At 31.4% G+C, this 136,031-nt stretch overlaps 11 protein-coding genes, 1 long non-coding RNA gene and 1 other non-coding gene across 17 annotated transcripts in view; 7 read left to right on the forward strand and 6 right to left on the reverse strand.

The window, feature by feature from the left end:
- Window positions 1-4,274, forward strand: part of LOC108486487 (ubiquitin carboxyl-terminal hydrolase 16-like) — a 7,066-nt gene extending 2,792 nt beyond the window's left edge. The window contains exons 2-11 of the mRNA XM_017790564.2: window positions 1-109; window positions 196-284; window positions 1,257-1,342; window positions 1,438-1,600; window positions 1,719-1,839; window positions 1,951-2,108; window positions 2,709-2,793; window positions 2,866-3,078; window positions 3,401-3,462; window positions 3,548-4,274. The exon at window positions 1-109 is cut by the window's left edge and continues 1,317 nt beyond it. Coding sequence (XP_017646053.1) covers window positions 1-109; window positions 196-284; window positions 1,257-1,342; window positions 1,438-1,600; window positions 1,719-1,839; window positions 1,951-2,108; window positions 2,709-2,793; window positions 2,866-3,078; window positions 3,401-3,462; window positions 3,548-4,073 — 1,612 coding nt within the window. The 3' untranslated portion in view covers window positions 4,074-4,274. The remainder of the gene's footprint in view (window positions 110-195; window positions 285-1,256; window positions 1,343-1,437; window positions 1,601-1,718; window positions 1,840-1,950; window positions 2,109-2,708; window positions 2,794-2,865; window positions 3,079-3,400; window positions 3,463-3,547) is intronic.
- A 20,172-nt stretch (window positions 4,275-24,446) lies between these two features.
- LOC108485619 (AT-hook motif nuclear-localized protein 28-like) lies at window positions 24,447-26,658 on the reverse strand. Its single transcript, XM_017789475.2, has one exon. It carries the CDS (start codon window positions 26,434-26,436, stop codon window positions 25,573-25,575), a length of 864 nt encoding a protein of 287 aa, XP_017644964.1. The 5' UTR covers window positions 26,437-26,658; the 3' UTR covers window positions 24,447-25,572.
- A 2,305-nt stretch (window positions 26,659-28,963) lies between these two features.
- Window positions 28,964-33,964, reverse strand: LOC108484490 (AP-4 complex subunit mu-like). The gene is made up of 13 exons (XM_017788295.2): window positions 33,703-33,964; window positions 32,939-33,033; window positions 32,494-32,697; window positions 32,081-32,197; window positions 31,852-31,980; window positions 31,316-31,442; window positions 30,907-31,010; window positions 30,701-30,805; window positions 30,397-30,491; window positions 30,218-30,305; window positions 30,077-30,137; window positions 29,881-29,954; window positions 28,964-29,404 (listed from the first exon to the last, which is right to left on the reverse strand). The coding sequence occupies exons 1-13, from the start codon at window positions 33,758-33,760 to the stop codon at window positions 29,306-29,308; spliced, it is 1,356 nt and encodes a 451-aa protein (XP_017643784.1). The 5' UTR covers window positions 33,761-33,964; the 3' UTR covers window positions 28,964-29,305.
- A 983-nt stretch (window positions 33,965-34,947) lies between these two features.
- On the reverse strand, window positions 34,948-35,705 carry LOC128294158 (uncharacterized). 2 transcript variants are annotated; one of them, XR_008284433.1, is made up of 2 exons: window positions 35,594-35,705; window positions 34,948-35,315 (listed from the first exon to the last, which is right to left on the reverse strand). It is a non-coding gene; the product is annotated as an uncharacterized LOC128294158 (long non-coding RNA). The 2 variants fall into 2 exon arrangements; XR_008284434.1 differs by having other exon boundaries at window positions 35,618-35,668.
- Window positions 35,706-36,150: 445 nt separating this feature from the next.
- LOC108484088 (uncharacterized) lies at window positions 36,151-37,534 on the reverse strand. Its single transcript, XM_017787730.2, has one exon. The coding sequence runs from the start codon at window positions 37,440-37,442 to the stop codon at window positions 36,420-36,422; it is 1,023 nt and encodes a 340-aa protein (XP_017643219.1). The 5' UTR covers window positions 37,443-37,534; the 3' UTR covers window positions 36,151-36,419.
- A 14,752-nt stretch (window positions 37,535-52,286) lies between these two features.
- On the forward strand, window positions 52,287-56,819 carry LOC108486403 (MADS-box protein AGL24-like). Of its 3 annotated transcripts, none has more exons than XM_053029587.1 (9): window positions 52,287-52,627; window positions 52,945-53,151; window positions 54,637-54,715; window positions 55,332-55,393; window positions 55,557-55,656; window positions 55,740-55,781; window positions 56,183-56,224; window positions 56,304-56,449; window positions 56,567-56,819. In XM_053029587.1, exons 2-9 carry the CDS (start codon window positions 52,970-52,972, stop codon window positions 56,580-56,582), a joined length of 669 nt encoding a protein of 222 aa, XP_052885547.1. In that variant the 5' UTR covers window positions 52,287-52,627; window positions 52,945-52,969; the 3' UTR covers window positions 56,583-56,819. The 3 variants fall into 3 exon arrangements, with proteins under 3 accessions (XP_052885547.1, XP_052885546.1, XP_052885545.1); XM_053029586.1 differs by having other exon boundaries at window positions 52,952-53,151; XM_053029585.1 differs by having other exon boundaries at window positions 52,290-52,627; window positions 52,949-53,151.
- Window positions 56,820-60,422: 3,603 nt separating this feature from the next.
- LOC108486402 (mechanosensitive ion channel protein 3, chloroplastic-like) lies at window positions 60,423-66,903 on the reverse strand. Its single transcript, XM_017790449.2, has 14 exons — window positions 66,592-66,903; window positions 66,002-66,209; window positions 65,860-65,919; window positions 65,489-65,646; window positions 64,567-64,690; window positions 64,382-64,479; window positions 64,186-64,299; window positions 63,758-63,818; window positions 63,280-63,429; window positions 62,659-62,769; window positions 62,412-62,579; window positions 62,199-62,312; window positions 61,785-61,841; window positions 60,423-61,450 (listed from the first exon to the last, which is right to left on the reverse strand). The coding sequence occupies exons 2-14, from the start codon at window positions 66,077-66,079 to the stop codon at window positions 60,680-60,682; spliced, it is 2,064 nt and encodes a 687-aa protein (XP_017645938.1). The 5' UTR covers window positions 66,080-66,209; window positions 66,592-66,903; the 3' UTR covers window positions 60,423-60,679.
- Window positions 66,904-68,942: 2,039 nt separating this feature from the next.
- On the forward strand, window positions 68,943-77,979 carry LOC108485531 (kinesin-like protein KIN-4C). 2 transcript variants are annotated; one of them, XM_053029216.1, is made up of 28 exons: window positions 68,943-69,257; window positions 69,376-69,509; window positions 69,597-69,743; window positions 69,856-70,008; window positions 70,093-70,346; window positions 70,650-70,825; window positions 70,948-71,072; window positions 71,656-71,692; window positions 71,816-71,907; window positions 72,002-72,118; window positions 72,195-72,308; window positions 72,432-72,515; window positions 72,595-72,784; window positions 73,052-73,152; window positions 73,435-73,533; window positions 73,623-73,736; window positions 73,808-73,924; window positions 74,044-74,124; window positions 74,207-74,278; window positions 74,363-74,456; window positions 74,558-74,589; window positions 74,768-74,853; window positions 75,523-75,594; window positions 75,707-75,937; window positions 76,080-76,224; window positions 76,337-76,423; window positions 76,502-77,020; window positions 77,255-77,979. In XM_053029216.1, the coding sequence occupies exons 2-28, from the start codon at window positions 69,399-69,401 to the stop codon at window positions 77,564-77,566; spliced, it is 3,762 nt and encodes a 1,253-aa protein (XP_052885176.1). In that variant the 5' UTR covers window positions 68,943-69,257; window positions 69,376-69,398; the 3' UTR covers window positions 77,567-77,979. The 2 variants fall into 2 exon arrangements, with proteins under 2 accessions (XP_052885176.1, XP_017644872.1); XM_017789383.2 differs by having other exon boundaries at window positions 75,710-75,937.
- Window positions 77,980-80,600: 2,621 nt separating this feature from the next.
- LOC108484547 (kinesin-like protein KIN-4C) lies at window positions 80,601-84,834 on the forward strand. Its single transcript, XM_017788368.2, has 13 exons — window positions 80,601-80,737; window positions 80,859-81,025; window positions 81,431-81,541; window positions 81,617-81,730; window positions 81,819-81,899; window positions 82,492-82,563; window positions 82,670-82,763; window positions 82,847-82,878; window positions 83,188-83,261; window positions 83,382-83,444; window positions 83,543-83,687; window positions 83,801-84,220; window positions 84,398-84,834. The coding sequence occupies exons 2-13, from the start codon at window positions 80,888-80,890 to the stop codon at window positions 84,533-84,535; spliced, it is 1,482 nt and encodes a 493-aa protein (XP_017643857.1). The 5' UTR covers window positions 80,601-80,737; window positions 80,859-80,887; the 3' UTR covers window positions 84,536-84,834.
- A 2,940-nt stretch (window positions 84,835-87,774) lies between these two features.
- Window positions 87,775-90,350, forward strand: LOC108484574 (uncharacterized). The gene is made up of 3 exons (XM_017788400.2): window positions 87,775-87,989; window positions 88,542-89,091; window positions 89,866-90,350. Exons 2-3 carry the CDS (start codon window positions 88,629-88,631, stop codon window positions 89,913-89,915), a joined length of 513 nt encoding a protein of 170 aa, XP_017643889.1. The 5' UTR covers window positions 87,775-87,989; window positions 88,542-88,628; the 3' UTR covers window positions 89,916-90,350.
- A 1,030-nt stretch (window positions 90,351-91,380) lies between these two features.
- On the forward strand, window positions 91,381-95,417 carry LOC108485217 (protein NETWORKED 2A). Its single transcript, XM_017789054.2, has 2 exons — window positions 91,381-91,915; window positions 92,811-95,417. Exons 1-2 carry the CDS (start codon window positions 91,816-91,818, stop codon window positions 95,264-95,266), a joined length of 2,556 nt encoding a protein of 851 aa, XP_017644543.2. The 5' UTR covers window positions 91,381-91,815; the 3' UTR covers window positions 95,267-95,417.
- Window positions 95,418-123,643: 28,226 nt separating this feature from the next.
- Window positions 123,644-123,749, reverse strand: LOC128294385 (small nucleolar RNA R71). The gene has a single exon (XR_008284697.1). It is a non-coding gene; the product is annotated as a small nucleolar RNA R71 (small nucleolar RNA).
- Window positions 123,750-133,056: 9,307 nt separating this feature from the next.
- On the forward strand, window positions 133,057-135,475 carry LOC108484535 (double-stranded RNA-binding protein 1). Its single transcript, XM_017788356.2, has 3 exons — window positions 133,057-133,329; window positions 133,725-133,987; window positions 134,170-135,475. The coding sequence occupies exons 1-3, from the start codon at window positions 133,305-133,307 to the stop codon at window positions 135,079-135,081; spliced, it is 1,200 nt and encodes a 399-aa protein (XP_017643845.1). The 5' UTR covers window positions 133,057-133,304; the 3' UTR covers window positions 135,082-135,475.
- Window positions 135,476-136,031: the final 556 nt, after the last annotated feature.

The following is a 136,031-nucleotide window of genomic DNA, read 5'->3' on the forward strand; positions in this document are numbered from 1 at the left end:
ATTGAAAACCTCCATGCGGAAAATTGCTGATCAATTCAGAGGATCTAAGTTGCCCAAACACTATCCTTTAGGAGTTGGTAATGAGGATTCTGGAAATTATAATGACAAGGTTTGCTTGAAGTTTAATTTTTTTTTACCATAGTAGCATAGCCTCTGACAAATTAGCTTTTAGTTCAATTTTCTTTTGTCTTGCAGGTACTTTTTTCTTACGAGTCTTTTGTCAAGCTTTACAGTGGGAGCAAGGCGAACCTGCAACCATGTGGCCTTGTAAACTGTGGGAACAGGTAATATAAGATTGGATTTTTGGTATGGCAAACACTTATAGAAAAACTATATATGGAATATTGTTTTTCCTGTTATCATATTTTGTTTATTTTCTTTTTTCTCATGCTTTTTTAATGACACAGATCATATGTGATTAGGACAGAAAGTTGATTTTATTTGTTCCTTACTACTTATTGTTGTCAGGTGACCTGCTATAATATGATATTTTTGGACTAGAAAATGGTGACTGCAAATCAAAATATTTTCACCTTTGTTTATCATGGCATTGTTTCTTAACCTTTATTTGATTACTTGGTGAAGTATCTTTATCATTGAAATACACTCAATTATCACTTTGGCACTCACTATCCCATGCTGTTATTCCTAGTGTTGAATAGCCTATAGTGATCAGTTTGATATGGAACATTATTCTTTGATTTTGTTACTCAAATGTGAGTGTATAATGGAGAAAGAGCCAGAGGAGAAGTGCTAATTACAGTAATTTTAATTGCTCATATTCCTTCATTTAAATCATCCATGCTGTCATTATCTGCTGGTTTTATTCCTTAAAGCTTTGTTGGGAACATGAATTTGAAAATTTGGATTTGGATTTCATTTATTATGTAAATAGTAGGAGTGAAATGCATATATTATGGACAAATTAGTTGTGATTCAATATAATATATATTTGAAAAGTATGAAAACATGGATTTGTCAAATCCAAAAATATCTTAAGAATTTCAAATTTACTACTAAATAGGCATCTAACAAATCCATGGATTTGAGAAATTGTAATTGTTGCATTTCTAAATATTTTACTACTCAATTTACACTATTTTAACAATCCAAATCCAAATTCTAAAATCCAAGGTCCCAGATGCTGCCTCAACGTTTTTCATTTTTTGATTTGTGGGACCTTGCTAGGTGTCTTTGGTTTTTTTGTTGCCTATGAGGTTTCTTTCTGTTCTTAATGTGCCATTTACTTTGTGCAGCTGTTATGCCAATGCTATTCTCCAATGCTTGACATTCACTCCTCCCTTGACTGCTTACTTTCTTCAGGGACTCCATTCAAAAGCATGTATGCAGCCGTATTGTTTCTGAATCTGGAATTAATTAGATTTTGATTTTTGAGGTAGCATGTTGGATTATTCTTACTATAAATTGCTTTATTAGGTGCAAAGAAAGAATGGTGTTTCACCTGTGATTTAGAAAATTTAATTTTGAAGGCCAAGGAGGGAAAATCTCCATTGTCCCCTAAAGGGATACTGTCTCAACTACAAAATATTTGTGGCCAACTTGTTCAAGGGAAAGAGGAGGATGCACATGAATTTTTAAGGTGATATAGATTTACAAATTTTTATTGCATGAACCTCTTCAATAATATTTTTTTCATGAGAGATGAGTAATCCTTTCAAAAATGCTCCTGTAATTTATTGATGAGTCATATTTTACAGGTATGTTATTGATGTGATGCAATTTGATTGTCTTAAAAAAGCTGGGGTGCGTTCATCAGGTTGTTCAGAAGAAGAAACGACTTTAATAGGCCTAACATTTGGAGGTTTTCTCCGGTCAAAGGTAATCGTTTATGATCAAGCTACTCTCTCTCTCTGTTTAGGCACCAGATACCTCAACTGCTTGAGCTGTTCTTTGTTATATTGCAAATGATGCGTATATTATTTTCTGCAGATAATGTGTGTGAAATGTCAAGGCAAGTCTGAACGTTATGAAAGAATGATGGATCTTACGGTTGAGATTGAAGGAGACATAGAGACCCTGGAAGAGGCTCTTCATCGCTTTACGAGGACTGAGATTTTAGATGGAGAAAATAAGTACCAATGTGGCAGGTTGGTTTACTACATTTTTTCCCTAAAGCTCTTTAGATATTGTATTGATATTATTATCATGCATAAAGAGCTGAAGTTGAACTTTTATGGGGATAATTGTATTTTAAAAGTAAAATAATGTTATTTTTTTTATTTGTTGACCTTAGTCTTCATCTTGCTTAGATTTTGACAGTTTAATATTTGGAGACATAACAGGAAAATTCTCTTCTTACTTAAACTGATGCAAGGATAGATGCTCAAATCAAAGCCAGTATTTTCATTTTCTCTGGCTTAGGTTTTAACTTCTCGGAAATATGTTCTTTGTTTCTATGAGTAGCATACTTCAAAAAAGCACATAAGCTGTATTTTGGTGCTTCTGGAGAAACACATTTTCCGAAATTTTGGAAGCTATGATGAAGTGTTGATGTCATTACATTATTTTGTCTGCTGTGTTATGTGATCCTGCAAAGGTGGTTATTATACTTAATGATTTTATTTTACCGAAAAGCATTTCTTTCTATTGTTGAGTTCCTGTGCCTGTTGATATTGGTGGTGTTACTATGTATGATAATATACGGTTCTTAGAGGTTTGCTCATTCTGTCTAAGCTTGTTTTCTTTAGATGCAACTCTTACGAGAAGGCCAAAAAGAAGTTGACAATATCAGAGGCTCCAAATGTCCTCACAATTGCTTTGAAGCGATTTCAGGTACTCCTTTTATAAAGGGCTCTGCTTTTCTCTTTGCAGATTCTTACAGCTTACATGTGTTTTATGTTGCAGTCTGGTAAATTTGGGAAGCTTAACAAAGCGATTCAATTCCCTGAGATCTTGAACTTGGCGCCGTATATGAGTGGGACAAGCGACAATTCACCCATTTACAGGCTCTATGGTGTGGTGGTTCACTTGGATATTATGAATGCTGCATTTTCAGGTCACTATGTCTGCTACGTTAAAAATGCCCAAAACAAATGGTTCAAGATTGATGATAGCAAGGTAATGTACTCTATAATTATCATCTGCATATTCAGGTCTCTAAGCCATTTCATTTATTTTTGGTGCGTAATCTTCAATCTATGTTTCAATTACCTACCCTACCAAATCCCTTATAGAATGTTCTGGTTTTTTATTCCCTGTGAATGTCAAAAGTTTTTTGCCATATTCGCTGATTAACTTTTTGCTGCCATGATAGTGATAATAGGTGATAACTTTTAGATTCTTCATTTCGAATTTATTAAATTTCCTGTTTGATAGGAGACTTAAGAACTACTTTATTAAATAGTTTCTCAAGTTTCTTGTGTTGGTGATAATTTGGCAGGTAACATCCTCTGAACTTGGTAATGTTCTAACAAAAGGCGCATACATGCTTTTTTACGCGAGGTATAATGAAATCTCAAAACACATTGTTCGCTACTAAAATCCATACGCTGTCATTCTTTTGTTTTACAAAAATATTAACTTGCAGGTGCTCACCTAGAGCCCCAAGATCGATAAGGAGCAGAAGTAAGTCCATTCTATCAAAAATGAATTCAAAGAATTATCCAAAGTCAAGTTCAACTCATCCTGATAGTTCAGGGAGTATCGAATCCTTTTGTTCGAAATACAATCGGTTACAAAAGATTTTAGAAGAGGATTCATCAAGTGATACTTCTTCTCTTTTTAGCAGCAATTCTGATTATACTTCTTCCTGTACTGATAGCACACGAGATGACTCACTGGATTCTGTATTTGGCGATTCAGATGCTTCATCTTCCTCTTCCTCTTCTCCTCTTTACTCAAAGCATTCACCCTTAGCTGATTTAGACCGATACGGTTCAGGTTCGCCTGAAATGGATCCTCTTTTCCACTCCGACACGAGTAAACAATGTAGAGACGTAGGTAGTTATAGTAATAGTAGTAGCTTTAGGGAAACTGACTCAGAGTTATTAGGACGAGTTAACTCATTAAAAGAGGTATACTTTAGAAAATCATTGAAGAAAAGAACAAATTAAAAAAGTTTTATTACTGAGTTTTGGAATTAGAGGAGGTAAATAAGAATTGGAGAAAGGGTGTATGCGATGTAGTATATTGTAGCTAGTTGGCTGGCTGGCTTTGTTGGAAGAAATCAGTCATTACCATTTTGTTCATGTTACACATTTTCTTGTTAATACTAGTAGTATATTTTTATACAACATTTCATTACAAGAAGAAAAGAGTAATTTCTCAAGTAATTGCTAAGGACTTTGATTTGGCTACGATGGAGATTTATGCATTGTATTTTTCTCATTTTAATGGAAAAATGAATAAATTAATTCCTGTATATTAAAGCAAAAAGAAAATTGATTTTTCGGTTAAAAATTTTCATCTATTTTTATTGTTAAAGATTAATGTGATTAATAGAATAAATAAACATGTTATGAGTATTTTATGTTAATATATAGAAATTAATTTTTAATAGTAAAATATCAATGGAATTTTAATAGAAGAATTATTTGCCTTTTAATCTAATTTATATTGATTAATTTGTTATTTTCGAATACAAAGATCATGAGATTTTACTCTAATATTAAGTCATTCAAAGTTTTACAAGAAATGGGTTGAAATAAATTAATTATTTAATTATTATACTGGAATGTAAATAATAGATTTTTTAAAAAAAAACATGTCATGACTTAAATAAAAGTGATAATACTAAGTATTTATAATGTATTTTTATTTATAAACTATAGAATATCTATTTTAAATTTAAAAACTAAACTGAATATATTTAAATAATAAAATATATTATATTAAATCAAACAAAACACCACCGTCGAAATTGATTTCCAATTTTCTCTCTGTCCTCTGAAGGTTTGATATGGTAGCTCTTGTCCTCATTTGAAGGTTCATCATGCAAGGTCAAACTTCAATTTCAAAATCTTGATTTAGGCCTTTATCCCACCATTTACCATTGCAGAAATAAAATAAAATAAAACAAAATAAAGGTTCTAGAAAGATTTTTATTTTTATTTTTTTGTTTGGTCAAAGGATTTGAATTTGATTTTTGGTTAAGAAAAGTAGATTGGGAAGCAATAATTATGAAAATTTTAAAGTGCCTTTTGAATACCATACAAGTTGAATTCTTTTTCAATTCCATTTCTTTTTGTTTATAAATATTCAGAAATTTAATTCAAAATTTGTCCATATATATAAAAACAGTTTTAATCACTTCATCTATTGTAACACATGTCCGGTCGTGAGATCTAAGCTATAGAATATTACAATAATTAACAAAGTAAATCACATACAATTTCAATTTTAAATGTTGAATTAAACAATAAAAGGTTGTATGTGATTTATTCCGTTAACTGTTGTAGCATCCTATAACTTAGATCCGACAAATCGGACCAGGTGAGGAGTGTTACATTCATGGTTGAGTCATTGTCGTAACCATTTTTTTGAAAAAAAAACAAACGGGTATCGACTTGAAAAAAAAAAACGAAAACAGGAGTCACCACCAATCTTTTTAGGTGTGATCGGATCACCTTAAGTTAATCATTTTAGTAAAAGTTAAGATTTACTAAAACGATAATTTTGGTCTCTGAAAATCGAAAATGAGTTCGGAGTCGATTACATACGAGGAAGGATTAGCACCCTCAATACGCCCAAAATTGGTACCTAGTTGATTAATTAGTGTCTTAGTGTCGAAAATTTTAAAACTTGAAAGAATTTAAAATACGATCCCTCTTTGTAAAGAAAATGCTCAAATATTAAGGACCTTCTCGTCTCACAATATAAAATGTCACATCCAAGTAAGTTAGGACACGACATCTTGAATTTTAGAGAACGAGCTTGGCTTTTATATAAAATTCGTGTATTTTAACTTCTTTTAAAAGGATATTTGGTTAGTTAGGATGGACGAGAAAATCGAAACCCAGTAAGTTTGGGCACGTTTCTCAATTTCGAACCCGAACATTGCCTTTATTTGCAAAAGATCTTATTTCAAGATATCAAAATGTCATACCCGTAAGTTAGGGCACCACACCTCGAAACCCGAAAATAAGCATTTTAGACTCATATAGCTATTTAAAAGAGTATTCCGTTATTTAGATTAATGAGAAAAATCGAAACCAATAAGCTAGGCACGAGTATTTGAATCACCAAATACGGAATATCACTTTATGAAAGAATTATTTTAAAGTATTGAGTAAAAACATAACGTGATTCATAGTAATATATAAAACCGATCATAATTAACGTGTAACAATGAATGACAACAACAAGCAATTATAAAAGATGACATAAAAGCAAGGTTAGTAATACGCAAATATAGACTAATGCGTGAGGAAAGCGAAATGGTCGAATCATAAGCAAATAGATAAATAAATAAATAATGGCAAAATGAAATGCCAATCATGGCGATGATAACAATATAAAAGTATATACATATGTGTATTAGGGTATACACGTAGTAATGAGAAATATATAAAGAAAAATATATATATATATATATGTATATATAATAATAGCACCATATTAAAAGATACATATGTATAGTATATATAAAAATGCATATGTAATAAAATTACATAGTATGTATATGTTAGTAATAATTATGATGATACAAATAATGAATGATTTAAGGTTTGAAAGAATTTATAAAGGTATAAATAATAGGTGACTTAAACGATAATAATGAGAATGACGATATATATAAGTGATACAAATACGCTAAAATACGTATATATATATATTTTAAATTAGTTAGTATAAAACAATCGCATATAGGTAATTACATATAGAAAGGGTATAACAATAAAGGTAATAATGCAATAATGATAACAATGAAGGGTAAATAGTAATTATATTAAAAATGCAAAAATAATGATAATAATAAAACATTACATAAATATATGGGAAAATAAATATATGATAATACCGAATGTATATACATAACATATACGTGTAATACAAATAAAATATACACATAATACATATACATGACATACGTAATATACATGATAGATCATAATATGATATTTACAATATAAAAAAACTATGACAAAATGATATGCATGATATAATATTAATTTACATGGGCATAATGTGAAGTATAATATACAAATAAATATTAAAAGTATGTATATATGACACAAATGTATTAACAAGACAATAAGATCAAAACTAATAATAATAATATATACGGCATATATATATGTATTGAAGATATATTCATGAATACTAAAACATATCCCAATAACCACAACAGTAAAGATAAAAATGTATACGTGACATATTGCAAGAAAAGTATATAAATGTTATGATATCCAAAACATATAGAAATGAAAGAAATATATGACGAATAATGTAAAGAGATTTGTATGAAATAACAGAAATGTATGAAGAGCACGATATTTACAAATATATACTTAATATAATTATTTTTTAAAAAAATGATATAAATAAATGAATACATGAAAATAATACCATATACACAAAAATACCTATATATACATATACGTAATGAAATATGTGAATTAATATTAAAGAATATATAATATATGTATATAATAGTAGAAATGAAACAAAAGTGTATATATATAGTTAAATATAATATAATAATAATAAAACAATAATGATAACAATATTATATATAACAATTAATATTTAAAATTGAATTAAGCAATAAAAATAATATGAAATTTAAGGTAAAAAAGATGAAAAAGGGATGAGATTGGATTAAAACCAAATCTTTGGGGTAATTTTGAAAGAAATTAAAGGAGAAGGGACTTATTAGAGCGCGTTAAACTATGGGGGTCCAATAAGTAATTTATCCACACACTTGAAACGACACCGTTGGAAGGGGACTAAATCGAAAAAGTGTAATGGGTTTGGGGTCAATTTATAAACACCGAATAACTTGATTCTGAAATATAAAAATGCGGAAGGGCCAATTGCAAATAGCCCTTCCGCTCAAAAACACGCGGATCCCGCCTCGGCGGGTCGGGTCGACCGACCAGCGTCCAAACGATGTCGTTTATCATTAAGCAGGGGGACCAAAGCGGTGCGTTTGGTCCCTATAAAGCTAATTTTTTAAAAAATTCATTTGAGACAGTGAGGAAAAAAAAAGAGGAAAGAGGAGAGGGAGGGTCCGGAGCGATTTCCGGCCAGGGAGGGACGTCGGTCCGATCGCGCCGTGTGCCACGCCGTATGCATGCCACGGAGAGGTAAATTTTTTCCTTTTTTTTTTTCTTTTTTATGTGTGTTTTCTATATATTTGTATTTAGTATACGTACTGCTTTAAAATAGGGTGAAAATGATATATACGAATGGATTCAAAAAAAAAAAAAAAACAAAGGAAAATAGAGATAAACCTTTGGTTCAGTCACTGATTGCTCTGTTTTTGCTGTGATTCTTCAATTTTTTGTCTAATATTGCTTATTATTTCATCAAAGTGTCTCCCCTTTACAAAGGTTTTTGATTTTGCTCTTTTATAGCCATTTACATGTTTATCATCTACATATATTTACCATTTTTCTTCTTTGTATGGCAGACAAACGGCGGTGGTAGTGCCACTAACATGAGGCAGTGGTTGGAGCCAGAAGACCCTAGGTGCGGCGCACCTAGGGTTTGAGACTTTTGTTATTTTTCTGTTTGGGCCTTATTATTTTGGGTTGTAATGGGTTTTGGGTAGGTTTGAGTTGAGTTTGGGTCAAACGGGTTAGAGGGTTCTGGGCCCAAAAATTGGACTTGTACAGTCATTATAATAAAAAATCAAGATATATCATGTTGAAAATTTAGAATCTCATACTTTTATTTTTTAAATTTTAAAATTTAAATTTAACTCTTAATACTATTAATTTGCTTTTTATTAAACTTACATTAATTATAATGTTATTTTTAAATTAATTACCAAGTGAATTTTATACCAATAAATTTAATTAAAAAAATTTGACAAACTTCCATTGCTACTTAGGAGCCCAAGGTATTGCTGCTTCGATGCTTAATAGCCTTAAATACCTTCCAAGGGTCCTTTTCAGCTTACATTCCCCATGTCATGTGATAGCCCTTCCAACTAAGGAGCCCAAGGTATCTGGGGATGATCATCCCTTTTGTTTTGTTTGCTTTGTTTAGCTTTGGTGGTTTGTGTCGTTAGGGTCTTTTTCCTCTTTTACTTAACTATTTAAAAATTTTATTTTAGTCATTGGATTATTAAAATTATTACTGTATGACTTTATCTTTTTGTATTGCCTACACTAATAAAAAGTTTTTTATCTTCTTCTTTTTTATAGTCTAGCTTTTCTTTATCTACACCAGTGATTTAAATAAAAATTTTCGAATAATTCAATAATTATTTTATAACTTTTTGAAATTGAACGAATAAAACATAAATTTACTAATAATTTAATAAAATTGAATGCAGTTTACCTAACTTTTTCAGACCCACTTTATGAGAATAGCATAACCGAGTAAACGCCATGGAAAGGCAAGGAAAAAGTCTTTGGCAATGAGAAGTCAGTGCCAAGCATGGCATTCATAACAACATGTGGAATGGAAATGGGCAATGGCACTCATAGACTTGTTCATTTTCCTTCTTTTTTTATTATTTTCCTTTTCACACATAAAAGTACTGTCTTAATACCCCCAATGCATTGATTGCAAGTTTTTGCATGCTTATTTTTTATTATTGTAATTTTTTCCTTCCATCTTTTTCCTGGAAAGGAAAAAAGGTGGATATCCGCCCACTCTTTTTCAATGAAACTTGGCAATATGATATCTCTAAGATGTCGGGGCAAAGCATTAAAGAGACAATGGATAATGGGTTGTTGGTCTTAAAGGTCTTAATTTGTTAAAACAAAACATTATATAAGTCTTCTTTTCGGCTCAAAAACAAATGCTATTGCTACTTGCTACTTGCTACCTTGTACCTGTCTTCTTGTACAAGAACATACTTACCATATTAGCAAAGTAGTTTTAATTCTGTTATCGGGAGGGCTTAATATTATTCTGGTTCGAATATGATTAATTTCAGATTGTAAAACGGATGAAAACACTTATGATTTGTCGAAAAAAGAATATTTCGTTAAGTAAACTTAATCTATTCGGTTTATAAGAAGTTTGGTTATGTCATCTATAACCAAAATTGAGGCTTTCTTACCAAAATATTACAATAATAATAATAATTTAATAAAATAATATGTGTTCCAAATTACTTACCAAAATATTATTTTTTTAGAATAGTAATTTGGATTTTTTTTTGTGGCGACAAGTCAAAATAAAGAATTTATATCATTTTGGGATGGAGATATAAGATAAAAAATCACTTTGAGGAAGCTCAAATTATCACCAATAGTTGTTGTTTCCATTATTATATAATTTTAAGATCACAATGGGTCTATGATAAAATTAATTATTTACAGCGAAATAATATATAAAGTCAACAAATCTCACTGAATACAAAATAAAATTTATGACTACACAAACTGTTGAGGATAATTCTAAATTTAATCCAAGACGAATTGTTGTAGGAGATTTTTTGAAACCATTGAATTCGAAATATGGTAAGATAATCTTTAAATAGGAAACGACTCCTTTGATAGGTGTCGTAATAACTTTATTTACGATATTCTTATCTATTATTATTTATAATATGATGGTGATTCGATGTCAATTCAATAATAGGATCCAAAATTAAGTTTTAATAACAACTACTATTAATGGAACTAATAACAACAGTTAGTACATTTTAATGACAATTTGTAAGATTTAAATAATATTTTATTCAAATTGTTGTCACTCAAATTCAATTTAATAATAAAATATTAATATTAATAATATTTTAATATTTTATGGAAGATGAAAAGTATAAACAAATCATTTGAATAGCTCATTGTGAGTCAAATTCGTTTTGCGTATATTGTTGACGAATGTCAGACACAAGGCCACAAAAAACAAAGCACATGGATAACTCTTTTCAAACAATTTAGGTAAAAGTATGATGGAACACATTTTGTTTTATTTATTAAAAATAGATAAATTAATTTTATATATTAAATAATGAGTAAATTAATTTTTTGGTTAAAAATATTGTTTATTTTATTGTTAAAATTAATGTAGGTAATGAAAAGCGGTTACATAATGTATGTCACGTATATCTCATGTTGATATATAAAGACTAAATTTTAACAATAAACATGGATGAGATTTTAACGGAAAGACCAATTTGTTATTTGATTTAACATATAATGACTAATTTATTTATTTTTAAATAGAGAGAATAAAATGCGATCCAACTTTTATACAAAAACCTCTACAGTGCTTTTACCAACAATATTAAACTTGGGTATGGTCAAAAACTGGAGTTTTCACAATCTTACAAATATCGAATGTGGATAATTAACAACCCTTTGAATTTGGTTAAAAATTCATAAACTATTGCAAAATTAAATGCAGATTTTTCTATTAAATTCATGGACGTTACATTTTAAAGCAACAAAAAACGTTGATATGGGTTTTTTAAAGCAATTATTCGAATTTGTTATGATAAAAAAAATTGTTGAGATAGTACTTTTAAGAAAATTTAACGTCAATATTTTAATTGAAATAGTTAATAATATAAAAGTAAAATAAACTAAATTATGTTAAAATTTAAAGTATATGGATTAAATCTCAAATTTAAATATAATGTAGAGGCTAAAACTGAAATTTTGGTCATTGTCCTCAAATGTCAAAAGTCTAGAAGACCTATAAATAGAAACATATACGAGGCCGTAAATAAAACAAGAAATGGAGTGATTGATATTTTACTGTCGTTTATTATAAGTTTTTTTATCTCGTGTAACACTTGAGTTAATTGTATGTATTAATTATAAAATATTAAATTTATTTATAAAATTATTAAAATTTTTATACAATTTTACAAATAATATAAAATAATGTATAAAATATTGTCTGTTTTAAATATTTAAATGCTATATTTTAATATCGTGAAATACCTTTATTGTACCCTATAAAAATTTATAATTGTATAGATATTGTTTAAAATTTGAATAATTGTATAAATAATTTATTATAAAATCTATATAAAATTTTTAAACTTTATTAGTTAATATACTTTTTAAAAATTAATATAAGTAATTTTTATACAAATTATAAGCTTAAAAAGAATTCCAATGAAAAAATGGTTTGTATATTTTAAAATTTATTATGTAACACCCCTTACCGGTATTCAACGCCGAAATAGGATATGATACATTATCGGACTTACATCATAATCAAACATATAATTTCAAGTCATAAATTTTCATCCAAATTAAAAACCATTTGCACTCAAACATAAAGTCCCTAATCCGTGCCTACGAGGCCCAAAACATGCTTTGGAAGTGGTTCGGGACTAAATCGAGTACTTAGGAAAATTTTACAAAACTTAGAAATTTTTTTGCTATGAATAGAGGTCACACACCCGTGTGGTTTGGGACATGCCCATGTGGGCATGTAACACCCCTAACCCGTATCCGTCGCCGAAACAGGGTTACAGAGTGTTACCAGTACATACAGAATATTTACAGATTAATCGAAACATTACTATTCACTTTCTGAGATCATATATATATATATATATATAACGACCTTTATTTGGGCCCTCGAAGCCCAACATGAACATTAAAATCAAGTCGGAGCTCAACTGATTTCTCATAAAAATTTTCGCTTAATTTTTTTTAAAAAAAAATTTACTTGTGAATAATACCCACACGCCTGTGTGGCTTGGGACACGCCCGTGTCCCTTGTTCGTGGAGCTTTCTGTTTATGACATCATCATCAATTTAGGGGCACACGGCCACATCGCAGGCCTGTGTCCTAAAGTCGTGTTCCATATACGACTGAGACACACGGCCGTGTCTCTGCCTGTGTGGTCAATATCTAAGCTATTTCCAAGCCTTGGTCAATTTTAATCTCTTACGCACTTATACAAAATCAAAAGCATATAACATGGTATTCATTTAATGATTAAACATTCTCAATTAAACTACAAACATAGCATTTGTATGTCATCATATATGTATCTCTCATACTCATTTTACCTTTTCTATTATGGTACCACTTATACTTTTATATCATGATTATCATCTTACCAAATATTTTCAGCTTAATCATCAAGCATTTATATTTAAAGCTAGATCATATCTTTATAAAATACCACATTTTAGATGCGCAGAATAAAATACTTGCCTTGGACATTTCAATCTAACTTCATACCCAACAAGCATCATATTGAAACTAGTCATATATATACATGTCATGATATGTATCATTCTCATACTGTTTTCTTATAAACATATACCATTTGTTTTCCTCCTCCTCCTCTACATTCCACATCCTTAATGTATATAACATTCTTGTGAGTACAATTTCACAAGTTACTTATTAATGCTCACATCAAGCTGTTCATACGAGTCATAGTCACTCAATTATTTATAATTCGAGATACAGAGCTCTAAATTAAGATCCGTAAATTTTTCCTAAAACTAGACTCACATATCATTCCACCATAAAATTTTCAGAATTTTTGGTTTAGTCAATTAGTACAGTTTATTCATTTAAATTTCCCCTGTTTCACTATCCGACAGTTCTGACCTTTCTTCACTAAAAATTAATTATATCACAGTACAGAACTCGGATAATGTTCCCGTTGATTTCTATTAAAAATAGACTCATTAAGGATTCTAATAATATAAATTTTAGCCTCTAATTAATTTTATCCAATTTTTGGTGATTTTCCAAAGTCAATAAAGGGGAACCCAAATTCATTTTAACCTTGTCTCACAAAATTCATTATATCTCATAATTTATAGTTCAATTGCTTACACCGTTTCTTCTATGAGAAATTAGACTCAATAAGATTTAATTTCATATATTATTCATCCTCTAATTCGATTTTTAAAATTTATGGTGATTTTTCAAAGTAAACCTACTTCTGCTGTCCAAAACTGTTTTAGTTCAATATGTTTATTACCATTTTTCCTCTAAATTTCACAGGTCATACAATTCAGTCCTTACTCAATTAGCCCATCTATTAAGCTAATTTTTCTCAATTAACATTTTATTCCATCATTCTAAACTATTACACAACCTTTGAAAATCAGAATTTTAACACTAAACCTTAATTCACAATTTTTTCACAATTAGGTCCTAAAATCAATCTATATTGAAATTACTTAATAAAATCATCAGAAAAATAAAATCAAAGCTTCAAATTCATTTTATTTCATCATAAACAGCCAATACTTATCAATGATAGCTTTTAAATATCTCTAGATTTTTCAAATTTGTCTTGTTTTATATGTTTAATTTGCAAAATTTCCCATTTTGCCCTTGTTTCTCCTTGTCTTTTTTTGCTGATTTTCTTGCCCAACCGTCCAGCCCATACAATTTGGGTCCAATTCCTTTTAAATCCCTCCTTTTTAATCACTTAAACTATTTAATCACAATTTAATAAATTTCGCACTATTTTCAATTTAGTTCTTTTTAATTAATTGACTAACCAAACGTTAAAATTTTCTAACGAAACTTTAGTACTAACTTAATAACACTCCATAAGTATTTATAAAAATATTTATGGCTCGGTTTATGAATCCGAGGTCTTGATACCTAGTTTTCAACCCAATTTACCTGATTAATTCTTTTAAAATCGCAAAAGTCACAAATTAAAAATAATTCTTTTAAGTTCGTGCTTGACCTATAATTATTATTTGTTAAAATTTCTAAACTTACTCATCGGATTTAGTGATCTCGAATCACTATTTCCGACACCACTGAAAAATTTGGCTGTTACAGGGCAGGCCGTGTGGTCACACACGTCTGTGTCCTCAACCTGTGTAACTCTCTATTTTGCAAAGCATGAACAAATTGAGGTCACACGGTCAAGTCACACACCCGTGTGCTAGGCTGTGTGGTTAGTTAAATTTTCATAAAATAGGTACAGACTTCACACGGTCGGGACACACGCCCGTGCTTGAGGCCGTGTCTCTCACACGGCTGAGACACACGCCCGTGGCTCTGCCTGTGTGCTCAATTCTGAGCATTCTGTTTCTCAAAATTAAGGTGCAGGGGACACACTACCAAAACACATGCCCATAGGACAGACCGTGTGTCACACACGGCCTAGACTCACGCCTATGTGTCTACCCGTGTGGACAAAATAAAGGCTATTTACCAAGACATTTGTCACCCTTATTTACTCCTACACGTGCACAAGTTCAAGGCATAATTCATAGCACACTTGGGCAACCAATACATCCATAAACAAGTTCATTATCCACATTCAACATATTTACAACATCATATTTTACCAAACCAAATTACACCAAACTCACATGCTACAACTTTCAACATGGCTACCAATAACATGCCTAATTTTACTTAGTTTTTCCTAGCATGCCAATGAGCCAACCTTAACTATTCAACAACCAACCCATTAAGCCACATTCAACCATTTATCAAGCATTTACAAATCACATCACACAAGATATAGTTGCACATGCATGTATATATATATATAAGATTACAACCACTTCAACCAAAATAAGCCAAGTTACATGGCCAAATACCAAAACCAGCCTATGACTATTACAAGCCAATATATTTGGTCAAATCATGATATGACACATATAACAAAATGACTAAGTCCCTATACATGTCATATTCTCAAAATGTTTAAAATCATCGATACGCAAAATAACAGTTGGATAGTGTGATGCGATTTCCTACAATCTTCAACCCGAGCTGGCTTGGTGTGTAACACCCCTAACCCGTATCCGCTGCCAGAACAGGGTTTCGGAGCATTACTACCATTTACAGATCACTAAAAAAATTTAAATACTTACCGATTCAATGCATCATATAAATAAATATATTACCATTCAATCAACAGTTTGACAGTTGTATAAACATCAAACAGCAACATTGTTAGTATACTTGCACATATCTCATATAAATTCAACACTGATATATCTATTTTCTCGACATATCGCACTTGAGTTTAATAATAGTCTCAATTACATAATTTCCTTGTATCAACATATCAAAGATAATCATATATGTACATGTCATGAAACATATCATGCTCTTACCGTTTCTTCATAAGCATATATCATTCATTTCATTATATCAATATTTCATGCTCCATCATTTCCATATATTTTATGTATATTTATTTAGGTAATAGCTTATATCAAACTTAACATAAATTATATTTCATGTACTTATACTTATTTCGTTTATCTATCTTCATAATTATTTCATATAACCATTCGTCATCGATACATATTACACGAATATCAATTGTTCAACAGATGCTAGAGCGTCTCCCATCCACGGTGTTATTTATCTTTGACATGATGCCATAGTGTCTTTCAACTATGGTCTTACTCATTTTCTGTCATGTTGCCATGGTATCTTTCAACCATGGTCTTGTTCATTTCATATCACGTTGCCATGGTATCTTTCAACCATGGTCTTACACATTCATATCGAGTTGCCATGGTATCTTTCAACCATGGTCTTACACATTTTATATCAGGTTGCCATGGTATCTTTCAACCATGGTCTTACACTCAGGTTGCCATGGTATCTTTCAACCATGGTCTTACACATTTCATATCAGAGAGCACACTCCCGCGAACCTCATCCTTGCAGCGGGATTACCAGTCCAGGCTAAATCCCCTGCAATATAAACTCATAGAGTATTGTCGGGATTACCAGTCCAGGCTAAATCCCCTGCAACGACAATTACTCTAATGAGCTTAGATCTGAATTACCAGTCCAGGCTAAATTCAGACCCTAATTCGGATTACCCGTCCGGGCTAAATCCATTTTACACATATTCTTCGGGAGGGCTATATCAGGATAGGATCACCCGTCCGGGCTAGATCCTTTTTACCGTCAATTCCTTTTCAGAGATCCATCGAATTTTCCTTTCATTCAACCGGGATTTCTTCCCATTTTATCAAATATATCAATGTTTTATAAATTTTCATACAATGAACATTCAAATCATATTCACATCAATAACATACAATCTCAAGCATTTCAGAATATAATTCAAGTTACACGAACTTACCTCATTGATTGCTCGTGTTTATTATTTCATTATTCTGATATATTTTCTTTTCCATGATCAAGTCTCGTATTTGTGTCGTCCGGATCTTTATAAATAAATTTGATCATCATTTTCATTCATTTCATATTCTAATACATTTAATTAATGCTCTAGGCAAAATTACCATTTTGCCCCTAAACTTTTAATTAATGACGATTTCATCCTTAGGGACAGGAAAGTAAAATTATTGAAATTTAATCCTTATTTCCAACTATTATTCTCATATATATTGATAACAGTCCATGAATTCTATAAAATATCAAAATTTTCCATAATTTCAACACTTTTCAATTTAATCCCTAAAACATGTTTTCCCGATCTTGAACTAAATTGATAATTTCGTTAAATTTTGTAATTTAAATAATAAAATAATCTATTTCATGCAATTTAGTCATTTCTGACATTTTACAAAATTGCCCATAAAATTTTACTTTTATTCAATTTAGTCCCTGAGCCTAAAACATGCAAATTAGCCATGCTAGATGAATATTCATACATATTTTCCTCCTCCTCCTCTCCATTCCACATCCTTAATTTATATAACATACAACAAGTAACATTATCAATAATTTCACTATTTACTTATATGTACATTCAAAACTGTCCATTTGCGTCATAGTCACTAAATTATTTATATATTAAGCTAAAGAACTCGAAATTAAGATCCGTTAATTTTTCCTGAAACTATACTCACATGTATTCTTATCATAAAATTTTCAGAATTTTTGGTTTAGCCAATTAGTACAGTTTATTCATTAAAGTCACCCCTGTTCTGCTGTCTGACAGTTCTGACCCTTCTTCACTAAAAATTAGTTATCTCCTTTTACAGAATTCAAATGATGTTCTAGTTTGTTTCTAATAAAACTAGACTCATTAAGGATTCTATAAATATAAATTTAAACCTCTAATTATTTTTCTTCATTTTTTTATTATTTTTCAAAGTCTGAATAGGGGAACCCGAATTCATTCTGACCTTGTCTCACAAAATTCATTATATATCAAAATTTACAAATTCATTGCTTACACTGTTTCTTCTATGAGAAACTAGACTCATTAAGATTTAATTCTATATTTTTTTCATCTTCTAATTCAATTTATAAAATTTATGGTGATTTTTCAAAGTTAGACTACTGCTGCTGTCCATAACTGTTTTAGTGCAAGATATTAATTACCATGTTATAATACCCTTATTTTCTTTTTCTACACCATTTCTCATCACTTTCTCTTATTTTCTCTTCACTAACATATCAAGAACATAGGACCTTATGTAATAAAACTCTACTATAACATTATTTCCATGATTTATCAACAATAACAAACTTAAAAACATATTGAAATCTTGATGTACTTACCTTATTCTCTTGATACCAATCTTTAACTTGATTTTCTCTCTCCTCCAGCTTCTATTTCTTGAATCCAACTTGATATTCTAACTCCCCATGTTCTCCTTAACATTTTCTCTCTTGGTAGCTATGGAAATTCATTTGATTTTTGGGTGAAAATGGTGAATTTTTGGTAAAAGGACCAAATTGTAAAGAAAGTAAAACTTTCTTTCTTCCTCTCTTTCTCTCACGTTAGTTTGCATGGAAAGGAAAGATGATGAAAATTCTTCATCTTTCTTTCCTTATATACTAAATAAATAATAATAAAATAATATTAAATATCTCATAAAATATTAATAAAATAATATTTATCTAATTAATTAATTTAAAATATCATTAACATAATCATTACATTCTAGAATTCTCTCTCTTACTAATTGACCATTTTGCCCTTCATGATCTTTTAGAATTCCATCCTTGAGTCATCATTTAATTTGGTAAAATTGCAATTTAGTCCCTCATAGTTCTTCACTTATTCAATTTGGTCCTAATTCATCCATTTTCCTTAGTTTCTAGATCATTCTACCCTTAAAATATTTACACTATTGGTCCTTCAACTTTTCATATTTACACTTTAACCCTTTAAGTCTTGAGTATTTACTCTTAGGCAACAAAACTTTTCTAACTTTTACAATTTAGTCCTTTCCTGAATCAAGATATCATAATTTACTTCCCAATGTTGCCATAACTCAAAACTTCCCTTTTTTATCACTTTATTTCCTTATTTTATTATATCAAGGATAATATATTACTGTAAAGATTTTCAGGGTATTACATGGTGACACTACAAAACATGAAAAATAAAACGGAGTAAGTTATACAGCTTAGTAAGCTCGTATGAAAGAAATAAGCTAACCTTACCATACATTAATATGTAAGTAGTTTAACATAAGGTAATGTAATTTACCAAAATCTCATAACCATAATTCATTCCATCACAACTTACCTTGAAATCATCATTCCACAATTTTTCTAAACATAAGTTTTGTGTACATACCTATACCATCTCGTAATAGCTTCATATTTATTCTCATCATTGACATACCCAATAAACCACTCGGAATAATAAATTCAGATACTCGAGAAACATTGCACACAAGGTGCCACATATGTAGCCATTGCTACCTCTATTTCATAGCACATATATGCTCGCTCTCGAGCCAACAACGGGCCTACTCACAAAAGCTATCAGTCAAGACGTAGCTACTCGGTGCTGCTCACACAAGCTGTCAAGTAATTGCCACATATGCCTATATACTCAGCCACCAGTAGGACGTATAGGACCAACACCCGGATTACATAATATAAAACCCCTAGTGACATGTCACTTGTATCCTAATCTATTCCTAAGATTCGATTGGGATTTCTCGCTTGTCAAAACGTCGTCAAATGTGTTCGTAAGGTCGATTACATAGTTCATGCATAAATTAAAGCATTTAAAATACATTTAAAGTAAAGCTTATTTAACATACGAACTTACCTCGGTTACAAAAACGGCAAAATGGATCTATTCGTTAATTATTTTATTTTTCTCCCGATCTACACCCAAACTTCATTTTTCTTGATCTATAATAGCACATTTAACTTATTTAATCATCAAGCTATTCAATTAAGTCCAAAATTATATTATGAAAAATTTACATTTTTGCCCCTAACATTTCAACATTTTACGATTTAGTCCCTAGGCTCATAAAATGAATTTCATTCAATTTCATCACAACCCAAGCCTAGCCAAATATTAATAGCACTCATAATAGCCCACATTTTTCATTTATTCACACTTTTCTACACATTTTATAGACTTTTATAAATAAGTCCCTATTTAAAATTTTTATCGAAAATCACTTTACAAATGTTGTTTAACTAACAACTAACATGCATTTTCTACCATCAAACATCAAAATACGTGCACATCCAACATGGGCAAAATTTTAGACTTTAATTTTCTTTCAAATTAGTCCTTGAAATAGCTAAATCAAGTTACAACGATCTCAAAAATATAAAAATCGTTAAAAATGGGATAAGAACGGACTTACAATCGAGCTTGGAAGCTTGGCCAAACCCTAGCTATGTCTCCTCTTCTAATTTTATGCTATGGGGATGAAATTAAAGAAGATGACATCTTTTATTTAGTTATTTTGGCTTTATTTACCAAATTATCTATTTACCCCTCACTTAAACTTTGAAATTTTACCTACTCCACGTCCATTTTTGTCCATTCCAAAGTGTAATGGTCTAATTACCATTTAATGACCTCTAATTTAGAATTATAGAACTCAAATTTTGCACCTATTGCAATTTAGTTCTTCTAGTCAAATTGAATACTCAATCGATAAAATTTCTTAACGAAATTTTCACACAATTATTCTATCATGCTGTAGACCTTAAAGAAATAATAAAATAAATACTTTTACTTCAGATTTGTGGTCCCGAAACCACTGTTCCGATTTGCCCCAAAAACGGGTTGTTACATATTATAAGTAAATTCTTATACTAATTATAATCTTTGTAATGAATTGAAATTGGATAAATTTACTATGAGCTTTACAATAATTAAAGGAAAAATTAAGAAGATAAACTTTACACTTAATTGAAAATATTAAAACAAATTAGATTTAAATTACATGCCTAACAAAAAGTTGAAGGACCTAATTTGAAAATATCCAAAAACAAAAAATTTCAAACCCCATTCACGTTATTTAATTTCAAATAAAAACTGATTATAATGTTGAGTGTACCAATGCGTGAATTATTGATAAATAAATAATAATATCAAATAGTGATTTTATTTTGACATTTAATTATGAAAATATGATAGAGAATAGGGGTGTATAAATGATTAATCAAATCGAATTTTTCAATCATTTAATCGTTAATCGAACCGAAATATTTCTGTTAAAACGTTCGGTTAACCGAGTTAACCAAAATTCATATGTTTTTGTTGTTGTTTTTTTTTTTTGTTAAAACAAGTATAGAACATATAAAAAATGAATAAATTGATAATGTTCATTTGACCAAATTAATCGAACTAAAACTACATATAATTTGTATTATTAATTATGAAAGTTTAGTTAATTCGGTTAATTATTCGATTTCGAGCCGATAATTATAACCGAACTTCCAAAAAATAATTAACCAACTACTGACCAAATTAGACCGATTAACCGACCGATTAACCGAATTAAATTGATTCAGTCGATCAATTCGGTTTTAACCGACATTTGAACAACCCTAATAGAGAATATATAATATTATGGGCAATAATTGGAAAAATTAACAATTAACTTTCTTGAAACTTGATATCAATATGACCGAGAGTAATGAAGTTAAAAAATGTTTATTATAATAAAATATGTTACTTAATTATTGATTTGTATAGAATGATAGTTAAAATTTTTGTTATACACCTGTTTAGCACGGATTCAAACTGTATGACCTTCATTCCCTACCCTAATATTGAATAAAAAAAATAACATTATTTTAAAAACGTCTGTAACGCATATAAAAATTAGGAGTAATTTATTTATAATTACTAATGTTAAATATTTGTGATTAACTAAGTTCAAATTGGTTCTTATAACCGAGATTATTGGCATCGACACATTCAAATGATACTTATAAAGCCGTCTTGATGCCGTAACAATTAGGTTACCCTTTTTCTAAAGAAAATTGAGCTTCTCATATCTTATACATTTGAATATTTATGTTGTCTGATTTTGTTTATAGTGATTGTATTTATTTGGTAAAGGTACGAAATTAAAAAAGGGAAATGGATTAAAAGTGAAATCTAGGATTTAATGTATCTATTGAAGCGAGTTTAGTAATTAATTATCCGTATTCAGTAGGTCCATTAAAGGACAGGTGTTAACCACGAATTTTAAAGTTATTCCGTACTTAGGATAAGAATTTACATATTTAATATTTATCACATAATATCTTTTTAATTTTCTCATACCCATTATTTCTTTCTCATGTATTTGTAAAATCGAGGCAAATTGGATTATCTTGTAATGTCTAAAATATTTATTGCCAAATTTATAATCTACATGTTTAATAAAATGTTAATTTTATATTGAATATTTGACCTTTTAAGGTCTTTAATTGAAATTATAAAAGGTTGCTTTTAGAATTGGAATATGTACGTATTTCAATTTATAAAGTGCTAAATATATATAAAATGTGATTACACTTCATCCTTATCCCTTTCTATTAATAGAATGACAAATCAGTTTTTTCCTTCTAATTTTTAGCATTTTTAGTTGAATTTAAATTTTTTCAGGAGGAAAAATCCGATTTATTATTCTCCTATTGAAAAGAGATAAAAATAATATGGAATCATAATTTCATACAATCCCTTCTTATTTCATACAACCTATTTATAAAACTTTTGAAGCATAAAGCAATATCCCATCTATCGTTTCATACAACCACTTCTGTGATAATATGTGCTCATCATAAATGGAGTTCAAGGTTGTTGTTACAAAGGAAAAACGACGTGCTTCACTTGTGTAACAAATGTGCGACTTTCAAAAAACTCTAAGCACTTCAAAGTCATTTGTGCACCTAACGCACAACCCTTTCAAAACATCAATCGTCACTAGCCTTGTGAAAGATCACTTTATAGTGTTCCCTTTTAACTTGGGGACAATTGTTATATTCCTTCAACCCGTTACACTAAAACCGCGTCGAGTGTATACCTTATCAATGGTCAAGGTTTATTACCTCATCAGCAACAAAAACACCATCAAAGATTGTGCAATCTTTCACCTATGAAGAGCACCTATCAATCATCAAGCAGATTAAAGGAGTTTTGTAGAACAACATCTGACCTAAAATTTAAATCCTAACACACGTATAAAAAAATTCACATAAATCACAATCAAACGCGGATAAAAAGACACAACTAAAAATATATATGCACTCTAAGTACAATAATCTTGAGCAAACCATCATTCTCATTTCTTCCAACCATTTCTTCCTTGTATCAACAACTTTAATATTGATTAATGGGCTCATAGCTTAAATCTGTTTAACCTATTATAAGTATGGTTATATGATGCCTAAATTAAGTATGCATATTGTTTTTCCTATATATTGAATTTTTAGATATATTAAATTTATAGTTTGTCATATTCATAATGTTAGAATTTCACAATCTAAATTTTTCTATAAAAATTATTATTAAATTTATCACATTAAATTACATAATTTATAAAATAAAAATATTCTAAAAATTCAAAGCATATTTTTAATATGAATTTAAATAATAATATATTTTACAAAATTTTGGGTTCTAAGTTTAAAGCTCAAAGTTTTGAGTTAGGAGTTCAAGATTCGAGTTTAAGATTCAAGATAAAAAATACAAAATTATGTATCAATAATATGAAAAATTTGTTGAAATTGTATTAAATAATTAAAATAAGGTCATAAATAATATAATAAGAAGAGTTTATAAAATAATTTCTCCTCCTATACACTAATTGATCTAGAAGAACTAAGTACAACCTCTCAAGCACACTCTCCATAACCATTTTTCCATTACGCTATTGTGTAAACTCGTTCATTAATCATTATTTCTAATGACAATGATTATATATCATCTAAAGTGATTGAAAGTATGTTCAAGTATTACCTTACTTAAATTTATGATTACTAGACTATTTGAATAATTTATTTTAACATATTTATATAAGAAGATGACACGTAATATCTTGCGATAATATTTAAAGATATGTAAACCTTTAACTCAATCAAAGAAAGGATCTTCCTCCTCATCTCTCCCTCTTCACTCCTTTTTTCTTCCACCGACATACGGCAGTTCCACCTTACTTACCGCCAACACCACCGTTATCTTCGTCTTTATCTAATCTTTATATCAACAAAACTAAATGGAATTATAATAAATAATTAAAAAAATGAGGGAAACCAAATAAAACTCACCCTTGTCTGTTCATATTCATGCAATGAAGAAGCAAAGTTAAAAGCAAGAATGGAATCAGCAGCAGCGGCAGTAGCAGTAGCAGTAGCAGTAGCAGTAGCATGCATTATTAGCTTTCAGCAGCAGTGAGTTTGCAGAGATATGTTTAATCAGTTTCAAACTCCGAAGCAAAAACAAGTCTGATACGCTCTCAGCTTCCAATCCCCCTATATATATATTCTTAAGCAAATGAATCTGATGCATTTGTAATGTAGTGAATGAGATTTTCTAGACTTAAAATAAACCCAGTTTTAGAAACAGAAAAGAAGAAAGTTTTGATATTGACGTATCACAAGTTTCCAGACTCAATCAATGGCTAAAGCTAACCCCCACTCTTTGCTTTTTAGCCCTCTCTTCTCCTCTCTGCTATGCTTCTACATTTTTCTCTTCTTTTAACACATTTCTCAAGAATAAAGTAACAAATAACAATAATTATAAATTTTGAAAAAAAAGAACAAAATTGATGGTCTGTGAATTTTTTATTTTCATGTAAATAATTAGTATTTTAATAAAGGATAAATTAGATAAAAGTAACTAGAAATTCATGTAAAAAAATTTTTATTAAAAATAAATGTATAAAAATTGAATAGATAAAATTTTAACATATTTGGTAAAATAAACAAAAAATATTGCATATACAAATTTTAAAAATAAACATTATTATAATTCAATTAAATTACTATATTTAATTTATCTTTAAATATAATTTTCTATTGAAGTCAAATTAACTTCAAAATATTCAGATCGATATTACACTATAATGAAAACTGTATGTGAAGAAACCAATTTTCCATTGATTATCTAATAATTCCAGATTAAAATTTAAAGAAAGGTAAGCAATGATAATAATATGTTCATGAAACAGAACACTACATTACCCAAAATGGAAAGAACAGAAAAAAAAAAGGATACCCTAAGTTCCATTGATTCACAGTGCTTCAAAGTGAACAAAACTTTAAATTTCCTTTTTTTTTTTTGAAAAAGAAAAGCTGAAAAAGCCAAAAACTTTGAACTCATTAATAAGGCGGTGGAGGCGGTGGTGGTCTTGCAGTAGGGGCCCAAATCACATCCGAACCACTACCCATGTGACAACTATACATTGAAACACCACAAGAATCAGCCCCACCACCGCGGCTTCCATCTCCACCACCACCAGACGACGGCGACTGTCCTTTACCACCATCATCACCACCACTAGATGACACCGTGTTTCTTGTTTCGTCGTCTTCTCCTGGTAAACGATGATAGGAAGGGTTGTTAACCGTGGCAGCTACTATAAACACAGTGGCAGCCGCAACCAACGAACCGGCTACGAAACCTCCGACGATCTGCCCTTGAGGACCGGCTAAAGAGATGGAGAACGTGTTAGGCACGTGACACAACGTCGTTTGGGGTAAGAACGTTGCGGAGAGGGATAAGATATCGAATCTGCCATATAAAGTAACAGTAGCTGGAGATGGAGTAGTAGTCGTAGGTTGACGAAGAGTAACATCTGAAACGGCGCCGGATCCCGTTAAAACACACAGTCCAATGTTTTTGAGACGAGAGAAACGGGAAAGAGCTTCAACGACGTCGTTCCCACTAGGTATTTCGAGAATGTAAGGATTCATGGGAGGGTGAGGATCAGGAGTGACGACAAGTTGTGGCTTGGGCTTGTTTTTGGAACCAGGAGGACGACCCCTAGGTCTACGGCTGACTTCAATGCTAGCTCCATCGCTTCCTCCGCCGCCAGTGCCACGGGTAGGGCGTTTGGGAGTGGGGGTGTCATCGGAATCATGACTGAGTTGAAAGTGATGAGAAAAAGGGTGGTGAAGCTTTGAAAACATATTATTATTGGGGTTTTCACCTTCATTTTGGGGTTCTACAAATTCACCTTTCATTTTTTTAAATTAAATGGCTCCAAATTGTTTTTTTTCCCTCTCTGGTTAAAATAATAAATTTCTTTGGAGATGAATGGCAATTGGTGAAGAAAGAAACAATGGGAGAGCATAAGAATGAGAAGAAATAAAGAGAATAGTGGTATAGCTTAGAATAATAGGGGCCTGGGGGAACTTTTAAACCAAGTAAAACACTTTGTAAAGTAGGGCCAAACATGAAATTTGGACAAAGTGATAAAGGAAGGGATATTAGTAGACTTTGTTTAAAGGTCTTCATGTTCGGTTGGCAACTTGTTTTTCAGATGATAAACTTTTGGACTGGATTAAACCGGTCAGTAAAATAAAATATTGAATAAATACTCAATAAAGTATGCATTTGGCTACCATTCAAGAAGTTTGAAAATTCAATCTAAAATTCTTTCTTCTTTAAGCTACACCTAACATATTAAAATTTAATAAATTTACATTTTAATCACACAAAATTTAAAAATTATCAAATAATTATTGATTGTTAATTTTTTTATTTATTTAAGTCATTAAACTGTCAATCGAAAATTTTTATTCTTTTTTTTATAATTTAATCTTTTTTCATGAAATAACTTTGAATGTCACAAATTTATAAATCAAAATTCAATCATTTTCAATCTTTGACATTGACCGTCAAATAGATTTAAATTAAAATATATTCTTTTACTTATCGGTCAATATTGATTTATCGTACTAATCATTAAATCGTCACTTAAAACTTATTAATGAGACTTTTTTAAAAAATAATAATAATTCAATGACTGATATAAAAATTTTCGAGTAGTTTAATAATTTAAATAAAAACTTTTAAATATTTTACTTTTTAAAATTGAGTCACCAAAACATGAATTTTTTTTACTTTCGAATTTCTACTAATTTCTACGAGTTTAACCTGAATTTCACCCCTTTGAACAGTTTTCAGAATTAAGGTCCATGCCATCTAGATTGAATAAGCCTTTGATTCAATTCAATCCCTCAGCATGATCAACCTAATTTTACAACATCGGGACCTCCACTTCAGGTCTCTTATAAAATGTTCCAAATCTCAGCTCATTTTGACGAAAATGTGGTTTTGTTTTAGACTTGAAAACTTAATTAAAATATGAAATAAAAACACCATGAGCACTATATAGATACAAAAAATATGTTTATAGATACCAGAGATTACTGTGTAAATACGTATGAACAAAAACCGATTGTCATGTGCTTAAATTAAGCTATTAAAGTGGCCAGGAGTATCCAAGGATGATCTCTTTCTTTCATACTTTCCAGAGCACGTATGTAATAATGTGGAACTTGGTCACAGTAAAATCAAGGACTATAATATAATGATTAAAACATGATATAAATATCTATACTCTTTATAAATTTAAAATTTAATTTCTCTACTTTTTAATTTTAAAATTTTAGGCCTAATAGTTAACGTTAATAAAATTATTTTGTTAAAATTAATTCATTACAATGTCAACATTATTACCAAGTGAGCCATTTTATTTCAAAATATCATAATAATAAATTTAATAAAAAATTAACAATGTTAACAATTAAACTTGAATTTTAAAATCTAAAAATAAAAAACTAAATTTCTCAAATAAAAATAAAAAATCTAAATTCTAAATTTGTGAAAAATATAAGCAGCTATAGCATATTTTAACCTAATATAATAATATTTTGGATTTTTATGCACTCAAAGTCAGAAATTTTGATAATTATTTGTTATTATTTTGGTTAACCAATAAGATATGTGAAATGTAAATTAACATTAGGCGGCCCCCCAAGCAAATCCCGCCTAATGCGATACCTTCAACATAAAATTATTATTATGATTTAACAGGTGCCTAATGATGACAAATTAAGAAAAATCTCGACGGGGGAAAAAGGTCATGGTGGCTGTAAAGCATTTTTATTTTTGTCTAAGCTCTGAGGAAGAAAAGGGTAATGGCCTAAAAAAAATAGATAGCCCACAGATAAGGATAACGATTGTCGGTAAATAGGCACAACTATTCAGACAATACTATTGCTGCAAATCATAAAGGGATGTGCAGTAAAGAAGCCTGAATTTTTACAGCTTCGGCAAGGTAGGAGACACTGAATACCTTGAGCTCTATATAAATATATATTAAATTACCATATAGATTTCTACATTATAAGATTTTATCAAATTAATTTATCTATTATTAAATGTATCAATTTAATCTCTATACTATAAAAAAATAGAATAAGTCTAAAGTGTACTGTTGTATGAAAAATATTTTTAAAATTATTTTTAAACTGCAATTCAATTCTAAAATATTTACAAAATCATAAAAACTTTAAAAATATTAACTTTGATAAATAGTAAATTATATACCTTTAAACAGTAAATGTTAACTCTATTCTAATTTGACCTTATTTAATTCTTTTTAATATAATACAGAGACTAAATTGATCCCTTTAATAATAGATGGACCAATTTGACCAATATGACCAATTTGATACAGGGATATAGGGATCTCCTAGATACTTTCATCTACATATATCTCATATGGACTGCATAGCTTGTACATCGGAATAAAAAGATCGTTTAGGCCACAACAGCTCTAATCTTACAGGATACATACGATTTCCAAAAGAACAGCTCTAAATCGTAGGAGGTGATATCTAATTCTGACAAATATTAAACTGTACCAAATTGTCAATCCAAACACCCGTAATATACAAAATAGAGAAATTCAACAGACGAAGCAACTTGAATATACGGGATAGTTCAACAAAATGTATAATCTGGTGATGAAAAATAGTGTATAATCCAGGAGATAACAAATATGAACCTTTTTTTTTAGGGGGGAAGGGGGATTTCACCTTATTATATTCGAGCAACATATGAATTGGCCTGAGTAACATATCTCACCCATCGATATGGATTATAGGAACTAGATTTCTTTGCTATCTGCAAGTATTTCACCTACACCAGAAGAGCAATTATTAGCATTAGGTAATTGGAGTAACTTAAGAGACAGAATTAGGATTTAGAAACAATGCTGAGTCTTGAACCCTCCTCCACTGTGCTATCAAACGGCTCGTGAGTTAGCTTTTACTATGAACAACGGCCCTTATGTTGCCCTTATATTGTTTATTCGAAATGATCTTATCAAAGCATTTAAGATGGCAAGAAAAAGGACCTCATAGGTGATAGCTTTTCAGCAGAGTTATGATCCCTGATCTAAATGGCCAAATTAATGAATATCCATCATGGCGCTGATCAGATTTAAAGGGGTGGAAAATATTTCTATAACATAATATAAAATGAAATAACATTTGGGAATTCCTAATTAGAGCCATCCAAGACTACATCATAGATATGATTAAAATTTTGGTTTTGATCGGCTGGAATATATTAGTCTCAATCTCAAGACAATTAGCGCCAGACAGTATTTTTACCTGAAGCCTTGAAACATTATACATCGGTATTGTGAAAGTCATGCTAACTGGTCCAGTTTCCTTTGTGATGTTTGCTGAATTAAACCATAATTCTTTCATCGATGAGATATAAATATAGAACATTCACAAAAGAACTTGTCACATTGACTTTAGAAAACTTATTCTTTCCAAAAATTAAATAATGGACAACGCATACCATGCAAATCCTGAGAAAAAGTCAGCTTCGCACGCAGTGTATGTTCAACTCCACCAACAAACTGTCAAGATTAGAAAATGATGATTATATGAAAAGGGAAAATACATTTGATGGTGGAAACCATCTCTAAATTTTTTTCACCTTTTCTAAATCCCATTCAAGTTTCTTGTTTGCTCCTTTGAAATCTGTTCTTTGCCCAGTAACTCCAGGTTCCAACTCAAAACTAGCTCTATAAACACCAAGCACAAAAGATGTAATCCACAGATATATTTATATTTTTATCCCACCACAAAAGATAAAGCCAAGGGAAAAGAAAATACCTGGTAGTATATTTAGGAAGTGGCATCTCTAAAACAACTGTGTTTGCAGTAATGTTTGAGGGGAACTCTGCTCGTACTTTAAGAATCACTTCACCCTAAAATGTCAATAGAAAAGCATAAATAATTGAATCAGGAATAATGCCCTATATTTCAAATCTATTATAGAACTAAATAGATTATGTATGGAAGAAATAGGTTCTTTTATCTTATTATTATTAGGGAAATATTGCATGATTATGAAATAGGGCAAAAAGCATATGATAGAACCATTAAGACATATGGAGGTCAAACAAGACAAGCTCACCTTAAGGTGTCCTGCTTCTTCAATTAAGCAATTAATATGAAAAGGAGGCTTGAATTCCTGTGTCATTCGGTAGTTCATGACAGGAAATTCACCGTCCGGTGGTACCTAAAAGACAATAGTAGATAAACCAAAATGATGCAAACATATTTAATGTCTCTTCAATCACTCCACGATTTTCCGGCAGCTATAATCTAGATTTCACTCACCAGAGCCAGAGTCCTATCCATATCGAAACTATCAAGGCGCACTGATTCATGAAAATTACAATCATCAAGGATCACAGCCCCAGAACCATATGAACTCCTATAATCTGTCACAACAAGCAGACACAGTAGAATGACAAATCATTGATTGAAATAGTGGGTGAAAGGTAAGTACACGAAGTAGGATAACCGTATTGCGAAGAACAGTCAGACTCATATCAAAGATAATAATTGCAGCATTTAAAGTTGAGAATCATGCTGGTATAAACTAATACTCCTTAAAGTTGAAGCAAGTCAATAACCCTAAAAAATTGACTTCATCAATAAAAAATAAATAAATAATTAGAAGCAACTCTATTGAACACAAATCTCAAAATAATGCATGGTCAATAGGAACAAGAGAGGGCAATACCATTGGCCGATTCCCCTCCTCTTCCAATACTCAAGTCTTCATTAAGTGCTAATCGGATTTCTGGATTTCCTGTCAGATAACTTTTCATTTGAATAGTGCCATCAATCTCAGAAGTCAGTATATATCCCTGTTTAAAACATCACTCAATTGGTTAATAAGACAATCATGCAGTGCATTGGAGCATCTATACATGTATTGTGGAGTGATTTTTTGTTTAAAAATAACAATTACCTGCAATAAGCAACTGGAGAGAGTAAATAAGCATTGAAAATAATGGGGGAGTGAAAGAACATTTATTAGCTGCTTTTAGCTTCATTTGGTTCAAAAAGGAAGAGAATGAGGCAAAAGCTTTTTCTCTCAAAACCGCTAATATTTAAAATAATTCACAAAAAACTTAACAAAAGCCAGTTGGTGTGACACCATCACACCAACCCCACTATAGACTTCATGCATCAGTATTAGATTATAAAATTTCCAATAACTAAAAATTTAAACACTACAAAATATTGAATCTGATAAAAAAGACAGTTACTCACACTAGAGCTAAATGTAACACTGATTTTCTCAATTATATCCACAAAAATTTCCTCTCTCTTCCGACCTCCGGGCTCATTAGCTACAACAGATTTTGTAATTGATGTGCCAGGCATCCTTTTAGTTCCTTGCTGCAAGCATCCAAATTTGATAAATTAACTTCACAAGTGCATGTTGATAAACTTATGGAGTACTATTACAAGGGTTGATAATCAAGTAGTCTCATCATACCATAAAGATGGCAGCAGGGCGAAGAGGTTGCAAACGCGCAGCATCAACCATAATTGGCTCATTAAATATGTAGGACTTCAAAACTTCAGTAGATGTTGTTTGCATATAACCAAAGTCCTAGATGGAAAAGAAAAGACATAGAAACAGTAGCAGAATCTGTTTAAATCTTTTCAGAAGAACAATGCACAACTAACAGTACACTTCAGCAGAGTAATAAAACATATACAACAGAGAAAAATTTTTTTCTAATGTACACAGAGATTCTAAAATGCAGTATATTATAATTCATATGGAATTCTAGATGCTAAGCCATGATGCGCTAATCTTTTGGTAGTTGGTTAACAGCAGTGAGCCTTTTTATAATAAATAGAGAGAATATAACACTAAAAGGTTTAGAATGAAAAAGAACTTACAATGACTTCATCCAGCAACTCATATACAAGTACAAAGTTTTTCCTAAGTGAATCTTCACTTAAAACCCCTAAATAATCCTTAATAACACGAGCAATCCTTTGCAGAAGTTCCAGGACAAGAGACGGGGACACATTAACTCTTGTGGTTGCAACAAACAGCAGCCCAACAACCTTCACATGGAAGTAGTTCACACCATCCACATTCTATCAATCGAAACAGTTATACAAAGTTATTAGGGCATTGCATCAGCTCAGGTACTGCAATAATCAAGTAAAATATGCATTGGAATACAACAGCTTTTGATAACAAAAATAGGAGAAGAATGAATCAGACTAAAACCGGAACCTATCATATGTTGATTACTCTAATTAATGCATATCATTTGTTCAGCCAGTATAAAAGTATACTGCCTGTCATTACATTCTTTAGTAAGGTAATACCTACAAAGACAGGGGGCGCCTCCTCTTGACCATCCTCTTTCCAAAACTTAACTTTACGAAAGAATATCTCTGCACTACCCTTTGCTACTTCACCGCGATCTGTGGTAACAATTACTAATCTCTTGAGTCTTGCTTTATACAAATCTTTCCATTAAAAATAATCAAATCATAACTGGAAACCAATCTTATAAATAATAATCTATACATATCTTGCAGTTACGTACATGCTTAAGTGCCAATCATGAAAATTCAAAATAAATGCCGTGATATTTCTATAGGCATCATTCATTTCATTATTCAGAAATTCTTACATGACAGGCCAATTATTCCTATTGATTTTTACATAAAAGTTAACATGCAAAATCAATTCAAGCCTTGAATCGCTCTTTTTTAACATGCAAAATCAATTCAAGCCTTGAATCGCTCTTTTTCAGTAAAAAAGCATTGAAGGCTAATCTAAAAGTATCTGACACTGAAGCTAGGAGAAAAAAAAAACTAAAAGAAAGGCAAAACCGAGAGATAAATTAACATAAATTATATTTCAAGATACAGCCTAGAAAACTGAGAAAGGATCGAAATGAAATCATCCAGATCTATAAACTCAATTATCGCACAGATTAAATTAAAAGTAAAGGATGCAATTACAATTCCTAAATCGCTAAAATTTCAATGTAAAAAAAAAAAAAAGAACATAGAAAAGCGAAAGAGAAAAGTGAAGTTGAGATCCATAGAGAAATTAAGAAGATGAGAGTAGTAAAGGAAACTGACAATCGCGAAACACTATGTTATCGCCTCGCTGAGAAAGCACGAAGAACTGTGAGATCATGATTGAAGCTTCTTTTTGAATCGTCTCCTCTGTTTTATTCTCTCTGCAAATTCAGCTCCGACGTCTATTTTTATTTTGTCTTCATTTAAAGTTTTCGCTTGTCTTCTTCTGAATATTTTTCACCAATTATTTTCTTTTTACATCCACGTGTGTTTAAATACCAACACGTTTAAGTTGTTGATTCAATAGCCGATGAAACTTTGACACTTGAAAGTGTAGGTTCGATATTTTGCGATTGTAATATGAAAAAGTTTTCAACCCAATCTCATTAATTTCATCCTGATTTTTATTTGAATTTAATTCTTTTTAAAATGAAAATTATTATAACTTAAAAGATAAAATTACTGATATTGCATTAAATTATTAAAAGAATACAGTTAACGTAATCCTACTATTTTATACAATTATTTTCCTTGTAATATACTTTGAATGAGTTTTATTTAGCTCAATTAGGTCCTTGTACAATATACAAGATCGGTTTCATGTAAAATATTTAAATTAATTTTTAAGTTTAAATCCTTCGATCTGAAAAATAGATTTATCTTTTGTTAAAACTCTTTCTAATTTAAGAAAGATAAATTTGAAACTGACTCGATTTAATTTTTAGATTAACTTTTATTTAAAATAACTTTTAAAAAACATAATATACTAAATGCAGCAAAAACATTAAATTAAAACATTAAAAATATTTATATTAAAAGACACTAAAAGACACTATCATAAATACAATAAATGATTTACAATATTAAAAACACAAATAAATATTTTATTGTATTAAATATAATTTTAAAATTTTTAAAATTTTTATATTTTGGGTTTAGTTAATTATTAAGTTTTTTTTTAAATTTTGAATAATAAATTTAATTGGTATTGAATTAGTGATTTAATATAAACATATATAAATATTATTTAACATATATAATTAATATAATATTTTTATTACATAATATATTCAAGCTTGGACCAAAAACATCTTACCCAAAACCCAACCCATATAACTTAAATTTTACTCAAATTCATTTTTCAATACTCATATTTTGTCTAAATCTTTCTATTTTTTGGCTGACCTGAACAAATAACCCAACCCATGAGCAGGTCTAGTACATTATAATTAGTTGCCCACATATTTATATTGTGTTTGCAATAAATTTTCAAAAAGAAAATATTTTTTTAACATAAAAAAAAAATTGTTGATTCAAAAAATATATATTTCCAGCATAAGCAAGTTACCTTCGTGCCAATGAGGTCTAAAAATTAAGTTTAGAGATCCATAAACTTTGTATGAAAATGTATAAGGCCTAATTTGCTATTTTTTAATGCAATCTAACTTTGATACTTTTACAGAATATAATTCGCTTTAATATCATGTCCTAACGCATTAAACATCTCACCCGCTGGTTATGCTGAAGGCAAAGTACTCTTGAAATCAATTCATTGCCTAAAATCTACAGCAACAAGATGAGTAAGATATGGAGTGGAAAATCTCCTTCATTTTTACCCGTTATCGGATTTCTTCAAAACTCGAGCTTCCGGTTCAAATATAGTATCCATATGCCTGCAGTAGTGTTAGAAAGTATCAGCAAGAACTTGCAAAAAAACAAGTTAAAATAGAAACTGCATCACTCAGTATGTCACAGCCTGCAACATGAAATTGTAATAAAACATTTCTATGGCTATATTTGCAAGTAGCATTACTAATTTTGATTTCTTCATTGGGGCTACCATAGAAAATAAATTGGCCATCCTCGGCTAGTCCGTAATTATCGACCATCATCTGCTACTTTTCATTTGGGGTAGTAAAAATGTGAATAAAGAGATTATATATAGCTATACCAAATGTCATTTGGGGTTTCTCACTTAGTTTTGGTCTTTTTTTCCCATGCTCCTTGCTCGGAGATCGGCACCAACCTTACAGGTTTGACCTATATGAAAATGCTTCTACAGAGTACAAGGATTTAACTTAATTTAGAAGTGCATAATCACCAAGTGAGGCAAACATACCTGATCGAATCAGAATAGAAAGACTCGGTAACCCGGGATCAAACTCTCCTTGCTATGTCGAGCCATTAAAAGTGCTTTGGCAAAACAAGCCCAAAACACAAATAGCACTGCAATTTGATCTCTCTCTGGACTCCTTGGCTATTCAAATACTGCTATTGCTATCATTATTAATATTCATATGAAGTCTAACAATACAAGTTATAAGGAATGAAGGAAACATAACAAACAACAGGTAGAGCGGCTGATAACGACAACTATGGTAATGTTCTGAAATATCTCCTAGTTCAAAAAGTACCAACATCAGTGGTACTCTAACCATGCTACAAGACATTGACAAGATAATGCAGCGGTTCAACTGAACGACAACAACAGAGATTGCTCGAAATCAGTAACTAAAGAACTTGCTAACATGTTATTGCTGCATATCATAATGTTACATAATCACCTATGTGCTAGTTAGTACATTAAAACAATCTACAAACAACAACAATTAAAAACCACAGAAATACCTACAATTTCCACCCAACATAGCAAAGTTTCATCTTCAGCTATTACCCTTTGTTCTCCCTTCATAAAACACTCCAGCAATCCGGTCAGGTTTCTTTCAAGGCAAATATTTAAAGAAAAAAAAAACTACATTGCATTGCTAATCGAAACCTCAAAGGGGATTCTTCCTCGGTCTCCCTCTCTTCCTTGGGGTGGAATTGTTTCCACCAGAAACAGCCGCCGGAGTGTTCCTTTCAACCACCTTTTTCACGGTTGTCTTAGGAACAGCTGCTGCTGGTGCTGGTAGAACAGCTGCTTGCAGTGGTGGTTGCGACGGAGCTGGCACATTGCCTCCATTTCTTTCGTTCTCTTGCTGGACTCCAGGCATGGTAGATGGCATCCAACTAGGAAACCCGGTCGGTGGTTTTGCTCCATCTTCTTGATTACCGGACATAAACCCTAACGGAAAAAAACCCCAGCAACAATAATACGCTTCTTTCCCGGGGACCAACGGCGGAAGTGTCGGAATCGAAACCGCGTGAAAAGATCTCCGGCAATTCTGACACTTTAAACAACAACCTTCGTAGAACTTCGGATACTCGAACAACCTATAACAGTACGGACAAGTTGTCCAAAATGTTGACGATCTAGGCCTTTGGTTTTCATTTTGGGTTGTGGAATTCGGCGACCGGTGTTGAACACCGTCCTGATTTTTCCCTCTTCTAGTGACCGGTAATTTCCCGGACTGATTCGAACGATCGCCGGCGTTGCCGAAATCAATCCTGGTGAAAAAGCTTAATTCTTTGTCGAATTGAGATTTTTTTGAGCTGTTCGATAAAACGGACCATGCATCGGCTACAAACTTAAACGCATGATCGGCAAAAGGGTACTTGTTTTTGTCGGGGTGAAGAAGGAGAGCTAAGCGACGATACTGTTTCTTGATGAGATCGTTGTCTTCGGATCGGCGATCAACTTGCAAGATGGAGTACCAATCGTGTTGGCCGTTTATTTTTTTTTCGGCGGCGAGGAGGACATCGGCGACGGCTAGGACCTGATCCGACCCGTCTAATAAGGGCTCGGTTTCTTGAGCTAAGATTGCGAACTCCCTTGAGCCGTTGAAATCACGATTTTGGAGAAGCTTCTCGGCAATCCCTAGAAGCCGTAGGGCTTCAGCTCTACTGCCATTTTCCTCCATTTTCTTAAGGGTCTGTTTTGGAAAATAAGAAAAAACAAAACGATTGGGATTTTCGATTTGTTGAGCTTTTATTTTGACTGTTTATGTTGGAAATTTTTAAGACCATATGGACGAAACTAGTGTTTGTTTTTTAATTAAATTACATATAGTTTTAAGTTTATTGGAGAGGTAATTTGGACCTTTTTGGTCTTTTCATCATGAATAGTAAAGTTTTAGTGTAATAAAAAAAACAACTTTCCTTTACAGTGGAAATGACTGTTCAGTAGACAGTCAAGATCTGGCACACATATTCAATGTTTCAAATCAAAATTTACCATTTCAGGAAAAAATAAACTAAAATCCCTATTTTGAAAAAATATCCTTTATAAAAATATTTTAATTATTATTAATTTAATTTATAAATAATATTATATTTTAATATAATCATATATTAAAAATAATGTATTATATCCTTTATAAAAAGATTTTAATAATTATTAAATTAAATTATAAATAGTAATATATTTTAAATCACGGTCAAATTGATAATCAAAATATATTTAGACTTAAAGTAATATATTTATAAAAATATATTTTTATATTTAAAATAAATTATACTATTTGAGGGTAATTAATTTTTATTTATTAAAAATTAATAAAAATTTGCATGTGATGGGATTTGAGCCCGTTTTATTTATATCAATAAAACATTAATTTTACTATTGAATCAAAACTTTGTTTTAATATTGTATTTACATTTTAACTGTGTTATGCATACTTTATTACTTTCATCAATTATATATATTGATAATATTATTTATTAAGTTGGTGTCACAAGTAAAAGTGTTCATGAGTTCGGTTAAGTGAGTCAAATACTTGCCCAAGCTCAATCGAAAATATGGATTTAAAATTTTGCCTAAGCCCACCATATTTGTGAATTGTTAACCTAAGGCCATTTTATTTAAAAATATTTATTTATTAAAATTTTATTTACAATCATCTTAACATTTTTAATGTTTACATTATAGTTGTTTATGTGTTATAAATTACATAATATATAAATATAACATAATATAAAACATTACAAACTAAAAAAAGTTATGCATCGAATGTTCAAGTACAAGCTCAACTCATATTTTAAACAGGCTTAATTTTTTTTACTCAAGTCCATTTTCCGAGTCTAATGTATTTGCTTATACCCTCCCAAATTTCGGGCAAGCTTTTGGGCTTGAGCAAATAACCAACCCATGAACAAATCTCATTATAAGTTAACTCGACATTAACTCAAGATTGATGGCAATCACATAGTAAACAATTGTAATGCATGTAGTATTCTCAATAAGATGTATTTATGTGTATAAATTTTATTTTACTCACAATTTTTTTCATTTTAATATCGTACATATTTCATATGTTATTAATTAGTTTCAAACCTTACATTTCATTATTTATTAAATACATAGTTTCTACACACGTACATATGTGATCAAATTTCTAATATTGATGATATATTTTATAATTAATTTAAATACAATAAAAATTTATTACTATATAAATGTAGATGAATTAGATGGGTTGGGTCCAATTTTATAAAATATTTATTCAAAACACCGAATCTTTAATATGTTTATTCTTTAATGGTGAGTTTAGATGGGCGGTGTGTTTATCTACGGTTAGTGTAAAAACAACGGTAGTGATAAGATTAGACACTATAGCGATAATATAGCATGAGACAAAAAATAAACTAAATGCACTACACCGTCCATCCAAATAATGACTAAAATAAAAACACAATTCATCCATTTAAAAAATTTTAACGAATATATTTATTTTGAAGATTAAAATATTATACAATTATATGATATAATTACATTATTTGAATAATACCCTGCAAAATAAAAACTCAAATTTGAAATTTTTATTTGATTTTATTTTCAATAACTATTTTGTCATTGGAAAATTTTCAATTAATAAAAATATGTGTTTTAGAAAATATTAATTGAAACGTATAAATCATGCACTTAATTTAATCACTAAATATAATATGAAATCAACTTATTTAAAATTAAAATAATTTATATATGAAATTTTCTTCAAAATCAATTGATATATGAAATTAAATTATTTTTTATAATATATTTTCTATTATGAGTATTCTAAACAACGTAGTTAGTATCATCTTGGTAGCAGTTCATATTGGTTGCATTGACTTATATCAATTAATATTAATTATTAACAAGATTTAGATATTTTAAATTATATTTAATTTTTTCAGTTATTAATTTTTCTTAATTACATTTAAAATAATTTATAATCTTTAAATTAATTTATTAAACTCAATTAATAATTTTATTTGTATTTTCCAAATAAACATATATAATTAAGATATATTTACATTTTATATAATATTATTTATTAAAAATATTGAAATAAAATTATAATTATATACATGAAGAATTCATATATATTTTATATGCTCAAAATCCTACTTAAGAAACACTGAAACATATCTATATCAATACGTATCAATATCAAATAAAAACAGTATATTTATTGGTACGATATTCACCACTTCGATTTGAACATTGATTTTACTATAATTATAAATAAATTAAAATGTAAATTTTTCCAAATAATTTTCTTTCTTTCTAGGTAGAAATTGGTATTGAGCCTTTACCCAATAATAATTCTGGTCGTTGTCTTTCTATAATGTTATTAGTATATTTAAATCAATATTATTAATTTATTTTTTATATGTTTTATATTTATTTTATCAAAAAATAAAAACATATAAATTTAATTGAATTAATTGAAATATTTCAGTTTGGTTGATTTTTTTGAAATATTTTCGGTTCGGTTAATGTTTAAAGGATTAAAAAGTTCGGTTAATTTAGTTAATACTAGTTCGGTTCGGTTAACCATTTAAACACCTCTCTCTAAAATAATAGCAAAATTAACAATAAAAGAAGAGTTATACAATATCTAAATAATAACAACAAAATAGTGGGAAAATAGCAACAAAATAGTAGAAATTAGGAGCAAAACAATAGTTTTTTTTTTTTGCAAATTCTGGTCGAGCTGAACTCAAGCAGAAAAACTTTACTTGAGACTCAACTTGTTTTCCAAACAGATCTTATTTTTTTACCCTAACCTATTTTTTAGATCTATATTTTTATTCAAATCTTTTTACTTTTCGAACAGACCTTCGGACTAGATCTAAATTTAATATATTCATAGGATTTTGTTCCATTGTTGTGGTAATTATTTTGAGCAACATAGAGAAGAATTTTTTAACCTACAAAATGGGTAACATATTTGGATTATACAAAGGAAGATTTACCTTGGAAATTGAAAGAATGTAATAATTTATGGACTAAGCGTGCATTAATTTGCAGCTGACAAGTGGCCATCTACTTTATATTTATTTGGTTTACCCAAGTGCAGGATAGATGAGCTCAAAAGAATGGAATAGTTTATTTTCATGCTTATAAGGAGCACCACAGTGCTTTGCGCATTTACATTGAATCTCAATACTTATACTATTTTCAAGGGCTCCAATACCGCAGCACCAGAAAAGAAAGAAAGATATTATTGGAAATATAACAGCACCAGAAAAGAAAGAAAGATATTATTGGAAATATAATGGTTAGTTGTATAAGAGGTTGTCGGTGATGTTTTGAAGTGGTTTGTCGGTCATTATCGTCCTCTTTGTTGTTTTATCTTCTGATTGCCTGGAACGGGGTGGCTGAGTGGTTTAGTAACCGCTAGTTCGGTTGGTATCTAGTACAGTCTCTTTTGGCTCAACGGTGCTCCTTGGGCTCTGTTGCTCACCTGCCACCATCTCACTGTTGGAAGTCTCATGATGCCAAAGGCTACGTCAAGGGTAGGGGTTGGTTGATGGGTGACTTTCTGCCTTTTTTATATTTTAGCTTTTATGTTGCCTTTCGGTTTCGTTGTTCTAAATTTGTCTATCATGGTTGGTGCAATCGGTCGGGAGAGTGCAAGATTTAGAATGAGAATCACAATGCGGCCATAGGATCCTATGGGTCGTGCAAACCACATATCTACCTTGATTCTCTCCTCACTCATGTTTTTGACAACATCGACATTTACTCTTGTTCTATTTATTGATATATTGTGTATAAGTGTTAATTCATATAAAATATCATATTTTTATATACAAAAGTTTGTTATTAAAAATAATAATTTAACTATAAATTGAATGCATTTAATTATTAATTTTGTTAAACTATTTTATACAAATAAACAGCATATAATAATCATTGAAAACTTGAGTAATAAAAGCACCAACATTAACAAGAATTTACATAATCTGAAAATTTTATTCGTAAACAAATTATTAAACAAGTAATCTTACAAACTATAGGTTGCAAGTTGATAATTCATAACTTGTAGATGCATCCACCGAAATTAAAACATCCACTTGTTGGAGTGAACTTATATTTCTTTCAGAAAAGCTAGAGATTCAATCTCAATTTTTGTTAGTGAGATCATAATAATTCATATTCTTTGAGGACAAGCAACACTTAAAAAATATTAAAAATAAAGAATCTTCGAGTTCTTTAATAAAGTTTCATGTAAATTTTCATTTTGTCATGTCATTATTGATCGAGATAGTCTAACCAATCATGCCAATTAATTAGTATATTTGGAATAGTAAACTTCATGTTTAGTATACATGTCTTTAATTATACTAATGTAAACTTCTAGTTTACCATTGCATATGATTTAATCATACTAATATATGCATAGTACAAACTAGAGTAAAAGACGATAGTTCTCTAATACAAAATTCATACCCATTATAATAGATTTAATATATAGAAATTAATTGTTTCATCATCCACAATCCCAAAATGATATCCATTATAATAGATTTTTATAAATATTTTGATTTTTTTTTAGTTGAGAGAGAGACCAATTTGTTCATTTTCAAAATTGACGTGAACTAAATGAGTATTTACACCAATCTATTATCTGAACTTAATTCTAATAATTCGATTCGATTAACTCAATTTTTTTTTTAAATTTTCGAAATGAATCTAGCTTTGTTCATCCGAACCAAATACGCTATAAATTAGCTAGGGAATGGACCATGAGCCAAGCCCACGAGTGTGAGGATTATTAAATTGCTTGACTTTCAAACCTAAACTTAGGTAGGCTCAATTGGGCCTTTCTGTAACATTTTATAAAGTTGGACCTCTCTCATCAACTTTTTTTTTTTCATTTTGGGTTTATGAATCAATATGGACTGTTGCCTCAATATTTTCGTTTGCCAATGGAAAATAATAAAAAATTAAAAGACCATAAAAGAAAATATTGTTCAAAATGAATAAATATAGAGATTAATTGTATAATTTAATCTAAATTTTTTGTTTGAAATAATGATTTAACGTGCCACGTCAGCTTACCATTACATCATTAAAGGCAATTAACGCTCAGTGATTAAAATGTTACAACATGTTAACGTAAGTGACTAAAATATAACTTGAGAAAAACAAAAATTATTATTTTTATAGTTTACCCAAAGTTTTAAAAAAATCAAAAACAAAAGCCTAGTGAACAATTTATGAATTATTGTATTTTTTATTTAATTATTGTTGAACCGATTGTTGAATTGAGAAATGATAGTTTTATCAATTCTACTAGTAAATCGACTTTTATAATATTAATTGAGGTTGATATGTATGTTACCATATGTTTTAAATATAATCAAATAATTAATAATAATGATAAAAGAATCAACTACCTCTTAAATTTATTTGTAGAGTATTTGCAAACAACAAACAAAATAATTATTCTTATAATAATATTTAAATATTTGATAACTAAATTTAAATTTTATCTTCAAAACTTGGGATTTGTTAGTTGGTTTAGTTTTAAGTTAGGTGAATCAGGATGAATTTAATTCGAGTTATTTGGGTTTGAAGCTGGAGCTTTTTAAATTTAATTATCACGTATTCAAGTAATTTTGTAATATGGTTACTTCAAGTTTAGATTATTTTGGGCTAATTGTTTAGTTCATTTAAGTGTGATTTGTTTAGTATGTAAATTATTTTGGGTTTTATTAATTTGGATTTTAGTTTCTTTGGGTTCAAGTGGTTGACTCTTGGTAGTCAAATTAAATTGAGTCAAATTTTTGCTCAAATTAATTGAGTCATAATTAATAGGTTTACCGTCCTAGGTGTAACCTATATATTAGTCTGATGGTTAGGACCCCAAGTGTGACATGGGTTTAAGTCACGTTAGTCACGTTGCTGTTAGGATTTTGCCTTACTCTAATAATTCACCATATATATATATATATATATAAATGTGTAGAGTTTTTTTTTTTTTTTTTGCAAACTTACTCAATCGAAAAAATATCTTTTTTTTAATCAAAACTTGGGTCAATTTCAATTTTTACAAAATGAAAGTCAATTATTTTAATTTTAAAATTTTCTAAACCAAACTAGTCAGTTATCTACCCCTATTTTCTCCCTCTTCTTTGTTGACTTGGTGGTAGCAAAGTTGATTACTAGGGGTTTTAAGGATTAGGTTTGATTGGGTTCTCCCTCTTCTTCGTAGACTTTGTGGTAGCGAAATTGATTACTAGGGGTTTTAGGGATTGAGTTTGATTGGATTTTTGTTATTGAGTTTCATGTGAACTTTTACACGCATTTCATATAGTTGTAATTTTTTTTAATAATATCTCACACATTGAAATAAAATAAAAAAAATATGTTCAACATTTTTAAATACCGAACTGTCAAATATTTTAGTTAAAGAATCAGATTGATAGTTGTAACTTTGATCAAGTCACCTATTCGTTAATCTAATCAATTCAATTGATTTCTTTTGTTTAATAAAATAAATTATTATAAAATTTATAAATATAAAAAATTAGTTGAATTAAATTTTTTCCTTATTCGATTGATTTATAGCGATTCCTAAATCCACATTTATTCGTTTAAAATGTGCATTCCAATAGATAATATGGAAAAGGTCTAAAAATTACTGGTCCCTAAGAAAAGGGTGCCCCACGAAAGAATGCCAATATTGAAAAACAAGGATACAACGAGGATGCCCAGTATTGAGCTGTCTTCCATCACTTTCCAACTGTTTCAGTAGTTATAAATGCCAACAAAACCTGCAACCTTAGCCAATAACCAGGCCCCTCCTCTACCGCTCCATTATTAAAGTAGGTTTTCAATGCCCAAAAAAAATCTCTGAAAGTGCAGGTGGCTGCTGGGGGCACTCAGTGGGGGCTTTTTGTTTATTGACGTGTGGCTATGGTTTGCATGGGCCAACTCTACTGAGAGCTAATGGGTCTTTTCTCAGTCAGAAAGCCCATTACTAGACTAAAATCATAATTGGTTCCTATACTTTGACAAAGTTGGAGATTTAGTCCTTAAAAAGTTAGAAATCAAGTCCTCCTTCGTTTTCGATTTCAAAATATTATTCTAGTCTCTTTGTAAGTAATTTTACCTCTCCCGTCTCTCTTAATTTTAATATCAAGCAAATTGGTTCATTTCAAAAAATTCAAAGTAATTTAATCTCTACCAATTTTGAAAGTAAGCAACTAATGACAAATAATCATAATGTTAATGTTTTCTGTCGATTTTATTCACATAAGTTTGACCGGTGTAATAGCAAATTTAGCTCTCGTAATTTACACATTCTATCAATTTGGTCATGATTTAACAAACTTAGCTTGCAATGTTTTTGTAAATGTGTAAATGTGGAGGCTAAATTTGTTTCTTTTTTTAAAATAAAAATGGAATTAACAAAATATGTAAATATTGAGGGCTAAATTTGTTATTGTACTAATAAAAATGATGCACAATTGAAGAATAACATTAACTTTGTAATTAATTGTCCGTAGTTACTCACTTTCAAAATTGAATAGTATTATATTGCTCCAATTTTTTGAGAGAGAGTGGAGAGGTCTTTTACCAAGTATTTTCTGTCAAATTTTGTCAATTTGGAATTTTGATTAAACTATCCTTATATGACTTGGTATGTGATTGACAATAAATAAACACGGTAAGTTGACAATATTTAACACAAAAAACCAATGAAGATAACGATCGGGTTAGGATTTTTAAATTGAAGAACTAGAAAGACTTGATTTCTAACTTTTTTAAGTACAAAGATTAAATCTCAAATTTTATTAAAGTATAGGGACTAACAGCAGATTTTAACCATCATAATTCATCAACTCTTTTCCTCCTCTCTCTTGAAAAACTCACAATCCCTACCTTCAGCTTTTTCATAGTAATGCTTTTCTTTTTTGGTTCTACATTTCATAGAAATGATCAATGAGATAGATTTTCTCTATATTTTCTTTTTATGGTGTCAATTTCAAGAATAAAATTGAAATTGTTGGATTAATTATGTAATTTTTATTCTATGATATTTTTCAAATAGGGTAAATTTTGTTGTTAGCCTTTGTATTTTGACAAATTTTGAGATTTAATTTAAGTACTTAAAATGTTAAAAATTATGTCCTTTAACTATTTTGTTTTAAAAATATTAGTCTAATCGTTAAAATAGTAAAAAAATTGTTTTTATCAAAATTTATCAATTTGGCATGTTGATTAAGCTACCCTTATGTGACGTATCATATGATTGATAGGAAATAAATATATTGAGTTAACAAATTTTAACAAAAGCTACATAAGAGTTCCTTGTTCTCCTTCATTGTGTGATCCGTGTGTTTTACGGACGGTGTTGCTAGTTTTTGGCTTTGTTTATGTTTTAATAAACGCCTATAATGGCAGTAGAATGATCGCAAAGTAATGAGAAAAAAATAAAAAAATACAGATTTTACATGGAAAACTCTTATCGAAAAAAAATCACAAGTAGAAAATGAGAATTCATTATGTTAAAAAATACACGATACAAAAGGAGATTGACTACATCAATTTAAGGGTTAAACAACGCTGTTATAATCAATGTCTATTTTTCCATATTGCATGGTTCGTACTGCGGGGGCACAAATCCCCCTATTTTGCCTCTCTCTTTTATGTTTTTAACAAATGAAGAGATTTGGGTCACAAAACTTTAATAGTCTTTGGATGTTCGAGAATTGATCTATTCAACCTTCAAGCTTGTTTTCTTGGGGAGAGATTTTAAAGCTCATTGCCTAGGACTGAAACACAATGATCTCTTGTAATTTCCACTTTGAATGAAGCAAAAAAGATATCATATTAGTTAGGTCATTTTATTATTCCCATTGTAAATGGCACCGTACATATTTAAAACACATAGATCAAATTTGTACTTATCATATGAACAATTTCATTTAGAATGTACAGTTTAACTGTATAGAACATTCGCAAACTATGATTTAGATTATTAATTGGTTTCCAAATTTGAAAATATTTTAATTAAGTCCTCCAAATATCAATATTGTATCAATTAAATCATTTTATCGATCTAAAGTGACAACTCAAATTCAGAATGAAGCATATTTAAACGATACGAATTCAAATATAATATAAATGTAAGAATGTTTAAAAAAATGCATATAATTTGCTAATATATAAAATATAAATAATTAATATTATTTTTAATCATTATGATGAAAAGTGAGAATATATTAAGTATTTTACGTCAAAGGGCATCAAAATTCTTATCCTGAAATTGATTATTATTATTATTATTATTTTTACATAAAAGCGACAATTATCTAAATGTTACATTCGCCCACTTATTTAAACTACCCAAGCCGTACTACAACAAAGCTAAAAAACAACCTCAATTTTTTTATTAGATATTATAATTCGTTAATCACTAAAAGGTCAAATAATTAAAAAATTCACACGTGTCAATTAGATCATGTATTTGTAAAATTGACAACATTCGTGTAATTATTGAAATACTGATAATGGAAAATTAAATAAATTGATTTCGTTATTTATTAAAACTTTCGAATTTATAATTGGTAGAAACAATGGATAATGTAAGAACAAAGATTCATAAAATAAATTTTCATATATATGTGAATGTCTAAAGACAATATGTATATTTAATGAAAACCAAGCTCATTTTAATATTTTTGGGGCCATTGACAAAACAATAAAATAAGATTTTAGGTTCTTTAAAAGTTAGAAAATAATTTTAAGTCCCTTAAGAGTTGGTAAAAGTTTTTGGCCCTTAAAGTTGGCAAAAATTTTTTGACCTTTAAAAGTTAAAAAAAAAATATATATATTTTTGAGCCATTTAATAACTAGAAAATAATATTTTGGACTTCTTTCAACCTTAGGTCCTAGGTGACCACACCTCCAAAGTCCAAACTCTAAGGCTGGGCCTGATGAAAACTCTTTATTTATCTATTAAAATTAATAAAATTTATTTATGACGGGATAATTTTAAATATTTCATTTAATAAATTACAAATATATATACTAAAGCAAGGTTTTGGTCATGTTTAGATGGATATGTTAATATTTTTGCAAGCGGCATAGATTACCATATGAGACACCACATTGGCATTTAAATTGTGTAATAGCTGTAGAACGTCAGGTTTATTATTTTATTGGTTTTACTTTTAATGAGGTATATTTAATTTTTTTGTCTTATATTATAGTATTATTAATATATTTAATTTTATTATTATTATTATTTTAATATTAATAACAAATAAACGTATCGTTCATCTAATTATATGACTGAAATTATTGAGTTACAGCAATATGAAAAATGTGTTTAAAATGAAAAGTGTGATTTCATTAATTCACATTTATAAATATATTAATATAATACAAAGTCAAAATTTGGGGCTGCCATTTTCACAAATAATTTACGCAATTTATTATAAATTAACATTTTTTTATATAATGTCGCATTCAAGTTAATTTTACTATAAATTAGGGACAGTTACATGTCTTTTGACTCTTAAACTATCTGATATATTTTACTATCACATTTAAGGTATTATTCGGTTTTTAATAAAAATAATGTTGGAATACTAAATTAATTATGAAAATGATGTTTTTGTTACAGTAATTTTGAGTGTGATTTGATGCATTGGCCGTATCGTATCAGTAAATTTTTTTAAATGTGATAGAAAAAGTTGAAAAAATAAAAAATATTTTTTGTAATATTGTTTAATACATTGGCGGCATTGATAAATTTTTAAAAATTGAAAATATATATATATATATATATAATGTTTTTCTCTTATATTTAATGTATTAATGTCTTTTCCGTACAACATCCGTAATATTTTTTTCTTCCACAACTGTATTTTTTTTTCAAATAGGTCACTTTTTATATTCACTTTTATTCTTTTTTATCATTTATATTTATTTTAGTTGTCTTATGATGTTTTATTTTATCTTATTTCATTCATTATAAATATTTCTTTTACTCTTACCACCTGTTTTAAATTTTATTGATTTCTTTTATAATCGAGACTTGATCATAGACAAGATCATCGTCTAAGTTTGAAGGTTCATTCAAAAAGTCAGAAGGTTTGGACAAAAATAGATGTTCGAAAAATGGGTTTGAACAAAATAAAAAAAAAGTCCATTTTCTAAATAAACTAGTCCAGCCTCTCATTTCTACCGGCCTGAATCAACCTAAACTTTTTTCTCTGTTGTTTTGTAACTATTTCACTATTATATTCTTCTATTTTATTGTTATCGTTTGAATATTATATAACTATGATTTTATTGTTAATTTTACTACTATTTTAGAGATATTTACTTACTAAGTTGTAACTATTTTAATACTATCTTCAGTATAATCTTTTTAAAGTAATTTTAATTTGTTGGAAAATATTTATGTTAATTTTTAGTATATTTCATGTATTATATTTTATAAATTTATTTTTATATAAAAAATTTTAATATGGGCAGGTCGAGTTTAGCTCGAGTTTAATGTTTTTAATCTGTGCCGGGCTTAAACAACAATTTAGACCAATTGATTCAGTTATTAATACTAAGTAATTTAAAATATTTTAAATGTTATATTAATTAATTAATTTTATTTTTTTGTATTTTATGATTTGGGAAAAATAAAACCATCAACTAAGAAACCAGAATTGATTTTTTTTCCAAGACGATTGCGTAAGGTGTTTTACTCTTACCATATTTTTTTCTATATTGATTATATAGATAATAATGATATTTTAATTATTTAAAATACTTTATTACCATAATATTTTTCCTTTTGTTGAGGGTTCTTTCCTCTAACCCCTTCTCATAAGGCACAGGATGGGACGTATTAGGGGATAACTAAGTGTTAAACACAATGACATGTTACCTTTCTAAGTTTGACATGTAACCTCATAGGTATCTTTGAAGGGGCTTTCTCGCAAGTTGATGAGTTGAGAGGTGATGCTGGAGACTGGTGAACTGGCTAGTCGGTGAATAGGGAGGTGACAAACTACGGATCAACTAGCTAGCAAAGGTGGCAAGCGGGAGCAAAGTGACAAGCTGGCGGAGTGAACGAGCTCGTAGAGTGAGTGAGTTGAAGGTAATTCAATGTGACATACCTAATAAAATTAGATTGGATTCCAGGTCGAATTCTGGGTCACTAGGTGATATGCATAACACCTTTCTTACACTAGATGATATGCATAACACCTTTCTTACATAGTTTATAATTTATTGTGTTCATTACTTCAATTTTACATGGCTAAACATGTTTCCTAAGCACGGTACTGATTTCTTTAAACAATATATTGTGAAATACTTTATTGCAGGGAACTTATGGTGCGAAGGTAGCAAAGTGAAGAGCAATAGAGATGGAGGCGGTGGGTGTTGAGTGGTGATGAAGATTGATGGTTTTTATGGTAGGCGTTAGGCGATGATGAGGATTGATGGTTCTTATGTTGCAAATAAACAAAAAAAAGTATTTTGCGCTAATTATAAAGAGATCTCTAACTTTAGTCAGAAGTCAAAAAAATACAACATCAACAATCCTTTAGTGGATTAACGAAATTTTTTATGGCAATTACCGATCGAACCATTATCTTAATTAAAATGACTAAATTGAGAAAAAAATTTAAAATGACTAGAATAAAAATACTATTATTTTAGAGTGACCCACGGAATAGTTTACCCTAAATATATTTAAGCTGAAATCTATTTAAGATAAATAATATGAAAACTCATAATCAATGTAGATTTATTATAAGGTTGAATATTTAATATATTGACAGTTTTTATTTTATTTTACAAGCAATATTAAAATTCTGACATATATATTTTATTTTTAATATTTTAACATATTTCAATAAATCCTCCCTATAATGTATCAAATAATTTTCTTACTATAATTTTAAAATTAAAACTACGTTAAATAAAGTAGATTACATTTAGTAAATAACACAGATTTTAAGGAATTCATGTGTAGAAAAACTTAAACCCTTCGCATATTATTTTTCTTTTTCTTTTAAAAAATTTGATTTTAAATAGTATATAAAAACTAAAATTAAAAGAATAAGCACATTTTACATTAAATTTGATAAATAAATGTGTTTTGATTTTTTTGTTGTAGCGAATAACGGTTTGCACATTACGAAATTTAATAAAAAAAAAAAAAACCTAAACTACACCTGTGTTCTCAAAATGGTGTATAAACTCTTTTTGGTCAAATATGATATTCAAACTCAACTTTCATTATTAAATTTACCCCAAAAGTTAACACTATTACAAAAAAAAAAAAAAAAACTATCAGGGGTTGCCATGTCATCGATATTTGACTTGAGAAGAAATTGTATGCAACATGATTTCATATCATCCTTATCTCTTTTTATTAGGAGAATGATAAATCGGATTTTTTCTCCTGATTTTTAGCATTTTTAGTTGGACTTGAATTTTTTCTGAAGGAAAAAGCTGAAAATTAGGAAGAAAAATATGATTTGTCATGCTCCTATTAAAAAGGGATAGCGATGATATAAAATCACAGTTTCATACAATTATTTCTCTATTTAATTTTATTCTTTTTTTTGTTCGAATTTAAAATGAAAAATAGAAAACATTAAATATAATAAAAAAGGTAAAAGGTAAAAAAAAAAATTGGACAAGTCTCATTTAACTATATACTCTCTCATTCAGCAAAAATAATGATGTTGCCCAATGACCAAGCATACCGTGGTAAAAATGCCATGTAAGCAATACCACATAATTATTTATGTAAAATAATTCCAAAAATAAAGAAATATTAGAAAATTGTAATAATTTTTTAAATTAAAAAATATATAAATAAATAAATAATATATAATTGAAAATATTTAATTAGTATTAATTAAATACAAATGTTGTTTCTTGAGTTAGGTAATTTTTTTACCTATTACTTTTTTATTACATTTAATATTTTTCTTGAGTTAGCTTTTGATTGGTTAAATTTTTTGTTTTAATAGAGTTAATTTTTGAGGTAAAATGAGTAACAAAAGTTAAATTTGAGCAAGAGAGAGTCGGGGTTGGCAGAGGTTCCGATCCTTTAGAATAAAAATTTTTCATTTAAGCTTATTTTTAAGTTATAAAATTTTAAATTAATAATGATAAAATTATATTTTAACTCTCTAAAATAATAAAATTTTAAATTAATTCTTTAAAATTATAATGGAAAAAGCTATTAAAATAATAAAATTATATTTTTACTCTTTTAAAATATATAATTTAATTTTGATCTGTAAAAAATTCATGGGTTCTCCCTTGAGTTTGAATATCACATTTGACAAAAAAAAAAAAAACCTTCAAGTATGAGTTTGAAAATACGGGTATAATTTAGAGGGTATTTTTTAAATTAAGTCTTAAAAAAAGATACTTGTTGAAGTGATGTGCCATTGGAGGCTGGTGCAGTAGATACAAAGTAGGGGTTAATACCTGCCATCATTACTATCCATGATGTACGGAAAACCAGCATCCTCCACATGAAAAAGACCCCCCAAAAAAAGCTTGTTGAAATGAAGAAAATAAAGAAAATTAGTTTTTTCTTTTAACCAAAAAGGAAAGGGTTTTTGTATATATTAAAAATATATATGAAATTGCAGTTAATTAATTATTTATTTATAGAAAAGGAAGGTGAATTGGTTAAATCTTTCCTTTATTGAGCCAGCAAATTTACTCTCAGCTTTCTCTTTCTCTCTCCTTCTGGGTTTTTAACTTTCTTTAATTGCGAGCCTTTTGCTTTCTTTTACCTAACTTCAAGCTTCCAAATTCAGAACCAAATACCAGTTCCTTTATAAGGTAAAACTTAGGAAAATAAACCCACAAATCTTTGACCTTTGTATTTTTTTTTGTGCATGTTAATGAGCTAAAATTAGTGGGTTTTTGTTACTTTTTTCTATTTCATTCACCTGGATCTGATGAACATGTTCCTTTTTTTTCACTAGGGTTTTCATATAATTTTTTTTTTGTTATGAACACAAGCACAAAAATCAAGAAAACCTCACTTGGATCTTTCATTTTTTAAGTCGTTCTTACGTATTATAATACAAGTTATTATTTCTATGGAGAAATGATAAACGTGAAGCACTTTTTTTTTGGTCTTGTTTTGTTTTGAGGAAGAAGATAAGATAGTGAAGAAAAATGGCAAGGGAGAAGATCAAGATCAAGAAAATTGATAACTTGACTGCAAGGCAAGTGACTTTTTCTAAGAGAAGAAGAGGGCTTTTCAAGAAAGCTGAAGAGCTTTCAGTTCTTTGTGATGCTGAGGTTGCTCTCATCATTTTCTCGGCAACTGGGAAACTATTTGAATTCGCTAGCTCCAGGTATATAAAATTTTCACTCTCTTTTTTAGATTTGTATGTGTAACTATTGCAGTAAGTCCTTCTTTTAGATCGTACCCTTTGAAGATGAAAAACCTTCCATTAATATCTCATAGCTATGGCCTGGGTTTTGTGATTATGAACTTTCTCTACTTTTAGTTTATGAAGAAACCCTTTATGGATTATAATCTTTTTACTTCAAATTTTCATTCTACATGGATCATGGAAGCTGTTTATAAACATATTTGTTGGCAATATATTGGTCATGTAGTGTTCATGTTGAGATTTTACGAGTTATGGCTCAACTTATTAATTGATTGTCATTCTTAGATGATTTTTGGTACTTTTTTCTGTTTTACTATCCTTATGCCCTTAGATTACTGTTTCATGGGGTGCTATGATGGTATATGTTGGGAATCTTTAGTGACACATATTGCTATACAATAAAGTATATATTGTTTTATATAATTTATAGACACTTTTTTTATTGTTCCATTTGTATAGATTTGGGAAGTGACTACTTGTTAGTATCAAAGGCATATTTCGAAATGTGGGATATTTTCCATCAAAACTATGATATTTCAAGAATAAAGTAAATGTTTTGATTTAGTCCTTTCTATATGGCTCTAACAGGTATGATTTAAAAAAGCCAAATTACTTGTTTACAAATAAGAAGAATGCTGTAATGGAATGAGCCAAAGAAGATATTATGAATGATTTAGAGGATGAAATGATGCTTTGTGTTGAATGCATGTACTAAGGCTTTTTATATATATATATATATATATATATTTGTGTTTAAAGGGTTGTTTTTATACATTTTTTTTGAATAATCTCATTATAGTTTCTGATCATATTTATTCTTTTTAAGATAATATCTAAAACTACCTATGGCCCCTCTTTAACTCATAAATAAGAGGATAACGCACTTCAACATACTCAAACCTATGTCCTCCTGCATTGACAACAATATTTATGCCAATCGAGCTAAAACTCAATTGGCTTCATACACACATTTTTTTAATGTATTATTATTAATGCTGATAAGATATATGTCCTATTTTTCTATGGATAAAATTAGTTACTCACCTTATCAATGAAAGCATATTATTGCCTATAAATTTTGATAATACTAAAAAGTAGACACCCATTTTGTGAGTTAAAAAAAAAATGGCTAAAAAGATTTGTAGCTTTTTAAGAAAAATAAATTTATCTTAAATTTTTAATCAAAATTAGACAGCCATTTACTTAACTAAGTTAGTATTACTTAATTCGTAAAACCGAATTTAGGGAGGTTTTGTAATAATATTGTTTAATTTCACTGTTAATTAATTAGGTGTTGACATAAAGTCACTCTTTCGTATAATCTTTTCCCATCTTATAATAACTATAACTAAATATCACTAATTGTTTTTAGACATTGCCTCTTGCTTCATGTTAATCTTCACCTAAAGAATAATGTTATCATTTTTTCCCCCTCATGTGAAGTATGAAAGATATTTTGGGAAGATATAATTTGCATTCCAACAATATCAACAAATTGGACCAACCTTCTCTTGATCTCCAGGTATTTTCCGTGCATGCCTTGAGATCCTTCTAATTATCTACTTATTATTTCTATTTTTCCTTTACATTTTCTTTCTATTGTTATTTCGCAGGCAAAAACACTTTTTTGGTCTTTTTGAATTTTGATATTAAATAAATTAAGTCTTCGAAAAAAGATGAAGTAATTTAATATTTTTCAATTTCAAAGTAAACAACAAACGACAATTAATCACGATGTTAATGTTTTCTGTTAACTATTTATAATTTTGATTGTTATGATACAAATTTAGCCCTCAATGTTTATATATTTTGTGTAAATGTAAAGACCAAATTAAAAAAGTATAAATTTTGTATACTAAATTTGTTATTATACTGGTAAAAAATACGTACAATTGACAAAAAAATATTAACGTTGTGATTATTTGTTCTTAGTTGCTTACTTTTGAAATTGGCAGAGATCAAATTACTTTAAATTTTTAGAGAAACTAATTTACTTATTTTCGTATTAAGAGGGACCGAAAATGTTTTTTTTTTTTTTTACCTTTTTCATATTAAAAGATGGAATGTGTTTGCAAATATCTTTGAAAGTATAGCTTTTAATGGAGTGATAATGTAACTATGCCATTTTTCTATTATAGCTGGAGAACAATAACAACATACGATTGAACAAGGAAATAGTTGATAAGACCCGCCAATTAAGGTTAGTAATCCCTAATCTGATTTTTTTATTATTTTAATCATTTTTAATTTTTTAATTTTTAATACTTTATTTATTTTAATTTGGTCAGATTAACAGTAATCTAATTCAAACACCGATGTGGAAGGGTGTTTGATATTTAATTTTATGTTTAACTTTTGAACAGGCAGATGAGAGGGGAAGATCTTCAAGGACTGAACATTGAGGAATTGCAGCAACTAGAGGGGATGCTTGAATCTGGACTTAAATGCGTTCTGGAAACCAAGGTTTACATATATACTTGTTCACTAATTTGTGCTTCCCATCTTGGTTTTTTTTTTTTTTTTTTACAATTAAAATTATTTTGCAGAGCAATCGGATTATGAACGAGATCTCTTCACTTGAAAATAAGGTTAGTATAGTCAACCATTTTTATAATTGCCTTATCTGTCGGTCAAAATTTTAGATATTATAAAGAGGTGACTGTTATATATCTATAATAATATCTAAATATTTGAAATTTAAATTATATTTAATTTTTTTATAAATTCTTAAATTAAAAATTATAATATATTGATGATATTATTAATTAATGAGATTTAGATTATATGTTTAATAAAATTTACTAACGAAATTCTATTTATTAAAAATTATGTTTATTTAATAAAATATAATTAATATAGTTTAAAGATATTATGGAGGATAAAAATAAAATTTAAAAAATTAATTCTACAATAAATTTGACTATTGTAATGAAATGATGTTAAAAGTCCAACAATACTAGGGATCACAAAAATTGATGTTGATGTGCAGGGAGCGAGGTTGTTGGAAGAGAACAAGCAACTTAAAGAGAAAGTAGGTAGTTGGTTTATCAAACTGTATTGTTGTTACTGTTTCAAAATTATATCATAAAAGAAATTATGGGGGTTTTCAGGTGGCAACACTGTACAAGAGTAAAAGAGATTCAGATGTTGTTGGAGAAGAAGGTGTGTCATCAGAATCTGTTACAAATGTTTGCAGTTGCAGCAGTAGCTGCCCTCCATTAGAGGATGATAGCTCTGATACTTCTCTTAGATTAGGGTAAGTTTAGATATTTTATATATTCGCAATAATCTAAATTGAACTCAAATGAACTCTATTGGCAATCATAAACAGTGATGAGAGTATGATGCTTAGTTTTTTCATTGTGTTTTGCAGGCTTCCTTTCACTTAGCCAAAGCAAATGAGATGAGATGAAGTATCTTGAATAAACAGTTAGCCTTTGTAAGATTATTCATATTATTATATATGTAAGGTGGAATTTTAATCCAAGTTATGTTTATTTGTGAAATAAATGTATCTGAAGAAAGATTAAAACGAGATGTTAGTAAATTTAGGTTTTATTGATTTTAGTGTATGTCTATTGTACTAAGGAAAATAAGTCAAATATACAAAAGAAATGTGGAGAAAAGTTTTTTTTCCTTTGACTTATTATTATTATTACTTCTATTGATGGTTTGTCATAGAAATATCTATTTTGCTTAATGAGAACACATAATTATATATATTAATAAGGTTGATAAGCAACTAAATAGAAAAATGAAAATAAAAAGATTAAATAGAGGAGATGGATATATGCTAAATTTCTTGAAATTTATGGCATGTGTATTGTCCGGCACACCTCAGTAAATAGATATAATTTAGATTGTGATGAGAAATTCTTTATTATTTATATTTTTGTGAATGTATGCATTCAAAATCGTTGTGCACCTTGAAAGTTAGTAAGGAAATGGTGTTTTGCATTGAAGCTCGAGCGATTCTTGAAAATTTACGTACTGCATGGGACAAATGTTACAAACAGTTGGAGATAGAATGCAACAATGCATGCACTACTTGTAGAGTTTGTTCTTGTAGGGAGTGTTGCCAATAGTAACCTAGTTGAATTATGTTTCATCAATGGTTACCTTAAGAGGAATTGGAAGACAAGAATTGGTCACATCCCTAGATTTTAGAATATGGCTGCTGATCAAATAGCGAAATGTATGTATGATAATCAATTTGGGTTGAAACTTTTCGAGGATCTCTTAATTTCAGTTCAAGAGATATTACTTTCAAATGATGATTTCTTAAGTAAAGTTATTTGATTTTATTGTTTTCGCTTAATACTACTTGTTTTAACTAAAAAAAAAAAAATTATTGCACACCTATTAAATAATATTCGTAACAAAACAATCTATAAAATTCTTTTCGAGTTTGGACTAGAATGTAACTTATCCTAAGACATCTACTTATTTAGGTTTGTAAAGCAAAAGTAAAAATGTATAATTCACACGAAGAAAACTTATATCCTTGTACGATAAGTGAATACTTTATTAATCATGAGTGTTGACACACTCAAACTTCACATGCTCATATTGTATCATCGCGTTGAATTATTTTCTTTTTATTTCTATTTTCTACAATGACTCTTTTTGGGTAGCTTTACTAAAATTCAACAATTATTCTTGCAACTCTTTAAAGAGGCAATTATGCCATTAAATGTGCCAACATCAGCTTTCACATTAAAAGAAATGCTTCTATTATGCTTGACGTCAATTTTTTGAGCTTCTTCTGGATTCATTTCAAAAATCTGTAATGAATCTATCAGCACATTTACATGCATAGTAGTGACATATTTAGCCTCATCATTTACATGCTCAATAGATGCTAACGAATGTAGTGTCTTTCCAACTATTTTCACCTTCAAGTTTTCCTCGTCAAGAGAAGAAGCTTCATTAGTTATATCGCAAATTTCATCATAAAATTCAGAAATGGTCTGCAAACTTGGTGGTAAGCCTTTCAAGTTTTAACTTCATGTGTAGTTTCTATAATAGTCCATGCTTCATGAGCACTTTCAAATCTTTTTGAACTTTTATTGATCTACCTCATTGAAAATAAGGTATGATGCTTTGATTTGAAATTCACTACTCTTATCTTCTTTAGAGTTTTAAGTAGCTTCAAGCTTTATGGTACATATATCATTTGTTTCAGTTCAAGGAGGATCTTATCCAATTAGAATTGATCTCCATGCTTTCTCTCATCCAAGCTTTTCAATAGACATAATTAGATTTATTCGAGAGCAGTGAACATGTAGTGGATTGTATTATTTCATACTTTATATTGCACAACTACGAGACATAAGATCTCACAAATACTTTAGGTATGCGACTCTAATACTGAATGCAAAAATCAAAACTAATAGAAATGTATGCCAAGATATGTGGGTACACTGAATGACACAAAAAAAGTTGTTAACGTAACTTAACCTACCTCTACAGAATCTTACTTATAATGAATCAATTATACTCTCAAATACAATATAATTTTTAAGCCCAACCGCGCTTACAAGCATTTTAGCCTTCCTAGTGTATGACTTAATGAATTCACCTCACAATCCTCATTATTATATTTTACGGGGCCACATGCAAATTTATATTTTCCAAATCATCATTTCAAATGTAGATTTAGCTTAAAATAAATAAATAAATAATTCTCAAATGCCATTTGGAGTTCCTAACACCAGGTCCATATTATTTAGGTAAAAAAAATATTCAATATTATTTAAATAATTAACTTTTTTTTCCATGTTATTGGGGATAAAAGCGAAAGTTGTAATATCAGAGTTATTGATTTATTTAAAAATTAAATCTTTAAAAATATTAATGAAATTAAAGAGAGCAGAGAAATCGATTGAATAGTCAAAATGGGTTTGATAGGAGAGAAGGATTGCAATTGTTTCCAGAGATAATTCTTGTTTTAATTTAGTTGGTTCTAATCTTTTTATTTGTTTTTCACAAAAAAGAAAAAAAAAAGAAAATTCATTTTGTCAAACAACCCAAAATTAATATAAAAATTTGAGAACGAAATTGAATTAGGCTTAATCCACAAGTTGGTATTTAAATTATATATATATTTTTTTTCATTTTCATATCTAAATTTTTTCTTCGTTATAAGTAATATTTGAACTATTTTTTCCTCCAAATTGATTTTTCATTAGTCAAATTATTTTTAAATCTATTTTAAAAGAGATTAACCTACAAATTGGTACTTAAACTATACAATTTTTTTTTCTTTTAGTACTTAAATATTTTTTATCATAAGTGATACCTAAACTGTTATTATGTTACACAATTTACACTAAAATACTATATTTGTTAAAAAATTCCAGCCAATAATAAACCACCACATCATATAAACTTTAAAAATATTTTTAATTCTTTTATTTTCTTTTTTCTTTTACATTATTTTATCTCTTTTATTTTTACACTTTCCTATTTTTTCTTTCTTCTTCCTTCATTATATCTAGCAATACTAGCAATGCTTAAAATTTGTCATCCCAAGGTTGGATACTGGCGATTAATTTTATTTTTGAACTTCACCACCTGTTTACTCTACCTGATAGGATTGAAAAAGTTATTTATTGATTAAAATCAATTTTTAGAACTAGATTGAAAATAGTCAGGGTACTGGTCCGGAGATGAGGGTAAAACTGATACAGACCGATTAAACCAAGCTAAAAATTCAAATGAACCGATTTTTCCTATTTTTTTAAATATTTTATTTTTATAATTTTTTTAATAACTTATTTGATCGAACCAAATGAACGGATTAAATTGAAAACTTGTGGGTAGTTGTAAAGAAAGAATAAAGGAAAAAAGAAAACAGTAAAACTTAAAGTCTCTTTTTTTGGGACATGTTAATTTTTAATTGTTTATTTTTTTAATAGACTCGACGCTTTAATTAATGTTTGAATTAACAAAAGTACCAATTTGAAAAAAAAAAGTTTAAATACCACTTGTGACCCAAAAATGTTTAGATACTAAAGTGGAAAAAAATACAAAATTTTAAGTACCAAATTTCGAGTTAAATAAACCTCACGGTTTGACATGAGTAAAAATAGTTTATGTACCAAAATGAAAAAAAAATTATAATTTAAATACCAATTTATGAATTTAGTCATCGAAAAAGAATCAAACCTTGAAGCGAAAAGAAATGCAGAATACTACCTAAAAAGTAAGGAATGAAGAAAACGAGATATGGAACTACTGGAGTCATTAGATTCTTGAATAATAAAATACCAAATAATATTGAATGGGAGAAAATCAGGCCGCTAACTTAGTTTCTTTCCCCCTCTACTTAGTTCTCCCTTTAAATCCAACCACCTATTTACAAATGATGAGTACACAATGAATAATAATAGTAGTGGTAATAACAATAATGCTAGCTTCAAAAAACACAGCTAAGCATTACAAATATATATATATAAATGGCAATCAGGCGCGATTTAGCACACTAATTATTCGGTGCGCCACCATGAACTACCGACTTCCCATTGTCTTTCTTGTCCTGGCCGACCGAATGAGACCTACTTCCACTCTGGTGACTGCCCATTTCCTCTATTTCTGCAGACATTTCTTCCTCGATTGGAAGGGTCAGTTTTGAGCCCTCCAGTGCAACACCAAGAACGATGTTCTCTTCCAAGGAAGCCGGCCTGGCTACGGATGGTACCCGTACAGGCTTATTATCAACATCCTGCTTTGCTTGTGAAACACCCAATGGGATTTCGGATTCTTCATTTGCGGATTGTGGATTAGGTACTGGAACCCTTCCCGAGCTTGTTGTCTTTCGGGTTTCACCCTTGCTCTCACTGAGTTGCTTTTCAGAGTTGACTTCAACTGAACCAACAGGCACCGAGTTCCCACTTTCGTTTGAACTTAAACCAGAATTATTGGTTGATGAAGCCATAACCTTGTCTTCTTTGGAGTCCAATGCTGATCCGGAGTTAGTATTTCCCTTCGAGTCAGATGTTGAGGTTGGAGTTAGTATTTCTTCGTTTGCACGTGTTGGAGCTTTGGCTTTGTCATCACTGTTGATTTTATAAGCGGGTTCAATGAGGAGAAGTGGACGGTTGGTAGCCGCTCCAGAGCGTCTGAAAATAGTATCAGCAAAGGGTATATCTTCTATTTCAGGCTCACTGTATATTTTCTGAACCGTGCGGATAGGGGTGGCAAGCCGGGCACGATGATGGCTAATAACTCTGAGAAGATCCAACATTATGACTTCCTGTTGCAATACAATCATCAGATACAAGCAGAATGTAGGCTTTTCAAATGTACGTGGGACCTATGCATGTCATGAATGTACATACACCATACTGATAAATTAACCGTAAATTATATTATCATCCGAGCAAAGACTGTCAATGCTTGTTTTTATCATGCTTTTGGAAAGTATCCGCTACTGTTATCCATGGGAGAAAGGGACAATCAATAATATATGATGCACCATTTCATATATATATATATATATATTATTTTTTAAGATGGAGATTCTAAATCACCATTTCATATTATATCAGCACATCTTTACATGAAGCACAAAGTACAAATGGATTTACCTTAACACAGAGGTATTCTTCAATATGTGAAGTTTTCACAAAACAAGATACCAATATCTGAAACAATATGAACAAATAAAAAGGAGTTAAAAACTTCAAACTGAACCAATTTCCATTGCTCAAAAAAAAGAGTTAACAGCCACAAAAGTCTAGGCTGAAATTTTGCATTTTGTTAGTATGTCGATTACATAAATGCAAGAAAGACAAAATAAACTAAAGGGCTTAGATGGGCAACCAATAGACCAAAATGAAGTTTAACTACTGTTATGAACAAACTACATCAGCTCAAATAAACTTTAAGGGCCAAAATGAACTATTAGATCTATGAACAAACTGCAATGTAGCACTTTCAACAAAAAGCAATCAGAGAAATATTTTTTTTAGGAAAAATATGCCAACAGTAAAAACTCTCACCAAAAGAGCCTGGTTTTGTGGATCGATACTTTCCAAAAATACTCTTCTATGCAATCTTTGCTGCTCTACTTGAGGATTTTTGGCTAAAACCTTCCGCATGTCTGCTACTACATTCTGCATAGAAGGAACTTTCAAGGGTTCATGAACTCTAAAAGGAAGACAAGCTAGTCCTTACTTTACAAGTTAACAGCAAGACAAACTACAGGTTCTTACATTGATTTTGTTAACATCCAAATGACTAATGGCAAAGTAATTCTTGATGCGCCAATGAGTCTTCTGGCTAATGTTCCTCACAACATTCACAGTGAACTTGTGGTTTGGAATGTGAACTGCTTCACGGTCATCACCTCTTATAATTGTTGGCGACCACCATCCTACATGCTGAAACAGTAAAGTAAACAAAATCAATCAAGATGTACAATGCCTTGGATGGCTAAACAGAGGCAAAGTAAGAACAAACCTCGACTGTCCCTGAAACTTCATAGCCGTCTATTTTAGTTTGAATCCATTCATTGACAACAAACGGTCTTGTTGCATGGATCATTACACTTGAAAGAAAATTTGTAAATATCTGAATTCATGAGAAAAAAAATTGAGTCGGAAAAATGATCAAAAAGAGCTTCAAATTGAGAACTTGATAAGTATATAGATAAAGATAACATGAACGTATTATGGACAGGAACCAACATACTGGTTACATGCATAATAATAATAGGTAATGCCAGAGTTGAGAAACATGAGATTGTGAGTGTATCGAAGAAATAAACAGATCAAGGAACCCCACAGGCTTTAACCACCATTCTTATGTAAATTTACGTTATAATATACACTATGATATGTAAGAATATCTTGATTTTCTTTTTAAGGCAACCATGAAGAATTATGGCTCTATGAACACAGAAGTTTTAGGATAATTCACTCAAGATACTTTCAGATTTCAGTCTGATATTCATTCATTGTTGATATTTAATTACATTGTATGCATTATACTTATTACCTAGGACACTAATGAGGTTTTTCAACAAATAAGAAGCAATTTAATCTCTTTTATGCATCACAAGGATAAAGGCAGCTGATTTACCTCACGACCAGCAAGGGTGATCAATACTGTACCAAGTCCTCCAGCAGTTACCCACCTTTGGGTGGAAAAACCTAACAACTCCATGAACAATGATACAGCAGCAACCCATACAGCAGTATAAACAGCTTTTCCAGCAAAGTCAAAGCCCATCTGTCAATAGAACAAAAATCTGTTTTCAGGTTTGCCCATTGCAATCTGTAAGTGCTCTCAGATACATTATTATTCCACAAATCATCAGATGCTTAACAGATGATCTAAGGAAAAAAAAAAAAAACACTAAACAGTTTCCTGAAAAACATTGCAGACAGGGTAACATTTACCAAATGGTAGAGACTACAGGAATATTTATCAGAGTGACCTAAGTTGCTAGAACTAAGATACACCATTACAACCACACTGCAATTTGATAACTGATGCAGGTGCTTCAAAAAAAAAAAAAAAACTTAGAAGTAGAATATAAGAAAGTGACAGAACATACATTTCTTGCATCATTGGAGTCATTCATCTCCATAAAGAATTTTTGGGCCTGTTGAATCAGGCTGCAATAGAAATGCATGGTTGCGTATTAGTTCAAGCTCCTAAAATTAGGCTGACATGCAGAAATAAATGGGCAATCAACAAGCTATCTTAATAACATGCTCAAGAGTGATGAAATGTTAAAACTTAATACGCATGCAGCAAAGCACTCTTAAAAACTAGCATGCCAATCCCTGTAAACACAGAAATAATATCTATACATACGAGCCTCCTCTTCTATCCTCTAACTAACCCATTCCAACCAAAAAGGAAAATGAAGATAAGTAATCCAATTTAATCAATATAGAAATACAAAAAAAATATACATATATAAGCAAAATTAGTCATTTGTTTAAAGAGTACCAAGTAAAAGCAGTCCATTGAACGCACCTTGACAAACAATAAGAAAAAGCAAGAACTGTTGATAATGATCGCACAAAATGTAGGAGTCGTTGCTTAACAGCCTGACTTGCTTCTGAGGGTAAAACTACTGGATCTAATGCTCTGAAAGAAACTACAGTATTGTCAGACCTAGCATAATGGCAGCAAAACTATGAATATTCAACTCTAATCCCTTTCGGGGCACCTGCAGATAAGTGTCACTCCAGTACACAGCAGCATGGGTCGAAGATAATAGCTCATAATATGATGTGTTCTACTTTTCTTCCAACTGCTATTGCTCCTCTGTAGAAAAAAGCAAGACAGAGAATTAATAAAAGAATTCAACCACCATAGAATAGAAAAGCATGTAGAATAGAGTGAAGTGTTTACATGGAAAAGGATAACCCTGCCCAGCTGCATAAGTGGCCCAAGACCCCATGCAGCAAAAGCAATAATCGCAACCGCTGAGATCAACTGAGGTATTATAGGACTTCCATGTAAATTACCAAATGCCCTGATATATCAAAGAGCAGAGATTATATATTAAGGAACAAAAGGAAAAGTTGTTGTAAGATATACAAGAAAATAGCATCAAACTAGCTTCTCCTAATAGAACTTCAATTCATCCCCTTAACTCTACCCAAAAAGAACGTTAATTTGACTATAAAACTAAGTAGCTGTCCCCAAAAGGGGAGGAGAAATATAGCATAATCAGTATTAGAAGACGTTATCAAGTCTTCTCAAATAAATAGCAAAGTTGAGAAAAAATGCTTCTCAGAACTTAGTCAGGAAAATTTTCCAACTACCACTTAGCACCTCCCTAAATAAAAGAAGAAAATCCCTATCCAAGATAAATATCTGTTTAGCACTGCATTTGCTTTAAAAATTACAAAACTAAACCGAGAAGGCTTTATTCTTTAAATGAGTCAGTCTCAAATATTCTTTCTGAAAATCAGTGCACTAGAAAGCAAGAAAAGGCTCAATGTTGTAGATCAGCTCAAGCATCTTTGTAATATAAAAAAGCATATGAATCTATCTAAGGCATTTTGAAGACCAAGGTTGGGTCGATGAGTTACACATGTTTGCCTTTATCTGTGGAGGGTTACTGTAGGGAAGAGTGCTGTGGAAGGCTGCACAACTGAAATCTATGCATAATAATTTAGCTATTTAGCTAGAGTTCTGCTAGAAATAAGGTAATTCATAAATGTCTACAGGATTGACAATCCAAGTATCTACTTTCGTATTTAGACAGAAAAAAAGAAGAAGAAAAATCTACAAGGAATACAGAAAGTAAGAAACAAATATGGATCACCTTGTCAAACACATGCTCGCAGATTTTAATATAGGAACCTCATTTCCTCCAGTAGGAATCAGAACAGATCGGCAGAGAACGACATTAGACCTGGAATATACAGGTCTTATGGGCCTACAAGCACTGCCCAAAAGATGTAGACTCCAAGCATCCTGTCGCTGGATAAGAAACAGAAGAAATTTTCATGTCTCAGACATTATTGAGAGATTAGAATTTTTAAAAGTAGTATCACACAGACACAAACCAACTCTCATGTATGCCAATATAGAAGTAAATGAACAAAATCGGCAAATAGAGAGTAATAACTTAAAAGCCAAACAAAGATTGCAAACAAAAGCCTCTTCATTCATCAGCGAAAATGAAAATCATACCATAGCATGCGAGGAAAGATTGGTACGAACTAAATGTAATCGGCCTTTTTCTACAACACCCTGTAGACATTCACATATTCAGTAGCAAATACTTAAAAGAAGACATACCAATGGTTGAACAACAAGATTAAATATCACATACAATGTTCTGGCGACTGCATCCATGGCTATCGTGAACTTTCAGTTCATTAGACAATTGCATAGTAGCAACAAGCGCCATATCCTTTTACAAGAAAGGGATCAAAATTCTTTCAGGAAGACAATATCACCTTATACAACCTTACTTCCAACTAACTTTATGCCATAAAAAAAGCTCAAACAAGCAACAAATTTTTCCAAACAACTAATACCTGCAAGTAGAAAAGAAACAAAAAGAAAATAGAAATTAACGATTCAATTACAACAAAAGAACCAAACTAAGTTAAGAATTGCAACAAGTGAAACTAAAATGAGTAACTAAAAAGGATAATTTATAGGAAGCACAAACTAAAATTCCTAGATCGTAAAAGAAAAGCCTGACTATAAAAATGAAATTCACACAAAACAAAAATTAAACCTGATTACCTAAAAATAAATGACGAAACAAAAATAATTAGCTAATTTAACATGAAATTAGAAATAAAGAAAAAAAACTGTCAAAAATTACCATGAAAAAAGGGGAAATTTCAAAATTGAACCAAAATAAATTAATATAACTGAGAAATAAATGAATAAATAAATAAGATCCGTTACCGTCGAGACTAAATATAATATACTTTCCCGGAGTTTTTTTTTTTCTGTTTTTTTGGAGATAAGGGATGCTGAGATTTTTTTTAAAGAGAAAGGGGGTGTAGATGGCGGAAGCGGCTGCTACAGTAGAGCTAACGTACACGGTAGTGAAATGATATTTGTTGAGGCGGACGTGGTCTAATCTAACAACGAGTTCTGAAGGTGTAAAGTTCGTAGGTAGTGATATTTTTTTAACCTTATGCGGCGATTTGGGGTTGCTAAATACATAACGTGGCGTGGAATTTTATCCATTGGAACAATCTCTCTTCCCTTTTTGACCTCACGAGGTTTTTAAGCATATACAACTATTTACATTATTACTAAAATCTCATTATTTAATTCCGTATTAAGCACAAAAATGCTTATTTAATTTCTTTTATAAAAATAAAATATAAAAAGGAAACTTAATAATAAGGGAAATATTTAGTGTTGTTTGAATTAAACCTGAATAATTAGTTGAATTAATTAAATCGAAAATTAATTAAATATTGATCAAATTAAAAGAATTAAATCAATTGACCTGTAAATTGGTATAATAGTTAAACTAAATTTTTATTTTTATCTTATAATTTATTTAATTAAATTGGTGAACCGTTTAAAAAATTCTATTACATTAATATAAAGTGAGCTTAATTTATTGGATTTGACACTTAACTTAATCTTTTACTTAAATAATATATTATTTTAAGATTAAATATAAATTCATTTTATTAAAATTTGTCACTATATTTTAATTATTATTTACTGTTATACGTTGAGAATATAGGTAAATATATTACTCAATTTTATGCATTCGAATTTTACCACAAAACTTTGATTTTTTTACAAACTGTGATTTTTTAATTAAAATTTTATCACTTAAAATTGATTTTAATGATATAAAACAAAAATTTAACAAAAAAAGTGTTGTTTCGAATAATTTATTTTAATAATTAAAATAAATTAGTTCTTAATGTATTAAAATTTAATAAACTAACCTGGAAGAAAGACTTGATAAATATATGCATAAAAACGAAAAGCGAATAACTTAGTTTTATTTTTTATAAAGTACTTGTTTTATTAATTTCTAGTATTATATTAATTATTTTAACTATTAAAATAAAATATTTAAATCTCTCTAAAATATGTTAAATTAAATTTAAATAACAAAATTCAATAATAAATCAAATTTTATTAATAAATTTTGATCAAACAAAAGTTAATGAGTAAAATTTAATATAAAGTTAAATTATAATTGTAAATTTACTTTTAATTAAAAATATAATGAAAAATCAATAAGTAGTTGGGTGTAATGGTAACGCATATTATATTTTTAAAGAAAAATGTAAATTCAATATTAAAAATAATATTGTTTGGAGGACAATCGTAAATCCGAACATGGACTGAATATAAAAAATATAATAAAAATATCAATCAAAATAGAAGTACACTGAAAATATAAAAATTATCTATAAATTTACACATTAATTTATTAATTTAATTTTTTATTTTAGACTAATCTAAGCAAAAATGAGTTTGGATAAAGTAAGTAATATTGCAAATTAATTACATTTATATACTCCAAAAGTATTGAGTTTTTTAAACACAATATATATTCTATTACACACGGATGCGTGATTTTAAAATTTTATTAGGTTAATAATACATATTTTATAGTATGTGTGTACATAAATAAATATGAGTTCGTAATCTTTTGACTTGAAAAATATATACATTATTATTTATAATATTACTACATTAATATTAAAATAATATTTTAATTTTATTATTAAATTTTAAATATAAAAGATATAATTTATATTACTAAATTTTGAATAATATAAAATTAAATTTTATCATTATAAAATCAACGCATAAACAACAATTAGGTATTTTTTAGCTAAAAATCATCAAAAAGTTTTTAAATTTCATTAAGATTTTAATTAAGGTTTTAAAGTTTTGTTATTTTAAATTTTAGTAATTGAAATAATTAATATATTTAATTTTGTTAAACACCTTATATAATATTACTTTATATAATTATATTAAATATTAAAATAAAATTACATTATTTATAAATTAAAAATATATCTATTACGTGCAATAACTAAAAGGAGGGATAATCTGTAATTATTATTTTATTTTTCAGTACTTTTTTTATTTACAATAAATTTCATTTTCGATACAATAATTGATTTGACTAAAGTGTCCGTTTCTTATCGCCAATATGTGGCTTCTATTTATAGGAAAATAAAACATGTGACGTAAATCAAACGCCACCTAATTTTCTTTAATTTACTCAAAAGCAGTTTTAATTAGTTATAATCAATGATTTAAAAAGGTTTAAGACAGGATTAGACCAATGCGCGCCAACCTTAACCGCTCCTTAAGCCTAAGCCCCTAACTACCGCCCAATTTTTAACCTTATCCTACCTGTCTGTCTCGCTGTCGGACGTTACCTCACGTGAAAGTCACGTGATACTATCTCTCTTACTCTCAATTTAACATTTTTGAATTCAGACCTTCCCGTCTTTTTTTTCCTCCGAAAATTCAAAATTTTTAACGTCTAAGAGAAACTTAAAACCAAAAAGTCAAAAGAAGAAAGAAAGAAAAAAGCTCCATCTCCTTCAAGCATTGTGTTCTTCAATCAGGTTTAGGATTTTAGATGTGATGCATTTGATTTTGAGTGAATTTTAAAGATGTTTTTCATAGTTTGATACTTTGATTATCCTTTTTCTTTTCGTTGATTTAGGTTTTTTCTTTTTTTAGATTTTGATCGCATTATATAGGAGATGGAGAGTCCCGATTCCGTGAGAGTCGCCGTTAATATTCGGCCGTTGATTAGTGCAGAGCTTCTCCATGGATGCACTGATTGCATCACCGTCCTTCCCGGCGAACCTCAGGTATTAATCATAATGAATTTATTGAATTTGAAAATTTATATCGAAAGAAATTCCTGTTTATTTATTGTTTTATGGTTACGATTATAGGTTCAAATTGAGTCTCATGCCTTTACTTATGATTACGTTTATGGGGGAGCGGGATCGCCTTCTTTTGCTATTTATGATGATTGTGTTGCTCCTTTGATTGATGCACTTTTTCTTGGTTATAATGCAACTGTACTTGCATATGGTCAGGTTAGTTTCATTTTGTTTTATTGAGGGTTTTCTTAATTATTATTAAGCTTTTTTTTCCCAATAAAATTTTACTATTGAGTAGCAATGATGTTGTATTTCTGGTTTTCTTTAGACGGGTTCTGGTAAAACATATACGATGGGAACCAATTACACGGGGGAGGGAAGTAATGGTGGGATTATACCTAAAGTTATGGATAGCATATTTAGAAGAGTTGAGACAATGAAACACTCCACGGAATTTTTGATAAGAGTATCATTTATTGAGGTAATTTCGTTGGCTAAAAAATATTTCTTTTAACTTTTTTTTTATCAGGTAGTCTACTTATGCAGTAATATTTGAATTTGATAGATATTCAAGGAAGAAGTGTTCGACTTACTCGACTCACATCAAGCTTCATTGTCTAAAGTTGAAGGGGCATCCCTTCCGAAGCCTACAGGTCTCGGAAGACCTCCAATACAAATTAGGGAAGCAGGGAATGGAGGAATAACACTTTCTGGGGTGACTGAGGCAGAAGTTCGGACAAAAGAAGAGATGGCATCAAATTTAGCACGAGGTTCTTTATCTCGTGCTACAGGAAGTACCAATATGAACAGCCAATCAAGGTGAGGGTTATGAAGCAATATGTTTTAGTAGTTTTTGCCCTTTTTTTGGTTTTACCAGAATCAATATTCTCTTTGGTTTAAAATACCACGACCGTTGTAATAATATCATATAAATGATACAAAAAATTTCTGCAATTGGCTTATATCTCAATTTACTTAGTTTTTGACAAGTATAGAATGATTTTTTAGTTTGTGTTCAACGTATTAGATATATAAGGTTTACATAGTCATAAATCATGTAATTTTCGTATATTTGTAAATTTGTGCTTATTTCAAATGCAATGCTCATCACGCTGTTTCCAGTCGTTCACATGCCATCTTTACAATAAGCATGGAGCAGAAGAAGATTGCTAGCTGCCTAAGTGGGGTAAATGATGATACCGCTGATGACATCTTATGTGCAAAGCTTCATTTAGTGGACCTTGCTGGCTCAGAACGTGCAAAACGAACAGGTGCAAATGGAATGCGGTTTAAAGAAGGTATATCTGATTATTTGCTTTCCAATGCCTTATGTTATTTACTAAAATAGTGATAGGTTCTAAATAAGCCACACTATGAAACTTATTTATTTATCTAAAATTTTGACATTTTGTTCTTTCAGGAATTCATATCAATAAAGGTTTACTAGCTCTAGGGAATGTGATTAGTGCCTTGGGAGATGAGAAGAAGAGGAAAGAAGGGGGACATGTACCATATCGTGATAGCAAGTTGACTCGCTTGTTACAGGCAGGCTCTTTGATTCTTTTTATTCTAATTAATGCAATTTTTTTTAAATAGTGATCTATCCAGATATTTATGAACAATCATTTCAACTACTTGTAATTTTAATTGGATGCTTTCATTTTGTTGAAGTAGACTGTTCAGGAAAAAGTCGAACAGGGTAAATCAAATTGTTATAACTCAGTTTTCATTTAGCCATAGGTTTAATGCATAAAAATACTCAATACGTTTGTGACGCGGAGACTGTTTGTCAAGCACTAGCCAATCAGAAGTGAGCTCGTTTAGTCATGACTTATTGTGTCACATTTTATGATGGAAAAGCATTAACAGCTAGAAAATGGATATTTCTTAAATCAAGAACAGGGAAATATGTTCAGTTTTCTTTTCTAAGACTTTTACTTGGATGTGGTGATATTCGTGTTTCTTTGGATCTGGAATGTTATTAGTTTTAAATGTACTGGCTATAATTCTCCTTGTTTTGTAATTAAATTTGCATGAAACATAAAATATATTTATAAAAATTGCCTTCAGTGAAACTACTTACTCCAGAAGGGAACCTAACATTTTTTATGGAATTTTAAATTCTCAGGATTCTCTTGGAGGAAACAGCAAAACGGTGATGATTGGTATGTTGTTTTTATCTTTTATAGCATTAAAAGTTGTCACTATTGATATATTACTAGTACCAGGATTTTACTTTCAATTTTTTAGTATGCAAAAGTATTGATTTTTTCTATATTTGCTTGTAGCTTGTGTTAGTCCGGCTGACACCAATGCTGAAGAAACCCTAAACACCTTGAAATATGCCAATCGTGCTCGAAACATTCAGAATAAGGCAGTTGTAAGACACTTGTGTAACATACTTGCAAAAGAAATGTTCTTTGTTGGGTAATATAATTCTTGTTCTAACAACTTCTCATCTTCTACTTGATTAGGTAAACCGTGATCCAATGGCATCTCAGTTGCAAGCAATGCGGAGCCAAATTGAGCAATTGCAAGCTGAACTTTTGTTTTATCGTAGTGATGGTAATGCATCATTTGATGAACTTCAGGTACTTTTACATAGAACATCCAAACATATCTCCAGACTTTTTTACCTGCTTGCTTAAAGTTTTTTCCCCCCTCCAGATTCTCAAGCACAAAGTATCTTTACTTGAAGCAAGCAATGGAGAGCTACGACAAGAGCTTCAAGAACGTAGACTCACTAGTGAACAATTAGCTCAACGTGCACTTGATGCTCAGGTGTTCTTTCCCTTTTGTTTTTGTCTTTAGTTTGTTATAAATATAAAATTCCCTTTTGCTTGAAGTATACTTGTGTAGCTGGTCAAACAGAAAACAGAATCTCATGTAAATTTAATATTTCAGGTTGAGAAAGACAAACTGATAATGAAAATTGAATTAGTTCGTAATGGTAAATCATGGGATGAGATTGACTTTAACCAGAATCAGGTAAGGTCTGTGCCAGCTATTGAATCTAGTCTTTAACAAAGATAATCTTTGGTTCACACGTGCTTTTGCATTATTCCAGGATTTTGACCTGATGAAAACTTATCTTTTGAAAATTCAAGAGTTGGAAGGAGAATTGATACGCGTGAAAAGCTTAAGCAGCTCAAAGTGTAAACGAATTTCTGATTGCATAGATGAAGATGAAGATGAAGATGAAGATGAAACCTCAAAGGACTTGCTATTTTCTTCTGGAAATGATTATTCTTCTTCCGGTAAATTGGGCAAGTAGTGACCTTCTAATTACCATTCATTATTTTGTCAGACACTAACTCCTTTTATTTGTTAAACTTTTCTTGTATGTTCATCATAAGACGTATTACATTGTTGAAAAGTAAACACATAATTCTCAGCCAAAGTTATTCTTAATTTCTTCTCTTCTTCTATTTTTTTCATTTCAACTCTTCTTCGATTCACTTTTCAACTTTTTAAGAGTTTACCATAGAGCTAAGGCATATATGAATAATTCTTCCTTCACCCAGATGAGATTGAGGATAATGAAAAGGAGCCTGAACATTCTACTCTCCAAGAAAAATTGGACTTGGAACTTATGGAGTTGGACAAAAGACTTGAACAGAAAGAGGTAATGTGCTTAGTTCATTACACTTTTACTTTGGTTGTTCAGTTTCTCTTTTTTAAGTTACTGCTACCAATACATGAGAAGATTCAAGAAGATTTGGCAGTGAAGTGTTTATAGGATTTTTTGACCTGCTGTCCTTATAGAGGCAGAACAGCTTGATCTAGTTATTGCTACAATTTTTTGTGAATCACTTGTTAAGATGTTTTTCTGACCATTTTGGTTTTACCTTCTCCTTCACATGTTCTTTCATTTTATATATTCGAAATGGCTTTTTATATGTTTAAGGCTGAAATGAAACGTTTTACAAGTTCTGACACCTCAGTTCTTAGACAACATTATGAGAAGAAAGTTAATGAGTTGGAACTAGAGAAAAAGGCTTTGCAGGTTAGTCCCCTTGTTAAAGTTAGTGTTATTTTGTGATTAGTGGTATCCTATAATATTAATTCCTTTTCTTTTTATTTGTCAATTTTCAGAAAGAAATTGATCAGCTCAGACAAAATCTAGCCAATATTTCTTCTCCTTCTGATGTTGGTGCTCAAAAGTTAAGGGAAGAATACCTGCACAAATTAAATGTCCTTGAGTCACAGGTGCGTTTTGAATTTTTTTCCCCTGCTATCAACAGCAGTTATCAGTTACTATATAGCTTTTTGCTTTACAGGTTGCAGAGTTGAAGAAGAAGCAAGATGCTCAAGCTCAGCTTTTGAGACAAAAACAAAGAAGTGATGAAGCAGCCAAGAGACTTCAGGAAGAGATTCAGAGAATCAAATCTCAGAAGGTGAATATTGACCCAAGCTCTCCATTTTTTCATCTTAAAAACTGGAATTGTTTCTTTCAAAAGGGGAATAGAATTTTTGCTACCAGAAATAATGTGTGTGTGTGTGTGTATTTTCCTAGGTTCAACTGCAACAAAAGATCAAGCAAGAATCCGAGCAGTTTAGGCTATGGAAAGCATCGCGAGAGAAAGAGGTTCATCAGGTACATGCAAATTCTGGGAATTGTATCTAGCAACAATTTTCTTTGTCAACATATGAGTAATCTCTCTTTTTCTGACAACCAGCTTAAGAAAGAGGGAAGAAGAAATGAGTATGAGATGCACAAGCTCTTAGCTCAAAATCAGAGGCAAAAGATGGTGGGGGACATTTATTTTTACATGGAAAGCTTTGATCTTTCTAATTCTAAGGAACTGCATTGACTCTTTCCTTATGCATGTTAGGTTTTGCAAAGGAAGACCGAAGAGGCTGCTATGGCTACAAAAAGGCTAAAGGAACTTCTAGAATCCCAAAAGGCTTCCTCGCGTGAAGCTTCTAGTAAGAACCATTTTTGCATCATGCAGTTTATTCTCTCTCTCTCTCTCTTTTTCTTTTTGGTGTAATTATCACTCAATGGCAATAATATCTTTGATGTGCAGGCGCTGGAAATGGCAATGGTCCTGGAGTTCAGGTATTGATAACAGCAAACAGATTAACTAGAATGATTTGGAATTGCTTAGACCAATCAGTTTTGGTCGAACATATTTTACTGAATTGACATGATAGGGGTTATATTTATTACTTGTAGATTTTAGTTCATGTTCTAAGTAGCTTTCTTTTTTGATATAATATGTTTTCTTCTGTTGAAGGCAATACTGCAGACTGTGGAGCATGAACTTGAGGTCACAGTACGGGTACATGAAGTACGCTCTGAATATGAACATCAAGTGGAAGAGTGAGTCCTTTTTATTAATCCATGTGCAGATACCATTCCAAGCTATAAATAGCTTAGCCTTCCAGTTTATTTCACTTATATAGCCTGAGCATTGATTTGTTGCAATTCAGGATTTACTTTTAGTACTCTTTAATACTGGTTCACGAGTGTACTGCTTTAAATCTTTGGAGTCTGAGCTGATTGCCTTTAACCTTCTTTCTTTATTTTTGTTTTAGTTATGGTCTACGTTGCTAATGTCTACTATTTTAGATCTTCTGGTTTGACAAGGTTGACCATTTAATTGTTTCTTTGATGTTTGAATGCTTGTTAAAACATGATCATTTACATTTCTTTATATTGTCTCGTATTCAGTTTTATTTTTCGTCTTTATTTTCTTGTCTACTTATTTTAGACAAGATTGTGCATTGACCAAGGATGCCAATGTGCTTCCTCCCTCCTCCAAGGGAAAGGCAAGAAAAGAAATGACTGTTTGTCATTCTGTAAAAGATAAATTAGATTTCAAAATGCTCTTCGATTTGTGAAGGATGACAGAATTTTTTCAACATAAGGCTTAATATCTATTAATTTCTATTACGGAAGATCTCAGCTTGGAAATGGAAGCTTTCTTATGGTACTTTTATTATAATGGCGTTGACATATCAAAATATGTTCTGTTTGTTTGTACTATAGGAGAGCCAAGATGGCCAAGGAGGTTTCAAGACTGAAGGAAGAATCTGAGATACTTAAGCACAGTGAATTAAGGTTAAAACTTTTGCTTTTGTTTTTTCTCTTCTTAATTTAAATTGTTTTTTTTTCTTTTTTCTTCTTCCCATATTTGTGAAGGTACTTTTCTTTTAATGCTACCAAAATGCAGCAGAGATTATCACGAGACAATGTCCGCTGAGGCAAGAAACTCAAGGATTTTTGCTCTAGAAAACATGCTTGCTGCTACTTCTAGCACTCTGGTCGCTATGGCCTCACAACTGTCTGAAGCTGAAGAACGTGAACGTACTTTTAGTGGAAGAGGACGGTGGAACCATGTTAGGTCTCTTGGTGATGCAAGACATATTATGAACCATCTTTTCAATTTAGCATCATCCTCAGGGTAACTCATCTTTCCAAATAGAAAAATCGCATTCACATGAAATCTTTCTATTTCCATTGTTTACTAAATTGATTTGCTTCAACTTTTTGCTCCGTTATCATAGTTTTGCTTCAAGTATTAACCTGATGTCCCTTCTTTGAAGGTGCTCATTGCGAGATAAAGAAGTTCATTGCCGAGAAAAAGATGCAGAAATGAAAGATCTGAATGAAAAGGTGGTGGTACTTAGTGGTCTTACTAGACAACTTGCTGCAGAAAAGGCTGCTCTCACGCGTGAAGTGAAATTGAAGGTTGGTTTCATTTCTTATTGGTGTTAAAAATAAGGTTCTTCGATATTCTACTTTGATGTCCCTTGTGCTTGTAATCTAGACTCTGATTTGGCATGCATGAGTCCTATAACAGAATGCAATCATTAAACACTCCATTAGAGAAACAGCGGATTCTTACATCCCGCACTCAAATGGCGAAACTGATGAGTTGCGGAAACTGGTCGGTTTCACTCCCCTCCTTTACAAAAAGTGGAATGGTTTCTAGTAATTACTTCTGACTTGAAAATTATGATTATAGGAACAGCGAAACTCTGTAAATTTTACAGAGGACATGGATACATCTCCGTCAGAACATTCAGACGAGAAAGCAAGCGATGATGATGACTGGGTGCAATCCCAAAAAGAGCCGGATAGGAGAAAAGCTCATAGAGCTAGAGACAAAGCTTTAAGTATGGGAATTCATAAATCAGATGCCAATGACTTGGAAAATAACAAGGGAGACGTTAATGAGGTTAAAGGGAGAACTGATGGATTATTATGCTGCAATTGTAACAACTCTTTGTGCAAGACATCAAAATGCCATTGTAGAGCAAATGGAAGTTGTTGTGGACAGGCGTGTGATTGCTCTTCGGCCAAATGTTCCAATAGAGAAATAGAAGTAAACATGGCAAATGATATTGGCACTAATGAAGAAGAGAAGAACCTTGTTGCTCATGGTGCAGTGCTATTACAGAATGCATTAGAGAGTGAGAAGGCAGTTGCAACAAATGACAACGGTGATGCAAGAAAAGCTCTCACGGACATTGGAAACGTATTGGTAAGATTTATCACGGTAAAAGTGCCATGAAGAGCATTATTTTAGACGTTAGATTTCATTTTGTATGTTCTATTATAGGGAGATTAATTTACTCATTTTTTTAATAAATGAGCCAATTGGCCTCCAAGTTACTTCTACCAATTTATGACCTTACATAACTCAAATATGGAAAATTCTTGCCTGTTGTTGACAATAGATTTAGAGAATCATGCTGAGATTACTCTTTTTTTACAGGCTAAACATAAGGCACCAAAGTCTGACAAGAGAAAGAAATGGAGAAAATCAGTGGTTCAACTGGTTCCTGTTCCTCCACCATCTTCACAGCGAGAGAATACTGCAACAACACCCCAAAGTCCAAAAAATGTAGATCCTCCAAAACAATCAGATGGGCGTCCAACAAGCACAATACGATCAGCAGCTTCATCAAATAGCAACAAATTGCTTAGAGTAAGAAATGCTAGTCAACCACATGACTTAACCAACAAGGAAACAACCACCGTCCTTGCTCCAACAACATCAGAAGAAAAAGAGAACTGCCGCCGTTAAACTATGATGTTAGTTCCTTTTAACCCCCCTTGATTATTTTTTCTTTCTCTTTCTTCATTGCCCTTTAAACTATACAAGAAGGATCCAACATGAAGAGTTGGATCCTTGAAAGTGATCATGAGTTGACGTCGTTTTAACAGTTGAAGAACTAGTTATTAGCGTTCCATGGGGAACTTGCCGAACCCCAACAATGGGGGGTGCGATAGGAGCATGGGAGCTTTACCCCCGGGGATTACTTTTCATTGGTTCAGTGAAAAAATATTGCCTCCGGTGGGGATTTTATTTCTAATATTGTACTTTTTTTATTATTTTTCTTTTAAGTTGAAAGTAGTTGGGATATTTAATTATTTAATTATTTAATGTTGTTTATATAACTTTTATTATTTATTTATGTAATTATTAGTCTGAATAAAGCTTTTAGATGAATGGTTTTATTTATTTACTTCAATTTTAATAACTTTTAAGTATGCTATATAAGTTTTATTTTTATAAATGTTAATGCTTTGCTTTTTTTTTAACATTAATATCATTTTAAGTTTTTAATATATATATATATTTTATAGAATGTTTATTATTACTAATGACCCTTCCTAATTTTTGTTAACGTGTTTCAACGTACTAAAACTCACGTACTTTTATCTTGATAATAATATCTAATTATCTTTCTTTTCTTTAATATAATTCACTTGTTGCATTTATATTCAAACTAGTTTTCTTTCCATGCCTACTTATTGTTACAAAAATGAACTTCCTAGAACATCAATTAGATATAGAAACATCATCTAGTTTAATCTTATATATGATTTAGGGCATACAATAAATTTTAATAACAATTAATCTGTAAGATCTTTTTCATAGTTAATAATGCTTCGACTAGTGGCGAATTTTAAGAGAGTAGTCAAGGGTTGGGCCCTAAAATGTTTTTTTTCAATTTAATCTTCTTATAAATAGATAAACTATAAATTATATATAGAGAAATTGAGCTTTATCCCTTATAATGAAAATTTTTAATTCAGTCATTTTATAAATAAATAAAAATTATAAATTAATTCTCCCAAAAATAATTTTTTATTTAGTTCCTTCAAAAATTACAAAGTTCTAAATTAATATATAATAAACTTTTGATCTATAAAAAATTATAATTAACTTCTTATCCTTGTTAAAAAAATTTTAATTCGCCCTTGCTTTAACACTTGTGCTAAGTAAGAGCATGGTGATGAGAACCATCTTAACCCTATATCCATGATGTTTCAATAATGGATTAAATTTTTTTTATCCAATCTTATATATATCAAAATGGAAACACAAAGGAAAGAATGAGCAATTATTATTTTTAATATACATTATTGAGTTAACTAAGAGGATCCTTATCCTCGTAGTCTCCCTTCTATCATTTAAAACTTATTTCTTTTCGTCTCTAGTAATCGAACATGATACAAAGTATTTTTCTTTATAGTGGTTACAGCGATTTCATTGAAGTTCTATACTAAATATGTTCATCTTTAATCTTTATATAACATTTTCAAATTATTTGTTACTTGTCATTAGGTTTATAATATGTGCAACAAAACTATTATTATTCGGATCTATCAACAGGGGCGTAGCCAGGGGGCTAGTATGGGCCCTGGCCCCCCTAAAATAGAAAATTATATTTTAGGCCATTGAATTTTTTTAAAAATTTTAAATTAGTAAAGGTAAAATTATACTTTGCCCCCCCTTAAAATTATAAAAATTTAATTTAATCCTTTACAAATTATAAAAATATAAACTATAAAAAATTAAAATTTCATCCGGCCCCCCTAAAAAAATTTTCTGGCTTCGCCTCTGTCTATCAAATAGTTCTTTAATTCTTGTTCAAACGTTTTTAATCCTTTACGATGGATTTGAGTTCTTAAGATTCTAAAAGTACACATTTGAAGTGTTATTTGTTCAAGTAATCTAACTATATAATGGTAATAAAACAATAATAACATCTAACATTCCTAAACATTAAGCATATTACAATTAATATATAATTGTGATAAAAATGCTTATAAAGATTTATGGTTTAGGTTGAAAAGAATTTTTGTTTGGGGTTTTTATAGTGTTAAGGGGAAGGAGATGAGGAAATTTAATTTGATATCGATATTTATAAGTGCTGAGGTCTAATTTGTGTAGATTTTTTAGAGAATTTAATTATTAAAATGACTACATTAATCTCAACATGTGTGAGTGTTAAGTTCATACTACTTTTTCAGAGAGATTAACCAAAGATTTCATCTCCAATAGTGTCTAAGCTCTAATCAATTTTGCTTATGAATACATATTTAACCCCTTTCTTTTCTTCCATTTCACAAAAATATCAGACCCTAAAACTCTAATTCATTTTCTCATAATTTTAAATTTTAAATTGAAACATTAACATATAGGATTGAAGGTGTATAGATTGGGTTCAACATTTAGGGTTCCATTCCACTTATCCCACTTAAATACCTTAAACCTTAATTGAAATATTAACATTTAGAGTTTAGTGAATTTAGAGTTCATGATTTAGGCGACTTTAATATAGTTTAATTTCTAGGGTTTAAAGAAATAAATTATGTTTTTCAATGACATATATAAATAACCTATTTGAGAGTGCCTATTTTGAAAATATACGAAGAGGTAGTCAGTAAGTGAAGCAGGAGCTGGTTTACTTACCGTCTAAATTTAATAATTTTAAATTATTTTTAAATGTATTTATAAATTTTAGTAATATATTAAAAAATATAGATATTTTCATTGTGATTGGTTGAATTTTTTATAATGGAATTAACAGTTGGGATAAAATCAACAATGAATTAATAATTTATTTATTAATTCTAATAAAAAATTAAATATCAAATTTAAATATTATTTTATTGTTTAAACCAAAGATAAAATTCAAAATTAACATTCAATATCTTTTTTTTGGTCGAATAACCTTCAATTTTAATATACAACAACAAAATCTCACCTAGAAGACTAAAATGAGAAACTCTCCATTAGAAAAAGCTGACGTGGCATCATAATACAATAAAAATACTATCATTAGCGGATATTTTATTATTCCCCGAAAACGAAATTCAAAATTTGATTTTTAGAAAGAATTGCGCTCCTTTCTCCCAACTCTAGACGCTAGGCTGAGTTTAGGCAGACCAAAGAACAGCTCTGGTATCCTATTCCTGCTTTTTTCCACTTATTTTTCTTGGAAAATAATTTATTGATCGACTATTTTGCAATAATATTTGTTTTCGATCATTTTCATCTGAATCATCGTTGCTTCGGTTTTCAGTTCACTTTTCAGGTAAAAGAAAAAAGAAAATGAAGAAGCCAAATCGTCGTTCTAAGCAAAAGAGCGGCTCCGCTGATTCTTCTACTTCGCCTTTGATCGTATCGGGTGAGAAGGGAAATCCGGCTAATAGGATCCGAGATTTGGAGCTAGAAAATGAGACTCTTAAGGTGATTCAGTGATTCGATTTTCTGGTTTTCATTTTTGTTCTATTTCTTTTCTTATAAGGTGAATCTCTGGTTTTTTTTAAAGTGAGTCTATTTAGTTGTTTTGAAATGCAGGAATGTAATAGATCTGATCGCAGTTGAGTGAACAAAACTGTTGTCCTCTTTAAAATTTTATTAATCTAGTGGAATCTGTTTGGTTGCTAAGAACATTCAGGGTAATGATTTAGGGCATTGAGATTCTAGTGATTCCGAGGAAATACTATTGAATTGTGCTTTTATCATTTACATTATCGATTTGTGGTGATTGAGGAAGCAACTAAAAATCTTATTAAGACTGCATCAGATGATTAAATGTAAAATTCAGTTTTATGCCTTCAACTTTTAATAAACGTGTTTATGGAATGGCAGAGGGCGATTGAGGAGCTAAGGAGCAAAGTGGTTGACGTTACACCAAACTCCTGTGTTGGTGTTCAAAAACTGGATCAAGGGCATTCTCGAAATTCAGAGACCTCTACGAAGGTATTTGTTTCACATCTTCGTTAAATGGGGAATTACAATCAAGGTTCAATACTAAGCTATGTTCAACATTCTCAGATTGTGGAGTTGAGGAAACTAGGCATACAGTCTCAACTCTCGGCAAAAAAGCCTAAATCAGATGAAATGTCAGAACAGTTCCAGGATGAGATTCAAAGATTAAAGGTGCAAAAGGTGAGTACTTGATTTAGATGAGCATTTGTGTAGAACTATGATATTCATTTTGTTGCTTTTATTATCGCTGGAAGTTTCCTTTATTTAGGTTCAGCTCCAATGCAAGATGAAGCTTGAATCGATGCAGTTCAGGTTATGCAAGGCTTCGCTTGAAAAGGAAATTCTTCAGGTATGTATTTTTTTCATATTAGCCGTGCTTAAATGATGCTCTGGTTATCACCGTAAATCCTAGGAAATACAATGCTTATATGTTTAGGTTTTACATTTTATTCTTTCTTTTCAAAATGACTGTGCTGGGTCATATTTTCTGTCTTATCATTGATATGTAGTTAAGAACGACCTTGTGATGTTCAAGTATTGTGATTACTGATTAGCATCTTTAATACACTGGCATATGTTATTGAGCTTTTCTCTTTTACTCTGAATGCTCAATAGATTTTGTATTCACTCTTAACGTGTGAGATGCTTAAGCAATTCAACCATACAAAAATGTTCTGCATGAGGCATACAATAAAAAGAAAACAAAAACTCTTAATGTGTCTATGCTGGTAATTACTTTGTTTTCTTCTGTAAGCTGAATATTAGGCATATGGCGCTATCTCAGAACTGCCCATGATTGCTCACCTAATCATCCTTTTCGCATCATCTGTTAAAATATAAGCTGTTCTTCCTTAGTTATTTCAAGGAGACGCCCTGTGAGATAGCAGTTTTTTGCTGGGAAGGCTTCATCATATGTTAATTATTCATTTTCCTTTTAACAGCTTAAGAAAGAGCAAAGGAGGAACAAGTATGAGAAGCATGTGCTCTCAACTCTCATTCAGAGGCAAAAGCATGTATATCAGTCTTCTTTTTATGTTACCTTACTTTATTTTCTGTTGACTAGTATTTGGTAAATATATTCTTAAGTTTTTTTCCTTTTCTTTTATGCCTCTATCTTAGGTATTGCAGCAGAAAACAAAAGAAGCTTTTGTGGCAGCAAAACGTCTAAAACAGCTAACTGAATCTAGAAAGGCTACATCTGGCAAAATAGCTGGTTAGAAAATAAGAAGTCCTCCTATATATATATTTAGTTTGATTATGATTTATTGACTTCTCGTTTGTGTAAACCATAAATAGGTGCTAGAATTGGCATCAACATTGGAACTCAGGTATGTGTTATAGATCCATGAAGAAATGCTTTCTTTTTGAACATGTACCTTAGTTGCAATTGGTTGAAAAGGGATTTGTACATGTACCCTGAGGGGTTAAATGGATCATCATGATGTCATGCATATTCTTTTTATTTTTTTAACTGAATGATAGAGGTAGTTTTCCACCATTTTATACTGCATCTGAAAGTTGATTTTAGTGTTTCCCCCCTTTTTCTCACTCTTTATTTTGTGTCTATGGGGTTGGAAGGGTAGGGGCAATTGTTTGATGATGGTAATGATGGTGTTTCTATAATGGCACTGATGCAGGGTATTGAGAATGACTTTGAAGCCAAACTGAAGCTTGATGAAGTATGTTCAAAATACGAACATCGAATTGAAAAGTGAGTTCTGTAAACAATAATTCCCCTGTAGTCCTGGTTTGAATCAGCTATGGGATCATGCTTGAAGTTCACTGCTGGCTTGATTTGTTTATACATAAATAAGTGTACATTGTTTTCTAGGATGGTTGATGAGATAAAGAAACTCAAGCTGGAATTGGAGATGCTAAGGGAGGAAAAATCCAGGTAGGATCACGCTCTTGCTTTTTCATTCACCACAAAGGTTGCTTTGTCCTTTTGTTACTACTGCTCTAATGATTATTAAATCTGTTCTTTCCTGCTAGTTCAAGCTGCAGGACAGGCGATAATGAAACTTCCATAGATGATTCAGAGTTAACAGATCTAAGAGAAGAAGTTGCTAAACTAAGTTGTATGGTTAGCCAAATGAAAATGTCAAAGGCACAACTCGTTCCAGCAGATAGGTCACAAGTTAGTTCAGTTTCCTGTAGCATGGTGCTTTTAATTTCAAACCATAGATACTAACATGGAATAAGATTCTCTTTATAATATCTAATCGTTGAGTTTTGATGTTTGTTAATCAGGCAGACTTGGTCCAGACTTCTGTTTCCATTGGGAGTAATATTCATGCATCCGGCACAGATGCATCTGAATCTGAGTGTTCTCAGGGAAATACTTCAATGATAGAGAAACCTTCAGGAGTGTGCTGCTCCTGTTCCAAAAAGTCTTTGTGTAAGACCCTCAAATGCAGATGTCGATCAGCAGGGAGCAGCTGCGGGGCGTCTTGTGGCTGCGCATTGGCCAAGTGCACGAATAATAAAAAAGTTCCTTTCAAATTGGACGACATACCACAACCAAAGATGCCAGAAGATATCGTTGAAGAACTGAAAGGCACGATTCATGATACTATCCTGATTCAAAATAAAACTGTTAAAAACATTCCTGATACAAATGAAGACTGCGGATCTAGAAAGCAGCCATTACGAGAGATTGGGAACACAATGGTATGCTTTCCTGCCGCACACCTTTTCATGTCCACATTTAGATATTAGGTACATTAAAGATTGTTTGAGGGTCTTCTTCCCTAAGATTGAAATGAACAAAAGCAGAAGAAATGGTACCCTATGCTTAAGTAACAAAAATTTCCTCTGGTTGCTAATGACAAGTTCGAATTCTTACAGGTCAAACCAACTGCTGCAAAACTTGACCCTAGAAAGAAAGGCCAAAAAACAGTCATTCAGCCTGATACTAAGGATCAGCCATTACCTGTGATAGAAAATACAAGAGGAACAAGAAGAACAAACAAAATTTCAGGTTAGCCCTTATAGTATTTTTTCCAAGTACCCCGGAAAATTATCTGAAAGTGTACGAGTTACTTGCTCGAAAGCATTGTACTCAGGCGAACTATAGCATTGGCTACTAGAGGTATTCCTTTACTAAGTTTCACATGGGATTTTGAGTGTTTTTTCTTATTGAAATAAGCATACAAATTTTATAGGGAGAGATGGGTTCGAGAACAAATTTTGAGCTTTAAACATGTTGCTAATGGTTGTTAGAACCGAACTAGACAAAAGGATTGAATGAAATTTTGAGCAAACCATTTGGAATCAGGACAAAAGGGTTGAATTGGATTTTGAGGGAATAATTTGGAGCTGAAAAAAATAGATTGAGTTGGGTTTTATAATTTTTTAAAATATTTTATTGAATTAAAACCGAATTGATAATCTAAATGTTTAAAATACAATGGCAATAAGCCGAAACTTGTAGGACATATTGAAGCGACCATGGTGTTAAAATACGTGGAAGTTATTGAGTTCTTGGTATTAGATGAAGTATTAAATTTATGCCATCCAAATTTAGATTATTTTGATATTATCTTCAAATAATTTTTCTTTTTAAATTTCTTTCATCAAGTTCATTTCCCCTAGCCTAAGGTTTCTTAAAAGTATCCAAATAACATGTCTTACAAGGGGTTGTTGATTCGCTTTGACATTTAACAACCAATAATTCCAACCAAAGCTTGTACTTGTAGGTGACTCAAACTAAATAATTAGGCTATCAGCACTTGTACTTTATCAAAGTTATATATTTAGTTTTTGTATTTTAATTTGGTCATTTTAGTCTCTATATTTTTCAAAATTTAAAATTGTAGTTTTTATCAAACGATAATTGTTAAATTTATTAAATTTAATTTTTTATTTCTAAAATCTAATGCGACAAATATATTATTATATGTATAATACTATTTTAACTAGTTATTTTCACATATTACTCAATAAAAATTTAATTAATGGATTAAAGATTGGCATTTGCATCAAGACTAGGATTCAAAATCTAAAAGCATATGGACTTAGAATGATCTAATAGGAGAATATAGATTAAATTTACAATTGTACATATTGTATAGGACTAGTCATTGAATTTAACTAAACTAATTTATCTTCTACTATTTGAGTTAGGACTAAATTTTAAAATTTGAAAAGTATAAAGATCAAAATCGATCAATTTGAATAGTATAGGGATTAAAATTGATAAAATTAAAATATGGAGATTAAATATACAATTTTTACAAAATATGAGGACTGGTATCAAAAGTTAACTAAATAATTGTGTCGAAATATGATAAGCTTATATCGAGTAGACTTATTCATATTGTGATATGAATTTTCTTTTTATTATTTTTATTTAAATTACTTGAATTATTAATTAAAATTAATAAAGTTATAATGATTAGATCTTAATTTAATTAATATCAATATAACTATTCTCATAATAAAAAATAAAATAAAATCATTTTTATATTCAATGACTTAGTTTGATTCATGTTGATCCAATTTACAAATTTTTTTGTCCAATAATTTCTCTGTCCAAATCAAGCCGAAAAATTAGGCCCACTTGTAAACAAATGTGGGTCCCTAAGGCTTCACATTTATTTCCTAAAGTCATATCATTCATTTCACAATCTTATTATATATGGCCAACATTTACTCATGCACTAAAAATATACCAAAGTTTTACACTAAAAAATAATAGTGATTGGAAAATTTTAAAAAGTGCATAAGCTTTTGTCACATAATAGATCTTTCCATGTGCACCATTGGTGGGGAGTTGTCGTCTCAATGATTCAAACAAAATGGGATTTTCTTTTGAAAGATTTTGGGAATATTTTTAGACAATTTTTCGTTCTGGTGGAGAAATGTTAGCCAACCAAAGATTTTGGTTTATGATGTTGTCCTTTATCTTTTTTTTTTCTAAAAAATAGGTTAAATTTTGTTTTTGGTCCTTGTAATGTGCATAAATTACGATTTTAGTTTTCAAAAGTTGAAATTTTAATCTTATCAAATTGTATCTATTAAATTTATTAAATTATAATATTTTCAAAATTTTACTTGTTATTTTCATATATTACTCATAAAAAGTCTAGGTAATAAATTTAAGCAGTGCAAAGATATGTCAATATTAAAATTTTAAAATTTAAAAATATAAGAACTATGGATGATCAAATTGAAAAATATAGTAAATGACTAATAACAACATTTAACCGAGGATTTAATTGCTTCCATTTGTCTTCGTACTGCAATTATAAAATTAATAGAATATAGAGACTAAAACTAACCAAATAATAAAATATATTTTAATTGATATTTTATATAATTTCATAATTAAATTTAAATCTTAAAAATATTTTTATTATTTAAATGAAATTCAGACCCAATCAACTCAAAATAATTTTGTATTTATCTACGTCCAACTCAAATTAGTGAAATAATAATTTAATTAAATATCCTTTTAAGAAAATAATAATAAGTGATAATCATTGTAAACAAATAATTCATTTTTGCTAAAAGAGGATAAGTATAGGAGAATCAAAGACTTCAACTTATCATGGACAAAGCAATATTTTATCCATCAACTTAATAATTTTTTCAATTTCCTATTTAATTTTTTAAAATAAACTATAAAAATATTTTTATTCTATTTTATTCATTTAACGATTAATCTTTTCGGTAACTGACGTGGACCCTTTTATTGGTTTAATATTAAGTTTAGTCTTATAATATTTACACGTATTAATTTAATCTTAAATCTAATTTTTTTTATATGTTTAACCTTTAATTATTTTTTAATTAGAGAAAATGGGGGAAATTAGAGACAGGAAAGTACGGCGCAAAGAGGTTGGAATTTCCCGGGAAGTGGGCATGGGTTACTTGAGCTACACTTACACGTTTCTTTCGGGTCAAACCCGCCACGTCAACCTTTCTACCGCCCCACATTTCTGACCTGGAAATCGATTTCAGTCAAATGTCGTTAATCCTCTATACCCAATCTCATTTCTAACAAAATAATCCCACTTCTCCCCGTAATCCGTAACTACAAAAAACTAAAAGTTTATATCTGAACTCCAAAAAATACCCTAAATTCATTAAATTCAAAAGTTTCCCCCTACTCTTGAGCTCATGGAATAAAACTCCCTAGTAAATAAATCATAATTTTACATTATTATTATAATATTATTATTTTCACCTGCTGTTAAAATATATAATCGGCTGATATTAATATAAACCCAAAAAGAACTCTTCTTTTTATCTCTATGGGAATCTTTCTCTTTTTAAAGCAAAAAAAGATTGATTCTTGGAAGTGAAGTGAGGTTAAAAAATTTGTAGAATTTGGATTCCATCACCGTTTTCTTTTTTTCCCCTTTTTTATTTTCCTTTGCAGATTATCTGAAAATCTGGGTGGTATTTTTCTTTTACGTTGGGTGGCTTTTTGAAGGTACTTTGATTGATTTTTTTTTTTCTTTTTGTTCTTTCAAGTCTCCATTGAATCTTCCTCTTTTTATTTGAAACACAAGGAACAATGTTTGGGTTCTTTTTTTCTTTTCCTCTTTTGCTGATAAAGCTTTAAAAGTCTTCCTCCTTTTCTGTATATCTTTAAATGGCTTATTTTGAGATTTATTTGAAATTCTGTTCGGAACTGATTGAGAAAATGTAAATGAAAATTTGAAAAAAAAAAAAAGGAGAGGAAAATAGGTAGTCAAATTTGAGAAATCTATTTTTAGCAGAAAAGGGTTTTTTTTCTTTTCCCTTTTTTCGGATATTTCGTTTGATTTTTTATGGGACCGGTTATCACTTATTCTCCTTTGAAATTTGTCTAAATTCCTTGTACTGTCTTTTTTTATTATTTTTTTTCTAGCTAAAAAAATGGAAATTTGAGAGGAATCCAATTTAATTTTTAAAGGTTTAAAGTAAAGGGTTGCTTTTGCTTTAGAGAATTATGATTTCAATGCAGTTTTGTTTGAGTATGTGATTTTGTTTTTAAATGCAGAAAGTGGTGATCAAATTGCCTATTTGTTGGTTTTGGATTTTGCTGGGGATTTGCATATTAGATTGAGCTATAGCTGATTATATACATATGGCTGTGGCTTTTACTCACCTTTCATGGTGGTTATGGAGTGGTAAACATCAAGAACCTAGAATTGCTAATGGATCTTCTTTAAGCTCGTCGCCGGATTCCGGTTTATTAGATTCGGATAATCTGAAGTTTCCATTGGTTAAGAGAGCTAATATGGCGTCTTCATCTAGAAAAGTTAGGAGGAAATGGCATAGCCGTGAAGAAAGAAAGATTGATAGGGAATATGATGTAGTTATTGTCCCGTCGGACGGAGGGTGTGTTTCGGGGTCCGAATCCGATGGTTCAGATTACTCCATTGGATGGATGGAACCTCATGGACCTGGTTTCAACAGTGATGATGAATCAGACAATAGCTTTGCTGTGTTGGTTCCATGTTATGGTCATAGACAAGATGATATGTTGGAAGATCCAAAGAACAACCTTTTGGGTGCCATTGTCAACATTCCTAACTATTATTCTTCTGGTATTGTCCATTTCTAATTTCCCAAGTATTTGACTGTATGTTATATATATATATATATATGGAAAAAAGGTTAAGATGTAGGATAGGATAGCACTTTGCAGGTCATTTTCCATTTGCTAACACTATTTTTGGCACTATGAACACATATGGAACTTGTTTAGTTTTTTTTTTTTTAAACTTATATACTGTTGAATTGCTTGAATTGTTCAAGGGGTCGACTGTAAATGTACCATGGAAGCTTTTATAGTCAGGTTGAATTTTGCCTCCTATACTAAAAAATAGGCAAATTAGTCCCTGTATCTTAGATTATAGAGCAAATTAGTGTGGTATTTATAGTTACACTGGTTTTTTAACAATACAATTGGATGGAATGTTCAAGATTGCATTAGGGAAAGTAGGGAGGACTAACAATACTTGAGGTTTTGGACGTTGTAACTCATTGATAGCTCATCTCGATTTTGGACGAGCCTCTAATGAACTTTTATTGTTGTTCGGTCTAGCTCATCTCGATTTTAATGTCAGTCAGAAGATAATTGATTTTATTGGCATGTTGCTCTTGTAAGTTCCTATATCTGCATCCCTATATATATATTTGAGTGTGCATATAATGTAGAATTCAGGACCTACTTTGGCCGAAATGGTAGCTGCTGTTCATCTTTTGTTCATAATGTGTTATGTTCTCCAATGTGATGCTGTAAGCTTTCATAGAATTTGTCCAAGTGTGTATGTCATTATGCTAACTCTGTCTGTGTCTTATGTTTCTTCAATGTGAAGCAAGCAAAAATTACGTGGAACAGTGGCTTTCATCTCTGCAGACTAGCTAATATCTCAGACTATCGAAGATTCCTTATGGATCTTTATTCTATTACTCCATCTGCTGGAACAACTTGGTCTCGTGTTTCATCGTCGATATAAATATTGTATAAAGGTGCTGTATATACTGTAAAACTGAAATCTGAGCTATTATCAACTAACGAGCAGCAAAAAACGGTAGCCAAGAGACATACACGATGTGAATATCAGACCAGACATTTCCTTTTCTGCTGTTTCTTTCGGGAGCTGAAGATCGGTGTTTGTTCATTTATGCGTGTGTGTGATTCGTTGGGGGACTTCACTTGGAGCATGAAAGTTGTGTGTGTGTGTGTGCATTGAATTCTTTAGTGTAAATATAGTTTTTTGTACTTACTAAAAACCGAACCAGATTTTATGCTGTATGATTTACTGTAAATAATATGTGAATAAATTATTTTGTACATAAACATTAGTTTCTTTCTCCAAATCAATGGCTGCCCTTGTTGTCCTATGATTAAGACATTATAATGGTGGACATAATAGCTGAAGCTGTTTTTGTTTTTGCTCGAAGATAATTGATATCTGTTTCATTTCACATTTCTCGACTTTAAAAAGTTACAAAACGATCATTTAATTATTCGAAAGTTTTTATTTAAGTTATCAGCCTATCAATATCGTTGTTGTATGATCTTTTTCGTTGAAACCGCTTGTGTCATTGAAAGCTCACATTCTCCTTTGTTATGATTAATTGCTTTTTTACGAAACAACTTGAATATCATTAATTTGCAAACTAAAATTTAAATCGTTGATGAATACTATCCAACGCATCGATTGTTGAATCATTATTTAGAACTCGCTAATCTAAATTTTAAAAAAAAAAACTTAATAGCTCTACGATAAATACGAACTTTCAAATAGTTTAGCGACTTAAATAAAAATATTTGAATAGCTCAGCGACTATTTTATAACTCGTTGAAGTTAAATGATTAAAATATAAACTTGTTAATAATTTAATCCAAAAAGGCTAACCAATATTTTTAACAACATGTAATTTATTACTTATGTAACCTAATAAGATAAATACATGTGGAAAATAATAAAATAAATAAATCATACATGAAATTAAAAATAACTATTAATTTAAAGAAAATAAATGTCATTAAACAAAAAATACTGAATGTGTGCATTCATTTTAAAACTTTTTTATATAATTATATTTATTTTTGAGTTATTTTTAACTTCATGAATTATTTATTTGTTTTATTATTTTCATATGTAATTATTTAAGTAATAATTACATCTTATTAAAAATATTTTATATATGAAATTCTACATCATCTCGTTAACTTGTTAAAAAACAATTTGAAAAAAGAATAAAGTTAATGGTTAAAAAAGTTTAAAAATATAATTAGGGTCATTTTGATAAGACATGTAAATGTTAGTGGCCAAATTTGTTATTAAGAAAAAAAAATGGTTGTGGCAAGAGGCATCCGTTATAACAAATCTGTTGAACAGAATGGAAAACGAGATTTTCGCAAAACTTCTGTTTGAACTATCTTTCCAAAAAAACAGTGTTTGTTTCTTGAGAAAAATATGTACACATGGAAAAAAAAAGAAAAGAAAAGAAAAACTGAAAACTGAATGGAAAGAGAAAAAAGGAAAAAGAAAATGATTATAAAAAGAAAATCCCAAGCAGGCAAATGAAGATGAGTGGAGGTAGTGCCATATGGATAAATCCCTATTTCTATAATTGAGGAAATGAAAAAGATTGAAAGTCATTAACAAGGCGAGCTATGTTCCCTTCCATTTCTTACCCATCCGATGCAGGTTTAGCCAAGTTTGATTCTTGATGATCTTCAAGGCAATCCCTTTTTGGAAGGAATTAGTTCTTTTTCTTTTTCCTTCCAAAGGGAGAAGCATATACCAATACACATGATGATGTTGCAGAACGCTGCAAGCAATGCATATTCATGGTGGTGGGTTAGCCACATTAGAACCAAGCAATCAAAATGGCTTGAACAAAATCTTCAAGGTAAATGCCTTTTTGTTTTCTTTCTTTTTTTTTTTTTACAAATTTATTGGTTTTTTTGCACAAATATCACAAGATTCACAACAATCCAGATTGTTTGGTCCATACCCTTCTTTTGTTTGATTAAATATCAGTAAAAACACCGCTATGTTCCTCTTAATTTCGAAATTGATCGGAACAATTTAAAGGTTATTTTCGAAATAAATTTGATTGAAGTAATAATAAATTTAGTTATTAAAGTTTACATATTTTGTCAATTTGTTGAGTTAAATGAGTTTTTAGAATCAAGACTAAATTAATAAAATATATAAATACTGAGGGTTAAATTTATTATTGTATCGATCAAAATTATTACAATTGACGAAAGAGTTTAACACTACCTTTAATTATCCTTAATTGCTCACTTTTAAAATTCATAGTTCTTATTTTTTTAGAGGGACCAATTTCAAAATTGAGAAGGGCACTTCTATTTTTATCTTAAATATTTGTTTTTTAAAACTTCGGTTATGAGCATTGTATATTGTATATATCGGTGAATGAATTTGAGAGATCCCTTTATTATAGGCATTTGATCAAGTTAGTCTCTTTACTATTAAATGGATTCATTTAGTCGCTGTAATATTAAAAAAATTAAATAATGTCAAATTGGAACAAAATTAATATTTATTGATTTAAATAGTAAATGTTAATTTTATTACAATTTGAATTTTTGTTCTTTTAATAATACAAAGACTAAATTAAACCATTTAATAATAAAGGGTTAATTTGATGCAATTCCAATAATACAGGGATTTTCCAAGTAGTTTAACCCATGTATCTAACACGAAAAATATAGTTTAAAACTTATATTTTTGGGACCCATTTTTGTTCTAAAAAGATTGTTGAAAATGAACGATAGATATGGAGGAGAAAGTGAGGAGCATGTTGAAAATTATTGATGATGATGGGGATTCATTTGCAAAAAGGGCAGAAATTTATTTCAAGAAAAGACCAGAACTTGTAAGCATTGTTGAAGAATGTTACCGTTCTTACCAAGCATTAGCTGAAAGATATGATCATTTATCAAAAGATCTTCAACGTGCCAATCGAACCATTGCTACTGTTTTTCCTGAACAAGTCCCTTATTCCCTTGATGATGAACAAGATCAAGAATCCCCCGGTTCGAGAGTTTGGTTTCATAAAGGAAAAGTGAACAAAGCTTTAGGATCGGCGGTTCCGAGTTCGGGGTTGAACAAAGACGAGGCACTCGATGAAATCGATAAGCTGTCGAAGGAGATTTCAGATATGGAAACTGAAAGAGAGTGTTTGAAGAGAGCATATGTGGAAGGGTATAAGAAATTTTGTGAAGTGGATAATCAAGTAGCTGAAAAGCAAAGGAGAGTAAGCAATTTACGGGTTGAGTTCGGGCTTGGATCCGTTACCGATGATAAAGACGAGTTGCCGATCGAGGATGTGAATGTGGATTCCGAAAAGATTAAGCATGTACATTTGAGATTTGAAGCTTTGAGGAATAGATTTAGTGCTCCACAAATAAATCAGCAAAAGAAGCATGTTCCAAGTAAGAATGTTGATAACAAGGTTCATGAAGTTCTTATTGTTGAAAAACAGAAACATGAAGTATCGCGGAACGAGACCGATGAGAAGCTCGACGTAAGCTCAAATAATGCTTCTCGTATGATGTCTGAACTTGTAGTGAAAATTGATGAGCTTGTACAAAGAGTAGTTAATTGGGAAACTGCATTTTTGTCTGAAAAGGATTTAGAAAAGGGATCAAAATCTGATGCGGATGAGGTCCCGGAAGAAGACAAGGAAGCCGAGAAGGAAGGCCGGAAAATCATAAACTGCAGGATGAACTTGTTGGAAGGGGAATTAAGTAAAGTTAAAGATCTTGTGGATACTGTTGTACACGAAATTAACGGCCTCAAAACACATTCGGCTGCACCGAGTTGTAATGTTGATCATTTATCAGTAAAAGCTGAAGCCGATTCTGATGTCGACGGAGAAACCGAAGATCATCAAATCGAGCAGGCTTTGAAAGATAAGGATGTTTCAGTTGAAGGGAAAAACAATGCTGCTTGTGAAACAAGCAATGTGTTTAATGCTTATTCGAGTAAGGGTCCGGTTTCTACCAAAGAAGATAAAGCAAAGAAGCAAGACTTGTCGGATATGGCAAGCAGTATAGCAGATGCTGAGATCAACGAAATTGAGACCGATGACGAAGAAGAAGAGCAACCGAACTGGAGGCAGTTGTACTTGGATGGACTCGATGACAGAGAACAGGTTGTAGTCGACAAGTACTCTTCGGTTCTTGAGAACTATGAGGAGGTAAAAAAGAAGCTTAATGAAGTCGATAAGAACAACCGGGATGGGTTCTTCGAATTGGCTATGCAGATAAAGGAACTAAAGAACGCAGTGGCCTCTAGAGATAGAGAGGTTCAATCTTTACATCGAAAAATCGGGTTTTTAGATGAAAACAAGTATGTATATTCAATAGAAGACCACGAAGTAAACCATGAAAGTCCGAGCGAGCAATCTACGTTAACCAATTCTATCGAAGCATCACCTTCAGAGCAGGGGAAAGATGGATCCATTAGAAAAGAAATCACAGTCGAAGTCGGATCAACTACACACGGAAGTTCCAAAGAATCATCCGAGAAAGCAGGAGAAAACAACAAACCTACAAGCCAATCAGTCGTAGAGAACAAAATTAGATCAAGTATCGACGAATTACTCGAAGAAAATCTCGTTTTTTGGTTGAGATTCAGTGCAGCTTTTAATCAAATAAAGAAATATCAAACTTCAGTCAATAACTTGAAAGCCAAGTTATCAACATTGAGAAAAAGAAACCATTATGAAGGAAGGATGGAACATATGCAATCCGAAATCCGACCCGTTTATTGTCAGTTCCAAGAAATAAGAACCGGCTTAACACTATGGTTAGAAAACAATGGAGTTTTGACAGATGAAATTGAAAGCAGATATACCTCCATATGCAAAATCCAAAATGAAATAGCTAGTGGCGATGAGTTGATGAGTGTATATCAAGCAACCAAGTTCAAAGGTGAAGTTACGAACATGAAACATGAACTTACCAAGGTATCTAATGAATTAAAATCGGGGTTTGAACATGTGTGGCAACTCAAGCATGAGGTTGAGAAGCAAATGAACAGCTTGGAGAAAGAACTTGGGTCCTTAATATCATCAATGTCTCAACCATCAAAGCCTCGGAGATCATCGATGTCTCGAATTCCGCTTCGATCATTCTTGTTTGGAATCAAGTTAAGGAACTCTAAGCAATCAAAAGGATCATCAATGGTTACAAGCTACAAGAATTTAAGTAAGTCTTCAAGATAGACACTTTCTTCTTCATTCCCTTTGTATAATTTTATTAGACACCATTGTTGAACAACATGTATTGTTATATTCTTTCTCCAGACAGAAATTGTGTGAAAACTATTTTTTATTTTTAATGTTATCTTTCACTAGTACCTTAGGTTGAGCAAAATCTGATTTGATTCAAAAAACTTGATAAAAAAATTTAAATTTTGAATTAAATAGTTCGAGTTAATTGAGTTATTCGGATCAATTCGAATAAAAAATCAAGTTTTTTTCGGTTTAACCCGAATATGAATTACACAATTCGAATTATCCAAAAATCCGAATAAGAAAAGGTAAAATTACGTCGTTTCGATAAATGTTCATCTTTTCTAAAGTTAAAAGTCAAAACCATTAAATTAAAAGATAAAACTACGTCGTTTTAATAAATGTTTATCTATTAAGTTAAAAGGTAAAACTATTATATTATTTATATAGTTAAATAATCTTGTACTTTGTCTACTAGTTAAATAATCGGTCGATGTAAACACAATATGTAGTATAAATAATAGGATTCGTTAACTCGATTCGAAATTTTTTGACAGAAAAAAATTCAAATTGAGTTATATTGCTAAAATAGGATTTGTCAACTCGACTAACTCAAAATTTTTTGACTCAATTCAACTCGATTCGATCGAATACTCACCCCTATTCACTAGTACTAATGTAGAAATATTAGAGATGTTCATACGTGTAATAAGATTTACTTCATTAATGAACACAACTTCCTTCCCTTTCTTCTGTCTTCTCTTTCATGGATTTATTAAAAAATATTAATACTTTGAAATAAATCTCAAAATTATATATGAATATTTGTTTAATGTATAATTTGATATATAAAATTTAATTTGGTGTAATTACACACATGAAATTTTCATTGTAGTTTAAAAATATAAATGAAATTTTAAATTTGATTCAATCGTGTACATTTAAAGAAACAAATAGATCAATTTATTTTTATCTTGAATAAATATAATCCTTTGTGCACGCAGTATGTAAACTCAAAATTGTGCTATTTTGATAATCGTGTTAGTAGTTTATAAATTACTGATCAAAATTCATGTAAAGTATTGCACATTAAACTAAAATTTATGTATAGTTTTAAAATTTAATAAGTTTTAATATTTTATTTTGAAAATTATTAAACATACATACATACATATTTTCACTTTTATTACCTTATTATTTTAAATAATAATTTATTAATACAATAAATAATATTTTTAAGAATGAATAGCATTTTATACAACAGTATCTCTTTTAAATTTAAAATATATAGCATTTTTAATATTTTAAGTACAAATATATAACATTTTCAACAATGTGTTGCCTTGGAAAAAGATTTATGAGAAGGGATTGCACATTCTCTCAAGCTGAAGTAGAGTCCACGAATCTTCTCTTTTGCAAGTGCAATTTCACAAAGGAGGTTTGGTTTGGTTTGGTTCACCTTTTGGAGTTGTAATGTGGATTTTTTTACTTAACCGACTAAAAAGAATTAATTATTTATAAAAATAATTCAAAATAAAATTTGTGTATGTAAATAATTTATTTTTTCGTAGTGATAGTTAGTGTTGTTTGACACATCGGTGATATCGCCCCTTATTATTAGTCAATCATCGGCTTTTAAAAATATATAATTTTTTTTTGGTGTTGTTATTGTGCCAAGCGGTACCAATATGTATTTTTCAAAATACCTATTAAAATACGGATATTCACCGTAGAAAAATATTTTTTTTCCTTTTAATGGGTGCCACCAATCTATCAAGCGACACCGAAAAATTTTTAAAAAAATTTTGGGCGCCATCCGTATGTCAAGCGACATCAATAAATATTTTTAAAATTTTTTTTGTGCCTCTAGTATGTCAGACAACACCCGTTAATTTTTTTTAAAAAAATATTTTTAGGTGCCACCATTGTGTCAAGCGACATCGATTATTATTTTAGAAAATTTAAAGTCGACTATTAGGAGATCTGAACCGTAGAAGTCCAATTATAAAAACACCTTCAATATAATAAATAAAATTATTACATTATATTAATAATATTCTTATATTAAAAAATAAAAAAATGTAATTTCTAATGAAGACTATCTAAGTGTTTTTGAATTTTATATCAACTACTTACTATGTTGAATAGATTGTCTATACTATATATTATTTATTTCTATATTAATAATATTTTTAATTTAATCGATTGGACTAATGACTGATGGTCGACTAGTTTAACTACGTTTAAAAAATTGACTTTTATATATATTATAGGAAAGGATAAATTACAAAAAGTGGTCACTAAAGTTTGACATTTTTTGTCACCGAACTATAAAAGTTAAATTTTGGTCACCCATCTATTAATGGTTCTTACAGCCTTAATAGAAAGTGAAATAACACATTAATTCAAGGGTTAATATCCAATTTGATCCTAAACTATAGCTAAAAACATTTAATTTGGTATTTTTACAACATTTTTAACAATAAATTTGAAAAAAATTAAAAATATATAATTTTTTAAAAATTCAGAGAATTTTAATATCCAAGATATTATGCAAAATAGTTAAATGTTTGTACGCTATACGAATAGATTTATTTTAGTAAATTTATGATTCAATTGTACAAATGTTTGTATCCAAGAAACAAATATATTTTTTATAATTTGCAAATACATGTTTTGTTTATTATATAATTTTAGAAAATTTCAAATTTTTTATATTTTAATACTTTTTATAAAATTTTGGGAATTATTGTAAAAAAAGTTGTAAAAGGACCCAATAGAATGTTTTAACTTTAGTCTAGTCGATAACTTTTGTGATCAAAATATAAATTTTCATAATTTAGTAGTAAAAAATAATCAAAATTTAGTGACTATTTTTATAATTTACCCATTATAGATTTATAGATAATATACATATTAAACCCAAATATCATAACCCATTTACAAACTAAACCAACAAATTTTAGGGCCAGTTCTGTATTACTTTTCAAAAGCACTTCTGGCTCCAAAAGCACTTCTGGAAGAAAAGGCATGTGAAACAAGTTGTTTTTGGTGAAATTTTTAGCTTTTCGAAGTCTTTTCAAAAGTACTTACGAAAAGGAGAAGCTAAAATTTTTAGCTTTTCCTCTCCCAAAAACACTTTTAATGCTTAATTACTTTTCACCCTCCAATAACATAGTACTTTCTCTTCTTTTTTCTTAGTACTTAATTATAAATGTGTTAAAATCATTAATTAAAAATAAAAAATATTTTTAAAATATTAATTACAAATATTTAATAGTTATATTTAAATATTTAAAATATAGTTTATATATTCTAATTAAATTTTATAAATAATTAATATTTATTGCTTAAAATGTTTAAAATTTATATTTTATATATTAAAATATTAACAAGAAGTTATAATAATTTTTTATATTCTTACTAAAATATAATAATATTAACTAATTTAAATATTATTTAAATGTATATTTGTTACTTTATAATAACATATCTAAAATTGACATTTTATTTCTCCAAAGCACTTTTTAACAGCAATGCTAAACACTCAAATTTTAAACCAAACTTTTCAAAAGCACTTATCAAAAGCACTTTTTCACAGCACTTTTGAAAAACACTTTTCAAAAGCATTGCCAAACTAACCTTTAATCCCAAGCCCAAATAACATCAGCGTCATCCACACATCAAAAGACGAAATTGTCAAATATCATCAAATAAACGTGATAAATCTAGAAGGAAATAAAAATGCATTCTAAAGACGTTCATAGATCAGATCAATAAAAGTCAAATCATATGCATGTAAAATTTTCAGATGATATAAAAATAAAAGAAAAGCGTAAACTTGACAAATAAATCTATTCAAATTCGAGGCATAAATATGAGAGTTCAAACTCGGCTTATACTTTAAACGAGACTCATTTTGTGTTCTAAAACCATTTTGAGCCTAATTTTTTTATTTAAACCCTCTCAAAATATCAAATAAACTTTTTAGTTTGGACAAATAGTTTGACCCTTAAATATGTATAGTATAAGATAACTGAGGGTTTTTTAGAAAACTAACCTTAAAATATTAAAAAATTATAAAAATGACTCAAGTTCCATGTAATTTAGGAAAATGACCCAAAATCTACCGTGTTAATGGGTGCCGCCACTTTCCAAGACAGCACCACCCCAAAACTCACCCAATCATCACCCAATTATGTCTGTCAATGATTAGCTGAAAAAATTTTTTTTGCACCCGTATGAATTTTTTCAAATATCATATTTTCACGGGTAATCTCGAAATAAAAAGAATAAAAAATTTGGTGACAGGTTTTTAAGTGGCAACACCAGTGTAGGAATATTTTTTATTAATTTATGGTGCCGTCTCCTTCAATGGAGGCATTATTTAAGAATTTTTTTAATGTTTTTGGTGCCAACTCATGTAGCGGCACCAAGATTTTTTTTTTAAAATTTTTTGGTGCTACCAATTCATGTGAAGTCACCCAACCAACAAAAAAAAAATTCTTTGGTTTTCAAGGGATGAAGTGTCAGTGTGGGAAGTGCTCTCAAGCGGGGGAAGTGCCGGCAGAATGTTTTCCCCCAAGAGCAACCAAAGTTGAATACTGTGGGACTCCTAATTGAACTGATTCAAGTAGAAGTTGATGGAACCAAACAAAATATTGATATAACTAGAATCAACTTTATAATGTGATAATTTTAATTGATTTATTATTATTGTTGTAGTAGTTAAAATGTTATTATGTTAAGCAATATTTGATCCGTTAGTTATATATATGGAAATACGGAAAGTGGAAGACAAATTGTTTAGATGATGAGAAAAATAAATGTGTTTTTCCATATAATTGGATACTTAAATAAAAATATGTTTGATTTGGTAGTTATTTTTTTATTGTAAAAAAATGTGATGTTTCATACATTTGAAGTAGGCACCAGGGATTTTTTATTTCTTTTTACTGATTGGGTGACTCCATATAAATTGGCGGCACCGAAAAATTCAAAAAAAAAATTCTGGTGTCACCATATTTGGAGTTGGCACAATTTTTTTTTTACTAAAATTTGGTGCCTCCATTGAAGGAGGTGACACTAAAAAATATGAAAAAGAACTCTTATACTGGTGCCTCCATAGAAGTAGGTGACACCAAAAAATGTTTAAAAAATTCCTATCTGGTCCTCATTGAAGGAGGTGGCACTAAAGATTAATAAAAAATTTCTACACTAGTGCCACCACTTAAAAACCTGTGACTAGAATTTTTTTTTCTTTTTACTTTAGGAATACCTGTGAAAATATAGTATTTGAAAAAACTCATATGGGTACTATCTTGGAAAGTGACTGCACAAAAAAAGATAATTTTTTTCAACTAATCATTGACAAACATAATAAAGTGGCTTTTTGGGGTGGTACCACCTTAGGAAGTGGTGGCATCCATTAACACCGTAAATTTTAGGTCATTTTCCTAAATAATTTGTGATTTAAGTTGTTTTCATAATTTTTTAACATTTTAGAGTCAGTTTTCTAAAAAAGCCTATAATCGGTTTACCAACAAAATAGGCACCACCTATTAGACGCTTAACCCAATTTTTCATTTGAGGTCCCACAACTTAAAGCCCATTTCAGGCACTAGTTAAATTAGGTTCATGCAATAAGGTCAGAGTAGCTACCAAACCCACATGGGGCATGGTCCAAATAATATCATGCAATGGAGGCATCCAAAAGGTACGAGAGACAAATCCTTTGATGCCCAAAAAAGACTCTAAAAGCACTTAGAAAACTCTTCACCACCTTACTTAAGCTAAATTGCTTTAGTGTAGATATTTTAGACTAAATTGATATTGATCTTCCGTTTGAGTGAATATTATTCATTAGATATATAAGAGGTAGCAATTATAAATAGATACCATCCTACTCCACTCTTATATATTGTAGATAGCCTAATAAAATATCCAAGCATTCTTAAATACTTTCTTGCATCAATGCTCTCGCTTCTTTGTTTTACTTAACGTCCAAACCCCCATTTAAGCTGAACTTAGGTACATCTATCATTAGTTGTACAACCTTAAGGTTGCATACAACTATACTTTAGCTTCCAACATGTTACAATTGCCACACGTTTAGGGTTTAGTGCGATCGTGAAGGAATGGAAAATTCATAGGCAAAGTAGGGAAGCTTGATTCCCTGCACAATTTGAGCCAGCTCCATTTCCTCCGATGTGGTGGTGAAGACGTAGGGCTTCTCGGTTACAATGACTGGAGTTGGAAAGATCGAGACGATGTGGTTATGGGCTCCTCTCATCTTCAACATGATCTGAGTAAAAAGAAAATAGAAATGGAAACTAAGAAGCAGAAAAGATTTGTTAAAATTATCTTGATTCGATTTTGCAGGCAGAAAAGATTTGTTAAAGTTACCTTGATTCGATTTTACAGAAAATACCAAAAAGTGAAGAAACCTAAACCCCCAGAGATCCCCTTTTAAGAAAAGGTTCCTTAAATTGTTCGGATGGCCAAAAAATGAACCAACGACTCAAATACGAGCAAGAAGAAACTATTCGTCTCTCAACGGTTAGATGTGCACACCCAATATCTGGATTCACATGTGGCAAGGCAACTATTATGTACCACGGCCTGCGGTATACCTAGCAAGCTACATTCGAAATGGACCTAAGGCCCGCCACTTTATAACGTCCCTTAGGCCCACTAAGAGGGGATTGGATTGTTAGAATTTGGTTACCGCCAGCCCAAATGACCCAATAGGATCCGGATCTCCGACCAGGATAAAGCCGACCCAAAAGAAAAATGTTCGTCTACAAAAATAGTTTATTAGGGACTCCGTTAGGATGCTGGATGTTCGTAAAGATAGCTCACGAAGAGAGTTCGAATAAGCCTAGCGGGAATGAGGTCGCGAGCTATGTCCGCAAAAAGGATCGTGAGCCCTACAAGGGACCCCTGCTCGTGACTAACTGGTACGAGGCTTACTAGAGAAGCTAGTCCCGTGATCAGAAAGGACCACGTGCTCCGCAAACACTCGTCCAATAAGCCAAGGGATGCCTAGAGAATGCCATCGACCCCAAGACCGAGACAAAATAGTGGGCCTTATTTGAATTGTAATAGTAGCAGTAGGAACATGTATAAATACTCCTACGTTTCCCTTAATACAATACGAAAAAAATATTACTCAACAACTTGAGAACTTTAAAAATCCATCACATATATACTTATCCCTTTTCTTGATAACATAATCAAAAATTTGATTCGCATCTAATGTAATGAACCGAAAGTTACGGTATCGGAAATTGAGTCTTGAGTACTGTTTCCGTGAAATTTATTCATGAATATTTATTAGAAATATTTATGAATTATAGTTGAATGGTTATTTAGTGTTTAATTAAGTGAAGTAGCTTGAATTTAGTTTAAAGGATTAAATTGCATAAGGAATAAAAGTTTAATTATAGATTAAAGAAGTAAAAGGGACTAATCTAGCAATTAGACCCTAAGTGCCATGTGTGTGAATGTATGATATAACATGTGTAATAGTTGGTATATATGTGTAATAGCTATAAGATATTTTATGTTATAGCTATTACACATGTTAATTTATATTTTTATAGGTTAATAATAATATAATATAGTATAATGAATAAATAATAATGAGTAAAGAAACATAGAAAGAGTTACAGAGAGCAAACGTGAGAAAGAAAGAAGGAAAGAAAGAAAGAAAAGAAAAGGGAAATTTGAGGATTAAGGCCCTAAAGTTTAATTGGTAAGTTGTTTTAGCTCATTTTCTTATGATTTTTATGTTTATGGATGCCTAATTCAAAGTTCTACATGTATGAGGTTAAAATGAAGAAAAATAGAAAATTTTTAGATATTGATTTAGTTGAATAAATTGAGGTTTTATGGGTTAAATTGATAGGAATTGAAGTTAGAAGTGAAAATTGAGTGATTTATTAAAAGAATTCTAAGTTAGGTTTAAATAGGGATTAAGTTGAATAGAGCTCAAAATTTATGTTTTATAATGAATTTTATGAGTTAGAAATTGTTAATGAGTTGATTAAAAGAGAATATGAAGCTTAAGTTAAAGAAAAAAGATTAGTAATGGAAAAAGGACGAAATTGGAATTTTGTAAAAGTTTGATAGAAAGTGAAAATGTGTTTTATGAATTAGTATATTGATGAATTTTAATTGTATGATTGTTAGTAGCAAACGTAGCACGGATCGTCATCAAAGAAGGAAAAGAGAAAGTGAGCGAAGATATCGATTAAATTCGATAAATAGTGGTTTGTATTTCTATAAACCGAGCTTAATCGTTATTGCTATATTTGATATTTATATTGTATGAAAATGTGAATGAGGTAAGTATTTTTACCATATTGAAATGAATGTGATTTTGAATACCCTATTAATGATGTCGGGCTAGTCGGATATAGTTGACATGTCATAGGAATTGGAAGTATTGGGATATTCGACATTGAGTCGATGAGACACTATGTGTCGACTCTTGTTAAAGTTCGGATTTGTTCCGATGAAGTACTTTGTGTACTATAATGTTAAAGTTCGGATTTATTCCGATGAAGCCCTATGTGCTTATCCCGGAGTGTGGGTTGGATCCGTGTATCCGTCGATGTCCAGAGTTATGTTAATAAGGGTAAATAAAGTAAAGGTTATTAAAGTCTTGATTGATATTGAATAATAGCAATAATGTGTTTGAATTACCATGTTTTAAAGTTGATTAAGCTATTGTTTATAGAAATACCACTGAGAGTATTCTCAGCGCACGGTTTGTTTCGTCTTGAGGCTAGGTACGAAAGTATAAGGACTCGACATACAAGCCGATCCCCAAACTCAAATTGGTGAAGTTTCTATCTTTTGGAAAATGGCATTGTACCTAGGATGTCTTTTGGTTATATTGAAAGTATCTAAGTTGTTAAATGATATTTTGGTATGTTTTGTAAATGTTACCAAAACCTTAAGAATGGTATGTTTTGATATGTTAGTGAAGAGTAATAAGAGGAATTGTTGGTAAATGTTGTAGAAAGAAGAAATGAAGATGTTATAAACTTAGTTATCAACATTTTATACTAAAACAGATTTGGACAGTAACAGTAGTCCAACTTTGAAAATATACCAAAAATAGTATAAAGTGAATTAGATGATGAATAAAATATGTAATTGAAGCTTAATGAATCTCTTTTTATATGGAAGAAACAAAATTGGTAAAAGAGTTGTATTTTATGAGATATTTACGTTTTGGTGAAACAGGGTTAGAACAATTTCTGGATTCCCTATTCTGAATTTAGAAATTCACCATAAATTGTGTATTAAGAGTTAGGACTCAAACTTTATTTGTATGGATTCCTTATTGACTCTATTTTTAATTGAAACAAATGGAATAGTCATTGGATTTCTGTACAGGAAGAAATTTGATTCGTAGTGCAAAAGGGTCAGAGTAACTGAACCCTGAAACAGGGGAGACTTCTTATAATAAACTGTACTAATTGGCCTGACCAAAAATTCTAGAAAAAAATTAGTAAGTAGATATATGAGTCTAGTTTCAGGGAAAATTTACGGAATTGGATTTCGAGTTTTGTAACTCGAGATATGATTTTTTTAGCGACTGTGACGCAGATGGATAATTTACTACGAAAACTGTTTAAGTGCTAAGATAAGTTTTGTAATGTCTCCGCTTGACTCCAACAACGGTCTCGGGTAGGGGCGTTACAATATTGATTGGTATCAGAGCTATTTAGGTTTAGTCGGTTCTAGGACTAAATCGAATGTCAATGGGAATCTAGAGGTACATGCCATTCTTGAGTCAAATTTGAGTTGGGATTGGATCTTGATATGTTTGTTGAATATTTTTGTTTTATAGCATTAAGAATGTCGATAAAAGCATTGAGGATACTGATCAAGAGATGTATAGTGAAGATGATGAACCGTATAATGTGAATGAATCGAGTCTGCAACTCCAAGTGTGAATCCAGAGGAAATCAACCGAATGTTGGAAGTGACAATCTGAAGTCTTTAGAATAATCGCCGATGCCCTTCAAAAGCGGTAGGAACTATGCTTGCTACGTCCTCTATCCCTACTACCGAAGAGCTCCAATTAAAGAATTGAGAAAATATGGAGCTACAGAATTTTTGGGTGCCAAGGAATTGATTCGACTATCTGCTGAAAATTGGTTAAAGACTACAAAGAGAGTTCGAAGCAACTTGAATGTACACCACAAGAAAGCTTAGTGTGTGTTGTCTCATTCTGCAAGAGGAAGTTTTAGTATGGTGGGAATCGGTGATTGAGAATGTACTTGAGAACAGATAAGTTGGGACTTCTTTCAAAAGAGTTTCAAAATAAGTATTTGGGAGAAATGTACATAGAAGACAAAAGACAAGAGTTCTTAACACTGAAACAAGGTGAGATGCTTATAGTGGATTATGAGCGAGAATTTCGAGATTGAGCGAGATATGCCATCGAGTTTGTACCGATTGAAGCCGACCGATGTAAAAGATTTTTAAGAGGATTACGTGATGAATTTAGACTACAGTTGATGCCTCTTAGAATCACTGAGTTTGTGGATTTAATGGAAAGAGCTAAGATGATTGAACAAATTCTTGGAAGGGATAAAAAGTCTGAAGTTGCTCATTCGATTGAAAAACGTCCGGAATGGTTAGTTCAAGTCCATGACCTAAGCGGTCAAAGGAATCACGAGGTAATTGGAGATTTAGTTCTCGATCGGAAAGGAGTGATCGAGGTCGGAAAAGACAGACTCTCGTGTCTCTTGGCGATATCCAAGTCCGATTCGAATCTGAAATTCCAATATGTGAGCATTGTGGAAACCGACACAAAGAGGAGTGTAGAAAATTGATGGAGGTTGTTTCGTTGTGGAGCTACCGATCACTTTATTAAAGATTGCCCAAAGATATACGGAACAACACCGACGATGAGTGCAAAGATCTGAATTTGCTTCGAGGCGGGGATCAGCCAAGTAGTTCGTTTGCTAGAGGTGGTACTAGAAGAACTAGTGAGAGTGCTACACAACAATCTGAAGCTAGAGCTCCAGCTTGAGCGTATGTTGTGAGGACTCGAGAAGAGAAAGATGCTCACGATGTGGTGACGGTATATTCTTATTGAATTCAACACCGTTTATGCTTTAATAGACACAGGTCATCACATTCATATGTTAATCTGAAAGTAGTTGAGACAAAAAATTAGAGTTTGAATTGTCTAAAGTTATAATAGAAGTGTCTAGTCCATTGGGACAAACTACTTTAGTGAACCATATATGTCGAAGATGTTCGTTAATGATTCAAGATAGAATATTCCTGTTGATCATTGATTATGCCATTTGGCGACTTTGATGTTATTTTGGGAATGGATGGTTATCGAACATGGAGTGATTTTAGACATTATAAGAAGAAGTTTATTGTTCGAATGAAAGTGAAGATAGAATTGAAGTAAATGGTATTCGGACTAGTGGATCAATTCGTATTGTTTGACCATTAAAGCTAGCAAGCTTCTTCATCGAGGTTGTAATGCTTTCTTAGCATATGTGATTAATTCGGATTTAGTTGAAAGTCGATGTAGTAAAATTGGATTGTATGTGAATTTTATGATGTATTCCCGAGGAATTACGGATTACCCCCTGATCGAGAGGTAGAATTTGTGATTGAAGTCTACCAGTGCAGATCCGTGATCGATACCTCCGTCCGTATGGCACCTCTTGAGCTAAAGGAATTAAAAGTACAGTTGCAAGACTTATTGGATGAGAGGTTTTATACTACCTAGTACATCACCATGGGGAGCTCCAATGTTATTTGTTAAGAAGAAAGATGGGTCGATGCGATTGTGCATTGATTATCGACAACTCAACAAATTGATTGTCAAGAACAAGTATCCACTTCCCGAATAGATGATTTGTTTGATCAAGCGAAAGGAGCTTCCGTATTTTCAAAGATTGATCTAAGGTCGGGATACTATCGGTTGAAAGTAAAAGAGTGCGACATATTGAAGACGGCATTAAAATGCGAGGTATGGGCATTATGAATTTTTAGTGATGCCATTTGGACTGACAAATGCCCCTGCTGCTTTTATGGATCTTATGAATCGGATTTTTCAACCATACTTGGATCAGTTCGTAGTAGTTTTTATCGACGATATTTTGGTGTATTCCAAGTCAGAAAAAGATCATGAGCAACATCTCCAGATTGTTTTGCAAATACTACGAGAAAAGCAATTGTACGGAAAATTGAGCAAGTGTGAATTCTGGTTATCAGAAGTTGTGTTTCTTGGTCATGTCGTATCAGCGGATGGAATTAGAGTGGATCCAAAGAAGATTGAAGCGAGTTATTCGGTGGAAAGTTCCTAAGAATGTATCGAGGTGCGAAGTTTTCTCGGATTGGTGGTTACTATCGAAGATTCGTCAACGGATTTTCAAAGATAGCCTTACCGATGACCAAGCTACTACGAAAAATATTCCATTTGTTTGGAATGAGCAATGTCGAAAAGTTTTGAAGCATTAAAACGAATGTTAACAGAGGCACCGGTGTTGACTTTACGTAATCGAAAGAGATTTTGTAGTGTACTGGTGATGCTTCATTGAGTGGATGGGATGTGTCTTGATGCGAGCGGAAAGTCATTGCTTATGCTTCACGGCAATCGAAACCGCATGAACGCAACTATCCAACTCATGATTTAGAATTAGCAACTGTAATTTTTGCCTTGAAGATTTGGAGGCACTATCTTTATGGTGAAAAGTGCTATGTTTATCTGAATCATAAAAGTTTGAAGTATCTACTTTCACAAAAGATTTGAATCGAGACAAAGGCGTTGGATAGAGCTTCTAAAAGACTATGATTGTGTCATAGACTATCATCCGGGAAGGCTAATGTAGTAGCCGAAGCCGACCGAGTAGAAAAGCTGCGATTGAATTACGAGCAATGTTTGCACAACTTAGTATCATGAAGATGGAAGCCTTTTGGTGAATTAAGAATAAAGCCCGTAATGTTTGATCGAATCAGATCAAGACAGTTAGAAGATGATAAGTTGTTAAAGAAAAGAGATGATTCGGAATGGTACAATGAAAATTTTAGCATTGATGGAAATGGTCGCTTAAGATTTCGAATCGACTTTGCATTCGAATAATTACGAGTTGAAAGAGTTAATTCTTGAGAAGCTCATAATAGTCCATTTGCATTTCATCCTGGAGGTATGAAAATGTATCGTGGTTTGCGTGAATTGTATTGGTGGTCGGGAATGAAAAGGATATAAGCGAATATGTGGCAAAGTGTTTGACTTGTCAACGAGTGAAGGCGAACATCAAGTTCCATCGGGATTACTTCAACCCATCAATATTCCGAATGGAAATGGAACCGAATAACGATGGACTTTGTGACGGGATTACCGATGTCTACAAGTAAAAAGAATGCTATTTGGGTAATAGTTGATCGACTTACGAAGTCACTCATTTCTTAGTTGTGAGAACCGATTGGTCGTTAAAGAAACTTCTTGAGGTTTATGTTCGGAAATCATTAGATTACATGGTATTCCAAAATCAATAATTTCGACAGAGATCCAAGGTTTACGTCAAGGTTTTGGAAGCAATTACATGAATCTTTCGGTTTTCGACTTTATTTTAGTACTGACTTTTCATCCACGGATGATGGTCAATCTGAGCGGGTAATACAAATTTTAGAAGATATGCTTGAGCTGTATGATTGATTTTGAGTCTAACTGGGAATATTATTTGTCATTAGGCGAATTTGTGTATAATAATAGTTTCGATCAAGTATCTGAGATGGCACCGTATGAGGCTTTGTATGGACGAAGATGCCGATCACCCGTATGTTGGATGAATGAATGAGAAGAAGATGATTGGACTGAATTGGTTCAAGAAAGCGGAAAATACTGATTAAGAAAATTCGGAAAGATTGAAAAGCGCTTTTGATAGAGGCGAAATCGTATGCTGATTTGAAGCGACGGGATATTGAATACTCGATCGGGGATAAAGTATTTTAAAGGTTTCACCTTGGAAGAAAATTCTAAGATTTGGTCAAAAGGAAAATTAAGTCCTCGTTTTATTGGGCCTTACGAAGTTATTGAGAGAATTGGACCGATGGCGTATCGATTGGCCTTACCTCCGAACTACGAAAATGCACGATGTCTTCCATGTTTCTATGCTAAGAAGATATCGATCGGATCCTTCACATGTTATTACGACCGAGAATGTAGAGATTCGACGACTTATCGTATGAAGAAGAACCAGTTGAGATTCTAGCACGAGAGGTAAAAGAATTACGTAATAAACGTATTCCTTTAGTAAAAGTGCTATGGCGAAGTCACAGTGTTGAAGAAGCTACATGGGAACCGAAGAAACGATGAGATCTCAATACCCCATCTCTTTTCGTAAATTTCGAGGACGAAATTTATTAAGGGAGAGAATTGTAATGAACCGAAAGTTACGGTATCGGAAATTGAGTCTTGAGTCTTATTTCGTGAAATTTATTCATGAATATTTATTAGAAATATTTATGAATTATAGTTGAATGGTTATTTAGTGTTTAATTAAGTGAAGTAGCTTGAATTTAGTTTAAAGGATTAAATTGCATAAGGAATAAAAGTTTAATTATAGATTAAAGAAGTAAAAGGGACTAATCTAGCAATTAGACCCTAAGTGCCATGTGTGTGAATGTATGATATAACATGTGTAATAGTTGGTATATATGTGTAATAGCTATAAGATATTTTATGTTATAGCTATTACACATGTTAATTTATATTTTTATAGGTTAATAATAATATAATATAGTATAATGAATAAATAATAATGAGTAAAGAAACATAGAAAGAGTTACAGAGAGCAAGCGTGAGAAAGAAAGAAGGAAAGAAAGAAAAGAAAAGAAAAGGGAAATTTGAGGATTAAGGCCCTAAAGTTTAATTGGTAAGTTGTTTTAGCTCATTTTCTTATGATTTTTATGTTTATGGATGCCTAATTCAAAGTTCTACATGTATGAGGTTAAAATGAAGAAAAATAGAAAATTTTTAGATATTGATTTAGTTGAATAAATTGAGGTTTTATGGGTTAAATTGATAGGAATTGAAGTTAGAAGTGAAAATTGAGTGATTTATTAAAAGAATTCTAAGTTAGGTTTAAATAGGGATTAAGTTGAATAGAGCTCAAAATTTATGTTTTATAATGAATTTTATGAGTTAGAAATTGTTAATGAGTTGATTAAAAGAGAATATGAAGCTTAAGTTAAAGAAAAAAGATTAGTAATGGAAAAAGGACGAAATTGGAATTTTTGTAAAAGTTTGATAGAAAGTGAAAATGTGTTTTATGAATTAGTATATTGATGAATTTTAATTGTATGATTGTTAGTAGCAAGCGTAGCACGGATCGTCATCAAAGAAGGAAAAGAGAAAGTGAACGAAGATATCGATTAAATTCGATAAATAGTGGTTTGTATTTCTATAAACCGAGCTTAATCGTTATTGCTATATTTGATATTTATATTGTATGAAAATGTGAATGAGGTAAGTATTTTTACCATATTGAAATGAATGTGATTTTGAATACCCTATTAACAGTGTCGGGCTAGTCGGATATAGTTGACATGTCATAGGAATTGGAAGTATTGGGATATTCCGACATTGAGTCGATGAGACACTATGTGTCGACTACTGTTAAAGTTCGGATTTGTTCCGATGAAGTACTTTGTGTACTATAATGTTAAAGTTCGGATTTATTCGATGAAGCCCTATGTGCTTATCCCGAGTGTGGGTTGGATCCGTGTATCCGTCGATTGTCCGAGTTATGTTAATAAGGGTAAATAAAGTAAAGGTTATTAAAGTCTTGATTGATATTGAATAATAGCAATAATGTGTTTGAATTACCATGTTTTAAAGTTGATTAAGCTATTGTTTATAGAAATACCACTGAGAGTATTCTCAGTGACGGTTTGTTTCGTCTTGCAGGCTAGGTCTGAAAGTATAAGGACTCAAACATACAAGCCGATCCCCAAACTCAAATTGGTGAAGTTTCTATCTTTTGGAAAATGGCATTGTACCTAGGATGTCTTTTGGTTATATTGAAAGTATCTAAGTTGTTAAATGATATTTTGGTATGTTTTGTAAATGTTACCAAAACCTTAAGAATGGTATGTTTTGATATGTTAGTGAAGAGTAATAAGAGGAATTGTAGGTAAATTTTGTAGAAAGAAGAAATGAAGATGTTATAAACTTAGTTATCAACATTTTATACTAAAACAGATTTGGACAGTAACAGTAGTCCAACTTTGAAAATATACCAAAAATAGTATAAAGTGAATTAGATGATGAATAAAATATGTAATTGAAGCTTAATGAATCTCTTTTATATGGAAGAAACAAAATTGGTAAAAGAGTTGTATTTTATGAGATATTTACGTTTTGGTGAAACAGGGTTAGAACAATTTCTGGATTCCCTATTCTGACTTTAGAAATTCACCATAAATTGTGTATTAAGAATTAGGACTCAAACTTTATTTGTATGGATTCCTTATTGACTCTATTTTAATTGAAACAAATGGAATAGTCATTGGATTTCTGTACAGGAAGAAATTTGATTCGTAGTGCACAAGGGTCAGAGTAACTGAACCCTGAAACAGGGAGACTTCTTATAATAAACTGTACTAATTGGCCTGACCAAAATTCTAGAAAAAATTAGTAAGTAGATATATGAGTCTAGTTTCAGGAAAAATTTACGGAATTGGATTTCGAGTTTCGTAACTCGAGATATGATTTTTTTAGCGACTGTGACGCAGATGGATAGTTTACTACGAAAACTGTTTAAGTGCTAAGATAAGTTTTGTAATGTCTCCTGCTTGACTCCGGCAACGGTCTCGGGTAGGGGGGACGTTACATCTAATTACTCCATACTTGTTGCAAACCAAAAATAAAAGTAATAGACGAATTTATTGTTGTTAAAATCTCCTATCAATTAAAGCTTAAAAATTATCATATATTTTAAATTTAATATATTTTTCTTTTAATGAAATCATATATACCAAGGAGAACAAATAAAAATCCTACATGTCATTTGAAATAACATGTGGATACTTTTGCTTGGCACTATCTTTTTAATATTATTTTTTTTCACTCAAATGGATTACTTAAGTAAAAGAGCACAATCACTTCAAATAATTATTTAAACTTGAGTGATTAAATTAAAAAACAATTTTAAAGTGATTAAAATAAAATAAATATTATTTTAAAGTGACTTAGTGGGTAGTTCACTCTTTTAAAAATTAAAATGTTGAAATAAATTTTAAATTTTAATTATTTTAATAAATAATTAAAAATAAAAATTTAATAAAACATTTTTTATACAATATTTATGGGTGTTGAATCCATCAAAGATAAAATCCTACTACTAAAATCGAAATTAAATTTATCGTATGTAATATAAGAAGTAGGATTGGTCCCATAGAGATTGATCTATTTGGATCCAAAATTAAATTTTTAGTATAAGGAGTAAGATCTGAATCCAAAATTAAATTTACAATATAGAAACTAAATCAATCCCATAAAGATTGATCTACCTGAATTCGTATTTCCTTCTATTGTATTATAGATAGTTTTCATGCTCTAATTGGTGCGAACATGTACAAAACAGAATCGAGAATTAAATCTAAATATAAATAATTGAAATTCAATAAAAATAAAAATGTAATTGAAATAAAGAAATAAAAAAATCCGACGTTTTGAAAACTTTTGAAGGCAAGTAATTATAAATTTTGATAGAACGTGAGTTTATAACAACTAATTATGTTCGTGTTGGTTAGCTACTAAGTTAATTTGATAGAAACTCAATGACTTTTGTTGAGTTTGAGTTCCGACATTGATAAGAATCGAGTCGTTATAGCATCTTAATCTAATTCACTTATTATATTAAAATATATTATAAAATAAAGCTTAGTTTGACAATCTCTTTATATATATATATAACAAAACATTTGGTGAATTTATATTTGAATAAATTTGGCATTCATTTTACTTTGAATAAAATGGTCACATAAATTGCATAAAGTTAATTTAATTTAGTACAAGATCAATCAATTTACCTTTACTCTCTCCCTTTTTATTATATAAAAAAAAGCTTTAGAAGAAAAAGATGGTTATTTCAAGATTATATATAAAAATAAAGAAATAATGAACTAATATTTGCGAAGATAAAACATCAAAGTATATTTAAATACCGATTAAGTAATAAGGTGCAATAAACCATAGACATAGGAAGCAAAAAAAAAAAAAGTGAAAATATCATGAAAATGATATAAATGTATCAAAACTATCCTAATATTCATCATTAGGGGAAAAGAGAGGAGTTGAAGGATGATGTGTAAGAAGTGATGCTATTTACATCTCTAAAGTCGACAGTTGAGAGCAAACCTCATCTCTATGAGATATGAATTTATCTCTAAGTCCCCAAAAATCGTTACTTAAGGAAAGTAAAGCATTGAGGATGGAAACATTAAAATAAGAAGAACGTTGAGAAGCCTGAGATGCAGTAGCTGAAGGAGGTACATGCTTGGGTGCCGAAATTTATTCAAATGCATTTTTGATGTCGTCATCTTCATTTGCAATTGGATGACCACTCTTGACCCATTTACTGGAGTTGGCATCTTAATAATAATTGAAATAGTGAAGTATCATATAACTAATAGGTTGATTAGAGGAAATGGAAGCGTGTCTCCAAGGGTACTAATGCTTAACCTTTAAAAAATATATGACAAATAAGTGCAATGTAGAAGTGTGAGGTTTGTATTCATCGCCTTCCCAATAGCTTTATTTATGATACATAATAAGGGTTAAGACGAGACACCTATCGGAATGGGCAGAATCAAACCACTAATATTCAAATTACAGAGCTTGGCATATTTCTTGATAGGTCGTTATTGAGTAATATTTGCTCATGTTGTATTAAAGGAAATACAAGGGGTATTTGTACATAATTCCTACTACTATTATTATAGCTCATAATAAGGTCTACTATTTTGTCTTGGCTTTTGGGTCGAGGACACTAACATTCCCTGTCCCTGGTGCAAACATTCTTTGGGCATTCTCTGGAATATTGGACGCTTGTCTATGGAGCACGCGATCTTTTCTGACCCTGGGACTGACTCTCCCAGTGAACCTCGCACCTGCTAGTCACGAGAGATGGGGTTTTCTTCGTAGACATGGCTTGAGACCTCGACCCTACGAGGTTTATGCGAGCTCCCTCTTGCGACCATGTTTGTATGAGGCTTATGTGAGCTCTCCTACGTGAGTTATCTCTACGAACATCTTGCATTCTTGCGAGGTCATCAGTTGACTGTTCTGTAGGCGACCATTCTTCTTTCGGGTCAGGTTTTTCTAGGTTGAAGGTCCAGCTCCTATCGATCATTTAGACTATCAATTCCAAAATCCTAACAATCAAGTCCCCTCTTGGTGGGCCTAATGGACGTTATAAAGTGGTAGGCCTTAAGTCCATTTCAAGCTACGTGCGAATCCAGGCATTGGGCGCGCACATCCAACCATTAATATATGAATCATTTTTCTATTCTCACAACTGGGCTGTTGGTTCATTTCTAGTTACCCGAAAGGTTTCAGGGTTTTTTTTTTAAAAAAGGAAGGTCGGTGTTTAGGTTTCTTTGTTTGGCTTTTTTGCAAATCGGAATTGAGGTAATCTCACAAATTTTTTTGTTTCTTAACTCCGGTATATTTTCCTTTCTTATTTTGTTCTCAATATAGAACGAATGAAAGGAGCTCATAGCTAGTCATTGTGACTGAGAAACCCTATGCTTGCATCACAACGCCAGAGGGGATGAAACGTGTAACAGCCTAATTTTTAGTGGCGTAGGAAATAGTGATTCTAGATCACTAAATCCGATGAGTGAGTTTAAATAATTTAATAAATTAACATTTATGAGTTAAGTATGGCATTAGAAGTATTTTTGAATTAATGAATTTTGTGATTTAAAAGAATTTATAAGATAAGTTGGGTAAAAAATGAGGTATCGAGACCACGAATTCATAAATCGAGCCATAAATATTTTTAAAAATATTTATGGAGTGTTAATGAGTTAGTATTAAAGTTTTATTAGGGAATTTTAACGTTTTGATAGTTAATTAATTAAAAAGGACTAAATTGAAAAAGGTGCAAAACTTGCTAAAGTGATTAGATAACTTAAGTGTCTAATGAGGAAGTAAACTTGTAGTATGGTTAAGAATGACTCTCAGACATATATGTTAGCTTATGTACATGTATTTAATGGTATCTAATAGTAGTCAATGAATGGAATTACATTGTAAGTTTATGCAAATGAGTAATGTGATGATATATTAGGTTTAAAACTTGATATTTGACTTGAATTGGTTGCTTGGTTGAGATGTATTGGTATGTGAAAGTATTGTGTGCAGGTTGTTTGTGAAATGGGTGAGAGAAGTGGCCTTAAAATGACCTATTTTCCTCTACACGGGCGTGTGTCTTGACCTTGTGTGACACACAATCTGACACACGGGCATGTGGTTTGACCGTGTGTCCCCCACACCCTAAATTTGAGAAACAGAATACTCAGGATTGAGCACACGGGCAGAGACACGGGCATGTGTCTCAGCCATGTGTGCCATATGACCTAGAACACCAGCGTGTGTCTTGGCCATGTGAAAACTGCATCTTCATGTTTTGCAAGTCAGAGAGTTACACTGGTTAGGGACATGGCCGTGTGACTTGTGTCACTTGGCCGTGTGAGCCACACGTCCTACCCACAAGGGCGTGTGACCCTTATGCATGAAAAAAAATTTAAAATTTCGTGAAAAGTTTCCTAAGTTCTCGAATTAGTCCTGACTTGCTTCTAATGTATAATTTGGGCCTCGAGGGTCCATTTGAAGGATAATATGATTGATTATGTATGATTTCGAATATGAATAGTAAATGTTATGAATTAATTGAAAATGTTTTAAAAAACTTTGGTAATACTCCGTAACCTTATTCCAGCGATGGATACGGGTTAGGGGTGCTACAAAATTGGCTCTAACCGTGTGAGGAATCGAGCTTCCCCACTTTGCTTATAACTTCTCCATTCCATTGAGGCCGCACCGTGCATGTGGGGTGTCGAAGGACAGCTTCTTATTTTCATTGTATGTCCTATAAGTGAGATTCCACCTTCCTCTGTACCCTTTCTTTTGCAATCTCTTCAACGACTATAGGCTCACTCTTGGGCAGCTCTCCGATTTCTCTTGGTGGCTCATCATAGCATATTTCCTCGACTGCAGCAAGTGAGACGAGGAACTTATGCTATCTATTTTTCAACATTTGTATCAGTTGAAAGGGACCGATAAGAGGGAGTCTGTGGGGTTCTACTATTTTTTCCCTTGTTGAAAGGCATGAATGTTAGCCTGAAGCATGGGAAATACATCCAAGTTCGCAGCCTACTTGGCGAGGGCTTTAGGTTTCCTACCAAATGGTCTTCCCCTAGTGAGGATATGTGCACTTTCTAGAAGAGCCTTACCACTAATGAGACTATTGCGCAGTATCATAGATTGTGCGTTGGTCGCGTGCTGGCCCTGAATAGTGTTCTAATTGCCAGGAACGTTTTCAAATTCTATTTGAAAGATTTTTTTCCCAAATGGTTGTAGGGCTGGCAAGAATCAAGAGGTTGTGTGGTCAGTTGCTAGGCCACCAACAAGGGGCATTTGGCCCATTGATTCTGTAACACCCCTAGCCCGTAATCGATGTCGAGACAGGGTTACAGAGCATTACCAAACTTATAAATCAATCAATCATACATTTCATATACATTTATCATTTATATAAAAAACCATTCAAATATATTTTTACAGTCCTTAATACAAGCCCTTGAGGCCTCAAATAGACATTAGAAGTGGTCTGGACTAAACTGAATTCTCTACAAATTTTTAAGAAACATGAAATTTTTTTCAAACTGCAAGGGTCACACACTTGTGTGGACAGAGGACATGCCCGTGTGGACAGAGGACACGCTCATGTGGCTACGTGTAACTCTCTGAATTGGGTCACACGGCCAGACCATACACCCGTGTGCTAGGTCATGTGCCTTTTGAAAAGGCCTCACACACTTGTGTGCCAGGCCGTGTGCTAGGTCGTGTGAAAACTGGAGGGTATACTGACTTGTACCACACGACCAAGCCACAAGCCCATTTGCTAGGCAGTGTGAAGCTACTGACTTGATTTCAAAAGAAGCATCAGGGGACACACGACCGTGTCACCTGTCCGTGTGTCACACACGGCTGAGACACGGCGCCGTGTCTCTACCTGTGTGGACAAAAATAGGCTATTTTCCAAGCCATATTCCTCACCTATATTGGTACCAACATATACGCATCAATTTGTATACAACTATGGCATAAATAGGTACTCAAAACCAACCAATATCAAGTTTATAACATGAACATTTATACCATAACATGATATAACAAACAAACTACATGTATGAGACATTATATCTAACTTAGCATTCATAACATTCTCAAATTTCAACCACTTGGTACTTTCAATACATATTCATCAACATGAATTTCACATAGCAAATATGCACCACATACCAAAATATCATTTATACATATTTACAAACTAAGTATACCAAAATAAGCCAAATCACATGGCTATACATATAACCAAAACAACATAAGACGTATAGGCCACATTTACCAAAACACTTATACATGCCATTTAACCCAAAATGTAAAGTCTAAGTACCAAAATAGAGTTTGATAGTGTGACACGATCTCTGACAACTTCCAAAATCAAGCGAGCTTTCAAACCACTAAAAACATAGGAAAATAAATAGAGTAAGCAATTAAGCTTAGTAAGTTCAAAGAATGCAAATTAAACTTACCATTTGAACAACTTTTAGGTAAGTAAACCCAAAGCATGATACAATTCAATTTGGCCAAAGCCTATAATACAATCCACAATCCCATTAGTTATATATTCACATAAAACAATAATCATATAGGAGCTCATTAATTGATTGAATTCCATATAAACATGTATCAAATATCATCCATTTCCATATAATTACTAGTACTTATTCATATCAATCTCATATAATCTCATAATATAACTATACCCGTTGAACCACTTAGAATCTCATTAGATACGCGGGTGGTACACCCAAGGTATACTGAACGGTAATTCGTCAATTCTTATACATATATACTCCTAAGAGCGATAATCGGTAAGCTCTTCCGAGTTGAGTATCGGTAAGCTCTAACGAGCTGCAAATCGGTAAGCTTATACGAGCTGTGGTGAGCACGCAACAAATGCAGGATCTCAACCAAAACGGTAACCCTAATGACATGTCATTTATATCTTACGAATTTCTAAAGTTCAAACGGGACTCGGTATTTCTCGTATGTCAATAGTTATGTATTTGATAATTATACATCATAATTAAATCTATTCACATAGGTATAATTCAATTAAAGCATATAAATACTCAATTCAATTATACGAACTTACCTCGAACTCGTATGACGGAAAACAATCATTTAATCGATAACTTTGTCATTCCCGATCTAATTTTGTACATTGCTTTTCTTGATCTATATAATCAAATTTAACCAATTTAATAATTATTCTATTCAATTCAGTTCAATTTCATAATATAGAAAAATTACTATTTTGCCCTTAACATTTGACTTCTTTACAAATTAGTCCGTAGGCTCAAAAAAATGAAATTCATGAAATTTCAGTATACCCAAGCCTAGCCGAAACTTATATGTGCTTATAACAACCTATAAATCCCATAATTTCACACATTTATCACCAACTTTTCATTTTTTCACATATTAACCCTGAATTGACAATTTTATTAAAAATCCTTTAACAAAAGTTGTTTATTTAACAACCAAGATTTATTTTCTTCCATTAAACTTCAAAAACAACCAAAATACTCTCATTTCAAAACCATATACTTTCCATTATCTTGCAAATTAGCCCCCTAATTAGCTAGCTTAAGCTACAAGGGATCCAAAAACATAAAAATCAACAAAAACAACCACCAAAATAACTTACATGCAAGAGTATAGTTTGGCTGAAATTTTCAAGCTTCCATGGCTATTTCTTGTTGATAGAAATAGTTGGTGAAGAAGAAGGTGAAAAAGATGATAGCTAGCTTTTGCTTTATTTTTAGTTTATCAATTAAATCACCTAATATCACCTAACCTTACAATTTTTTTTATAATTTCTCTCCATGTACATCCACTAACTCAAATAGAGGTCTAATTACTTAATAAGGACCTATACTTTAAAGTTATATAGCTATTTTACACCTTTAGCTAATAGAACACAACTTTCGCACTTTATACGATTTAGTCCTATTTCACAAATTGAGCATACAAACAGTAAAATTTCTTAACGAAATTTTTATACCATAATTCTAACTTGCTATAGACCATAAAAATATTAAAATAAATTTTATAACCTTAAATTTATGGTCCTGAAACCATTGTTCCGATTTCACCGAAAATAGGTCGTTATAGATTCCCTCCACCCTATGGAGATAAAATTGACGGAGCGCATGATGAAGCCTGCTAACCACTTCTACCACTATTGCAGGATAGTGCTTCGTCCCTCTGCCCTCCTAGAATTCGAGCTAGAGGAGGAGGTTAGAGTTACTCAGTTGTCACTTACTTCTACTGATTCTATAGTTCTTGATGGTGCAGGGTCAATCAAGGCAACAAAAGTAGTTCAAGAGACACTGATAGTAACAACATCTTACATGAGCATAACGAAGCCATGGACATCGATACTTTAATAAGTGGTAGTCGCAAGAGGCGGGTTTCAACTTGGGCAGTACGTGTCAACCCCTCTAGCGAGGAGGAAGGTGGAGGTATTCAACTAGAGCACCGTTAGAAGATGATAGTTGATAGTGGAGGCCCTACTGCTATAGTTACCTCCACCCGTTCTTCCCCTCTAATGAACTTGCCAACCATTGGCCGAGCGAGCTCGTCGATTACCATTACCGATGATACTCTCTCTTCCCTGCTAGTGAAAATTCTTCGATAGTTCTCACAGCTGAAAAGGTTCCTGTTAAGGTTGTAAAGGATTTAACCTTATCTTTATGCCACCTACTGTCTGAGGTTGGCACTCTTAGCTTGAGGTACGCGGAGGCCCGTGATAAGAAGCTCGCTGATAATCGAGACGAGCTAGATAAGGTACGCGAGCTGTATGAAAAGATGAGAGAAGAAAATGAAATAATAAATGAGCAACAGTGAGTTATCATTGAGTGCCTGGCGATTATGGAAACAAAGGCGGAGGAGTGTGGAGTTGAGCTTTCTGTCGAAAAGGAAAGACACATAATCATTGTGGCAGAGCTGAAGAAGGTCACTCTGAGGCACTCCATCGAAGTGGAAAGGATCATTAGGGAGTGTCAAGAGCAGACAGATACTACCTTTCTGAAGTAGGAGGGGGTGCTGGCAGCTTTCAAGCAGGAAACTTCCCAAAATATCTTGGGCTCCCTTCAAAGGTTCAAGGAGAACCTACTTCTGCATACACAGGTCGCTTGTGGCCCTTTTGATGTCCGCCTTGTTGGTTTATAGAAAGAATTTAATGGTAATGATGAATGATAGAAAGGATAAAGGACTTGAGAAATAATTAAATCTAAATTAATAAAATGGAAAAAGAATGGCAGAATATTTGAATTAGGGATTGCCGTGTGAAAGAAAAAAAAAGAAAGAAATTGTTGCATTCAACTTCCAATGTGTTTTCCAAAGGTCACCATACAATGTATATACATCTGATATGCTAAAATTAACCTAATTTATCTAACAACCAACCATATAAAATCAGATTTTATATCATTTTTTTCTTTCTAAATCTAGCTTTTACAAAGTCAAATAGAAAATCTGATCAGTCATAAATTTAAATTTCAATTTGGCCCGTTTCTATTATTTGTGCTCCAATTTAGCCCCATGTACTTGCTAACCCGAATTTCGATACTCCAATTGTGTACCTGATAAAATTAAACAAAAATTATAGACTCAGTAGCAAAAATTATCAGAACTGTATGCATTAAACATACTAATACAACTTGTTATTAGAATCCCTTAGCATTGGACTACATTATTGATCAATCAACAAGAACGTCCCACAATTTTTAAATCACTTAGCTAAATAAGTAAAAAAACATTTCCTAAAAATACTAACTTATTTCAGCTGAGAGTTTGGGATAGCGAGTCGACGGAGAGAAGTGGATCGGCTGTTAGAGATTTAGAGAGACAATATACAACAAAGCTGATAAACCGTAATTCATACATATTTTTATCCCATGCTTAGCACATTTTATGGATGATTTTTCCTTAAAATTGGTGAATTCGATGCTCCTAATGCCTTAATTTCATGCTTTATACTTAGGTGAGCATAGGAGAGTGAAAGGAACGAGAAACGGGCCAAAAACGGAAAAATGTGCCAATGTACGAAATCAACAAGGCCTGGACCTCATAATACGGGCAGACCACACGGCCGTGTCAATTTAAAAAAATCGAAGCACGACTTACACGGGTGGACCACACGCCCGTGCCTATTTAATAGGCTTGACCACGGCCTGAAGTAATTGCACACGGACGTGTCTCTGCCGAGCCCAAGTTTAGTCCAATTCAGAAAAGGCCAATTTTGAGGGTTCTTAGGCATTCCAAAGCCTATAAATACACCCTAGAGGAGGAGGAAAAAGGACACACAGGGAAGGAGGCAGGGAACTACTCAAGGAAAGCCGATTGATCCATATTAGAAGCCGAATTCATCGTCAAGACTGAAGATCTCCCTTCAATTTCCCTTCAGGAGTTTTGGGTTTTTCTTTATGTTTTGTATTCATTATTCTTCTGAGATGTTTACGTTTTTAGTTATGAACTAAAACCCCTAAATACCTAAGGGGAATAAAACCTAAGACAGATCTTGTTATTATTATCTGAATTGTATGATAAATATTTGACTTGTTCTTAATTATGTGTTCTTAATTCTTGTTTTGATATTCCAAGATATTGACTCAAGTTAAGCTCTTATTCAGAGGAGGAATAGACCCTGTCTAAGGGTACATTTGTCATAATTAAGCGGAGTTGGTTGCGCGCCTAGAGATAGGGTGACAAGATTTTACCGGATTAGGGTGAAACCTAATAAGGGGATCCATAGATCGAGTTAATGCAACCCTAGGGAGTTAATTAGAAAGAGATTTCAATTATTCAACCTAGGGTTAGACGTTGTTAGTCTCAAGAGAGATAATAATATAACTTAGAGATTTCTACGGATCAAGTCAAATGAATAAATCGTCCGATTCAAAGTCAAATAACAAGTGAAGTCTAGGTGAATTTTTCCTTAGGTATTGTCTTGATTCAATCGTTTTTTCCAAAAAGTAATTCCCCAATTCTATTTTCTGTGATTTCTTAGTTTAGTTAATTAGTTAGTTAAAACAAACCCCATTATTCTTAGCCTAGATAACAAAAAGACAGTCATTACTAGTACTTTTAGTTCCTTTGGGTTCGACAATTCGGTCTTGCTAAAACTATACTACTGTTCGATAGGTGCACTTACCTTCATCGTGATAATAGTTAGTTTCAAGAACGATTCATTATAAATATTTAAAACCTGACACGAATATCACGCATCAAGTTTTTGGCGCTGTTACCGGGGAACTAAGATATTAGGAACACTCGATTTTTATTACTTTAGCCATGTTACTTTTATTGCAATTTAAATTTTTATTTTCTTTTCTAATTCTTCATTTATTTTCTTCTGGCTGGTTTTTTATAGTTTATGACTAGAAGAAACCCGTCAGGACTATTACTTTTTAACAGTAAGATCGATCGCACAGTTCGCAGAAACTAAAGAGAAATAAGGCGAAGCTTAAGATACACAGAGAACGAGCAAGAAGACGATATTCAAACCCTAACTGAAGAGATGACTGAAAACCAAAAAAATCCGCTACCTCCTGCAATTGCTGTTAATCAAAATCCTGCTTCGCGCACTATGTATAATTATGCTAAACCTAATTTAACAGGAATTGAGTAAAGTATAGCTGGACTTGCTATTGCTACAAACAATTTTGAATTGAAACCTAGCACAATTCAAATGATACAACAATTTGTTCAGTTTGATGGTTTGCAGAACGAGGATCCTAAAGCTCACTTGGTAAATTTCCTAGAATTTTGCGATACATTTAAAATCAATTGCATTTCTAATAATTCCATACGTCTTCAGTTGTTTCCCTTTTCGTTAAGGAATAAGGCTAAACAATGGTTGAACTCGTTACCACGAGGGTCAATCACTACTTGGGAACAAATGACCGAAAATTTTTTATTGAAATATTTTTCACCGGCTAAAACAGCTAAATTACATAATGAGATCTATTTTTTTGTGCAGATGGATTTAGAAACACTCTACGATGCATGGGAGAGATACAAGGACCTTTTGAGAAGATGCCCTTACTATGGGTTACTGTTTTGGCTACAGGTTCAAAAGTTTCATAATAGCCTAAATCCTTCGACTCAGCAGATGATTGATGCAGCCGCTGGAGGAACTATCAATAATAAAACACCTGAGGTGGCTTACGAATTTATTTAGGAGATGTCACTGAATAACTATCAGTGGCAAGTTATGAGAACAAAGCCAACAAAAGCAGCCGGTGTTTTCAACCTCGACGCGGTTACTATACTATCTAACCAAATAGAAGTCTTAAATAAAAAAATTGACGATTTGTGTGGTTCTACTCAAGTACATCCAGTGATGAGGTGCGATTCGAATGGAGGAGGAGCATGCACAGAGTATCAATCCTTCAACCCTAGCATCGAGGAGGAACAAGTCCAATACATGGGTAACAATAACTCTAGATCCCAAAATAACCCATATAGTAACATTTATAATGCAGGTTGGAGGAACTATCCCAATTTTTCGTGGGGCGGTCAAGGAAATCAAAGGCCACAACATCCTCCAGGCTTTCAACAACCACCTTAACAAGAAGAAAATAAGTCGAACCTTGAGGAGATGCTAACCAAATTCATCTCAGTGTTAGAAACTCGTTTTCAGAATACTAAGACAGCACTCAAAAATCAACAAGCATCGATCCAAGGGCTCGAAACTCAGATTGTATAGCTTGCCAAATTGATTTTTGAACAATCACAATGTAGCTTGCCAAGCAATACAGAATCTAACCCAAGGGAGCAACTCAATGCGATTACTAGTCAAGATGAGGAAGGGTTAGTCACGCCTGAACCAGAACTAAGGCAAGAAACTGATATAAGCAAATGTAAAGGTGAGTTAGACCACAATGAGTAGAAACCGGTAAGTACAGAATACAAACCTCGTGTGCCATACCCTAATGCGACAAGAAAAGACCGTTCAGATGAACAATTCGGTAAATTCCTTAAACTCTTAAAAAAATTACATATTAACTTACCGTTTATTGAAGCTCTATCGCAGATGCCAAACGCAATGAAATTTTTAAAGGAGCTTTTAGCAAATAAGCAGAAGTTGGACGAGGCTTCACATGTGAAGCTAAATGCAGTTTGCTCAGCTATTCTACAGAATAAACTACCCAACAAATTGAAAGATCCAGGGAGTTTTACAATTCCTTACTTAATTAGTAGTTTAAATGTTAATAACGGATTAGCTGATTTAGGGGCTAGTATTAACGTCATGTCTTACAAAATGTTTAAACAACTAGGTCTTGGGCAACCCAAACAGACTAGGATGAGCAATCAATTAGCAGATAAAACTATAAGATATCCTAGGGTTTTTATTGAAGATGTGCTAGTTAAAATCGATAAATTTATATTTCCCGTTAACTTCATTGTTCTAGACATAGAGGAGGATAGCAACACCCCTTTGATTTTAGGAAGGCCCTTTTTAGCAACTGCTAGAACGATAATTGATGTTGACACAGGTGAGCTCACACTTCGTGTAGGAGACGAAACAATCACCCTTCAAGCTCACAATTCCAGTAACATATCGAAAATTGAAGGTGGTTGTCTAAACCATTCTACTAAAACTGACAATATAGTGCAACCTACTTTACAGGAAATGAGTTTGAAGGAAGTACATGAGCCATTTTCAAGTAATAGTAGAGAACCTATTCGTGAAGAACGAAGGCTACAAATCGAGGAGCTAGATGAATGGTGGACACATAAATCGAGAACACACGATAAACCAAAACTACGCTAGAACAAGCTCAATACCTTTCCAAATCAACTTAAGGTTGGAGATAAAATTTTATTAGATGCCGCAGATCCTTACATTATCACTGCCAAACCAAATAAAGAAATCCCTCCTACAGTACTTAGCATTTTCCCATTCAATACAGTCGAGGTAAATCATCCCAAGTTCAACATCTTTAAGGTAAACAATACCCGCCTAAAACCTTATTTTGATGAGATTCACAGCAAGAATGAGGAGTATAAACTCCTCGAACCACTATGACTATTTAATAGAAAGGTAAGTCGAGCTTAGACTATAAATAAGTGCTTCTCAGGAGGCAACTCGAGCACTAACAATATTAATTTCTTTAAATTTTACTTTTAACATCTAACATACTAACCGTCTGATGGAATGCAGGCTTTTGAAAGTACACACGGCCAAGCACACGGGCGTGCTTAGGACCGTATGGAAACAGGGTAAAGATTTTCCCCAGCACGGGCTACGATAAATCGCCACGGCCGTGCGACATAGCTGTGAGCAAACCTGCCAAAACAACACGGGCGTGCGACACGCCCGTGCCAAGCAACCGTGGGCGAACCTGCCAAAACAACAAGGGCGTGGCCCTTAATACGTGGGTGTGGGAGAAGCGAGCAAAGACAGACATGGCCGTATGACACGACCGTACGCACTAACACGCTCGAGGTACACGGGCGTGGGGAAATTGTCAGATGCGCCCAAAGTTAAAATTCGCGAATCACACAGGCAAAAATTGGAAAACAAGGGCGTGTTCCCTGGCTGTGTGTCCTAAAATTTATAAATACCCTTCACTATTCATCATCTCTCTCACCCGAAATCCCTAACCCTAGCCGCTGCAAGTCCACACGGCCTCCTTAATACACCTGTGCGCCGCTTCCAACCCCATTTTTGACACTTATTCTCCTCTTTCTAGCGTTTGTTTACTCTTTTCTCTTTTATTTTACTAATTTCTAATGCTATTTATCATAGTAATCTGCATTTTTCATGTTATTTTCATCTTTCTATCACTCAAACTTCATACCTAGAGTAGTTATCATCTTTTTCATATTGAAGTTCTCACTCATTTCATGATTTCTATTCTCCATTTGACTATTTTACGTGCACATTCATAGTTAAGTAGATAAATGTATATTTTTAAGTTTTGTTTTGGTAATTTTTATTTATTTATTTTCTTAGTCAATGTATTAGGCTACATTCATTCATGGTTATTGTTTCTATGGGTTTCATGCTATTAATCCCACACAAATTCATTCTTCAGATATCTCCATTACTTATTCTCATAGGGTTATTTGGCACATTTACTTTGACTATTATAGTATAGGTTAATATGTAAACCCCATGGAAAGTATTCACATTCCACTTCAATTTCCATTACAGGTACACTATGCTATCTTCACGACGAAAGAAAGCCGTCGTCCCTGCTTCGAAGAAAAGGAAGAAAGAGTCATCTTACTCGGGTCCTACAGCAGAAATTCGTCACCCTTTCCTGCAGTTCCCCATTGGGCCCCAAGAAAAACTTTTCCAGATTCTATGGGCCCGACCCTTGGAAGTGGGTCTCTGTATAGACTGGGCCGCCCTAAACAAGTCTAACTTACGGATACAATTCGGGCCCTCCTCACCATCGACCCTTGGATGCTTTTCTTTAAGATTGTCGAGCCGGCATATCTCGAACTCACGATGAAACTTTGCTCAACGTTTTATCTTGAGATAGTGATGGCCCGCTTTGATGACCCGGGGACAATCCAATTTCGCCTCGGCGGTCTAGTCTGCTAGTTGAATGTCCTAGAGTTCTGAACCGCACTGGGCCTTTACGCTTTCAATCGCCGCATCCATCACTCTCCTTTACGGTGTTGGAATGTCCTAGCCCCCGGCGCTGCCTCCTACAATCCTAGCCACTCCAAGGCATTGGGTCTTCCTCCATCCCTGAGGTACTTACACGTCATTTTTGGGTCACGCGTTAACCGGAAGGAGAGAGAGCATTGACGTCGTCAAATCTCACGACGCCTACTTTCTATGGTGTATGTCGCACGGGCACGTCAGAGACCGTGCTTATTTTATTGCCCTCACCATTCAATATCAGACGGAGCAGCATAGGAAGGGAGTCATCTCTATTGGGCTCTATGTGACACGGTTGGCTCGAGACTTCGGGCTCCTCAACACAATAGCCCAATCATCCTCTTTCACTCTCATGGGCTAGATGTCCCCACAGGGCATCTCAAGCATGCTAAGTATGAGGATGATTGAGAAACGACGTGGCACCTTCCCTCCTCAATACCGTCTCACCCAATCCACTGAGGAGGAGGCCCCCAAGGATATTACTGATGATGTCCCTATACATCACGAGGACCAACCGTCTCAACCACCACCACCTTCTCGTTCAGTTCATGCGACGGCTTCATATGCTGACATCTCTGAGCGCCTAAATCGATTCGAGCAATAATGTTTTCAGTGCTTCGATCACATTGATGCTATACTACACCAGATTTGTCAGCACTTCCACATCTCATCGCCACCCCCATCTCGTGAACCATCTAGCGATGAAGATGTTTAAAAACTTTTGTTTATTATTTTATGTTTTTACTTTTATTCTACTTTAGGACTACTTTTTATTTTTCTTTAAGCTTATTTTTATTAGGTTTTATAATTTTTATTTAACAATTTTGAACTTTGGCTATTTCCTATCGAGTAATTATTCTTCCTTATATATTTTCTAAAAGAGTTCCTGATTCTATCACAGTTATAAAGAGCTCCAAAGCTCACTATTACTCAGGGACTCGAAACTCCACTGGGGAAAGTTCTCCACGACTGCCATGTCCTGCTCGACCACTATCATAACCAACTTCAGATATAATATTCTTCTGGTGCAGGACTTATGGACTAATGGACCTCTACCACCACCAGAGTATCCTCTTCCACCCTTACGCCGATTATTCTCCAGAGCTCCAGTTCAAGGAAATTCATTCATCACTCAGGAAGTTTCACTTCTCTCCCTATCTTATATTTATATTCTTTTCTATATATCTATCTTTGTACATTGAGGGCAATGTACATCTTAAGTGTGGGGGGTATTCATTTCACTATTAGAAAAATCTCTGAATGATTGCCTTATTCTCTTGAAAAGCTCTCATATCATGTTTAGGATAAATTTTGATTGATTTATGACTTTTATTGATATATATTAAATTAAAACATAGGCATTTATGCATTGATTGTTTAAACTTTAAGACATTAGGGAATCAAGCATGATAAGTTGATTTTTGAAGAATTAAAAACTTTTAGGTTGTTTCCCTAAGTTTAGGCATTATATTGAGTTGGAATTTACAAGTTTAAACATCAAAAAGTCATAATTTTTATGAGATCTTGAGCCTTTAAAGTATCTATTATTTCTTTCATACTCACTTCCATTATGAGTGCGTCAGTATTGAATTGTTATTCTAGAACTTGCTTGATTATGCATGTCAAGACCACACCATTTGATTTGATGTGTCAAAATGATAAAAGCACTTAGGTTTAACTTACTCACTCCATAAAAGCCTACCTTCACAATTAACCCTTAGTGAACCCCCTTGAGCCTAACAACCCATTCATTGATTTACCCTCGATATTAACCCATAACTCATTATTGTTGAAACCCCTAAATTAATTTGATCCCTATTTTTGTCAAGATTTGAGTTGGAATAATTGCTTAGCTATGTTTTATTCTATTTTGTAATGATTTGTTCTTAAAAAAAAAAGCTCTGTTGTACGCCATTGATGACTAGTCATTTTTCTAGTTAGGCAAATTTTCAATTTAATCTCGATTCTAACCCTTTCTTTCAATTTGTGACCACACCCTCTAACCAAAACCACGTTACAACCCTCTAAAGACCTCATGATTGATGTTTCATCTTAATTTATAGTGGTGGAGATTTGATTTTCATGCGAGCCTATGGTAATGACTTTTCATTATTGACTATTGAGTGCTTCATTTATTATCCTTAAACACCTCGAGTGATTTGAATAAATCTTTAGTGATGATGTGAAACTCTATGATATTTTAAATCAAATGTAATTACTTAAATGATGGGAGACACCTATGTTTTCATGATAAAATGCTCAACTTGGAATGTTTGAAACTTTGATGTTCTTTCAGTTGAATTTTCAATGTATGATTACCTATGAATTATTTTGAGATATTATCGATAGAAATTATAAGTTAAGAAGAATTTATTTTGATTATGAGTTGAGGATTTTGCTTGAGGACAAGCAAATGTTCAAGTGTGGGGGTATTTGATAAACCGTAATTCATACATATTTTTATCCCATGCTTAGCACATTTTATGGATGATTTTTCCTTAAAATTGGTGAATTCGATGCTCCTAATGCCTTAATTTCATGCTTTATACTTAGGTGAGTATAGGAGAGTGAAAGGAACGAGAAACGGGCCAAAAACGGAAAAATGTGCCAATCTACGAAATCAACAAGGCCTGAACCTCATAATACGGGCAGACCACACGGCCGTGTCAATTTGGAAAAATCGAAGCACGACTCACACGGGTGGACCACACGCCCGTGCCTATTTAATAGGCTTGACCACAGCCTGAAGTAATCGCACACGGACGTGTCTCTGCCGAGCACAAGTTCAGTCCAATTCAGAAAAGGCCAATTTTGAGGGTTCTTAGGCATTCCAAAGGCTATAAATACACCCTAGAGGAGGAGGAAAAAGGACACACAGGGAAGGAGGCAGGGAACTACTCAAGGAAAGCCGATTGATCCATATCAGAAGCCGGATTCATCATCAAGACTAAAGATCTCCCTTCAATTTCCCTTCAGGAGTTTTGGGTTTTTCTTTATGTTTTGTATTCATTATTCTTCTGAGATGTTTACGTTTTTAGTTATGAACTAAAACCCCTAAATACCTAAAGGGAATGAAACCTAAGACAGATCTTGTTATTATTATCTTAATTGTATGATAAATATTTGACTTGTTCTTAATTATGTGTTCTTAATTCTTGTTTTGATATTCCAGGATATTGACTCAAGTTAAGCTCTTATTCAGAGGAGGAATAGACCCTGTCTAAGACTACATTTCTCATAATTAAGTGTAGTTGGTTGCGCGCCTAGAGACAGGGTGACAAGATTTTGCCGGATTAGGGTGAACCCTAATAAGCGGATCCATAGATCGAGTTAATGCAACCCTAGGGAGTTAATTATAAAGAGATTTCAATTATTCAACCTAGGGTTAGACGTTGTTAGTCTCGAGAGAGATAATAATATAACTTAGGGATTTCTATGAATCAAGTCAAATGGATAAATCGTCCGATTCAGAGTCAAATAACAAGTGAAGTCTAGGTGGATTTTTCCGTAGGTATTGTCTTGATTCAATCGTTTTTTCCAAAAAGTAATTCCCCAATTCTATTTTCTGTGATTTCTTAGTTTAGTTTATTAGTTAGTTAAAATAAACCCCATTATTCTTAGGCTAGATAATAAAAAGACAGTCATTACTAGTACTTTTAGTTCCTTTGGGTTCGACAATCCGGTCTTGCTAAAACTATACTACTGTTCAATAGGTACACTTACCTTCATCGTGATAATAGTTAGTTTCAAAAACGATTCATTATAAATATTTAAAACCTGTCACGAATATCACACATCAAAAGCAACAAATAAATTGGAGGGTTTAGAATTGTTAGAGATTTAAAGCTTTCCATTGACAACTAATATAATTATTAAAATATCTACTTGATTCCCTAAATAAATCTAAAATAATCTAGGCGATTGATTGATACTTCAGCCTTATCCGGTGGGACTGAATCTAATGAGATCACATGAACATTGATTCTGGGTGTGCAGGGGAGTGCACAGAGAAATTGCTCAGTCGACGACAAGTACTTAGTTCTTGCTATAACCTACAATGATATAAATTAGAAGCTATCAGAACTTGCAAGCATAAACATCAACAAATAGATCATGATCTAAAAATGATGGAAAAACTCAACAACAACAATAAATATTTGCTTTGCTTTTAGTTTTAGGGTTTCTAGATTCTAGCTAATGTGATAAATTTTGGGTTGTTTCCCTTTTTATTTGGTTTGGGTTTTATTTATTTGTGGTGAATTTTAATAGGCCGAAGTCCAAGCTTAGACAAGATACTAACACCTTTCATGTTTATCTAGGCCCCTAGCCTTGCACAAAACATGGGCAATATCATTCGACTAGGCCCAACCCTAATTACCAAAAGGGAGCTATGCCATAACCCACCCAAATTCTTTTTATAATTCTATTTAACTAGCCGTCTGGCTTTACTTTGTTTACTTATTGCTCAAGGTTATCATAATCGTTATCAATATTGGCATCTATATTGATCATAAAAAAAGGACATCATTTTACAAAATCTTCACTTGCCTACAAGTAATGACCTCATTGTGATATTTTATACAGAAATATTGTCATTGTCTACCAACTTCCTAAATACTTCATTAGGATTTGAATCCTTTGTTGTTTAGATCAGGATATTTTATTTTCTTTTTGGAAAAAAAAATAGAAGCACTATTTCAGGTAATGCAAGCCTTTGCTTAAAATTCTCTGTCCAAAGCTAACGAAACTTGAGTTTGAGTTCTCTAAAGGTACTAGGAGTCTCGTACCCATTCAAAACAATTAATAGAGCATGATGCATAGTTCTAACAAAACTGAGTCCACTCATTCATATTGGAAAAAGGAAGACATCTTCACATAACGCAAGAAAAGATACGAGGACTACATTGGACAAATTAAAGCCATTATCCCCAAACAAAAATTATTGCATTTGAGGTTGTGCTAAAGAGCGAACATGATTGGGAATATATAAGTGAGAATGAAGTATCGGAGACCCAGAAGGTGGAAGGCCACGTCAACAACTCCACAAACCAATTCCTAGTTTGATGGCATGACGATGGAGGATGTGGAAATCAAAGAGTTCAAAGTAAAGATTATTAGTGTCAGTGGTTGTAGGGGAAGGCAATGGCTAGTGCTTGACAAATTTGGCAAGGATTAAGAAATAAAGTAAGATGTATAATAGATAAAATATTATTTAGAAAACAAAACTAAAAAAAGATAGTTTAAATATGATTTAAGTCTTGGGTTTTCTAAAAATATTTTTATTTATAAAATTTGTATTAATAAATAAATTTCATGTCAAAAATAGAAAAAAAATGTATTTTTTAATAATTTTGTATGTATTTTATTGAAAAAATTTAAATATTTTTAAAGTTTTTTAAATTTTAAAAATAAAACTAAATTGATAGAATGTGTAAAGTTGAGGATTAAATTTATTATATTTTTAAAATTAGGACCGAAATAATAGAATCTGTAACTATTGAAGAATTGAATTGATTTATTATACAAAAAATTCGTGTCAATATGTCAACATCTTGACTAAAATATTACCGTATGATATAATTACTGATTAAAATAAAAACTTTTAAACTCGAGTGACTAAAACAAAAACAAGCTGATAGTTGAGTGACTATTTATAAAATTTACCCAAAAGAAAATAAAAAAAAAACCCTGAAAGTTTTTATTTTGGCTACAAGAATGAAAAAAAAAATCTGAAAATTGTCATTGACCGTAGGATTCAACCCCTAAGATCACATCGTACAGTAATGATCATTCGCATTCATTAACTCCCGTGTACGCGAATTTTGGGGGAACTCTTTTAAAGAGAATCAGAAACCCTTTTTCGTTCACTTCCTTGCTGCTAGAAAGTTTTCAGTCTCTTCCTATCAAAATCAAACCCAAAATATATGATTTTTCTTCTTATTTCCTTCAAAGTTTCAGTTAGATTTTTTCAAGTATCAAATTAAGCCATGCCCACCAACGAAAACTTCTCAGGTATTAAAAAAAAATATTTCTTTGCTGGAATTTCTTTTTTCTTTTTGAACTTTTTTTTCTGGTTTTAATCTCTCTTCCAATTGCATAACTTGATACATTTATATCTAATTTGAGTATCATTTACTGTGTATCATGTATGTAGAATTTATTCAATTAGTTGATAAATTGTAAAAAAAATTATCGTGAAAAGCATTTTGGGGGTGGTGGGGGAATTCAATTATTGCTATGATGAATTATGTTGTGTTTAAGTGTTTTGAATTTAAGTAGAATGTTCATAGCTCTCTGTTGATTATTTTAAGGGAATGATCCTTATTATGTTTATAGAGCTCTTAATTTTCAATTTAAGTGGGATTGCAACTTATTTTTGCTTCCATATATGATTATATTATTTTCAGGTGTTTCGAATTGCTATGTTTTCAAGAGCCAATTGCAGGAGTATGCTCAGAAGGTGGGTCTTCCAACACCTGTATACGAGACTTTCAAGGAAGGACCGTCCCATAAACCTTCTTTCCGATCAACTGTAACTGTAAACAATGTTAAATACGATTCGTTACCCGGGTTTTTTAATCGCAAGGCTGCAGAGCAATCGGCAGCTGAAGTGGCTCTCTTGGAGTTGTTCAAAGCCGGTGAAGCTAATGAAAGCATCTCTCAACCTGTTGTAAGTTTCTTCATTTCGTTGTAATGTGGTTTCGGGTATGAGATCCATTTAGTGGTGGCATTTTCAATTATGAACTGTACTTCATACTTGAAATTCGTAGCTTGCAATTATAAGTAATATAATTTTGTTGAAAGTTTTTTGGAGTAGTAGATTAATGAGTTTCGATGTGATGTCTGCTTCAGCATGAGACAGGCTTATGCAAAAATCTACTACAGGAGTATGCGCAGAAGATGAATTATGCTATTCCGGTTTATCAGATTCAGAAGGATGAAGCAACGGGTCGATTGCCTCACTACTCGTGTACAGTTGAGATAGGAGGCATTCGGTATATTGGAGCTTCAGCGAAAACAAAAAAAGAAGCAGAAATCAAAGCTGCTAGAGTTGCTTTACTGGCCATTCAGTTGAGTTCATCTCAATTAACTGATAAGGCACTTGGCAACTCTCAGTTAACGGTTATTCCTTGTAGAAAGAGGGCAATCGAGATGGCTAGTAATCCTGATGAGACGACTGTGAAGGCTCCTAAGCCAAAGAAATCACGATTCAAGAAGAAAATGTTGAAAACAAAATTCTTGGGGAAAAAAGCTGATCGTTCTCAAGACAATCCTACAAGCAATTTGGCTATTGGTTCGGATGATTCACAAAAACCTGAATCAATCCAAACTGATTCTTTTACTGCAATAGGTTCAGAAACGTTAGGTGCCGAAGCGACGAGGAATCTCAAAGATACAAAGATAACGAGTGACTCGAGTGAGCGAGAGATGCCTTCTGCAGATGTGGCATTGGCTCCTGAGGTTGCTGATGATTCTAAAAATGAGCAGTTAATGGCTGCATATCCTCTTCATAGCAACCATGAGGTTCCAGATGTTGAAAATTCCTCCATGGTCTGTGATGATCAAACCGATTCGGTTAAATTGCCTAACAGGGACGATGTTGCTTCAAAGATTACTGATCCGACTTCAAGTCAAATGGAGGCTTCAAAAATCATGCCTGGTTTAAACCAAGTAGTAGAAAAAATCCATGCAAATGCAGGCCAAGCACAGGTCCTGGAAAAAATAGACATCGGTTCGGTCCCCGGGATTCAGTTTCGCAATTAGGGACAACAAGGAATGGAAGGAGGACCCTTAGATTAGTAAGTATGCCATCTTTTGCTGCTTCAGTCTTTATTATTTACTTTTATGATGGTATTTGGTTGAAAATTTGGAAAATTCTAGAAGGGTCTATACATGTATAAATATAAATGATTCTATAGATATGAATGAAGTTATTGTGGGTTCAAATGTGGGGCATTTGAACAATTTTGAAGAATGCAGAGCAGCTTGAATTTTGTTGTACCCAAATGTAGAGTTGCAAATGACCAATGAAACACATTTAATGGTGTTGACTACTAGTATTTGTGGATACAGACTGGTACTATCGGTATAGATTGATATTAAAATCAAACCGGTAGAATTTTGTTACCAATTTGAAGCAATTCAAGGATTAATCTAACAGCATGTTTGGTTTATGTGATGTTTAATTATCTTATCATAATTGGAATCTAAGATATATTGGGAGATGTTTACTTCAAGTAATTTGAGATTTTGTGAGATTCCAGCATAATATAAAAGTATAGTCATTTTATTATCAACTTTTCCTAAGGTAATATTATATTTTGGGTAATCTTCATTCTATGATAATTATTTTTAAAAATAATTTTAATCAGTTTTACCCTTAAATAAAATAAAACATATTTATTTAAAAGATAATTATTCGATACATAGATGGTGGAGATGATAAGTATACTTAATTAATATCTAAAAGATATAAATAAAATTCATGGTAATTTCTTAACTTCACCTTTTTTTTAATATAAATTGTCTAGAAATGTCCATAATCCTTCCAACTCTTCAATAGGACGAAAGAATTCAATCAGCTTTGTTTTAAGCTCACTTTTAGAATTAAAAATTTTCATCAATATTTTATTGTATTAAATAATAATCTTTATTAAAAAGGAAAAGAATGTGTTTTTTATATTATTTTTGATTGATATATACATATTATATTT

This window comes from Gossypium arboreum, chromosome 6 (genome assembly GCF_025698485.1).
Source record: "Gossypium arboreum isolate Shixiya-1 chromosome 6, ASM2569848v2, whole genome shotgun sequence".
NCBI classification, from domain to species: domain Eukaryota; kingdom Viridiplantae; phylum Streptophyta; class Magnoliopsida; order Malvales; family Malvaceae; genus Gossypium; species Gossypium arboreum.

Bases quoted from the DNA above. Each gene is read 5' to 3' on its own strand.
- LOC108484490 (XM_017788295.2), bottom strand. From the start codon at position 33,760: ATGATCTCACAGTTCTTCGTGCTTTCTCAGCGAGGCGATAACATAGTG. The intron at 33,034-33,702 runs GTCAGTTTCCTT...TTGTTACCACAG, and splicing joins TAACATAGTGTTTCGCGATT to ATCGCGGTGAAGTAGCAAAG. The intron at 32,198-32,493 runs GTAAGTTCTTTT...TTTTCCATCTAG, and splicing joins AGTTGCTGGATGAAGTCATT to GACTTTGGTTATATGCAAAC.
- LOC108486402 (XM_017790449.2), bottom strand. From the start codon at position 66,079: ATGGCGCTTGTTGCTACTATGCAATTGTCTAATGAACTGAAAGTTCAC. The intron at 65,920-66,001 runs GTATGTGATATT...GAATGTCTACAG, and splicing joins GATGCAGTCGCCAGAACATT to GGTGTTGTAGAAAAAGGCCG. The intron at 63,819-64,185 runs GTGCGTTCAATG...TTTCTATTGCAG, and splicing joins TTTTCTTATTGTTTGTCAAG to CCTGATTCAACAGGCCCAAA.
- LOC108485531 (XM_053029216.1), top strand. From the start codon at position 69,399: ATGGAGAGTCCCGATTCCGTGAGAGTCGCCGTTAATATTCGGCCGTTG. The intron at 71,073-71,655 runs GCAGGCTCTTTG...TTAAATTCTCAG, and splicing joins AGTTGACTCGCTTGTTACAG to GATTCTCTTGGAGGAAACAG. The intron at 75,938-76,079 runs GTAACTCATCTT...CCTTCTTTGAAG, and splicing joins AATTTAGCATCATCCTCAGG to GTGCTCATTGCGAGATAAAG.
- LOC108484547 (XM_017788368.2), top strand. From the start codon at position 80,888: ATGAAGAAGCCAAATCGTCGTTCTAAGCAAAAGAGCGGCTCCGCTGAT. The intron at 81,900-82,491 runs GTATGTATTTTT...TCCTTTTAACAG, and splicing joins TTGAAAAGGAAATTCTTCAG to CTTAAGAAAGAGCAAAGGAG. The intron at 83,445-83,542 runs GTAGGATCACGC...CTTTCCTGCTAG, and splicing joins CTAAGGGAGGAAAAATCCAG to TTCAAGCTGCAGGACAGGCG.
- LOC108485217 (XM_017789054.2), top strand. From the start codon at position 91,816: ATGATGATGTTGCAGAACGCTGCAAGCAATGCATATTCATGGTGGTGG. The intron at 91,916-92,810 runs GTAAATGCCTTT...AATGAACGATAG, and splicing joins GCTTGAACAAAATCTTCAAG to ATATGGAGGAGAAAGTGAGG.
- LOC108485619 (XM_017789475.2), bottom strand. From the start codon at position 26,436: ATGAAAGGTGAATTTGTAGAACCCCAAAATGAAGGTGAAAACCCCAAT.
- LOC108484574 (XM_017788400.2), top strand. From the start codon at position 88,629: ATGGCTGTGGCTTTTACTCACCTTTCATGGTGGTTATGGAGTGGTAAA. The intron at 89,092-89,865 runs GTATTGTCCATT...TTCAATGTGAAG, and splicing joins TCCTAACTATTATTCTTCTG to CAAGCAAAAATTACGTGGAA.
- LOC108484088 (XM_017787730.2), bottom strand. From the start codon at position 37,442: ATGGAGGAAAATGGCAGTAGAGCTGAAGCCCTACGGCTTCTAGGGATT.
- LOC108484535 (XM_017788356.2), top strand. From the start codon at position 133,305: ATGCCCACCAACGAAAACTTCTCAG. The intron at 133,330-133,724 runs GTATTAAAAAAA...TATTATTTTCAG, and splicing joins CACCAACGAAAACTTCTCAG to GTGTTTCGAATTGCTATGTT. The intron at 133,988-134,169 runs GTAAGTTTCTTC...TGTCTGCTTCAG, and splicing joins AAAGCATCTCTCAACCTGTT to CATGAGACAGGCTTATGCAA.
- LOC108486403 (XM_053029587.1), top strand. From the start codon at position 52,970: ATGGCAAGGGAGAAGATCAAGATCAAGAAAATTGATAACTTGACTGCA. The intron at 55,394-55,556 runs GTTAGTAATCCC...ACTTTTGAACAG, and splicing joins GATAAGACCCGCCAATTAAG to GCAGATGAGAGGGGAAGATC. The intron at 56,225-56,303 runs GTAGGTAGTTGG...GGGGGTTTTCAG, and splicing joins ACAAGCAACTTAAAGAGAAA to GTGGCAACACTGTACAAGAG.